This window comes from Staurois parvus, unplaced genomic scaffold (genome assembly GCF_062004578.1).
Source record: "Staurois parvus isolate SC_StPar_1 unplaced genomic scaffold, SC_StPar_1.0 ptg000166l, whole genome shotgun sequence".
NCBI lineage: Eukaryota > Metazoa > Chordata > Amphibia > Anura > Ranidae > Staurois > Staurois parvus.
In genome coordinates, this window is record NW_028317962.1 from 6,288,359 (window position 1) to 6,432,537 (window position 144,179).

Sequence of the window (144,179 nt, forward strand, 5' to 3'; positions counted from 1 at the left end):
AGCCTGAGCAGAGAAGCCTCTGGTGGTGAAGTCCATTGTCTGTCCCAGTGGCATACTTAGGGGGGAGCGGTTTGCACTAAGTACCAACACTCTGGGGGTTGGCAGGCCACCTAATATTTTTTTTTGTCTGACAGGGTTAGGCTAGGGATAGAGGTGTCTGTATTTGGGACGTCTGTACTGAGGGGGGTCTGTACTGGGGTGTCTGTACTGAGGGATCTGCACTGGGGGTGTCTGTACTGAGGAAGGTCTGTACTGGGTTGTCTGTATTGAGTGGTCTGTACTGGGAGTGTCTTTACTGAGGGAGGTCTGTACTGGGGTGTCTTTACTGAGATATCTGTATTGGGGGTTTCTGTACTGAGGGGGTCTGTACTGAGGGATCTGCACTGGGGGTGTCTGTACTGAGGAAGGTCTGTACTGGGTTGTCTGTATTGAGTGGTCTGTACAGGGAGTGTCTGTACTGAGGGAGGTCTGTACTGGGGTGTCTTTACTGAGATATCTGTATTGGGGGTTTCTGTACTGAGGGGGTCTGTACTGAGGGATCTGCACTGGGGGTGTTTGTACTGAGGAAGGTCTGTACTGGGTTGTCTGTATTGAGTGGTCTGTACTGGGAGTGTCTGTACTGAGGGAGGTCTGTACTGGGGTGTCTTTACTGAGATATCTGTATTGGGGGTTTCTGTACTGAGGGGGTCTGTACTGAAGAGTCTGTACTGCAGTGTCTTTTCTGAGATGTCAGTGTAGTTCCCTCCTAGTTAGGTGCTAGGATGTGTATAGTTAGGTTAGGCATAGCTGTGTTCCAGATAGGCTGTCAGGTAAATTCTGTGTGGTATTCTGCTTAACAGAGTGCTGTGATCGATTAGTTAGTTCTGCCTGCCTTCAGGAGGCTATGAGAGCCTAATGCATGTTGGGAGTGGTATTTATGTTCTAGGAGCACATGGTCTCGGAGTTTTTCCGAAGAGTGGATTGTACCAGCCAGGCTGGAGGCAGGCTGCTTCACTTGGCAACTGCTGACATGTGGCCTCAGGTGGGTCGACCTGAGGGCCTGAAGCTACAATGAGAGACCTTGTTCTTCAGTAAGCTGACTGAGGGGAATTGTCTGCCAAGGCTCTGTCTGGTATCACTGGAGTGTTTCGCTTGTAAGATTGGAAGGAGCCATCCACTCTATACTTGGGCCTTGTGAGTACTGATTTTGAGGAGTTTTGGGAAGGTGTGTGCTTGCTACCTCCCTTGGCGTCTGATAGTCAGCGTTGGTCTGAAAAAAAGGGAACACTGGCTAGTGTTCTGAAGAGATTGTCCAAGTGCTACTACTGCAAAGGACTTTACCTAGCTACATTACCTTTGGGCTAACGCAGTCTGTTGTAACTGGCTTATACCTGCAGAGCTCAGCCCTGTGACTACTACTACTGCTAAAGGGACTTTGCTCACTCCTAAATCACTTGCTGCTACATGTGACAAAGGGAAGTCTGCTATCTGCAGTCAGTCAAGACTTCTACAGTGTTCAACTAAGAGATCAGCTAGATTCCTCAGTGTGAATAGTCCTGATTTGGAGTATCCTACTACATTCCCCATCCCTATCCCCAGTTCTACAATAAACTCCATAAACAAGACATCTCCTAGACTGGTTATTGAAGACAACCAGTTGGTGTGTGAGTGTGAGTGTATTTGGCTGCGGAAATACACTGTGCCTGGCTGTGGGGCGAAGAAAGGGGAAACTGGGGCAACAAACAAGCGTTGTATTTTTTATATTGCATCTGTCAGACAGGTAGAATCAGCACTGTAGTGCTAGTATAATAGATTCCAGCTTCAGAAGACGATCGCGGTACCTACATCAGGGAAAGAGTGGGCTTAGTTTGGCATCTACAACCTGGGCACTGGATGAACTTGTCTCTTGACTGGTTACCATAAACACCCACAATGTCCCTGGTGGCCAGAAGCCATGTGATACAGACTGCCCAGGATATCACATAATGGGAACAGTATGGCATGGAAGAGACATGTTTTACTCAAAATAATACTGTGCTATAGCACTTCTGACAACTGCCCACATGATTCATGTAAATGGATCCACTTTGATAGGGAACATCACTGTGTATTGGACTACTTTAAAATGGTGGAATAACTAGAGGAACACAACTTTTGCAACTTAAAATGGAAGCAGAGCCAAACCACTTTTTTGTTGTTTTGGATAGAGTGGCGAGAGGGTAGAACATCTCCCTAATCTTTACTGTGTCCCCGCTGGAAGGAACCACCATCACCATGAGTCTCGGTTACTGTCTTCATCTTTACAGAAAGTGATGGGAAATTCTTTTTTTTTTTTACAGAAACAGGAGGTGAGGTGAAATCTTCCAATGGAAGAACTTGTTCCGATGATAAATCTCCCGATGGAGCCTAGACAACAATAACAAATCCTAAAAGGTGTCTTAGTAAATCCCTACTGCATCCAAAACTATAGTAAAAATTAGTCCACCTTATTTCCAGATTGGAGGAATCCAACATCATCTAGCTCTTTCCCCTCCAGCCTTATAGACCTTGGCCTTCCCATTTCATACCTTGGTATTTCAGGTCTTTCAATCGGGGTGGCTTAGTATCACATGTTGGCTTTACCAAAGCTTACTGTTTTCAGGCGCCTTCCACCTGCTATAATGTGCCAGCATTGAATAGAGAAGCACAGAGAGCTAATGATGATATCACTGAATATAAAATAAGGTGTGTAATGAAAACAGAAACATTTTATGTAATAATTGTGTTGGAATGTTAATGAGAGGGGAAAGGAGGAACCAGTGAAGCCAAAATATAAGCAGACTAAACTTTATCTTTATAGTGGTTGTAAACCCTTACATATTCTCAGTGAAGTGACTGGCCTCAGGTGATAGACAGAAATGAAACAAATCCTCTTACATATGTTGTACCTTTTTATCTGTAGTACTCTCTCCTCTACATCCTTTCAAAGTGCAGAATTTGTAAAGCGTGTCTGAAAGTTTGGAGAGCTGAAATTACACACTACAGAGCTCAATGAGGGGAGCTCTGAGAGCTGATTAGAGGGAAGAGACACATCCCTATTCACACAGCAACAGAGCTGAGGCTGTTAATCTGCCGTAGTTCCCTCCCCGTCACCATTTTCCTCTTGGTGTCAGGTAAACTTTCCAGAAGTGATTTATGCTGATAGCAGAGGAACAAAGCAGCAGTCAGAAATGACATTTAGTGCTCTTAACTGAGACAAGTACACACTATAGAGGGAAAAGTTTTGTTCATATTTCATGTCTGAGGTTTACAACCACTTTAATGCATAGATCACATAGGTTCCCCTAAAATGTTTTTACAGATTGTTTTTCTCCTGACTCCATTCACAAGGAGGAGCAACTAATCACTGGCTACAGGAATTCTAAAGCATTCTAAGTTCATGATGAAGTAACCAGTAAAATCAGTCTGTATATGCAGTAAAGCATGGTTGTTATACTTGATCCTGTCTTCTCTGATCCACCCCTTCTTCCACAGTCCCCAATCCATCTGCTGATAGTACAGAGCCATTAGAGGCACTATGCACATGCTCAATTTGGTGTGTAATGCTAGAGAGGGTGCATGTGATCAGCACAGGGCCAATCAGCACTGTCCAGACAGAGGGTCAGGGATCATACAGCCTCATAGGACAGTCAGAGGAGAATGAAAACTCCTACTACTAGCTTTACCCAGTGCTCAGTCAGACACTGATAGAAGTCACAAGACTGCTATATACTGCTAATGAGAAAAGGTATTTGCATTTTATATTTACTAAAATAATTGAATTTCCAAGTTCTGTGTACTGTGGGAGACTGATATAGTGAATGCAGGGTCCTGGTTTTAGTAACACTTTAACTTTATGCTGGGCACACGTCTGTGCATGTTTTATTTTCACTTCTGGAATCAAACTGTATGCATAGAAACTTACTAAAAATGACATAAGTGCTGGAATTCCACAAAAAAACATTCACAACCTTCTGTGCGTGTATCTGACAGCATGACAGTTGATTCTTACTAACATCACCCCTATGTGAAAGAGTTTCTAGAAAGACCTGTCACAACTCAGATCTCACAACGTACAAAGGGAGGTTTTCCCGTATTCACAGATAAAAGTAATTGCTGCTAGGGAGGATTTATAATGACAGAGTCATTCACCCTTCACTGTGCTGTGTAAATACTAGATGTTTCATGAAAATAACATAATAAAGAAATGAATATCCTAGATTATTTAATTTACAGGAGGATTCATTGAAAGAGTAGTTTTCAAACTGGTCTGCCTTGTTTCAAATGCCCAGCTGGGTTAGGCTTTAAGCGGGCCCTATCCCAAAAACTAAAGTCCAGCTCTGGGAACTGAGATTTTACTTGTTTTGATGTATAAATAAATGTTACCTCTCCTCTGTTGTAACACACTGGAGAATCGCTTCGAAGTACTATAAAATCCATACTTATTGTCAAGGATAGGTGTCTGTGGAACAGGCCAAATAGGAATTAGGTGGTTGTTACTGGGGCTGCATGGAGGTGCAAGTTTCAGAGAAGACTCAGAGAGGTGTTGGTTCCCTAAGGTCACTAAGTGGCAGGAGACAATCTGGAAGCCAGAAGAGACACAGAAAAACTCATGGAGGCACTGGGGGAGATTTACTAAAAGTGGAGAGTGCAAAATCTGGAACAGCTGTGCATGGTAGCCAATCAGCTTCTAACTTCAGCTTGTTCAATTAAGCTTTGACAACAAATCTTGAAGCTGATTGATTTCTACGCAGAGCTGCACTATATTTTGCACTCTCCAGTTTTAGTAAATCAACCCCACAGAGTGATAGATTTACTAAAACTGGTGCACTCTGGTGCAGCTGTGCATAGTAGTCAATCAGCTCCTAACTTCAGCTTGCTCAATAAAATGAGAAATAAAGGCATTTTTTTAATACTAAACATGTCATACCTGCTCTGTACAGTGCTTTTGCACAGAGCACCCCCAATCCTCCTCTTCTCAGCTCCCCCACCAGTGCCCCGGCCCCTTCCTCCTGCCTAGTGAGTAAGCAGCTTGCTATGGTGACACCCAAGCAGGCTCACTCCCAAGCCTTTGTACTGCGTGTCCATTCACACACAGAGCCATGGCTTGTACCTGGCTCCTCTCTCTTCTAATTGTCTCACTGGCTGTGATTGCCAGCAGCATAAGCCAATGGCTCCCACTGCTGTCTCAGCCAATGAGGAAGGAGAGTCCCCGGTGAGCCGAGGCTCTTGTGCACATTGCTGGATTGTGATGGGCTTCAGGTAAGTACTAAGGGGGCTGGGGGGGCTGCTGTATACAGAGGTTTTTTTACAATGCACGAAGGTTAAAAAAAAAACTTTAGCCTTTAAAACCACTTGAAGCTTTGACAATAAAACCTGGAAGCTGAGTTGCACCAGATTTTGCACTCTCCAGTTTTAGTAAATAACCCCCAGAGTGATAGCAGAGACTGATGTGACATGTGGTGACACTTGATTGTGTGGAGACACAGAGATGACACCAGGAGACGCCAGATACTGAGGAGGGAGGGTGCACAGAGAACTAGAGAGGAGCAGGAATCAGTGCCAGCAAGTTCAGCAGGGGTGATAGCCCTAAAAGGAACACTAAGACACAGAGTCATTAGGTATATGACACTAAAGACACTAAGTCTATGGAGCCCCCTGGTTTTCACTAGGAATAATGGGCTTTGCTGCAAGATGTCTCTGACTCACCCAAATAGGCAGCATTTGATCAGAGTGAGAGACTCTGGAAACACTGGGCTGCTAAAATTACAAGGGCAAGAGCCATGGAGAGTCAAACACAGAGGTGCTTAGAAGCAGAAACACTGAGGATCACAGGAGCAATGGGAGTTACAGGAGAGCACTGAGGAGCAAGAAACAACAAAGACACTGAGGGTGTACAAGAGTTCCAGGTTTCACAAGGGGTGCTGAAGTCACAGAAGAGCAGGTAAGGTTATGGAGACAGGAAGGCAACCATTGGGAAAACACTGGAGGCACAGAAAGCTCGGTAGCTAGCATGGCAAAGCTGTCCTATAATGCTGAGCGATATGTGTGCTAGTCCTTTAAAGAAGTGGCAAGGTTCAGATTGATGCAATGCCAGCAGATCCCAGAAGCTGTTGCTCCAGAAATGGTTTCTCCACCTTGGCCACACATAACTACAGTCTGCACTCTGTGAATGAAGGAGAGAGGGTGTGGAGAAACAACACCAGGGCTTAAGTCTAAAAGACCCCCAACACTCATATTCAGAGCAGGCTGGAAGAACTTTGGGAAGTACAGTGAGATAATATCCAGCAGAAAGATAAGGATTGGTGTTATAGCACTGTGAATTGATTGGACAGACAATATATTATAACTGAGGAGCGGTAACATTTGTTTACAAGGCCAAATCTCTGTGCCTACAGTTGTGCTTTAAGTTAAGCATAAACACTTACCTCTCTACCCATCTGCTCCATCAAACACTACTCGGTTCAAAAAGAATTGCTGGGAAACCAACATCGCTGGGATTCTTGATCTCTATTGTTCCCCACAGAATTCAGTGATTCCTCCCGCAGGACAAACATGTCCTGTAGTATTATTGAGGCCAGCAGATGGAACCAGCGAGTGATGTGAGAGGTCCAGGAGATCACTACTTCCAGAAGTGTTGGTTTGCCATGTTCCTTGCTATAAAGTCATTGATAGTAGTGAGCAGCAGGAGGGTCATATATTTATTTACGTAGAACCCTCCTAGTTTAGCTAGGGGGAGCTAGATCCTAATGGTTAGACAGGAGCTGAATAGCAGCTCAGGAGTGTTAGAGGGGTCAAATTGTGGGCATAGCTGAGAGACTCTGCAGGCCATCCTCTCTGGAACTTCCCCCTGCTCTGAGGCTTTCAGAGGAGGGCCTTGGAGGCAGTGGGTGGATCTGAGGAGTGGTTGGTTGCACTCTTGGGGGACCTCAGCCAATCCCCAACAGAAGGCTTGGCAAGGGGCTGGGACTCCCATAAAAGTGTAATAGCATGCTTAGTAGCAGGAGTGTGCAGAGTTGGGTGGAAGGAGAGAGGAAGAAGGCTGCAAGGAGGCCTAGTGGTATGTGGCCTGCCTGTGAGCCTGGAGCTGGAAAGAGGAGAACTTGGGACTTACTGGCCACCTGAGTGAGGACCACCTGTATGGCAGGGAAGGAGCAGCCCAGCTGATAAGTCTGGTATCAGCAGCCAACCCGCAAGCGGTACAGGAGAGTACACCTGCACCCCCTTGGTAGATAGGGGAAGGAGCACTCTGGTGAGGAACCAGATTAGCCACCTACTAGTGACTGATTACCTCATTTAAAGGGACAGGAGCCAGATCCCCAGCTCAGGAAAAAGTCTCCAGATTTCGGGGTGAAGAGGAGTTCATCTAGGGTCTGGGGTGATACAACAAGGAGATGCTGGCTAGCACTATGTCAGAGAAGAGAAGCTTGTAAATAGTTTCAGGAAATTTGTTCTCAGATATCGGTTCTGTTGGGTATCCTAAACCCCCCTTACCCTATCCAAGTTCTAATCCCCTTAATAAATAACAAAACTAAAGCTCAAGGACTGGTTTCTGCCTCTGAATGCAAGCTTGTGTGGAAAATGCTGAATGACTAGCTGAGCAGGACTATAGGGGGACCCAAATTCATCAGCAACCCCTAAGGGGGCAGTGTTACACGTTTAAAGCTTTCTTCCATCCCAGTCAGCACTAGCAATGGGACCATAATAGTGTTATAACACTTAAGTGGAAAAATCCATTCCATTTTGATGTATTATCAGTAGTCAAGGTGCCTGTCTAATCATGAATGGAGCTTTCGGCAAATAGTCCTTGGTGAACCATCACATTCCCTACATATTCATAGCAGATGGTTCCAGGTGTTGTTTCGTAGGATTAACTTTATAAGATGAATGGCACATGGAAAAGAACAGACAAAGACATCTAGCGTGAAACCAATGAGGTTTTTTACTAGTGTTTGTTGATGCAGTTAAAGCAGAATAGTCAGACAAAAATAATACAAGCAAAGTAGTGGGAAAGGGAACATAAAGGAGCATAAGACACAGCACACAGCAGAGTATATGCTGAATTTTTCTACCAACAAAAGGGCACATTTCAGATTGCACAGAGACCGGGAGGGGGCTTCAATTACATGGGTGCAGCCATGTTACAATGTCATATGGTACAGGGTCGGAATTTAAATCAGAGCCCTGCTTTTCTATACCTTACAGAGAGTAGTGTACACTGAATATAGAGAAAATGTTTTTGTGCACCCATAATCATTTGGGAATTATGAATTGTATATCACACTAGCCCCGACTAATGATCTAAGAACCACACATAGCTCTCCACTATTTTAAATGTGGATCTTGGCATCCCCCTCCGAGCATGTACAATACCTGTTTATACCTAAGGTTTTAATATGAAACAGCAATAATCTTTTAAAAACTTTATTGCAGATCCATTGTTCCTTCTAGCTTTGAGATAGAGTAAAGTTGCCCATGCCAACACCAGCTCAACAAACTGCCATTCAGTTTCATGCCAACACTGGCGCCAACAGCCAACTGTGAAACTGAAGGGGATGGCTGGAAATATTTAACAGCCAATCATGTGCAGTTACTTCTTGGCTATTCTGATCAGGTAGTTTGACAGGCACGAGTGCCCACTGTCATGATACAATAGCCGGTAGCAGGAGAATCCTCCATCCACATTGCTAAGTGTGCATGGGGAAATCTATGCATTTCTCTCATTCAACCAGCTGGGTTAAACATGAAAAATCTCTACATGTATGGCCAGCTTAAGTAAGCCTTAACATGTCCTTTTTTAAGCAGACTAAAGTAGGAGACGTGCAGGGGCGGACTGACAACTCATGGGGCCCCCAAGCAATAGGGGATCATGAGGTCCCTGTGTCCTTGCCCAAACTCAAAAAAGCCTATGAAAAAGGTACCAGGGACATCTCATAGGGCCTCCTACTGACCCCGGGGTCTCGGGCCCTATAGTTTCCAAATGGTCAGTCCGCCCCTGGAGACGTGTCTTCATTATTATCACTTGCAGTCTCTGCGTCCTTTTATTCTGAGAGACTCTTTAATAGCAGTTCACAAAATATCAATGAAACACTCAAAGAGAATATAAGGCTCCATACACACTGGACGTTTTAATAACTCTGGTAACGTTAGCTGTGTAAAGTCACGTTAAAAACATGCATTTTTCAGCAATTTTTTGTGTTTTTGTATTAGCATTTAGCGGCATTGTGCCGCTTTTTTTTCACATTTGCGTTTTTCTTTAGTACAAAAAAGTCCAAAAACGCTGTGTTGCTACGATTTACCGCGTTTTTCAGCATTAGAGCGTTTTTACAGTTAAAAAACTCCTCTAGATATCCACTAGTTCTGGGTTTTTTTCCCAGCCAAAAAACATCCCAGCCAAAAAACGTTGATTACAGTTTCTGTGTGCATGGACACATAGGATAACATGCTGGGGGGGTTGCCAGCTGTAGAAAAAAAACGTCAAAAGCCAAAAACAGCCGCTGTAAAAACGTTTTGTGTGCATGAGAACTAAGAGTTTGCTCCCTTGGGTTGCCATGGCTGCAAGAAAGTTATGTTTCAATAGTTTTGCTAAACTATAAAGCTACAGATTGAAATGGAAAGGTCACTTTTTATATAGCATAATGGTTATTTTAAAAAAACGTTTATCTTAGTTTAAAGAAATTACAGCTTTTGGAATACATTGTATTTCTGTGAGTGTATTTATTTCTCCATTTTAGTACAAAGGTGTAGTCTTGTAGTGCAGCATACAACTATATACAACACATACAAATGATGTTAAGGTGAGTGGTTAGCTTGCCAGCAAGAGAAGACACTGTAGAAAAAACACTATTTACACATCCTGCTTTAAATTTGGGGCAATGACTGGTGCACTCAGTACAGAACCCCACTTCTGATTTTAGGTAGCTCATCAAACAACACAAGAACACACAAATTTATCATTTTATCAAGTCATGCTGCACAGCTTTTGCCTTAAATAAACATTAAAACAAAAAAACAAGGTTAATTACTAGGAAATACCAAGTTGTGTTGGATATATTGAAGGCGAACCTAAGCATGAAGATTCCTGAAGCAGTAGGGTTGACTTCAGAATATTTTAGAACTATTATCAAAGGTTGGTTTATAACTGTGTGTCTCAACTATTTCATATGTGGGGAACCCATACATCAGGTGTCAATTGCTACATAAGATTGACAAAAATCCTTATATCCAGAAAGAATACCTGCCATTACTAAAATACGGTGACCCTCAAAAATTATTTTAACACCCTCCAATAGGACCCAACGTAGTGGCTGTGCATCTTTGCACTAAAACACAATTCATAATTGCACTAATTCCATATGACCGTCATAAATGGCAATCTCCTATCATGCCCAGTGGGCATTAACAAGGCCTAAATATTATTGTTAATAAAATCTTGGCCATCTCATTCCAACCACTGATAAAAACCATTTGTAAACTAAGCTTTAAGTATTTTGATTGCTGATTCATTTTGATTGCAACTTCAATAATATATATCATTTATTTATATCAAGGGAAAACTTGATACAGATGGGTGCTTGATTTCATTCATACTACTCTTGCAGATAAGGTATTAGGTCTCATCTTCATCTCAATGAATGGAATGGAGAACTCATGGCCCTTCCAAGGTTCCCAGTTGACACCCTGGAAAACAGCAAGCAAAGCACAGAAAAATTAAAAGTATGAACTGATAAGTTAGCAAACTAAAACCAATGTAATGGATAGATACTTATACAGTATATTTTACATTGTAGGTTAAAGTGTAACTTACTGTTTTTGTATGTTGCCTGTATGAACTCTAGACAGGTGCTAAGTTGCCAGAGAGAGCAACTATAACCACCTACCGCAGGGTGGCATGTGCAGGCACAATCATGTACATGTACATGTACATCACTGTGCCTGGTCCGGGTTAGGAGCTCACAGAGTGTCCCTCCTGTGACTGCTGTGTTTACCAGACACAGTAGATTACAGTTACAGATAATTGGTAATTGGGTACCATTTGATTGCTATAATTGATCAATGGCTTTGCATTCATGAACAGCTTGCTTACTGTACTGATCTTTGATTGGCCCACAGCAATCACAAGGTACCTGGTTACCTGTACCATGTGATTAGCTGTAGCCAATCATAGATCACAAGCAAAAGCAAGCTGTTCATGAATGGTTAACTCATTCATTATAGCTAAAACTATTGCTTATACTGAATAATCAATACTGAACTAAAAAAATCAACAGTGGGAAAATAATAATCTCTGATCACCCCCAAGAGCAATACAGTGTCACTATGGTGACACTGAGCTGCTCTGATGACAGGTTGTAAAATAAGAAAGTTGTAAAGAAAAAAAATAGGGGGGCTTCCAGGTTCTGAGAAGTCACCCAACGCAGACCTCCATAGCCACAGCCCAGGGTTGTGGGAAAGTGGCCCTTGTCCCCATCTACATGGGAAGGGGGAGCCCCCCTACCCCAAAACACCCCTCTATGTTGAGGGCAAGTGGTCTGGTACGGTTTCAGGGGGGTGCGCTAGTTCCCCCCCTTTCCTGGCCTGGCTCAGAGCAAGGGTCTTTTAGGAATTTAGGGGGGACCCCCAAGCTTTTTTTACCACCATTAAAAGTCCTAGCAGTCCTAAAGGGCCAGGAATGGCTTTTAGGGGGAACCCCATGCACTTTTTTTACAAAATGTTTTTACTGTGGTAAAGGTTCTGGTATGGATTGGGGGGGACTCCACTTTTTTTTTTCTTTTTAATAAAATGACATTTCTAAAACACAAAAATGTCACTCCTGCTGAAGCCATTTTGGACTGTGCGCACTCCCAGGGAGCACGCAGCACCGCGATCCGGTGCCCGCTGTTTTCTTCAGACACAGTGGAACACCGATCGTCGTGCGGGACCTCTGTGCGAGGTCCCGATCATGTGATCACTGATTGACCAATCACTTCTGACATCATTGCTTACTACGTGTGAAATCTGTGAATGATCACAGAGGTCACATGGAACAAGGCTATTCACAACAGCCTTGTACCATGTGACAAGCTGTGACTAATCACAGCTCACACAGTAGTTCTCAATGGCTGCAAGAATGCAGCCAGAGAGAAGGAGAAATGATTGCTTTTACAGCCTTTATGTGTGTAAAAGCAATCAGTGTAAAAAAAAATGACACTGTACTGCTAGGGTGACAGTATGGAGCAAAAAAAAACATAAATAATATTATAAAAATAAAATAAAAATGTAAAAAAATGTTTTAAAAATTATAATTTTTGGTTATAAACTAATTTGGGTTATTTTTTTTTACAAAAAGATAACTGAATAAATTTTGGGCAAGATTTATGATGAAATATTATTTATTTGCAAAATGTTATAAGAAAAACACTTTTTTCAAAATTTCTGGACTTTTTCATTTATATAGTAAAAAAATAAAAATCCCAGTGGTAAATAAATACCACCAAAATAAAGCTTTATCTGTCTCAAAAAAATGCTAAAAAATTCATATGAGTACAGTGTTGCATGACAGCGCAATTGTCATTCAAAGTGTGATAGCACTGAAAGTTGAAAATTGGCCTGGACAGGAAGGGAGTAAAATTTAGCAGTGGTTAAAGGAATTGTTCTTTTTTTTTTACTTTAAGAAAAATGACTGCCCTGTTAACCACAACAATACTGCTACAGGGCAGTAGGGGTGCGCAAAATCGCGCATATATATATATATATATATATGTGTGTGTGATTTTGCATTTTCGGGTCAGGGGCACGCACCATTCGCGTCCTCGGCTGTCAATCACCGGGTCCCGGCCGGTGATTACTCGTCGGCACCCGGTGATCGCCGAATATCTCCAATGGGAGAGAGACCATAGCTATGGGCTTACTTTAAAAATTCAGTCCAGAGGACTAACATTACCCATTTTGGTATGCAGAATTGTTAGGCCACATGAAGTTCTAATTTTTTTGGAAGAATTTTAATTAACTATGGCTCCAAACTGTTCAATGATTTCTTAAATGCAACTTCACGAAAGAGTGATATTTTAGTGTTTTTAAGGGCACTAATTTACTGAATTATTTACAGACTTGTCTCTTGTGGATGCCATGGTTGAGATTTCTCTGTGTGAGTTTGTATCATATTCCCTTCTCATAAGGCCATTATGAATATGTCGCTTTCTTGATAGAATTATTTGTGTAGGCTACATTGTAAAGCATCATCGTACCACCATCATCTTGCAGTACTTGTAGCATTTATACAGAGCTGCTGGGAATTCTATTTGGGATACCTCTACACTCGAGTCCCATAGCTAACAACTACACATAACTGAAATATCAGTAAAGTTATTTAAGACTGTGCTTCCTTCCTTGTTTTTTACTAAATGACTTATTGGGATTATTATGGGCAAATTTCACATTCTGTAATAATTCAACCCACATGAGTTACATTATGTTTTCTTATGCCATGCACTTTAAAATTATCATGTTAAGAACTACAGTATTTTTGCAGTTGCGTGCCACCCTCAGCAGAACTAATGCATCCCCAAAGGGAGTTCTACTACACAATTATGCAATCTGCTCCACTTGAGCTTGACATTTGTGCTCACTTTAAGTATATGTAAAAACTGAAGAAAATTTCAGAAATTTGCCTGTCTGAAAAACAGCGTAATAAAAAATGAAAGGGTACCTGTCTTAAAATAGAAAAAACTTTGTGGAAAAGGCACTAAACCTGATTAGAAAAACCACCCTCAATCTCATAAGCCGCATCTTGAGTCCAGGGCTGTGAAATTGAACCTAAATGTTTTCACGTGGATAAAATGAAAGATGGTTCTTGATTTTTAGGAAAGGTTGTCTTAGTTCCCATACATGTTGTCAGAGGAAATCTCTATAGTGGGAACGCAAATAACAATATCAAATTGGCTGTGACCTTTCTGCATATTGTCCAAATGTATTAAAAAAAATAAAGTTTGGGCCAGAATTCCACTTTATGCCACTATTATTTAAAAGTTGCATTTCTGTAGGATTTTCCATACATTTTAAATAACAATATGGCAGCAGCTCAGATCAATGTAGTACACTGAAAAATACAATTACCTTACCTGTGACAGTTATACATTTATCAGAGTAATTGCTATTCTTTCCTTTTTGGATTTGGTGAAGAAACACACTGGGTGACTTGAGCTCTCAGGTTATTCATTGAGATATAAATATTGTATATGTCCCAGATTGGGACCTCAGTTTGTTTTAAAGTGCAACTAAATCCTAAATTTCTCACATAACCTCCAGCGATGTGACATCTGAAAACTCTCCAGACACATCCAGACATATTCTCCTGGCTTCTCTTCAGGTTTTGTGGTATTCAACTATCTTGATTTGCCAGGCCAGGACAACGCAACTCCCTTACATGTGCAAGGGAGTTCTTTCATCCTGGCTTAGAGGCATGCTTAGAATGCACATGAAGACTAGTTTTAAAAGTGCTTTATGTTTTTACAAAGAACAACTCTACTTTAAAGCTAACATTCTCCAAGCTACCCCAACCCCTCCTGAACTAACCTACATGTCACCACCCAGCCAGCTTCTTACTAACCACTGTAATAGATCCATGCCCTATGCAGTGTTAACCTCTACTCTGGTTGGAACCTTTTTTAAATGGCAGCCATGCCTGTGCACTTAGATCTCATAGATTAGACTTGTATGCATCATCCCTGATGCCGGAGCTGTAACCCAGGACAACCCCATAGAAGTCAGAGGGCTCTGGGTGCAAGCATTGTACCAAAGAGCTGTCCCATGCTGGGGGGTGTTAGTGTAGTGTAGCCTAGTTCAGGAGAAACGAGTTAGAGGATTTGATTTTAAGCCCATTTCTAGGCAAAGCTCTCCCCTCTACCATTTCTTTCTCACACCACCTTGTAAATACTTTATGAATCTTTTTTTATACTCACCTAAATTTGTGTTTCTTGATAACTCTGCTTTTGAATGGGATGACTGGTGGATCAAGTTCTGCAGTCTGTACCTGGTCAACCAATCACCACTTTGTGATGTCATCACACTACTGAAGTCTCCTGTATCCCAAGAGAACCCCTCCACTGGACAGCCAATAGGAAGGGTCCACATCATCCAGGAAGTGATGTGGACAACCAAAGAAGGACCCTCCTACTCAGCAGTGAAGAAGATAGAAAACTTGGAACCTATCAGGGCACATGCCCATGAATTTAAATAATTATTTTGGACATTTTGGATTTTTTTTTTTCAAAAACTAATTAGGCTTAGAGAGGGAGAAGGGGGGAAAAGATGGTGAGAGAGCTATTCCCGAAGTTGATCAAGTATGGTTGTCCTTTGAGAATCAGTAAATATTTGTCCATACACAGGTTCACTTCAAGATAAAATGAGTTCAACAAGTGGAAAGTGAAACAGTTGTCAGAGAAAGGTAATTAATGTTACTAGGATATTTAAAAAAAATCTTGTTTAGCTTAGCTCTTGGCCTGCAGATAACCATCATGATGTATCACTGGAGACAGATATGAAAACTCCTGTCCACAAATGCCATCTGCCATATAGTGAGATCCGGGGGTGCAACTATTAATTATGTGGCCCCATAACAAAGATTTGGTGAGGTCCCCTGCCTAACTCTCTCTGTTGCAGCTTGCAGTGTCAACTGTGACAATACATATCACTGATCTTAACATAAAGTATGCCAAAATAAAGGACAGGCAGGAGAGCTGTCAGCAAAGTCAGTACACTACAAGGGATCAGTGCAGTTATAGTAGCAATAATATTAATAATAATATCCTTAATTATATCACCTGGAATATATGGTTTTAGCTGATAAGAAGTTGCATTTTTTACTACATTAGCCATACAGGATTAACTTTAAGTTGACCTACAGAGAAAGAAAAAATGCCCCCTTGCAGTAAGATCAGTAGAATCCCCTGCTCCTGCAGGCTAACTCCAGGCTTTAAGAGCGGTCCCTGCAGCCTCTTCTACATTTTGCTGGTGCCAGGTCCTCTGACATCATCAAGTCCATTGTAAAAGCTATAGCCCTGCACTGGATGTAAGGGTGACAATGGACAGTCCCCCACCGAAGTGTAGGGGAATAGATAAGATCAGTTAAAAAAAACTGCTTTTTGCAGCCCCTTAACCCTTGCAGTGCTGGGGCAGCTCCACAACAAGGAAGCATTTTTCCTTTCTCCAGAGATAGGCTTTCAGTCTGTATCAGAAGTTCAGAGGGCAACAAATCTACACTGCTCATTACAACAAAATGCTTCTTACTGCACAGAGGGGAATCTGTGACTGGCAACAATTCTGAGATAAGGCATCATACTGGAAATGTCACTGTTTAGCTTTCCTTAAAAGCCCCTCCACCCCCCGAGAGGTCCCCCTTCTACTGCTGGCCCCATAGCATTGGTACAGGCTGCTATGGTTTTGGATATTGTTACGCCACTGGTGAAATCCTCAGGCTTGAAGAAAAGTTACAGGAAAGTGGATTCTGTTTGCAGATGGGTTTAAACTGAACTATATTATGTTAATGGCTTTGGCACAAGGCCAGAAATAGCATAGAAATTATGTAAATGTCTCATATACCATTAGTCTTCTCTCCAGCAGCCTGAAAACTGCAGAACACCAGCTCCCTCCCAGAGAGAACATCCCTTAAAACAACTGCTTTACTGCCCTACTAGACACTAACAAGAACCACAAATCCATCTGAAGCTGTTTTATATGTTTATATTGATGCAAAATGCAGAGGAAAGTATGCTGCTGTCAGACCTGCAGAATTATACATCACTTTCCTTGTATATACAGATAATACAAGTTTTAAATAGTAACTTGGCCATAAATGAAAAAAAAACTTTTCAAGCAGTTACCATGGCTGCTGTCTTTCTGAAAAACTTTTTCTCTTTTAATGCCTTGATTGTAACAGTACACATAACACATTGCTGCACTACAGGACGTCCAATAATGGATGTGAAGCTCTGGATGCAGACTGTAACAGCACACATAACACATAACACATTGCTGCACTACAGGACATCCAATAATGGACGTGAAGCTTCGGATGCAGACCCTTAACCATAACAGGGAATCAGATGGCTTGGCTTCAGTAGCTCTCCATAAAGTGTTTCCTCGTACCGCCTTCAAAATACAGGGCTCACCCAAATCCAATTTTAGAATTCCATGTGAAAACAAATGTAGCACTACCTCCATAGAAGCTGCTAGGGTATTGCCAGGTGCATACACTGTGGGAATGCCTTAGCATTTGCACAGTAGTTGTAAATAATTCCAATAATGTATCTAATATGTATGTTTCTTATGATCATAAGCACTGGCTAGTGGCCTTAAAAAAATATCTTCATAATTGTGGTATTTCAGGAAAATACTACATTATGACCGCTAGATGGAGCTGATGATCTCAGAGAATACACTTATTAGGTACAATACGGACATTATTCACAAAAAGTGTGCACATTTTGTGTAAATAGATGTCTAAGAGTTTTAACTCACTCTGACATGCTTGTTCTATGCTAGTGCCTCAGAAGAAATAAAACCAGCGACAGCCAGGTAACTAGTTTTCTTTGAAGGACGTCAGCAATAGCTTCCCCCATATACCTCAATACAAGCACAGTATACCCTTAGTATGTGAGACATACAAAACTGCTGTAAATGGGGCTGGATATTGCTGTTGTACATATTTATGTTATTAATTACAGACTGAGATAAAAAATTATATATATTTTAGTGAAAGCTTGTTAAAACACCGTTATAATTTATTACACATAATTATTGGATTATGTAAATGAATATGGGGTGTTTTCACAAACTTTCACACTTCTGTCATGTTCGTGGACCATCACCATCTGCCTTGACACATTTTATGACAACATAGTTATTGGATTGAAGTGATTGAGTTACTTGGGTGGCTATAAATACTAAAAGATATTAATCTGAAGTGACAATACCACCCCGAATGAGTGCTGACACATCTTCAACATTACAGAACAAGTCCAGTTGAATGTAAGAGCTATAAAACTTTTTTCAGATTTTGGTAGACTGGGGAAGGATTATAAGCCCTGTGTGGTTTTTGCCAATATCTGGGGCTACAATAGTGAGATTTCTCCTAACTTTCTGTTCTTCTGGTCAGGAAGTTATAAAATACATACAAAAAATAAAAAAGGCCATTTTAAGGAGAGCAGAGAAAGGCCAGAACCCCTGTTAGATTTATATTTCTGTCTTTGTCCCTATTGCTGATTTTCTGTTAACCTGTGGAGTGAGACAGGAAATAAAATGGGGGAAAGCTCTCTAAAAGGAGAGAGGGGGGTTCTAAACCTCCCAACTCTACCCATAATTTTTAATAAATCACTATATGTACAATATAAAGTCTACCTGGTCCTGGACTATTGAGATCAAACTATTTACATACTCTTAACAAGCAGTAAGGGGACTTTACAAAAAAACCCTCTTTCCCCTAGCTGCTTTTAATGTGAAGTTATTCATTCTCAAATATCACAATAACAAAGACTCTAGAGTTGGGTTTTAGTTGGTTTCTAAGTTTGCTGTCTATTTAAATTGGATGGCAAGATCTGCTCTCATAGAAAAAAAACAAAAATTTCAATGTCTGTGTTGTGAATTTAGAAAATTAAATTTCTCCACAATGCTTAAAGACACAGAGATGAATGGGGGCTTGTTTTAAAGCAATTGTACTGCTTAAATGTGTAAATACTTCAGTGTCATAATTTGGGCATAGGTTAAATTAAACATAAAAACATAAAATAAAATTGACCTATGTAGTGTCCACTCCTACTCTTTGCTGGCTCTGCTGGTTAGCACCAAATATTTTTACCCCCACAAGTACAGATATATAAAATATGAAACTGCTGGATTTTTCAGCCTGAACATTTGACACAGCCAGCCCGATCTGATGCAGATATATCTATAAAATTGTCAGGACTCTGTATACAGGTTTTTACCTGCACTCATAAACAGAGCTGATGTATGAAATGTTGGGTGACTTCCCACTGAAGTGCCAAAATCATTGTGCTGTGCATCCCCATCCTTCCCTCAGCAAATCTTCAAACATTTTACTACAATCTACCATAAGGTGCAAAACAATGCACTACAATTGTATCAATATGAGCCAAAGGTAGTATTTGACTTTCTTGTCTTCTGTCCATAAGTGCACCAATTTATACCTGCCACACTATGAGGCTGGTTAGAAAAAAAAACCTCATTTTAACATTTTCAGGAGGATTCAAAAAGTTTTCTTTTACCATGCTGTGATTGTTGTCTCCGTACTGCCCATTGGGATTGGCAAGGTGGCAGTTCTTGTACCAGAAGGCTCCACGATGTGAAAGGGCACAGTTAGTGAGAGCTATATCATTATCCTTGTCCCAGGTTGTGAACTTCCATCCATTGTGGTATCCAAGGGCATCACCTGTTCAGGAAAGAGAGGAGAGAGGTTGATAGAACTACATGCAATCACGTGACACTAGATTTCCCAAATTAATACTGATAGGTAAGTGGCTTACAGTGCTCAGCATAAATGAGTACACCCCTTTTGAAAAGTAAGATATTAATCAATATCTCAATGAACACAAGAACAATTTCCAAAGTTTTGACACAACTGAGTTTTATAGAACATTTGTTTAGCTCATTACATGAAAGTAATATAACTTGGATTACAAAATCTTCAGTTTTACTCAAATTAGTTGATGCAAATATGAATACACCCCACAACAAAAACTACTACATCTAATATTTTGTATGACCACCATGATTTGTAACCAAGTCTTCTAGGCATGGAGTAAACAAGTTGACGACATATTGCAACATCTACCTTTTTCCATTCTTCAAGAACAATGTTTTTTAGAGCCTGGATGGAGAGTGATGCTCAGCTTGTCTCTTCAGAATTCCCCTTAGGTGTTCAACTGGGTTCAGATCATGAGACATACTTGGCCACTGAATCACTTTCACCCTGTTCTTCAGAAATGCAACAGTGGCCTTAGATGTGTGTTTTGGATCATTGTCATGTTGGAAAAGTGCATGACGACCAAGGGCATGGAGTGATGGTAGCCTCTTCTCTTTCAATATAAAGCAGTACATCTGTGAATTCATGATACCATCAATGAAATGCAGCTCCCCAACACCAGCCGCACTCATGCAGCCCCACACAAGGACACTGCCACCACCATGTTTCACTGTAGGCACTATGCATTTTTCTTTGTACTTCTCACCATTGCGACACCATACAGTTTTGAAGCCATCAGTTCCAAAACCATTTATCTTGGTCTCTTCACTCCAGAGTACAGAGTCCCAGTAGTCTTCTTTTTTTTCAGCATGGGCCCTGGCAAATTCTAGGTGGTCTTTTTTGTGCATGGGCTTTAGGACAGGCTTCCTTTGTGGATGACACCTATGCATGCCATTCCTCTGCAGTGTACACTGTATTGTGCCACGGAAAACAATCACCTCAGTTTGGCTTTCTACTTCTTTAGCCAGCTGCAGTGAACTTACATGGCGATTTCCTTCAACCCTTCTCATCAGAAGACGCTCTTGTCGAGGTGTTGACCTCTGTGGACAGCCTGAACGTCTCTGTGAGTTGGTTGCAGTTCCATCTTTGTATTACTTTTACTACAGTATTCTGACTGATAAGTAAAGCTTTTCAGATCTTCTTGTAGAATTCATCTTTCTTGTGTAAAGAAATTATTTTCTTTCTCAAGCCTTGTGACATTTGTCTTCCATGTGGTGCCATTGCTGACAGCATGAAATGGGAAGGGGTTTTCTTTGTTAAGAAACACTGTTTCTTAGTCAGCTATTTGCTGGACACCTGTTTAATGAATAATTAGACTCAACTGTAGTTGAATTCTTGTTAATTAGGATTTTGTTGTCTAAAATTTAGCTTTGCTCCTAAGACTTTTATTGGGGTGTATTCATTTTTGCAGCATGGTCTTGTATGAATTTCTTAAGAAAAATAATTTGTTGTGTGTGCAAATTAACAAATCTTGTCTGCAATCAATGGCCCGCATTTGTGGGAGTATTTTGTAGTATAGTGTCCCATAGAAAATGTTGATTCTGAAAGGAAAGTTAAGATTTTCTGACAAATCTGTTGGGGTGTACTCATTTATGCTGAGCACTATATATACAAATTACAATGTAATATATTGCCATTTACCAGTCCTTAGATATGGTGGCTGCATTAGTTTTCTTTTTTTTTAATCAGGTTTTTTTTACTTTAATATCACCTGGTAATGCTGTCAGTAACACTCTTCCTGTCCTAGGGTAACAAGGCTCACACATACTGTATCTATGGAGGAGAAGCATTGTCACCCTAGTTGGGGACGTGTGCAAAGACCAGTTATAGCTTGTGGTGCTTGCCATTTAATTGTACAGTTGGTGAATTGGTGAGGGGATGCACTGGATAACTTTGCTGCCATTGTGCTATTGCTGGGTGTCCTATGCATCCCTATGCCTTTAAGGAGGGATGGGCTCCCTCCAGGCATACCTGCCCTTAACCTATATATGATTATATATGTACTCCAGCTTTAAAGACTCTCAAAATGTACAGATTTAGGACTGCAGTACACTGGGGTGTTATGATGTGGCCACTGCTGCTTACACATATATTTTCAAATGTATGCAAACTAAACCCTTTGTTTTAACATGACCTGTTAGACAGGGTTAATTTGGTTTGTTGCAGGCTGACTGGTAAGTGAGCTGGGATTTTTTGTTTTTTGACATGCGTCGCCCCCATCCAAGTGCTCCTTGCTGCAAAGGCCAACTATAGGTTGGGGTGGTTTCCATTTGATTGTACTGTAGGATACAGAACACCTCCTCATTTCAATAAAATGGGGGTGGGGGGGGTTGTAAATCAACACAAAGGAGATAACATACAGTCAGTAGGATGTGTACTTTATGAAGATTCATCTGCTGTTTCTATGGCAGCAAGAGGGGGGGGTGGAGGGAATCATGGACAGAAGAGAATTTTTACTAACAGAAGAGGAATCAGCACAAGGGGAACAAACTACAGACTGTAAGTTATGTCCCCTCTGCTGATTTTTTTTATTTCTAGCTACATCTAGGTTTTAATGACTTTAAAGTGATTGTAAACCTACATTGTTTTATAACAAGCATGTTATACGTACCTGCTCAGTGCAGTGGTTTTGCACAATGAAGCCCTGATCCTCCTATTCTTGGGTCCCCCATTGGCGCTCCTGGATCCTCCTCCCTGCCGAGTGCCCCCCAGTAAGTAGCTTGCTATGCAAGGCTTGCTCTAGAGCTGTGCTCTGTGTGTACATTGGCACACACAGTGCAGCTCAGCCCTGCCCCCACTCTCTCCTCACTGGCTGTGATTGACATCCCCAATCTAAGGTTATTCTATCACTGTAAAGAAAAGATTTGTATACTTACCTATTCTAACGTTGCACCATCCGGTCTCCAGTGGCAGCTTCTGTGTCCAGGAGAGATCACCAACAGCTGGAAATGCCTGGGCAATGACGTCAGCCATAGGCTTACTATGGGGTATCAGTTGTCAGCTGCTCCACTACACAGAAGCCGCCACTGACAACTGATCCTGGGACCAGACCAGCTTCCGAATAGGTAGGTATACAGATCTTTTCTTTACAGGGTTAGATTAAATAGTCTAAGAATGGGGGTGGGAGTAGATTTAGCCTTCGTTAGGTTTTGGCTGAACTTCTACTTTAATGCATAGAATGCATTAAGGTAAAAAACCTTCTAGCTTTACAAACACTTTAAAGACTTTAAAGTCACTGCTTATTTTTCTCTTCTACCTTTCTCTCTTCTTCTGTTCCCTCTTCCTTGACTATCTCTACTCGGTATTATTTAAAAAAATAAAAATGGGCAGCAGAGTCCCACTCCATCAACTCCATGTGAGGTGGTCTCTCTCAGCGGTTCGGTCCTCTGAAGGGACCCTGTGTCTACAGAATCATGACCTATGTTATGTATTATATTCTGACGTTGTCATGTTGATTTGTGATATATTTGCTGTTTGAACATCATTGTCTTTGCTTAACCATTCCTATGGAATTGGTGGACATCTACAGCTCTATACAAATAAATAAAAAAAAAAAAAGACTGGTCACTGCTGCTCTCTCTCCTTGTGCAGGGTGACTGGTCCTGCCTCCCCCCCCACACCTGTTTTGTGCAGGAAGCCTATAGTGGGTGGGGCAGGCTTGGTCCCTCCCACAGCTCTGCTCTCTAAAGAGGCCATATACAGCAAAGTGATGATGTTACTGCTATTGTTTGGGCTTGTAAAGGCAAAGGTGCACACAAAATGGATTTACATCCTCTTCGACTATTGAGAAATATGTTTAAAGGAATGTTTTTGAGTCTGCAATTCAGCTTTAAGCTCACGGAAAGCGACAAAGACACTGCATTTGTGGCAAGATCAACAGGTATTTCCTGTACTTGCTGAAATGTTTCTTAAAAGAAAGCCTGGAAAGGAAAAACTAATGCAGTCAAAACATCTACAGACTGGCAGTGGAAGTGATGGCAGTCAACAAACTTGTTTAGATTCAGTTCAAGTTCAGAAGCCACTGGAACAGCATAACATTTAAGCAATTAGCAATTTTTCGAAGGCAAGGTCAGTAGTGTCTGCCTGCATATTTTGTATCACCACAGGATTCTTTTGTTTTGATATTTACATATACAATGCCTTGAAAACTTATTCATACCCCTTGAAATCTTCCACATTTTGTCATGTTACAACCAAAAAACGTGAATGTATTTTATTGGGATTTTATGTGATAGACCAACACAAAGTGGCACATAATTGTCAAGTGGAAGGAAAATGATAAATGGTTTTCAAATTTTTTTTACAAATATCTGAAAAGTGTGGTGTGCATTTTTCTTTAGCCCCTCTTTACTCTGATATCCCTAACTAAAATCTAGTGGAATCTAAAATCTATTGGAACCAATTGCCTTCAGAAGTCATCCAATTAGTAAATAGAATCGACCTGTGTGTAATTTAATCCCAGTATAAATACAGCTGTTCTGTGACGCCCTCAGAGGTTTGTTAGAGAACATTAGTGAACAAACAGCATCATGAAGGTCAAGGAACACACCAGACAGGTCAGGGATAAAATTGTGGAGAAGTTTAAAGCAGGGTTAGGTTATAACAAAATTATCCCAAGCTTTGAACATCTCACAGAGCACTGTTCAATCCATCATCCGAAAATGGAAAGAGCATGGCACAACTGAAAACCTACCAAGACATGGCTGTCCACCTAAACTGACAGGCCGGGCAAGCAGAGCATTAATCAGAGAAGCAGCCAAGAGGCCCATGGTAACTCTGAAGGAGCTGCAGAGATCCACAGTTCAGGTGGGAGAATCTGTCCACAGGACAACAATTAGTCATACACTCCACAAATCTGGCCTTTATGGAAGAGTGGCAAGAAGTAAGCTATTGTTGAAAAAAAGCCATAAGAAATTCCGTTTGCAGTTTGCGAGAAGTCATGTGAGGGCACAGCAAACATGTGGAAGGTGCTCTGGTCAGATGAGACCAAAATTGAACTTTTTGTCCTAAAAGCAAAACGTGTGATGGAAAACTAACACTGCACATCACCCTGAACACACCATGGAAGTTGATGGAAAGATGGATGGAGCCAAATACAGGGCAATCTTAGAAGAAAACCTGTTAGAGTCTGCAAAAGACTTGAGACTGGGGCGGAGGTTCACCTTCCAGCAGCACAACGACCCAAAACATACAGCCAGAGCTACAATGGAATGGTTTAGATCAAAGCATATTCATGTGTTAGAATGGCCCAGTCAAAGTCCAGACCTAAATCCAGTTACAAATCTGTGGCAAGACTTGAAAATTGCTGTTCACAGACGCTCTCCATCCAATCTGACAGAGCTTAAGCTATTCTGCAAAGAAGAATGGGAAAAAATGTCTCTCTCTAGATGTGCAAAGCTTGCAGAGACATCCTCAAAAAGACTTGCAGCTAGAATTGCAGTGAAAGGTGGTTCTACAAAGTATTGACACAGGGGGCTGAATACAAATACTTCGCCACATATTTCAGATATTTATTTGTCAAAAATTTTTAAAACTATTTCTCTTTTTCCTTCCACTTCACAATTATGTACCACTTTGTGTTGGTCTATCACATAAAATTCCAACAAATTGCATTAACGTTTTTGGTTGTAACATAACAAAATGTGGAAAATTTCAAGGGGTATGAACACTTTTTCAAGGCACTGTAAGCTTGGTCATGGCTTGATTACCTCAAATGGACCTTTAAAAGGTGTCACTCCGCCCAACACTGGATCACACATCAACTTCTTTTATCTCATGAAACACCATTGGTGAGAATTCCCTGTTGTAGCTTCCAAGCCCACTATGCAGTTTCACATCTTTTGTCACAAGCTTCATAATGATAGATACATGAGGCAGCCACTGCTGGAAACTCAGTGGAGTGGGTGATTTACTACACCAACATCTATCAAAACTGAAATATTTTGGGTGCAATTTCATAATATTGAGCTAAGGATTGCTTTACCAGCTGTGCCTGAGTAGTCCCCGATGGTTAGCTTGTATCTGTCCTTAGATGTCCCCACACGGAAGTTGCGATAAACGGCATAAGCTGATTCATTTGCAGTACGGAGATCCACACGCAGTTCATACTGCACAGGGGTGGAAGTAAGTTTATGCATCCATTCCAGACCTACAATGACATATACAAAAAGGTGATGCCAGTACTGATGTGTATGTATAGCCAAAACCTTTGGTTTTCCATTCAGGATTGAGTAAGGTAGGGTTAAAACACCTGTCAGGAGATTTATCCTTCGCTTCCTGACCTAGAGACACAACAGGAATCTGTGTCTCTAGGACAAAACATAGTGAGGAGAATATCTGTCTTGGAGAGTTGTCAACAGAAAATTTGTCTCTATTGGATGATAAACCCTCACCTCTTGCTCTGGTGACAACTCTAACATTTTGAATTTCCCATTTCTTTTTGTCTCAGTGACAGTGCTCACCAGAACAAACAGATGGGTAAATCGCCCCATTGAGGACACAATTAGAAATAAAAACCTTAAGAAGGTCTAACCGTTCTTTTTACATATATTTATGGGCCCAGGTTGATGGGCTTTGGAGCTTGTGTTGACGACATAATTTTGAGATGTTTCTGAGATCATTCAAAATTCATTGGCATGTACATTTGACCTACATGTTTGGTAGGTGCAGAATGATGTAGCAGCCATAAACAAACAGAGGCCCGGATTGTCTGAAACTATTTTTTGCAAAGGTTGAAAAATAGTACAAAAAGCCTGGCGGAGAGATTCACTTACGGCAGTTCAGAGAAGAATCAACGGTGAGTAGGTCCGAGCTACCGAAAGCGCATGTCAAGGGCGGAGGGGTGCGGCATGGCCAGTCCAACCCAAAGGGCAGCTTGCTATAGAAGAAGACGTAGGCCCTACGGTTTCCCTGCTCCTTAGGAACCTTTCCCTACCACTAGTGCTATCCCTGACAGAGAGTATCCTGTCCATACACTAGCCACCCACACAAAGTGTGCCAAAACCTGGGGGAAGAGACTTAAAAATACTGTTTTTGACCCAAGATGACTGCCAGAGTCACCTGGATCCAGAGCATCCAACCAGATCACTGCTCCAAGGGACTGAAAAAACCATAGAGAAACCCAGTTTCTCTTTATTTCGTCCTCCAGTTGCAATGCCGCATCAGATGAGCGCTACCTGCAGTGGAGATTGTAGACTACACCCACGCACATGCAGTTCACACCTTTCAACCTGTTTCAAGCTGGTTTGGCATAGATAAGTATGGGAACACAAAACCCATTTGAAGTGAAGGAAAGTTCATCAACACAAGCCCTCTGTGTATGTGCATATGCTTTAAAAGCATATTACGTGGTTAAACCCAAAAATGTGTACCCAATAAAACAACTATGGGATCTCTTTATAAAACACTGGTTGGATGAATGTTATGCACATTCATGCAGGCTGGATACATTTTCCCTGTATTTCTTTAGTATATTAATTTCTATGATTGTCAGCTTCATACAAAATACAATATAGTTTTCTGAAACACCTCAATGAATAAATATACTGCATTTTAGCTACTAGGACAATTTTCTATCACAGAAAATAAAGGAATAATTTGTCTAGCCTCCATGAATGTGTGTAACATTCATCCAACCAATGTTTTATAAATAGACCCTAATAGTTTCCTTTTAAAATACTCTGCAGACAAAACATTGTTAAGGATAGGGAGTGTATGTATAGTTTGAATGTCTGAAAAAAACATGTTTTTACCTTTTTTTTCTAAGTGTACATTTAAATCTCAAAGGTTTATTCTGAAAGCACCATTATGTCATAATGTCCCAGTTTATCCTACTGGTCTCATTAAATTAATGGGACATACACCAATGGTATGCAGTACCCTGCTAACAATCAATGAGAATTCACCCTACATGATCTATCTAAGATTGACATTTTATTGGCAGTTAGGGGTCATTTCACTTTTAAATTAACCATTCCTTGTAAACTGGTCTGTTTAATTAAGCTGTATGGTGCTTACCAAGCCAGAACTCATCACTTGGGTCTCCAAAGCCTTCCACATATGTCCTCCAGCGCTGATAGAAGTCAAGTGTTCCACTAGTTCTTCTCTGTATAACCTGTATAAAAATGTTGGATAATAACAGTATGAGGATTTGAATGGTTCATAGTCACCATTAAGAACTCACTGCTCAGTATATAATGGTATTGGGGCAGTAATAAAGCACTACAGTTTAAATTTGTATTGATTTTCCCTTTGCCTTGTTTAACCATTTTTTTCTAATTCTTTTTTTAAGACAAATGACAATTGCAAACATAAAATAAATCGCAAATTCTGCTAACAGCACAATACCATTCAGCACATCGGGGTTGATTTACTAAAAGTGGAGAGTGCAAAATCTGGTGCAGCTGTGCACAGAAACCAATTAGCTTCTGTGTTTTATTGTCAAAGATTAATTGAACAAGCTGAAGTTAGAAGCTGATTGGCTGCCATGCACAGCTGCACTAGCTTTTGCATTCTCCAGTTTTAGTAAATCAACCCCATTATGTTTTTTATCAGCAATCATCTCAAATTAACATCTGAAACATAGGGGTTGATTCATAAAAAAGGAGTGCGCAAGATCTGGTGCAGCTGCAGATGATAGCCAATCAGCTTCCAATGTCAGCTTGTTCAATTAAGCTTTGACAAAAGAAACTGAAAGATGATTGGTTTCTATGCAGTACTGCACCAGATTTTGCACTGTCCAGCTTTAGTAAATCAACCCCATAGCGTCGTGGCCTGTCATTCAACAATTTTTATTTTTTAGCTCAGGGAGGGCAATTGCACCAAATGGTATCACTAAAATACATTGTACCTGAGATGTCTGGTATTTTATTTTAGCTTGGATAGCTGGTGAAGGGACTAAAGCTGACCATACAAGCATAGATTTATTTTGTTCAGCCCACAGGCCGAACAAAAGAAATCTAGCCATACCCCCTGCTGGCTATTGTATCCTGAAAGCCAACACCCAGGGATTTCAGAATACCTGAACAGTGATTGCAGCTGATTGGCTGCAGTCACTGTCAAGCTGTCAAATTTCCACCCAGTTCCTTTGACCTTCAGATTGAAGTTTATCAAGCCAAATGGTGCCTGTAGGGCCACCCACACATTTTCAACTGATTCAACAGTAAAAGAGACAAAATGTGATCTGTGCATGGCCAACCTAAAGCTATTTAGTCAATGCGATTTTACATAGTTACATTGATCCAACTTTGACTTTTGTAAGTATGTATATGTCATACTTGAGAGATCCCTGTGGAAGTTGGAAATCTCTCTTGTAGGCGCTGCTACTCCAGTGATTGCCACTGGGTTCTGCTGCTCTGTTGCCTACTGAATGCAGGAGGTTGCACGATCACTCACCCAGCAAGGGCACCATTCAGAAAAAACTTTGCATTTTCTTAATGTATGTAAGTGTTCTCTACTTGGATGAAGTGGAGATTATGATGTCACCTCCCTGCCTCTCTGCCGTGTCCATTCAAAGAATGCTTAGCATTAATTGATAAAATGCTAGTGTTCCCTAAATGGTGCTCAAGCTGGGCAAGGGACCCATGTATTTATAGTGCAGCAGGGCAGAAGCTCAGCATGGGACCTGAAAGCTAGTGGAGATCACTAAAAGAAGCAAACCTGGTTTCCAGCTTCTAGAACAGAGCTTCTCAACCAGGGTTCCATGGTACTCTAGGGTTCCTTCAGAGGTTCATAGGGGTTCCCTTGAGCAATGACCAATTTTACCTCTCAGATAAGTTCCCACTGACACCATTGACATTTTTAGCTATCTGTAATGGGATAATTCTTTCCAATGACCACAAGTGTAAGGAGCATTCTTCCCACTGACTATTACACCAATGTATCATGAGTTATAGATATAGTCATTTTTAGCAGGAGTTCTCTGAGTTTGGAAAATTATTTCAAGGGTTCCTCTGTGCTGAACATTTTGAGAAAGACTCTTCTAGATGGATCCCACAGGTATGGCACATACAGGAGCGGACTGACAACTCATGGGGCCCCCGGGCAATAGTAAATCATGGGGCCCCTGTGTCCTCACCCACACTCAAACCACAGCCTATGAAATGTACCAGGGGCATCTCATGGGGCCCCCTACTGACCCTGGGCCCTCAGGCAGTGCCCAAGTGGCTAAATGGTCAGTCCGCCCCTGGGCACATACATAGCTACATTGACCCAAGCTGGACCAATGTAGCTATGTGTGGTTCACACCTGTGTGGGCCGCACGGCCTGCATTTGTGCAAGCCCAGCAATGCAGTCATCTGAATGGACTGTAGTGCCTGCGTTTTCCACAAGAATAGGTGCATGCCCCTTTTTAAAAACCCAGCTGCAGTTCACACACACACAAACATGCTGCGGCTGAGATACATAGGGGAACCATTCAGGATGAAAGGCTGCCCCATGGTTCTCATAAGAGCAGTGCAATTTGGCTGCAGGTGGTTGCGGGTGGGGGAACAGATGCAATATTTGTATCCAGGGCTAAGGGTAAAAAGGGTCACTGTCAAGGGCAGTCTAATAGCCCCAAGTGGTAAGAGGTAAAAAAAAGTACAAAGGGGGTGAAGCAAATAGGAAATTTACCTTTTAAACAACTCGTACACTCCCTCATCATCTCACGCCTGGACTACTGCAAATCCCTTCTCACTGGCCTACCCAAACAAACGCTATCCCCACTCCAGTCTATCCTGAACTCAGCGGCGAGACTCATCCACCTCACCAACCGCTCCACATCTGCCACCCCCCTCTGCCCATCCCTTCACTAGCTCCCGATTGCCCAGCGCATCAAATTCAAATTACTAACTCTGACTTACAAAGCCATTCACAACGCCGCCCCAAACTACCTAACTGACCTGATACCCAAATACCACCCTATCCATGCCCTTCGCTCCTCACAGGACCTCCTACTCTCTAGCTCCCTGGTCTCCTCCTCCCACGCCCGACTGCAGGACTTCTCCAGGACGTCCCCCATCCTCTGGAACTCCCTACCCCAATCCATCAGACTGTCACCTACCCTCCTCACCTTCAGGCGCACCCTGAAAACCAATCTCTTCAGGGAAGCCTACCCCATCCTCACCTAACAACTAATCTCCTTCACTTCTCCCACCACTCCATCCCCCACAGCCACTTCCTCCTGTACCACTTTCCCTTCCCTCCTAGATTGAAAGCTCTAAAGGGCAGGGCCCTCAAACCCCTCGTGTATTGTATTGTTACCGTTTTGTCTCATGTTCTGTCCCCCTTGCTTTTGTACAGCGCTGAGCAAACCCTTTGGCGCTATATAAATACTGTATAATAATAATTTTAAGGGGGAAAATATTTATCCACTTTTAACCAGTTTGGATGAATTTAGCAGCAAATCGAAAGAGTGGAAGAGTATTAATATTAATAAATGTTGGTTGGTAAGTTGTATGGTCAGTGATGGCTCTGCATATAATGCAGTCCATTTTTGTATATAAAGCTAGTAGCATGCTCTAATGATGACTTTTAGTTTACATGTCCAGATGATAAAAAAAGGGGTGAACAATTTGGCAAGACTGTCATTTGGACAGTTGTCTAGGGCAGCCTGATTTCTGAGAGATGCAGAACTTAGGAGCACTTACAGTCCATCCACCGCCATCTGTATCCTGATCGCAGTACACTCTAATGCCCTTTGAGTTCTCTCCTCCAGGGTAGATAGTATACACTCCGCTCTTTCTGTTGCCCGACATTCGAACTTGGACACAGTCCACAGGGAAGGTAATGGCCATAGACACTGGTATTGGGAAGAGAAATCATACATAAAGATGCATAAAAACCTCACTGTCTCTACTGTATATAGGTAGTCCCCGGTTACAAACAAGAAAGGTTCTGTAAGTCTGTTCTTAGGCTGAATTTATGTATAAGCTGGAACAGGTACATTTTTTAAGTGTAACTCAAGCAAAAGCATATGGATAGCATAGGGAAGAGTTAACTGGCCATGCAGTGATGTTGGATTGCTGACAGGTCCACCGGACAGTAGGTTGCAGCATGCGGTGAGCAGCCAGATGGCCACCTGTCAGTTTCCAGGACTAGTGTGATGTCACGCTGCTGTATGTAACTTGAGTGTTTGTAACTCAGGGACTGCCTGTATATATCTTTTTTATTCTTTGGCATACCCCTTCTGATAAATAAGTCCAGTTATAAAATGAGGTCTAATAATAAAAGTAGACTTCATAAAGTGAGATAAGCATAACTTTTTGCCTGTACAGTATTTTCCTATAAATGTTAAGATTAAGCATTTAGCCATCTGCAGCTTCAAATGTTTAAGTGTATCTCAAACTAAAACTTTTTTAGTTCTGGCTAGGGTAAAGAAGGGCTAGAATCTCTGTCAACTGTTGTTGTTGCTTGTTTCCCCGTTGGAGAGATTCTCCTTCTCTATATACCTTGGTGACCACTGTCATCAGGACTGAAAGTGATGGGAAAATCCAAAACTTGGAGATATCACAAGAATAGGAGGGCAAGAGAGGGAATTTTTCAATACAGATACTATATAAGAGGAAAATCCCCTTATTTTTGAGAGATTTCCTTTTACTTCCTGACACAGGTGGTAAAAAAAATGATGGGGGTGTAACCATTGCCTTCTTTATAGAAACGAAAAGCACAGCATAACTACACATAAATATGGACCTATCCATAGGGGTTCTCACATTGGGCCCCTTTTATAAAGTCTTTCTTTCACAGATTTTGCCTGTTGGTCTTCTACGACATATTTTCATTTTACAAATAGTACGAGTGCTTAGTCTATTTTAGGCCAGGGGTGGCCGTGCGGGCCGCAAATTTGCACTGGCACAAGGACCTATTCATTTGAAAGGACTCTCGTGCCCCCGAACACGCAGGGAAGAAGCCCCCTCACTTCTTTGGAAAATCGAGGTTCCCAGTATGGTTACTATTTCTAGTGCGGGCGGCGTGCCATTTGAATTAATGGAACCTGCCCGCAGGTCCCACATTTCTCTGTGTGGGTGGTACAGCTGCAGGTATTTGTGTGGGTCCCACAGCAGCAACACCCGCACAGATGTGAACCAAGCCTTAGTGAAATCAAAAAAGGATTTTATTTGCCTTATGTTACTAATGAGCAGCCTCACATCCTTAGTTTTCTTTATATTAGTGAAAAGTTACAAAAACAAATTGTTTAAAACATGTTTTTTTTCAAGTAAAACTGTTGCACAATGATTTTTTTTAATAATTTGTTTAGTCTGCTGACTAAACAAATTATTATGAAAATTAAATAATTGTGCAACAGTTTTACTTGACAAAAAACATGTTTTAAACATGTAAGCATTTGAAAGAAAGCTCAGCTTTCTTTCAAATGCTTACCGCTTCTCCTTTGATGTGAAATGTTGCTGTTTACCAAGTCCTATAACTAATGTTTTAAATTACACCCATAAGCAAATTAATCATAGCAGTGACTAAACCCTTATGAAGGCTGGTCCCAGGTTTCAAACAGATGAAGAGAGACTCTAGACAGGAAGCTACTGTTGCAATGTCTTTTTAGATGACCCATCGTACTCTGGGAATTCTTTGTCATGTAATATATATACACACATATTTATATACACAAACTATATTGCCAAAAGTATTGGGACATCCCTTCAAATTATTGGATTCAGGTGTTCCAATCACCTCCATGGCCACAGGCAGAGGCAGACTGACAACTCATGGAGCCTCGGGGCAATAATAGATAATGGGGCCTCCTACACTTGAGCCACACCCACTCAATTCCCCACCTACATATTGCAGCTCAGCAGCATAGAAGGGGCATTTAGATATTTACTGCAGCAAAGCCTGCATGAATGTTCCCCGCTTCTTTCCTTAGAAGCCACTGGGTACTTTCAAGTTTAAAGATGGCTGCCATGTGGGGGGAGTAAGAGAGAGAGGGGGGGAGAGAGAAGAAGGGATGAGGGGAGTGAGAGAGTGTGAGAGATTGGAAGTGAGAGAGGAGGTGAGAGAGGGGGAATGAGATAGAGGGAGGGTGGGGATGGGGTGAGGGAGAGAAAGGGAGATGACAGAGGGAGGGCAGTAAGAGCAAGAGGGGGGGTGAGGGGGGGTGATAGAGAGAGAGGGGGTGAGAGCGAGCAAAGGGGTGGGGGGTAGAGGAGAAAGGGGAGGTAAGAGGGGAGGGGGTGAAAAAGAAGGAGGGCAGTTAGAAAGAGGGGGGAGAGAGGAGGGAGTGAAAGAGAGAAAGGGGAGATGACAGAGGGAGGGCAGTGAGAGAAAGGGGAGGGGGTGAGAGAGAGAAAGATGAGATGGCAGAGGGGGGTGAGAGAGAGAGAAGGGGGTGAGAGAGAAGGGTGAAAGAGAGCGGGAGAGAGAATGGGGGGTGAGAGGGAAGGGGGTGAGAGGGAGAGAGTGGGTGGTGAGAGAGAAAAGGGATAAGAGCAACAGAGGGTGGGGGGGCGAGAGGGAGGGGGTGAAAAAGGGGGTGAGAGAGAGAGCGGGGGGTGAAAAAGAGGGAGGGCGGTTAAAAAGAGAGGAGGGAAGGGGGAGAGGAGGGAGTGAAAGCAAAAAATGACAGAGGGAGATCAGTTAGAGAAAGAGGGGGGTGAGAGAGAGAGGGGTGAAAGAGAGAGAAAAAAGGTTAGAGAGAGGGCAGGAAAGAGAGAGAGTGGGGGATGAGAGGGAGGGGGTGTGAAAAAGAGAGAGTAGGGGTGCGAGAAAAGGAATGAGAGCGACAGAGAGTGAGGGGTGAGAGGGAGGGGGCGAGAAAGGGGGTGAGAGAGAGGGAGGGGTGAGAGGGAGGTGAGAGAGAAAGTGGAGTGAGTGAGGGTGAGAGAGAGGGAGGGGACCAAAAGGGGGAGTGAGAGAGAGAGTGGCTCCTTATCCCCCCATACTACACCAGGAGACCCCTCATTACACCAAAATTTACTGGGTAAGCACCCCAAACTCAAATTGTTTACTGTAGTCTGTAAATTCCTATTAGCAGGGTGCAGGGTTCCCTGATCATCAGCCGTGGTAATAGGAGTCAGTGTCATTTAGTGTACCAATAACATTATGGACTCCTCTCACCAGGGGCATATCATGAAATCAGTGGGCTTGTGCGCAAGATCAAAAGTGGGCTCCAAGCAATGATAAAGAAAAAATATGGTGTGCGCAGCGCACCGCAGCAAAAAGTCAGTGTGGTTGAAATTGTGCTAAAAATTGGGCGTGGCTTGAAAGGGATGTGGTTAAAAAGTGTCTGAGATGACTTCCATAGTGCACACTGAAGAATGTGGTAATGTTAAATAAGGAATGTACAGTGTGGAGTGTATGGCGGCAGGTAATATGTACAGGGAGAGGAGTGCAAAGTGTAGGGTGGTGGGTAGTATGTGCAGGATGGTGTCAGTAAGGCAATGGATAGTGTCAGTAGTTCTTTTTTTTTCAATTTTAGGATTTTTTTTACCATTTGTTTTATTATTTTTATCACTTTTTCAAAATGCTTTTTGGTGGCTAGTGGGTGGTGTCAGTAGAGCAATGGAGTGGGTGTCAGGATATTTTTATTATTTATTTATTTATTATTTAATTTTTTTAATTATTTTTTCCATTTTATTTTTGTATTATTTTTTTCACAATGATTTTGTGGAAGCAGTGGACAGTGTCAGTAGGGAGAGAACAGGGAGCACTAGTATATGTCTCCACATGAGACTAACTATTACCATAGGCTGATGACACAAAACTAAACTTCTTTGGCTGCACTCATGAATGCTGTTGCTGGATGACAAAAATAGGAAAGAGGAGGAGAGGAGGGATAGAAATTTGGGAGGGAAGGAAGGGAGAGAGGGAGGGAGGGAGGGAGGGAGAAAGGAAGGAAAGGAAGAAAAGGGAGGGAGGGAATGGATGGAGGAAGGAATGAAGGGAGGGAATGGATGGAGGAAGGAATAAAGGAAAGGAAATAAAGGAAATAAAGGAATAAAGGAAAGGAGGGAGGTAGGGAGGGAGGAAGGGAATGGATGGAGGAAGGAATGAAGAAAGGGAGGGAGGGAATGGATGGAGGAAGGAATGAAGAAAGGGAGGGAGGGAGGGAATGGATGGAGGAAAGAATGAAGGGAGGGAGGGAATGGGAATGAGATCCAGGCACACCTTCCAGATAGCCCAGTCAGATCCTCAATTTTCCCTACAGTAGCAGTGCAGCTTGATCAAGATCAAACACCCCCAGCCAGCTGATTGGGCAGTAAAAGAGCAGCATCACACTGATGAGGTAATCTCCCTGCTTATTCCCCTCCCTCCTGTTAGCATATCCACATTAATCATGTACTCCTACAGCATGTAAAAAGAAAAAATGTTACCAGTAAAGAATGAGGTGGTGGCCTGTCTGCTCTTTTTGTCTCCTTTGTAGGCCTCCAGGTAGATCTTGTAGTCATTTCCTTTCTTCAGGCCCTTCATTTCATAGCTCTTAGCTGCTGCATCCAGTTCAACCTCCTGCCATAGACAAATTAAGTTCCAACAGTAGGTTTCAACATCCCACAGCTCAACTAAGAAACACCTAATGAATTTTGTTTCAACTCTTAAAAAAAACTCTTGATGAACACAGGCTACTACCAACTATGTCAACAGTCCTAGCTAAGACTAAGTCCTCATGCACACTTTACTTACGTTTTTACAGCGGCTGTTTTTGGCTTTTGACATTTTTTTCTACAGCTAGTAAGCCCCCCAGCATGTTATCCTATGTGTCCATGCACACATAGATTGTAGTCAACATTTTTTGGCTGGAAAAAAAACCCAGGACTAGTGGGTTTCTTGAGTTTTTTAGCTGTAAAAATGCTCCAATGCTGAAAAACAAAGTACAGCGTGACAACCTGGCGTTTTTAGATTTTTTTTGACCCCAAAAAAATATTTTTTCGGGGTCAAAAAAACCCCTACAAACCGCAAATGTGGAAAAACGCAGGAAAGTGCCGCTAAACACTGCAAAACGCCACTAAACGCTAATGCGTTACACAGTTACCAGTGTTATCAAAACGTCCAATGTGCATGAGGACTTAAGGTGAACCCTGCAAAGCAAAGCATCAGGTTCACTTCAATGCAGCTTCCCCAGCAGCACCTGCTTTCTTACAAGTTTCTAAATGGTAGATTACAAAGGACCTTTAGACTCCCCAAGTGACAGTGCTGATTGGCCTGGTGCTGTCACATAGAGTGGGTCACATGGTCCTCTGCGTCCAAAAGTATTGGTTAGTTCCTTTGGCTACCATCAATAAATGGAGCAGCTCAGGACGTGTGAAGAGAACACAGTACAACTCTTACTGTCTAAGAAGATTAACAGGTTTTTTTTTGGACTTATTAAACAGATATAACAAAATGCTTCCAATGGTATGTTTAAGACACCAAAAGGGAGAAATAAGAGAAATTCATTGTTAGAGTTTACATACATGACAGATCATGCTTCCAAATCTATTATCAAACATCTTTTTTCCCAAAAATAAGGACTGTTAATGGTCACAGGTGCTGGGTTGTTTTAAAAAAAACTGAAGCAGAGAAAATAGGTGCTAGATGTACTAGATGTTAAAAATACTGTATAATAAACTGCTTACAAATCTCAGTGATGGATCTCAGATGTTGTACCGAATGTAACTTCTGAGATCATTACTTACAGTTGTGTCCAAAATTATTCAACCCCCACTGAAATTGAGTGTTTTGGCCAGTTTGACATTGCTTTTGATCATTCAGTCATCTTGCTTACATTTACATTAAAGAGGCACTTGTAGGTCAGACAAATATAACATAACAGTTATAATGAAATAACCACAAATGTCTTTTCTGTGCTCACAGCATTATCAGTTTTATTCAACCCCCAAGTGACATTCAATCTTAGTACTTAGTACAGCATCCTTTTACAGTTATAACAGCTTTTAAACGTGAAGCATAGCTTGACACAAGTGTCTTGCAGCGATCTACGGGTATCTTCGCCCATTCTTCATGGGCAAAGGCCTCCAGTTCAGTCACATTCTTAGGCTTGCGCACTGCAACTGCTTTCTTTAAGTCCCACCAGAGGTTCTCAATCGGATTTAAGTCTGGTGACTGCGATGGCCACTCCAAAATGTTCCAGCCTTTCCTCTGCAACCATGCTCTAGTGGACTTGGAGGTATGCTTGGGATCATTGTCCTGTTGAAAGGTCCAACGTCTCCCAAGCCTCAGGTGTGTGACGGACTGCATCACGTTTCCATCCAATATCTCCTGGTACTGAAGAGAATTCATGGTACCTTGCACACGCTGAAGCTTCCCTGTACCTGCAGAAGCAAAACAGCCCCAAAGCATGATTGACCCTCCACCATGCTTCACAGTAGGCAAGGTGTTCTTTTCATCATAGGCCTTGTTCTTCCTCCTCCAAACATAGCGTTGATCCATGGGCCCAAACAGTTCTAATTTTGTTTCATCAGTCCACAGAACACTATCCCACAACTTTTGTGGTTTGTCCACATGGCTTTTGGCATACTGCAGCCGACTCTTCTTATTCTTTGGAGACAGCAAGGGGGTACGCCTGGGAGTTCTGGCACGGAGGCCTTCATTACGCAGTGTGCGTCTTATTGTCTGGGCTGAAACTTCTGTACCCACATCTGACAAATCTTTTCTCAGTTCCTCAGCAGTCACACGGGGACTTCTCTCCACTCTACGCTTCAGGTAGCGCACAGCAGTCGAAGTCAGCATCTTCTTTCTGCCACGACCAGGTAGCGTTTCAACAGTGCCCTTTGCCTTGAATTTGCGAATGATGCTTCCTAAGGTGTCTCTTGGTATGTTTAACATCTTTGCAATCTTCTTATAGCCATTGCCCTTCCTGTGAAGAGAAATCACCTCTTCTCTTGTCTTCCTGGACCATTCTCTTGCCTTCACCATGTTTGTAACCACACCAGTAAATGTCTAGAAGGAGCTGAGTATCACAGTCATTTTAAAGCTGCCTAATTGGTGCTTATTATGCTTGATTGCTGCTCGGTGACATCCACAGGTGTTTTCAATACCTGATGGAAAGCACCTGTATGAACCTCTGTTCTTCAGAGTGGTAGTCTTTAAGGGGTTGAATAATTGTGGCAATGAAGAAACCACATAAGAACCATTTACTACTGTATTACATAAACAATTGATGTCATTTTAGTTGCATTTGGGTAGTTACAACGTCCTTGTAGGATTTGATTCTGAATACAATTCCAAATGTACACTATAGTCCCTAAACCCCTTTACAGCATTGGGGGTTGAATAATTTTGGACACAACTGTAGATATTAAAGCCGTTTTAAACAAAGCAAGCCTGTATCTCCCCATCTGGCATCGCTGTGATTACCTTTACTGCACAGAGTTTTAGATGCTTTGTAGCATATTTTTCTCAATCATAGTTTTATGTCGCTGTACATTAAAGAGGCCTCATAATAGGAAATAAAACCACTGGGGGTTAAGTAGAGAACGGTAATATTTGTTTACAACCATGACTTGGTTTTGTTTTCCCTAGAAGCTGAAAATAGGGCTGCAGTTACTGATATTTTAAGAGGGTTTGAAAGGCAGAATACGTATTTTTTGCTTGTTATTTTATAAGAAAATGAGCGTCATTATAATGCTAAGAGAGAATAGATGCAATCTATATACAGGAGCCCTGTAAAAAAATGTTTTACTGGTTTGTACATCTTGCCTTTCACTGATTTTTACATATGGGTTCCAGACACAAAATTATTAAGTGAACATTAAAGGGAAGAACAACAGTATACAGTATATTCATATTTTGAGCTATTATTATATTGTTTACTGTATCGTAATTTTCATAAGACTTTCACATTTTTTTACAATGTTGCCTTTCTATATTTTTCCTATTGGAGTAAAGTAGAAGGAAAGACTGCACAGGCCCACCTGTTAAATCTTGCCTGCCTCTTGCTCTGACACACCCCGTTCAGAGCTTGCAAAAAAATTCCATTTAAATACTTTTTTTTCAGTGTTTCTATTAGATCAAGTAACTTCAAATCCCCCCAACTCAAGACCCTTTCTCTGTGTCTGGTGGGTGTGAATATACCAGCTGACAATGCCTATAGAGCTTTGAATACCAGCATGATGACGTCACTATGTCACTATGGTATGGGATAAGGCAATGTGGATCAGATGTCTGAAAACACTGCTGCACTTGGGTCCTGTTTGCTGCTTGAATTTGTTTTTTCTTTCATTAGATCCTTGATGGTGGCCCGTTTGACTTTGTTTTCTAATTACCTGACGCTTGCCATCACTATCCACATAGATCAGTATGTAGCCATCAATTTGCGCAACAGGGGGAGTCCATGTCAGGGTGGCTTCTGTCTGTGTAATTTCAGAGGCTTGAAGATTCGTAGGTGCATCAATATCTGGAAAAGAGTGAATATATATATACAATTCTAACATACTCAACAAATGTTTATTTCCAGAGACCCTGACATTGGGGAGCTTCAGTAAAAAAATGGGGGATTTGGACATTTGTAAAAACATAAGGAAAGACCCATGCTTCAGCTAACTATGATGTAGGGGTGGACTGACAACTCATGGGGCCCCCGGGCAATAGGGGATCATGGGGCCCCTGTGTCCTCGCCCACACTCAAACCACACCCAAAAAAGCCTATGAAAGGTACCAGGGGCCTCTCATGGGGCTCCCTACTGACCCTGGGCCCTCGGGCAGTGCCCGAGTTCCCAAATGGTCAGTCCGCCCCTGCTATGATGGCGTAAAGTGAGGCACTATCTATGAAAGTGTTAGTAACTGGAACACTTGAAGACACGTCTCCTCCTCCACATTTGTTTTGTGTCTTATTTTAAGTAATACTTTCATTAAAGTGGAACTAAACTCAGAAAGTTAGGACTTACTAAGTTATGGGGAACATTTAGAAATATTGTGCATAAGCAATACTGCAAAATATGCACATTTTAGATTTCACCTGAAGCATAGCAAAACAATTTATGATATATCCACTTGAAGACCGCAATACATATATTTATGTTGCTGCTTTCAAGTGGTATACCAGGATGAAGCCTACAGCTTTATTTCAGTATTGATTTATTTCTCCATGCGATTCTCTTTTATGTAAAATCGATCCTAGCAGCTATTTAGCCACTGTATTGCTTTTACAGGCAGCGGAAGGGGTCATCCTCCCACCGCCCTCTGGTGCCTTTCCGGGTTCTACTGTCCCGCCAGCAAGCCCAGAATTAAGCTAGCTGTTCCACCAGCTTACAATAGAGCTGTTTGGGGACCGCAACACCCCTGACCATCTCTATGGTATAGAAAACCAGAAGCAACGAATATTTCGTCATGTCCAATTTCAGCCGGTTGTTTACCGGCTATTAGTGGCAAAGGTAAGCTTTGGATCTAACCAATTTGAGTTTGTTCTAAAGCTTTCAAGGGCAAGAGATAGACCCCAAATGCCTCAGTAAAGAGGACATGTCACTGCCTATTGATGTCAAAAGACATTCCTTGGGAAGTAAACATAAAAGTAATCAAATCAAATTTTTTTTAAAGGGGCAGTGTAAAAAGAATTAAAAAATTTAATACAATAATATTTTTTTTTAAGTGCCCCGTCCCCCCTGTGGTCTTGCGCAAAGGCGAACGCATACATAGGTTGCGCACGCATATGGAAACGGTGTTTGCACCACATGTGAGGTATCGTCACAAACGTTACATCAATAGCAATAATTCTAGCACCAAACCTACTGTGTAACTCTCAACTGGTAACCAGTAAGGCTTTCCATGAGTGTGCACAATTTTAAAGCATAACATGTTAGGCATCTATTTACTCATCTTTTATTTTTTACTGAACAATTAGGTATTATACTGTGTTTTTGTGCATTAAAATTCATTAAAGTGTTTTTTTTTAATTGCATTTGAAAAACCACTGTGCAAATATCATGTGACCTAAAAAGTTGCAATACCCCCCTTTTTATTCTCTAGGACCTCTGCTTAAAAAAAATAAATAATAATGTTTGGGGGTTCTAAGTAAATTTCTATCAAAACATATTTTGATTTTTAAAACAAGAAGTGTCAGAATTGGCTTGGTCTTAAAATGGATATGAGTGTGCCTAGGCACTCATGCCTACAGTCTCATAGCTGTATGTTTGCAGTGGGAGACTTCAGCACTGTTTCCTCTGAATGACCAGCTGCAGGGAGACCATGGGAAATACGTATGAGTAGTCCTTTGCCTGTCACAGCTTCTGGGGTTTAGTTCTCTTTAATTACTGTCTCAATTCACTAACCCAGGTACCACATGGATGAAGGGATAACTGATAGAGAGTTTGTTAATTACCAATTGATTTGTAACAAATCCCACCTGTCACAGCTGTTACAGATGCCCTTTTGCTCTTCTTGCTGCCCTTCTCCGCCCATATGTGGAAGATGTATTCCATGCCTGGAGTAAGGCCAGTCAATGTAGTGGTGGTCTTGTCCTTGCCCACAGTCACCTCCTCACTGTGACCATCAAGTCCTGAATATGTCAATATATATTTGTCTATCTGACCACGTGCAGCCTCCCAGGATAGGGTAGCAGTGTCCTCTCCCACATCTGTTGCCTTCAGGTTTTTGGGACCATCAATTCCTGAAAACCAGTATATATTGTTAGATAATCACACAGAGCACAAAAATGAATAACCTTGATATAGCACATTCTTATTATGTATCCATCTATATACATTTAAAGTGGTTGCAAGCCTCAGGCATGAAACATGAACAAAGCACATCCCTCTATAGGGTGTACTTGTCTCAACCCAGAGCACTAAGTGTCATTTCTGTCTGCTGCCCAATTCTCTGCTATCTGCATGAGTCACTTCTGACAGCAAGAAAAAAAGGTGATGGGGAGGGAGTTCCAGCACACAGCCTGTGATTGACAGCTTTAGTTCTGTTCCTGTGTGCTGTGCAAAGGGGAGGGGGGGTCTCTTCCCTCCAATAACTTCTCAGAGCTCTCCTCACTGAGTGTAGCTTCAGCTCAACACCCCCTGAATTCAGAAGCTCAGAAAAGTATCAATTCTGCAATTTGAATGGTTGTACAGAAGAAATAGCTACAGATAAACAGGTACAAATTATGTAGGAGGATTTGTTTTATCGATGTGTATCACCTGAGGCCAGTCACTTCATTGGATATATGTAAGGATTTAAAACCATGTTATTGAGAAAAACAAACATTCACCTCTGAGTGATCAACGTGCATTGCCAGGATTTAACAAACAATTTAGCAGGTTCCTACATGTTTCTGCTCTGAAGAAAACATTGCTTGCCCCACTTTGTGTCCTTGGATACTGATTCAGATTTTACTCAGCTGGTGCACTTTTTGGGTTCTGATGAGAAACGTTGCAGTGTCTGCACCCCTTTAGAAGTATTTAGGCCTCATGTACGCTGGTTTATTGTAAACGCTGTTTCTTCTGACAGGAGAAAATCAGCATTAAAACCTCTAAAGTAGTTGTAAAGGCTGAAGATTTTTTACCTTCATGCATTATATACAGTATATGGAGGTTAAAAACCTTCTGTGTGCTGTTCCCCCCACAACCTCCATAACACACACCTTAGCCCCCTCTCGATCTAGAGATGTGCATGACAGCCTTACTGTCCCCGGTCTCTCTCTCCTCATTGGTTGAGACATCAGGTGTAGACATTGGCTCCCACTGCTGTCAATCACAGCCAGTGAGTCAATGAGTAGAGAGCAGAGGGCGAGACCGAGCTGCGGCTCTGTGTGCTATGGATGCATAGAGCAGTGGCTCAGGAGGGAGTACGCACCAGTGTCCCCATAGCAAACAGCTTGTTATTGGGGGCACTGGTTTATGGGGAGGAGCCAGGATTGTTGGCAAGGGACACGAGAAGATAATCAGGGCTGCTCTGTGCAAAACCATCTCACAGAGCAGGTAAGTTTGACATGTTTGTTATTTTTTAACCGCTTCCCCTCCGCCCTATAGCAGAAGTACTTCTATAGGGCGGTAGGGCTGCACAAAATTACGTATATATACGCGTCTTCTGTATTTCCAGGTAGGAAGCGTGTGTATGTGTCACCCTACCCACGTCGCCATTGGCAGCTACAGCTGTCGATCACCGGGTCCCGGCCACTGAGGAACACTGACAGTGGAGAGGTCTGTATGTAAATAATACAGATCTCTCCCCTGCCAGCATGAGCATGCTGCTTTGTATTGCTTTGCGTGCTTACATAGCCCCAGATGTTAACCCCTTCCTGCCCAGTGTCATTAGCATGATGTCAGTATTTTTTGTTAGCACTGATCACTGTATTAGCCCTGGTTCACATATGTGCGTTCCTGACCGCGGACCGCGTTATACGGACCGTGTTTTGCTCGGGCACGAGAGCCCATTCATTTGAATGGACTCCCATGGCCCGGGATACGCAGGGAAGAAGTCACTTCTTTGGAAACCACAGCCCGCACGGGAACCTCTGTTCCCAGTCCAGTTGCGATTTCCAGTGCGGGTGGGGTGCCATTAGAATTAATGGCACCTACCTGTGGGTCCGCATTCTTCGGTGTGGGCGGTGCGGGTGCATAGATTTTTGTGCAGATTCGCAGCGGCCCCACACATGTGAACCTAGCCTTAGTGCCACTGGGGATGTCAGTGGCAGTTAGTTAGCTCTTCCCTCTTTGTCAAAATGCCCACCACAGTCCCGCTATAAGTCGCTGATCGTCGCCATTACTAGTATTAAAAAAAATGTAAAAAAAAATTCTAGGATATATACCGCCATTTGTAGAGGCTGTAATTAATTTACACGTATTGGGAAAGACATGAAGCAGAATACATTTTGGCCTAAATTTATGATGAAATTTTAATTGTTTTATTTTTTTAATGGACATGTTTAAAGCAAAAAGTCAGAAATATTGTTTTTTTTTTTTTAAATTGTCGGTCTTTTTTTTGTTTATAGCGCAAAAAATAAAAAACGCAGAGGCGATCAAATACCACCAAAAGAAAGCTCCATTTGTGGGAAAAAAGTACATGAATTTCATTTGGGTGCAGCATTGCATGACCGCGCAATTGTCAGTTAATGTAACGCAGTGCCGTATCACAGAAAACGGCCTGGTCAGGTCAAGAAGGGGGGTAAATCCTCATGAAGGCAAGTGGTTAAAGAAAAAAATGAATCTTTAATATCACTTTAACCCTTTAGGGAGTATCTCACCAAAAATGACAGAGAATGTGTGTATGGCAGTATGACAGTTTTTCCCTCGCCATGCGAGAGGTAGCTACTTGTGAGGTCTAAATGAAAGCACCGAATCAAATACTAACCCCATTGCAATACGCTTGAGGATCTAGAGTTGGGGTGTGATTGGCAGTAATTGTTATTGCAGTGTTTTAGCTCTTTGAGCACATTACAACAGCAGTTAATGTTATCAGCCATTCATATCCATGACTATAGATCAAGACAATCACTTCCACATCTCTCCCTGTTTTAGATAAGTTATGCTTTTATGCCTTCTGTCTTGTACCGCTTACTGCAAGCTGCCACTTTATTTTCAAACAAATTACCCAAAGTGACATAAAAATGGTGCGTTGTATTCTGCAGCTCATCAATAGCAGTACAGAACCCAGAGCTGTCACTTGTACATGATTTGCACAGACCTGTTAGGAATTTTGCCCGAGATGGTTTTTCTGAGATACTAGTCATTTCTTTAATACATAACTAAAGACAAAATGAAATTTGCCTTGATAAAAAAAAGCTATTGTAATATTCACAAATCACAAATGAAAAAGCAGCTGCGGGCAAAGGCCCTGGGGAATATTTTCTATGCTTGCTCACATTTGAATGATCTGGCTGTTCAGGTTCATGGGAAAATTACATAAAGCTCTAATTATAGTACATTGAGCGATCGTTCTGATTTTAGAACAATGGCAATGCTTCCAGGACTGGATTAGCTATTTGCATGAAGTAAATCTAAACCTAATTACTAAAATCTCATATAAGCTTTAACATGTTAATGTTATTTTTAAAAGGTTGTTTTATTCCACTTACAGTCAGGTCCATAAATATTGGGACATTGACACAATTCTAACATTTTTGGCTCTATACACAACCACAATGGATTTGAAATGAAACCAATAAGATGTGCTTTAACTGCAGACTGTCAGCTTTAATTTGAGGGTATTTACATCCAAATCAGGTGAACGGTGTAGGAATTACAACAGTTTGCATATGTGCCTCCCACTTGTTAAGGGACCAAAAGTAATGGGACATTGGCTTCTCAGCTGTTCCATGGCCAGGTGTGTGTTATTCCCTCATTATCCCAATTACAATGAGCAGATAAAAGGTCCAGAGTTCATTTCAAGTGTGCTATTTGCATTTGGAATCTGTTGCTGTCAACTCTCAAGATGAGATCCAAAGAGCTGTCACTATCAGTGAAGCAAGCCTTCATTAGGCTGAATAAACAAAACAAACCCATCAGAGAGATAGCAAAAACATTAGGCGTGGCCAAAACAACTGTTTGGAACATTCTTAAAAAGAAGGAACGCACCGGTGAGCTCAGCAACACCAAAAGACCCGGAAGACCAAGGAAAACAACTGTGGTGGATGACCGAAGAATTCTTTCCCTGGAGAAGAAAACACCCTTCACAACAGTTGGCCAGAACCTTTTAAAAATAACATTAACATGTTATTTTTGGTGATATACTCCCTAACGGTTGGTTACTTCTACAGGGACTGCAACTTTTCTTATCAGAACATAGAAAGTGCACCAGTTGATTAAAACAAATCAGTCACTCCCATTTAGAAATAGTATCCAAAAGAAACAGTGGATCAAACAGCTTTTTCTTCAGGAGCAGGAATCTGCAAAAAATTATTTTTTAATCGTCTACAATGTATGAAGTTGTATATAAAAAGCTTAGAGACTAGTTTTGTAACATGCCAACAGATTTCAGCACAAGGCTGCACACACAGTCACAGGGAGCACCAACCTTCAGAAGTCAGTGTAACAAAAGACATTGTCCTTTGTACATAGCTGTGCAACTGGTGCTATTCTGACCATGTGCAAATTTAATGATGGACAGCATCTAGAACAAAGAGCTGCATGAAATTCTGCATGAAACTGGGCAAATCTGCCACAGAGATGTTTGACATGATTCAGCAAGATTACTGCGATGCCGCAATGAGACATTCTCGGTGTTTTGAGTGTCATGCGCACTTCAAGAGTGGAAGAACATCACTGGAAGATGACAAGAGTTCAGGAAGACCTTCAAGGAGATCAACCCCAGAAAATGTAGAAGCCATTCGGCACTTGTGCATGTCGAGGATCATTACCGGTTACAAAACTTGCATGTATAAGTTTCATGCAGAATTTCACATTTGCTCTTTGTTCTAACTGTCCATGATGAAACAGCTCCCGATGTACACAGGGCGATATCTTTTTGCAAACTGACTTATGAAGGCCGGTGCTCCCTGCGACTGTGTGTGTCTGTTGGCATGTTACAAAACAAGTCTCAAAACCGTTTGATACCACCTAGTACATTGATCATGCAGAAGGGAGTGCTTTTTTCCACCAAAAGTGGATTTAGTCTTTAATCACCCTTCCAAATTCACAAACTGTACTCAGTGGCTACCCTAGTCTTAGCCACTCTTGTATTGTGTAGTGATGTAGGGATCGATGGGAGGAATCACATGTGCAGCAGGGTACACAAAAAACCAAGCTGTGTCGGTTATTGAAGAAAGGTCAGTGGACAATTCCTCTTCATCAAATCAGTGTTTATAGGTGCCGGCAACCAAGGAGAGATGATTATTGATTCTCTTCATTACAGGTTGATCATCAATGTACAGTTTAATTTTTGTGATTGGTTGCATACAATTAATTAGTAGGCAATAGATTAAATAACTAAATGTAGGCATATCAGGCAATGTATATATCAGTAGGGGGACTTCAGGACTGTGATGGCCATAAAATCCCAAATAAAATTCATAAAGTTACTATAAAAGGCCTTTTCCCTCGTTTTTATGAAAGTGATTCAAATTATTATGAGCAAGTTCAGCATTCCATTCATTCCCTTTAACTCCCTTCTATAGCTCTTCCTTAAGCTGATATAAAGCTATATAAGCTGATATAAAATGCATAAATTAATTCAGCTCTGTATCCATTAATTCATCATTAAATGCTTTTTCTAATGTAAGCAATAGGCTCGGTTCACCCTGCTGTGACCCCCAAAGTTGTGCAACTTGCTTGCAAATTTTGTGATTTAACATTGCAGTCTATGGCACGCAAGTCACACCAAAGTCAAAGAAAAGTAGTGCAGGAAACTTTTTTTTTCTGTCGCTGTGATTTGAGTTGCATTGATTAACTTGTACGTTACAGGTTTCAAGTGTTCAAAAGGTGAACGCATGCACTGGTCCCACACACATACATAAAACTTTGTCACAAATGTCAGAACGAGAGCAATAATTCTAGCACCAGACCTCCGCTGTAACTTCAAACTGGTAACCTGTAAAGACTTAGATCTACTTGACCTTTGGAAGATTTACCCTATTTCATTATCAGGCCATGAAATTGTGAAGCTATTCACACGAAACATAATTTTCCTATTGGTTTATTATGTAATGATATATGTTTTTAGGAAGCATTTTCATGCTCAGGCTTTTTAATATTTAAAAGAACCTTTTTATGGTTGTTGTTGTTGGTATGGTACCCTAAAAGTCAGCAGTTTCTTCTGGTAGGGTTTTTATATTTTTCAGTGTCTATTTAATTTATTAAATAGACACTGGGACATGGTACCATAAAGGACATGGTACCAGTAAAACCCACAACCAAGGTTGAGACCGTTCTATATGAGTCTCCTTCCTGTCTCCCTAACAATGAACAGACAGCAATAAAAACCTGAAAAGAGGTCTAACCCATCTCAACTCTATCTAAAACTGAAAAAAAAACTTCTGCCTTTAGTTATACTCTAACTCAGGGGCGGACTGACCATTTGTAAACTCGGCACTGCCCGAGGGCCCGGGGTCAGTAGGGGGCCCCATGAGATGCCCCTGGTACCTTTTTCATAGGCTTTTTTGAGTTTGGCAAGAACACAGAGGCCCCATGATCCCCTATTGCCCAGGGGGCCCCATGAGTTGTCAGTCCGCCCCTGCTCTAACTCCTTCTTAATTTAAAACAAAAAACGTTTTGGTTTGATATACATTTTTCTGCATATTGACTCTACCTGTGTGCTTAGAGGGCTTAAATATGGCCAGACCCAATGTATTTGCTAGATTTTAACCACTTTCCCTCCTGAGGATTTACCCCCCTTCCTGGCCAGGCCATTTTTTGCAATACGGCACTGTGTTACTTTAACTGACAACTGACACAAAATGTATGTAAATTTTTCCACAAACAGAGCTTTCTTTTGGTGGTATTTGATCAGCACTGTTTTTTTTATTTTTGTGCTATAAATGAAAAAGACTGAAAGTTTTGAAAAACAAACAATATTTTTTACTTTCTGCTATTAAACATATCCAATAAAAAAAAAATAAAAAATGCAGATTTCTTCATAAATGTAGTCCAGTATGTATTCTGCTACATACAAAATCCCAATAGGCATATATTGATTGGTTAGTTGACGTTATATTGTATACAAACTATGGTATATACAGTACACTGTAATTTTTATTTATTTATTTTTATACTAGTAATGGGAGTGATCAGTGACTTATAGCTGGGCTGTGATATTACGACAGACAATCTGACACTGACACTTTTGACACTTTGTGGGAACCAGTGACACTAATACAGTAATCAGTGCTAAAAATATACACTGTCACTGTACTAATGACACTGGCTGGGAAGAGGTTAAACATCTAGGGCAGAATTCTCCAAATTATAGCCCTCCAGGTGTTGAGAAACTGCAAGTCCCATGAGGCCTTGCAATACTCTGACAGCCACAAGCAAGACTCCCAGAGGAAGAGGCATGATGGGACTTGTAGTACTTCAACAGCTGGAGGGCCATAGTTTGGTGACCCCTAAGCTAGGTCAGTCAAAGGGTTAAATGTGTGCCTAACCAGTGTTTTTGTGTGCACAATGTGGTGCGTTCACTGAGGGATGTGCTGGTTTTTATTCTCTGCTTTGCAAGAAACAAAATCCAACACGTCCCCACTGACAGGACGGAGTTCTGCCTTGTTTACATAGGCAGATCTCTGTTCTGTCTTTCTTCTTGTGGACATCCTTCCCTGAAGAGTTAAAGCTGTTATAGCTGCAAAGGGTGGGCCAACTCAATATTGCACCCTACAGAATAAGACTGGGATGCCATTAGGTTGTAAAGGCTCAAGGTATTTCACCTTCGTGCATTCTATGCATGAAGGTAAAAAAACCTTCTGAGAGCAGCAGTGCCCCCAGCCCCCTCAATACTTATCTGAGCCCCATTTTGATTCAACGATGTGCACGACAGTCTCGGCTGTCCCAGGTCTTTGCCTCCTCATTAGCTGAGACAGCAAGGGTAGCCATTGGCTCCCGCTGCTGTCAATCACAGCCAGTCAGCCAAAGGAAGAGAGTGGGTGGGACCAAGCTGTGGCTACGTGTGTGAATGGACACATGGAGCAGTAGGTGCCCCCATAGCAAGCTCCTTGAAAGAGGAGCCTGGAGAGCCTGCAGGGACCCAAGAAGAGGAGTATCTGGGCTGCTCTGTGCAAAACCATTACACAGAGCAGGTAAGTGTAGACATGTTTGTTATTTTACAAAAAAAATGCATTTGTCTCAATACTTTTGGCAATATAGTGTATATATAAAATGTTCACAGGTTCTAAGTAATTTTCTAGCAAAAAATACTGATTTTTAAAATTAATGTTATCAACCCCTTAATAAAATCAAGGACTGTTTACTGACTCTAAGTGCAAAGTGTGGAAGAAGATGCGTGTTGCCTGGCTGTGCAGAGCTTTAGGGGTACCCAAAACTCAGCGACTCATAAGGGGTAGTGCTACACTTACATCATAAGGGGGTAATGCTACACTTACATCAGAGTCCCCATCTGAGCCACCTTACATCAGAGTCCCTCCTTACATCAGAGGCTCCCTTACATGAGAATCCCCAATAGAGCCCTTCTTACATCAGGGCCCCCATTAGAGTCCCCTCTTACATCAGGGGGCTGGATAAAATCTAGCCGGTTTTGGCTTGAGGTCTGTTTGGTGACCCCTGATTATGACCAAATCCTCTAATTTCAAGTACACTAGTCCTTCTTGCAAATGCCAGAATTGCCAGATGACAGCGTGGGTCTTTTCACAACTCAATGTGTACTCTTTATATTATGCAGTTTATTATGCTCTTTCCTATTTGTGCTCATTGGATGTACTTTGCTTCCTTTATGATAAACCACCATGTAATGATAGCAAGCACCCTTTTGCATCTTTTTTCCGGCATTAAATCACTAGTTTTATTATGCACCAGTTTTCTTAATTATTTTAATTAGCACAAATATATTTACACGGTTGACTACAGTATATAAAAAACTTATTAGGATTATTTAGTGGCTTAGACAAAGTCAGCCTTTACTGGAAGCCAATGCAATTTCTTCACCTAGGGAGTTAAAAGATGCATAATTCAAAGATTTATGGAGAGAAGCCAAAGCCTGAGATGGGAAAACACAAATAATGAAATTGTACAAGACTGCGGCATTGGTGATGCTTATCTGACTGATATACAAGGCAGAGGTTGCTCCTGATATATACGCTACGGTACCCATGAGTTCCTGTGTGCTCGGAGAGAGATATTGTAAATATGGCATTTTCATAAGGCGCTCGCTGAGTAAATAGTATTGTTTAATGAAGAATCGCACACAAGCCGAAAACCATCACTCTCAACAGCTTCAATCTAGATTTACATGCAAGGAGATAGAGAAGTGTATGTCAGTGGAACAGCTGTGCTGTAATCTGTACATGACGGGATGTAAGAGCTGTATTAACATTGTGTGACATCCTCATGTAATATTCATTGATGAAATTTGCTCAGAGTGTATGATAGGTTATAAAATAAATATCCAGACAATGTATCTACTAAGCGGCTGAGTCAATGGGCCTGAATTGGAAGGTGGAAGCGGATTCCTGTACCTTGTGTTGGCTGGCTTTCCACTTTAAATCTACCCAACAATTGTTGTGGTTTTGCTCCTGTTTGTATGAATGCAAAATAAAAATATAAAAACTCCCAAATCGGAACTTAAAGGGTAACTGCAATTTCGTGGGGAAAAAAAAAATTGCAAATAAAATAAAAGTAATATAGCATATACAGTTGCGACACAAGTAATATTGTAATTGAATGTTATTAAAAATGACCTTTCTATTTCAATCTGCAGCACTGTAATCTTCATTAAAATGCAACCTGAAGGAGTTCTGTACAGGTGGTATACAGAACACCCCCCAGAAATGTCGTTTCCTGCTTGTGTGATTGGTTCACTGATTTTCCCAGTAGTCTGCGCTAAGATACAAGCCAGAAAAAAATTTCATTTGTGGTGAGGTACTCCAAAAGGGAAACATGTATAAAGGGATGCAGACCCTGCCACTTTCCTCATTAGAGCCATGCAGGTGCAGCAGCTGATTGATAATTACAAATAACTCCCATTCACATTAATTTTGCACATGGACAAGCAAATGGTTATTTCTTCAGAATATCAAAGGGTAGGAAACTGCAACAAAGCATTTCTGTGTGTCACAAACTGAAAAAGTTATTTAAAGGATAAGTTCAGCTTTACCAAAAAAAATAAATAAATAAATGCTTTTTTTTTTTTTTTGCAGGTAAAAAAATATGCATTTATTATTTTATTTGTAATGAGCCTGGAAAGCGTTGCACCGATGATCAGCAGATGGTGGATGTAATGCCACAGTCCTGCAGACTGTCTGTGTATCCAGGGGCAGACTGACCATTTGGAAACTCGGGCACTGCCCGAGGGCCCAGGATCAGTAGGGGGCCCCATGAGATGCCCCTGGTACCTTTTTCATAGGCTTTTTTGAGTTTGGGCAAGGACACAGGGGCCCCATGATCGCCTATTGCCCGGGGGCCCCATGAGTTGTCAGTCCGCCCCTGTGTGTATCTGTCTGCCCATACATCAGATATGAGTTACACTCTGCAGGAAGAATAAATTGACTACCAGAGTGCACAACGACACCCCAGTAGTTCACTGAGAAATACAAATATTTTCTTGTTCTGAAATAATAAAAGGGTGCTGCAAATATTGATGATGGGAATATACGTATATATATATATATATATATATATATATATATATATATATATATATATAAACTCTGGAGATTTATTCTTTGTAGTCTGCTTAGAAATACATGGCATCAGCTTCAAAACCTTTCCTGCTGGGTAACGGGACCCCTGTGTTTCCATGTTGCATTGTCCATTTGAACAGATATCTGTTCATAGCCATGTTGATGGACCTGCACTCTAGAAATCCTAAGCCACTAAAATGCTGTGTAAAGTTTAACATACAACATTAGCCATTTCTTTTTGCATGGAGTTGGATGGGTTAAAACCATTGTGAGGTTTTTATAGCTGTCTGTGTTCTCAATGGAGAGATTCCCTTAACTGTCTATTTGATGAGTGTCAGAATAGAAAGCAATGGTAAATCTCAACGGTGCTCTCACAGACAGCAATTACAATTTTAGTAGAGTGGGGAAGAGTTAGTACGTTTGTCAGAGTTTTGTGTTTGTTGCTGTCTTTTTTACCCACTTGGAAGATTACTTTCTATTTCCTATACAGTTGATGGATGTCAAACAGAACAGGAAAATTGTCCCCAGGGGTTCCTAGACAGCAGTGAATGCCTGACAGAAGTCAGAATCTATACAAATTTGGGGAAAAAAATTGGGATTGGCCATGAAAGCTGAACGGTATATAAAAAACAATTAATACAAATATTTATTCTTTTAAAAAATGCATTTTAAATGCAAACAGTAAATGTGTGATATCAGCCTCCTGTAATTTTATTGAGCATGAAAACAAAGAGGGTGCAAACACCTAGCACATTACCTTAAAAAATGTATTGAAAATGAAAGACAAAGGTTTTACTTACGAACCAAGTAGGTAATTGGCATGTGATTGCATAAACACACAATGTGGACCTCTCTCCAGCTCCAAGTGACGACAAGATGGTGTGAGCTGTTGGCGCGTTTCGGGGACCCTGTCGCTATCCTCTGAGCAAAGGCTGGCGTCCGCCGGGACTCAAACCCCCTAAATAGAATGTGTGAATCCTGCAGCCCAGCTACCATTGGCGGGCGGGGCAGAAAGGGGGAGGAGTTCTTTAAAGGGGACACAGACTTATATTTATTCTCTGTAATTAATCCTGTAATTTTCTGCACAGCACAACCCAGACAAATAGGGACAGGCAGCATGCTGATCCAATCACCTTTTGCTGTAGGCGTACCTGATTACTGTGGATATGCTAACAGGAGGGAGCAGAATGAGCAGAGAGATTACCTCATCAGTGTGCTGCTGCTCTTTCACTGCCCAATCAGCTGGCTGGGAGTGTTTAATCTTGATCAAGCTGCACTGCTGCCACAGGGAAAATGGAGGTGTGGAAGGTGCTATCTGGAAGGTGTGCCTGGATCTCAAAACTGGTTGTGCAGATTTTCTTTTTCATTATGGATAGAATAGGCAAGAGTCAAGGAAGATTCTTAAGCAGGGACACCTGTATTATTTATTACAGATACATATATAGCACCATCAATTTATGCAGAACTTTACATACAGTATATATTGTGCATTCACATCGGCTCCTGCCCTCAAAGGAGCTTACAATCTAAGGTCCCTATATGACATTCATACACACACACACATACTAGGGCCAATTTACCTACCAGCATGTCTTTGGAGCATGGGAGGAAAGCGGAGCACCCAAAGAAAACTCATGCAGTCACAGGCAGTGGTGCCCTAGGTTTCATGCTGCCATAGGCAACACAAAAATTGGTTACCCTCAACATACCCACTGAGAGAGGAAAGAACAAAGAGAGGGCGCACAGGCCTAGTGCATTACCATAAAAAATGTTTAATAAGAAATAAAATAGGTGTTGTATTTACAAACGAGAATAAAATCAAGGCACATCATAAAGAACTGCTGGGTCAACACCGCGCTGAGTATCAGTTCGCAATGGGGAGTGTAAACATCCAATAGGTTGACGCGTTTCGAGGACTTGCCTCTTCCTCAAAATATCAATATCAATATGGCATGTTTGCCATCAAACATTTTTTGGACAAAAGTGACATACCTCCCATTAAAAAAAAAAAAAAAGGGTTCTGAGGAAGAGGCAAGTCCTTGAAACACGTCAGCCTATTGGATGTCTACACTCCCCATTGCGGACTGTTACTCAGCACGGTGTTGACCCAGCTGTTCTTTATGATGTGCCTTGACTTTATTCTCGTTTGTGAGTACAACACCTATTTTATTTCTTATTAAACATTTTTTATGGTAATGCACTAGGCCTGTGCGCCCTCTGTTTGTTCTTTCCTCATTCAGTATATTTGGATTCCCCCGGTCCATTTGAGGGCAGCAAGGTGTTTATGTTCCAGGACATTCTTAATGTGGTTGTAGCCTGCATCGAGTCCATCCCCAAGCACAGGAGCATTTGTGTTTGCTGGCTCATACCCACTGAGAGACCCTGACACCGAACAACACCCCCCTCCCCCATGAAGAGAGCCTGACATTGACCAACAACACCCCAGCCCCCCCCCCCCACCCACACCCAAGAGAGCCTTCCACTACCCCCACCCCCCATACACTGGCAACCCCTCCTCCCATCAAGCAGCCCGCAGCCTCTCTCAGATCCCACCTGGTCCCCATGCTGCGTGTGTCCCTCCTTCTATCCCTTCTTTCAGGTGGCGGAGCTCCCCCCCTGAAAAATGCCGCTGCCCCCCGAAAGATGCCGTCCTAGACAAATGCCTTGCTTGCCTTGTGGTAAATTTGCCCCTGATCACAGGAGGAACATGCAAACTCCAGGCAGGTGGTGTCATGATTGAGATTCCAACCAACGACCCTAGTACTGCCCTGTTGCCATAAAACCTCACTAGGATGGGAATGCCATTTATGTTGGGGGAGATTGTTTTCCCATTTCCTTCTAGGTCTCTGGGACAGAAAATGAGAGGTAATATCCCACATAGGCAGCTAACTCTAACCTTATAGGGAATTTAACCCTTCCATAGTCTCTCCAAAGTTTTGACTTTAACAAGTGTTGTCAGCCTCTTTTTGCTATGCAGGCATATAGCACAAGGGTGAACAGATCACAAGACTTTGTGCATTGCCTTTCAAATGTTTTTACAGGTAGAACACTTCCTCTGGGTGTCTTTCAGCAGTAATTAGCTATTTGGCTGGAGCCGTCCTCTATGGAATATTATAAATACCTAGAAGGAAAGAGAGATTGATTTACTACATTAACATACCTGTCACACCAACAACTGTGGAGCCCTTTCCTTCCCTGGCTCCTCTCACTGCCCGGACACTGATGTCATAGGTTGTGCTTGGCCGTAACCCTGGGGGAAAAAAGACCAAAAGCAAATGACATAAGATGGCACACAGTAAGCAAATGACATAAGATGGCACGCAGAAAGCAAATGACATAAGATGGTACGCAGAAAGCAAATGACAGAAGATGGCACACAGAAAGCAAATGACATAAGATGGCACACAGAAAGCAAATGACATAAGATAGCACGCAGAAAGCAAATGACATAAGATAGCACACAGAAAGCAAATGACATAAGATGGCACACAGTAAGCAAATGACATAAGATGGCACGCAGAAAGCAAATGACATAAGATGGTACGCAGAAAGCAAATGACATAAGATGGCACGCAGAAAGCAAATGACATAAGATGGTACGCAGAAAGCAAATGACATAAGATGGCACGCAGAAAGCAAATGACATAAGATAGCACACAGAAAGCAAATGACATAAGATGGCGCACAGAAAGCAAATGACTTAAGATGGCACACAGAAAGCAAATGACATAATATGGCACACAGAAAGCAAATGACATAAGATGGCACACAGAAAGCAAATGACATAAGATGGCACACATAAAGCAAATGACATAAGATGGCACGCAGAAAGCAAATGACATAAGATGGCACACAGAAAGCAAATGACATAAGATGGCACACATAAAGCAAATGACATAAGATGGCACGCAGAAAGCAAATGACATAAGATAGCACACAGAAAGCAAATGACATAAGATGGCACACAGAAAGCAAATGACATAAGATGGCACGCAGAAAGCAAATGACAGTTTTTATGTGTCATCCATAAGCAATGCAATGTGGATGATTTATAAAATAAAGTGCAGCTCTAAATATTAAATGTCATCATTAGTGCAAAAATGACAATAAAGTGTATATACAATAAGTGATTAAGTGGTACAATACGTATATGTGCATCCAATAATAAAACAAGGTGATGAAAAACTGATAAAAAATACAAATAAAAAAAGTGTCCATGGCAATACCAGATGCTGAATATCCAAATAAGTGCTCTAAATCCAGTGAGGAAATCCATCAACGCTCATGGCTATGCACTCACCAGAAAGCTACTGGTATAGTAGCATTAATGCTGATCTCATAGGTGAATACTCAGGGATCCATATGTGCAGAACGGACTTCTCTGGTAAGCCCAGATCAGAAAAGGGAATTCGTGCCCAGACAGATGTGACAGTTGATCTGCAGAGTCAGGGTGACATTCTGTACGGTGTGCAACATTGTCCGAGTCTGGAACACACTACTACACACTCCACTCCATCCACTACCGATCGCCGTACAGACCAATCCCCTCCGTACAGGAGAACGCGCGCTCCCGCCTCCCCCCGGGGAAGTTCGTGCTCTGGACACCGGACGTGGCACAGCCAGGGGACAGGTGAAGGCTCTGTGTATGGAAACAGTTTTGTTTCCTGTGCCAATCCTGTCCTGAACCTGACGTGAACCTGTGAACAAGTACTGTATCAATTAGCTGTGAAACCTGAGCTTCAATCCATACTGCACATGTGAATCAGCTAGTTCACACTAGATGCAGTTTAGTGCACTTTATTCTGCATCAAAAATGCATGCACAGTGTTTTCCATTTATTCCAATGGCCCTGGTTCACACTAGTGCAGTCAGTTCTAGTCAGTTTCCAGTGCAGAAAAAAAAAGTAGCACATGCTGCATTTTTTCTGCACAGAACCTTACTGGAACTTGGCAAACTGCATCAAAACTGCACCGGAACTGCGTGTGGTGTGAACTGTAATCAAAAATGTATCCGGAATGTATTTTTGTAGTGTGAACTGGCCCTAAATGTTAGAGCGAAGTTCCAGCTGAAAAAAAAAAAATAATAGTCAACAGCTACAAAAACTGTAGCTGCTGACTTTTAAAATACAGACACTTACCTGTCCCTCGGTCCAGCAGTGTCCTCACCACTGCTGGTCTCACTGGCCGTCTTCTCTCCCTGGCGCCATCATCTTAAGTGGGGGCACCCGGCTGTGACAGCTTTTGGCTTCACTCCTGTGTGCCCACTGCGCATGCACAAGAAGGGCTTCGCTTTGTGAATGGCCCCGTAGTCTTTTGGGACCTGTCACGTGACAAGACTACAGGTAGAGAGAGGGGGGACAACTTCCTCTTCCAATCGTCTAGGTGATCACAGTGGAAGTGGGAGCAGGTACCTGTCAAATTCGGGTACCCCCTGCCCCCGCTCCCCAAAGATGCCAATCCTTAATGGGGAGCGGGGAGAAAGCATTAAAGCAGAACTCCCCTTTTCACAAAAAACAAAATAGTGAACTAACTCCAAATAGCCTGGCCTACGCGCTGCACTTAGCGGCCATGATGCCCCCACTGCCACTGTTGCAGCCTCTACATCATACACCCCAATACAGAGCCCCGAATTAAGTATCCGTCACTATGGCAAGTGACCATTGGTCAGCACAACAAGAAGGGCTTCCTTGTTTTGGGACACCTTACCAGCCTCAGATGTGCTTCTCATTGGTCAGCATGGTCACATGGCTGTCCTGACCAGTGACAACTTGCCATTACGAGTATTAGGATAGATACTCACTCTGGGGCTGTGTATTGCAGTGTACAGCACGGGGCATCAGGGCAACTGCAGTGGGGTCTGGAGGGATAACCAAGATATCTGGCATTAGTTTATCTTTTGATTTTTCATGAAAAGGTGGACTCACCCTTTAGGCCACGTTCACATATAGTGTAGTGGGAATGAGCGTTTCCGCTACACAATTCTCAACGCTCGATTCTGTGTGTCGCATAGGACCAGCCCATTCACTTAAATGACACATAAACGAACCCTCAAAAGTGATTCAATAGCGCAAATTGCATGTGAATAAATGTCACGTCACTTCCGGTCGCCGCACAGCCTCGTCCTGACGAGTTTTGTCATATCTAACTTACTCATAGGGGTAATTCAGATATGACAAAACGCGTCAGACGAGGCTGTGTGGCGATCGGAAGTGACGTGACCGGAACCGAAAGTGATGCGGGAGCACCAGTGACTGGGAATCCGGTGGGGGTGAGAGAAATGTCTTGATCCCCATCAGTGTTTACACCTATTGCAACATCTTTGGGCTTTTTACTCACTTTGAGTCTGTAAGTGGCTGTCTATTTTAGTGAATAAAGGAGCTGTTGTGTACTGCACCATTGGGGCTTCTCTTGCTTTGTTTTACATGACCACTACACCTGACAGCGGAGTATTAAGAAGAAGGAGGTTATCCTTTATGCTATCATAAGTGCCTCTGAATTAGGAATCCACTAATTTATGAAAGTACTGCCAGCTAAATTTGGGGAAAGGCAGATATGGAGATTGGAGGAGAGGAAGCACATCGATACTAATTAATCCTTTATCCCACCAGGAGATATTCATTGAAGCGATTTTAGCCAACCATGAGAATGGGAGGCATCACCACTTGGTGAGTGTATACCCGAAAGGGGGGACACTAGTTTCGTTTTGGTGATTTATTCGGGAGAAATCGAAGAATTATTTGGTGGATAAGAACTTTCTTTGGACTTTATTTTTCACTCATGTTGACTTTTCATGTTCACATGCAATTTGCGCTACTGAATCACTTTTGAGGGTTCGTTTATATGTTATATTGATTTATTGGCAGTGGCAACAATTTTGAGTTTCATTTGGTCATTTAGCTATTTTAATTTTTTATGACTTACATTTTTTTTACGTATTTAGCGCAGTTTTGTTTGTTTTTGCATATACTTAAATGGACTTCCTTACGCACGTTTGTTGTCTGAAAAGAAGTTCCAGCTCCTTTTCGGGTGACAAACTTCATGAGGGTTTTAAAGATGCAGCTCGCCCCGGCAGCCGTGTGATCCTATCACGGAAAAATCATTGCAGAATCGCATCATATTTGGGATGCCTTTGAAGGATAATGGCCCCCATTTTGCAGCGATTGCCATGCGATTTGGAATTGTGGGCAGAATCACTGCGATTGTGCCCGCAATTCCAAATTGTGAAGTGGGAATGGGGTCTAAAGCACAATAAACTCAGGAAGAGAGGGTTATGACACAGGATACCCCCCCAAAGAAATACCAAAACTGACTCCAGACATTTTTTACAGCATTGCCTTAATAACGTGCTTCTTATTGAAGACCGAGGATTTCCGTGGTACCAGTCTGACATGTTTTCCTATGCAATCTCAAAAACAGGCTTATTATTATTACCCTCATAAAGCAGGCTCAGCTTAAAAGTGTTTTACAGAGCTCTCTATTACTGCAGCTATTGTGAAATTGCATTTAGATTTCAAGATCACTTCATATAAACAACAAGTTTAAGGTGATCTGTATTTCTCCCGGCCTATGTGAGAAGTAATTTTTTATTATAGCTGATAAATTGAGGTCAAAGAGAAGCAGAAAGCTGCTTCAAATTTGTATTGTGCTAGATATATTTATTTCAACGTCTCAAGGCATGTTTATGAGAGTGATTCCTCAATGCATAATCTAATTTATTGTACAGAATTTTATTTTTGTTTTCTGTAGAAATTCCAGTGGCTGCGAATATCTACTTAAGAAGGGCAGGTTTTGAAAAATATTACATTTCTATGTCAGATGAGCCTGAGTCTAGGTTCACAATCATGTGTTTTGCGGAAACGCACAGCGGTCTATTTAACATGATTTCCTACGGGACACGTTCACATCTCTGCGTTTTCACCAGGTGATTTTTTTTGAAAGGGTCAGGGACTTTTTTAACCACTTGCCTACCCTTTCCTGCCCAGGCCAGTTTTCAGCTTTCAGCGCTGCCACTCTTTGAATGACAATTGCGCAGTCATGCAACACTGTACCCATATGAAATTTTTATCATTTTTTTCACACAAATATAGCTTTCTTTTGGTGGTATTTAATCACCACTTGGTGATTTATTTTTTGTGCTATAAACAAAAAAATAGCAAAAAAATTGAAAAAAAAATAGTTTTTCTTTGTTTCTATTATAAAATTTTGCAAACAGGTAATTTTTTGCCTTCACTGATGTGCGTTGATGAGGCTGCACTGATGGGCACTGATAGGTGGCACTGATGGGCACTGATAGGAGACACTGATGAGGTGGCACGGGTAGGCAGCACTGATGGGCAATGATAGGCGGCACTGATGAGCTGGCACTGATGAGGCGGCACTGATGGGCACTGATAGGTGGCACTGATGGGCACTGATAGGAGACACTGATGAGGTGGCACGGGTAGGCAGCACTGATGGGCAATGATAGGCGGCACTGATGAGCTGGCACTGATGAGGCGGCACTGATGAGGCGGCACTGATATGCAACAATGATGGGCACTGTTAGGCAGCACTGATGGGTGGCACTAACTGACGGCACTGACTGACGGCACTGCTAGGCAGTGATGGGTGGCACTGCTGGGCAGAACTGATGGGGGGCACTGCTGGCCACTGGTGGGTGGCACTGCTGGCCACTGGTTGGTGGCACTACTAGGCACTGATGGGCACAGGTGGGTGGCACTACTAGGCACTGATGGGCACAGGTGGGTGGCACTGCTGGGTCCTTGTGGGCTGCACTGCTGGGCACAGGTGAGCAGCACTGGTGGGTGGCACTGCCGGGCACTGATCATCAGGGCACTGATCATCAGTTCCCTGATGATCAGTGATGATCTGTTTTCTGACAATTGCCGGTTATCAGCAGTACTATCCTCACACTGTGATAGCGTGAGGAAAGTGCAGCCAATAACTGGCGACTGCATTTACTGGTGATCTGCTGTGTCATTGGACACAGCTGATCATGTAGTAAAAGGCCACTGTGATTGGCCTTTTACCACATCACGTGATCAGCTGTGTCTGTAGGACACAGCGATCATGGAGACTATCGGGTGCGCGCCCCTGGGCGCATTCTGGGAGGACATCAAATGAAGCCCTCCCAGGACTGGACAACCGCGCTGTAGCCGTCATTTGGCTATAGCACGATTGCCAAGTGGTTAAATGTTGCATTTTTGGTTCTATAGACTTCAATGGCGACGCTGAAAAAAAGCATGCAGTGCGTCTTTGCTGCTTTTTTTGCCGTGTTTGTTATGCGTTTTAATCTGCCTAGCAACAAGAAAATTATTTTTTAAAACCGCATGTGCAAAAACACAAAAAGCACTGCAGAAACAGATCAAATGCAAACTGCATAGGTGTGAACCTAGCCTTAAAGAAGAACTAAACGCAACATTTTTTTTTTTATCTTAGATAAAGTAAGAGAAATTTAAAACCCGTCAGTGTTTTTGCATCTGTGTCCCGTTGGGGTGATTACCTTTGCCTCCTGTCCCATAGTCAAAACAGGAAGTAAGAGGAAATCCTTCCAAAGTGAGGCATTCCTTGGTTGTCACCAGAATCCCCTCTATTCCTGTTCAAGTGTCAGCCCAAAATTTGGTATTTTTTCATGTTTAGTTTCTGTGAAAATGGTAAGCAAGACAAATAAAAGGGCGGATCTCTCTAATGGGGATATAGACAGCAATAAAATCTGACAGGTGGTATAATCCTTCTACACTCTCTTCAAAATGAAAATAAAAAATTTTGCCTTTCATTATAGGTACATCTTTATCACAGCCTGTGACGGACGCGAGATCGCTGCCACCAATATGCGACGATCCCACGATCGCTGTCACCAATATGTGACGGGTGCACCGTCAGACCCCAGTCCTTCTCACCAAACACGTGACCGAAGGACTAGCCAATCTAAAACCGCGCTGTCATGTGCGTAACATTGCCACACCCAGCTGCACCCTGCACAACGATTTTCCAGCTAATTGGACCACAATCGATGTACCGGCAGCCTGAATGCGATTGGTACTGGGTCAGGTTAATTACGCAATTAACCCTTCACACTGCCACCACCTCCTTTTGTACAGAGAAAGAGGAAACTCGGCGATATCAGCTATAACACTATAATGATTGAGATAATCATCTGTATAAAATGGTCACCACAGGCTGGTTATACAGAGGGTTAAACAAACACAGTAGCGTTCTCTTTAGAGGCAGGAATTCGTAAATTGCAATTAAGAGCTATAGAAATGGTTCAACACTTTCAGAAGGAAAGATTTATTACTAAAAGGTCAAACGGGTGCAATAAAAATATTTACAGAAAAAGATGTAACTAAGATATATATATATATATATATATATAAATATACAGAGACCAACAGCACAGCAAAGAGATATCAGAGAGAGGTGAAAGGGTGAAGGTACTTGCCAATGTCCTGGGTTAGCAGATCCAAGTTTCAGAGTGAAAGGGCACAGGTCTCCCCAGATGGTACTGATGTTAAAATGGGAGACGTCTTCAACTTCCCTCTCTTAGGCCTGACAGCCCAATTTGTAGTTCCCTAGCAGGGGGTGTCTCTGAAGTCAAGGACCAATACCCCGTTTGGGGTGTGGAGGTCTGGGCGTAGCCCTAAACTAGAACCAAAATCTCATGTAGTTCATATTTTGGCTCATAACTTTTCCTATGCACAAGTGACACTCTACCCGCGGGTAGATTATGATGCAGACACGTCTGAGGATTGATTAGATATGAATTATGAAATTATACACTGAATGGTTCCCGAGATCTTTTTTTCTGCTTTCCTATGTATTTGATACAAGGAGAGTGACCCAACAAATTGTTCAAGCTTTAACCGGTGCTCTGCTGGACACTGATAGAAGTCACAAGACTGCTCTAACTGCTGATGAGAAAAGTTATGTAGCAGTTTACATTTACTAAAATAATTCCATTTCCATGTTCTGTGTACTGTGGGAGATCCGATATAGTGAATGCAGGGTCCTGAGTTTAGTAACACTTTAATTATTTGTTGCATCTCCAGGACAGGAAATTGAAGAAAATCTCCACAGCAGGACAGAGAAAGTAAAAAAAATTCTGATCTTAAAGTAGATCAGTCTACTGATGGCTCTTAAAGTAGAACTGAAGGCAAAATGTTTTCATTCTGGATAACGTAAGGGAGGGTTAGAAACAATTGAGTACTGACGTGATACTTTTTTTATTTGCACTAACATACAATTTTGAAGACAAGCTTTTGGGGTATGTCCCCTTCTTCAAGGTCCAGGCAGTACTACTACAACGTTTTAGCAGAATGTTAGAAGAGATGTGGGGGGGGTTATTAAAAAAAAACAGAAAGAAACACACACAAACAGATGTACACCAATGGTTAAAAGACTAGGATTAGACTAGAGATAAGACACAGTAAAAGAAAAGACTGGGGGGGGGACAACACTCACAGAGGGAGTCATAAAACTGTTGGATAATGATTGAGGAATCCCATGTCCAAATTAAGGCCGTTATCTCTTGTGTCAAATAGAATTATCATTCTTAGTTCAAATCAATCCATCAAATATTTTTTTAAACATATAAAAAAGTCATTTTAACATATATGTTTACATATATTTGTAAATGCATTCCAAAAATGTAGATTTGTATTTTTAAAGACACACAGTATATTTGAAATGTAGTTTTAAAATATTTTTCATATATTTTGTAATAAAAACGCATTTCAACATGCAGTATATATATTTATTTATTTATTTATTGAAATATATTTTGAACTGTATTGAATATGGCCAAAATTGTAGCATTTCAAATATATGGCAATATATTTGGGAAGAATATTTTTAAAATCTATTTCAAATATATTTTTCTTCCATGTGGGTAGGAGTGCAGGTGGATGGGAATGTTGATTCTACCCTGGGCAGGGCAGGCAATACAAACTGGCTTTTGAGCACATCACACAAACTCATTTCCATTTTGAAATTTGCTATGGAAGAAAGCTGTATTGAGGGCTGGACAAGGCAGAAACTTAACCTGCCTCCAGTACGATCCTGCAGGGCACAGTTAGAGGGTGTTTCTGAATCCCCCTGGCCATCTTTTTCACTGTGCCAGACCAAGATGACAAAATGATAGCTCAGTCCCAGGGGCGGACTGACCATTTGGAAACTCGGGCACTGCCCAAGGGCCCGGGGTCAGTAGGGGGCCCCATGAGATGCCCTTGGTACCTTTTTCATAGGCTTTTTTGAGTTTGGGCAAGGACACAGGGCCCCATGATCCCCTATTGCCTGGGGGCCCCATGAGTTGTCAGTCTGCCCCTGCTCAGTCCTGTAGATGACTGTACACTGGGATACTGTAGGATTCTCTGGTGTAATCGGTGAAGCTGTCCAACTCTTTATCAGCGTAATATGCAGGATTGAGGTATCAGTGTGACAATCCAGACCTGCTCTGGCATTCATTTATCAATGACAGCTACTAATGCAGCCTCCACGTATTAATTACTATTATGTGTAAAGTGTAATAAAAAAGCCAAAAAACAATTTATCCCGTTAGTTAAAGTATAACATTTTCTTTTGTTTTGGATAGAGTGGAGAAAGATTGCAACCCCTGTCAGTTTCTATTGCTGTCTGTGCCCCTATTAGAGAGCTTCACTCTCTCTATTTGTCCTGTTTACCATTATCATTAAAAGTGAAAGAAAATCTTAAAATTTGGGTTGTCCCCAGAAAGGTAATAGAGGGGAAGTCTTCTAATAGGCGCACTGGTTCTGACAGCCCGGGGGTTCCCCAAGGCATTCCCTTAATTTGCAGGGTTTTCCTCTCACTTCCCATTTTCACTATAGGATAGGAAGTGGAAGTAAATCTCCCCAATGGGGCACAGATGGCAAAAAATGAATGAACAGAGGTTATAACCCTCCCTTACTCTATCCAAAATGAAAAAAAATGTGTGCCTATAGTTCTTCTTTAATGCTAACCAGTTTGTGTTAATGTCTTAATCCCCTGCTTACCCTAATTTATTATTTGTTTGCTTTTTTTTTAAATTCTTTTACCATTCATATGTACATGTTTCAAATTGACTTTTTAAGGGCTTTATACCAGAAATGTAATTCTAATGCCTTTATAAAAGAGACAAATTGCAGAATAAAATATGCAATTTTGATGAGTTTTAAAATACTTTAAAGCATACTGTAACTAAAGGCAAATGTTTTTTTAGAGGGACTAGAACACCTATACGGCTTTTATTGATTGCGGTCTGTGCCCCTGGTATTATGACTCACCCTCTCTATTTGTCCTGTTTACCATTATCATTGAAAGTAAAAGAAAAAATCTCAAATTTTGGGCTGTCCCCAAAAAAGTAACAGAAGGGAAATCTTCCAATGGGGACATTAGTTTTGATGACCTGGAGGGCCCTAAGGGATGTTCTCAATTTTCAGGAATTTCTGCTCACTTCCTGGTTTGGCTGTGGGACTGGAAGTGAAGGTAAATCTCCCTAATGGAGCACAGATGGCAAAAAAAAACTGATAGGGTTTATAACCTTCTCTTTCCAAAATGAAAAAAAGCTTTGTCTATAGTTCTACTTTAATTTCCCAGACAAATGTTGGTATAGGTAAAAATGGAAACCTGATTCCATTTTAATAGGCTCATTGTGATTCAGTTACACCAATTTTAACATCCCTGCAATAATTAAATCACACTAGCCTAAAGCGTTACTAAACCCAGGACCCTGCATTCACTATATCTGGTCTCCCACAGTACACACAACATGGAAATGCAATTATTTTAGTAAATATAAACTGCTATATACATTTTCTCATCAGCACTTAGAGCAGTCTTATGACTTCTATCAGTGTTCAGCAGAGCACTGGTTAAAGCTTGTAGGAGGAGTTTATGCTCTAGGAGGATGCAGAACCGCTGACCTCTGTCTGGACAGTGCTGATTGGCCCTGTGCTCTCCCGAAAAAAAAAGCCTCTCTAGCTATACACACCAAACTGTGCATGTGCAGAGTAACTCCACACGATATGTCTTTTCAGGAGATTAGAGGGGAACACTGGATGAAGGGGAGGATCAGAGAAGACAGGATCAAGCAGCCTTTTTACACAATGCAGAGTTTTAACCCCTTGGGTTTCACATAGCATGCTTTACTGCATATACAGACTGATTTTACTGCTGTAGGTTTAGTAACACTTTTAACTACATCTCAACACCTTCCCACATCTTGTTTCAATTTTTATTGGACCAAGAGTTTGCTACCCTTAGACTGGTAAAAAGCTATCATTTCTGCACCCTGTTCCTGCTCAGCCAATGAATACTGTATGTGAATGTGCAAACTCCATTCATTTCAGTTGCGGGGGCACTTCTTTCCTTGGGTACCAGAAGACCTTTCTATTGTACATATACCTACCTGATAACTAAATGCAAGTACATGGTGTAATACATAACACCACCTGAACCGAAAGAAGTACAAATAAAGTACATTATAAGCAAAAAAATGGATTTTACATTATAGAATGTCCAGTGCTGAAAGTGTCCACAGATGGATCCCTCGGTCTGAATATGTAGAGGCCCCTCTAGCCCCTCCAGCTATGTAGTAATTTTCCTATTACAAGGAATCCTTAGCTTTTGCTAAATTTATAACTATAAAAATACTGTTTCCCTAAGATAATTGTCTCTGTACGGATTGAAATCGTTAGACAGTAACCACTGCATTAGTTCCTAACTCCTTTGTTACCTTGAGGGCCAAAAATGTACCGCTAACCTCTGAAAGATGTTCCCTGCATCTTGTGAACATATGGAAGCACTTAGACATAACTGCTACTGACAGACATTACCAGATTGGGTATTTCTTGGCCTGTGTCAGAAGTCATGGAAAATGCACTAACTCAACACAGCACATTAAAGCAGTTTTCACGTAATATGAGGCAATCTTTGAGTAAAATTAGTGGGTAAAGCAGGATTTATGCCCTTTATAGTCTACAAACATTTTAAAGGATACGTTCACCTTTTGACAAAAAATAATAAATGCATGTTGTTTGTAAGTAAAAAATGTGCATTTATTATTTTCTGTTTCTGGAGCCTCTAAAGCATTGGACTAGCGATCAGCAGATCACTGGTGCCATGCAGGTCTCCTCCTGATCTATCAGTATGTCTGCTTGCTCTAACATCCCGTAGAAGCAAGCAGATACTACTGACAGGAAGGCTCAATGAACTACCGTGGCGCTCCATAGCTCACTGAAAACTGCAAGCCGACCGCCGCAAAGGCTGCTGGGACTTGTAGTTTTCCCATTCATTGAATGCTGTAAATGAGTGATGCAGCCAGGTGGGGAGAGATACCCCGCTAGCTATCACAGCGGGCATCAGGGGGGGGAATGCAGGGGATGGTCAGATCATAACATGTTACAACCTGAATATGGGTGTAACATGTTACGAAAAGTGAACTTACCCTTTAATTCAGTGGTTCTCAACCTGTGGGTCGTGACCCCTTTGGGGGTCGAACGACCCTTTCACAGGGGTCGCCTAAGACCATCGGGAAAACACATATTTGCAATGTGTAAAGAGCAGCTACTGTGTAGAAAGCAGCTACTGTGTAGAAAGCAGCTACTGTGTTAAAAACAGCTACTGTGTTCAAAGCAGCAGTATTGGAGGTAAAATGACACTACATGAATTATAATTACTGGGTAAATAATTTTATGGTTGGGGGGTCACCACAACATGAGGAACTGTATTAAAGGGTCGCGGCATTAGGAAGGTTGAGAACCACTGCTTTAATTATATGTTACAGAAGATTTGAGTGTGAGGCTCCAATTTCCCCCCACCTCCAAAAAAAAGCCATTATTATGAATCCTCCCTATATATATTATTTACTGTATACAGGGGCGGACTGACCATTTGGAAACTCGGGCACTGCCCAAGGGTCATTAGGGGCCCCCATGAGATGCCCCTGGTACCTTTTTCATAGGCTTTTTTGGGTTTGGGCAAGGACACAGGGGCCCCATGATCCCCTATTGCCCGGGGGCCCCATGAGTTGTCAGTCCACCCCTGACTGTATATAACTATATAAGCTGTATTTTAAATGTAAAGGGTACTTATATATTTGCAGTGCTTAAAGTGGTTGTAAACAATATATACATATACCCAGTGAAGTTCCTAGACCCAGGTGACACACAGAGATAAAACAAATCTGCCAGCATAAGTTGCACATGTTTATCTGCAGTCTTTTCTACTCTACATCTGTTCAGAGTGCTACATTTATAAAACTTGTCTGGGTGTTCAGAGAAAAGAAGGCGAAGAACTGAAATTACACTCTGCAGAGCTCAGTGAGCACAGCTCTGAGAGCTGATTGGTGGAAAAGGATAAACCCCCCTCCACATAGCTCACAGGTACAGAGCTGAGGCTGTCAATCTGCTGAATGTCCCTCCCATCACCATTTTTCTCTTGTCTTATCAGACGTGGTTCATGCTGATAGCAGAGGAAAGAAGCAGACAGAAATGACACTTAGTTCTTTTAATTGAAACAATTACACACTATATGCTTTGTTCATATTTCATGTCTGGGGTTTTCCTCCACTTCAAGTCCAAATGCCCAAATACAGACCTCAGATCAGCAGATAACCATCTCCCAAATGCTGTTTAACACACTAGATGGGGGCAATGGTTCATTCTTGGTGGACCAACAGTATGATTTGAGATTGAATCTTCATGCACACTGGATATTTTTACAACGGCTGTTTTTGGCTTTTGACGTTTTTCTCTACAGCCAGTAAACCCCCCAGCATGTTATCCTATGTGTCCATGCACACATAGACTGTAATCAAAGTTTTTCGGCAGGGACATTTTTTGGCTGGAGAAAAAACCCCAGGACTAGTGGGTTTCTATAGGAGTTTTTTAGCTGTAAAAATGTTCTAACGCTGAAAAACGCGGCATAACACCGTAAACCACGTTATATCAGCATTTTTGGAAATGTTTTGCTAAAAAAACCCAAATAAAAGACCCGCAAATGTGAAAAAACGTGGCAAAACACCGCTAAATGCTAATACAAAAATGCTAAAAAATGCTGAAAAACGTACGTTTTTAACGTGACTTTACACAGCTAACGTTACCGGCGTTGTTAAAACGCCCCGTGTGCATGCAGCTTAAGTTGAAACTGGAGCATTTGGGACAACCCTCATAAACACATGACTGCATGCAGATAGATCTTTTTCAAAGCCATAGTTTTAACCACTAAGCCACCTGGCTTTGCAGGTTTCCTAATAAGTAAAGATTTTTCCAGGCCATAACTAAGGAATAGAACCTTTAAATTTGTGCCTGTACTTACTCTTTGTTTAAGCCAAAAAAAGTGTTCTTTTGCTTCTGTATTTATTTTGTTCATTTACTAACCACCAAAACTTCTTTATTGAGATCACTGAATAACTGATATCAGTACTGTTCTTTAGAGCTTGCAATCTAATGCAGGATTGAAAACACTACTTTATATAATTAAAATAATTTTGTTTATTCATATGCATCTATCTCTGTTAAAAATATCAATCCTTAATTTTGATTATCCCGCTCATCCCAAAAAACAGTCATATAGGACCAACCACCTCGTATTTCCCCACTCCACCTATTAGTGGATTTATATGTGAGTACAATTATACAGCATGTTTTATAGAAATCATGCTTTATGTTTGTCATTTTGCTCATTGGTATTATTATTATTTTGAATACCTCTATATTAAGAGATTATTCTATTCTATTCTGGTTTGGTTTCTCATAATGACAGCACCACAGTGTTTCCTGAAGAAGCTATCTTGCAATACACAACTCCCACCTTCAATCAGCATAAACACAATCATCATTAAGTTATTTATGTGTGGGTTGTCTCACTATAATAATATTTAGGTGTCTTAATATGCTGGTAAGTGTGTTGGATAAATATGAGATGTTTTGTCATATACAGTATGACTATTTATTAGCAGGAGTGAGATAATCAACATTAAGGATTTATTTTATAATGCTATGTTTTTAACAGAGATATATATGTGAGTAAAGAATATAAAGTAGTGTTTCCATTCTTCAGTGGCTGTGGCTCATAGAAAGTCATGTTTTATGTCTTCCTTTTGGCTATAAAAAAGTGTATCTAAAGCCCAAACTTTTTTTTTTATGTTTATTGCTGTCTGGCTTTGGAGGTCTGCCCTCTATGTGTGAAGAGATTTCCTCCTAGGCAGGTATACATTTATCCTTTTTTTATGTTCTATCAGAGGGTTAAACAAAAAAAGTGCAGATTCCTCCATCCACACATGCAGGGTAGATGAGAGAATCACTCCCGCAGTGCCATTGTGCTCTGAATGATGTTGTACAGGAGTCGATAAATAGATTATTATTATTATTATTATACAGTATTTATATAGCGCCAAAGGGTTTGCTCAGCACTGTACAGTAGCAAGGGGGACATAACATGAGACAAGACAGTAACAATACACTACACGAGGGGTTCGAGGGCCCTGCTCTTTCGAACTTACAATCTAGATCTACTTCTTTACAACTAGTGTAAAATTCTTCCAGTCCTTACTGAACTGGCTGAATTTCAATCCATGTAATGCCGGCTTTACTTCTCTTTGTGTCTTGTGGAACTTTAGTCAGAAAAGTATATCCTGCTAGATCACTTCAGGCTGGCCCATTTTGCCAAGTAAAACATTAAAAGTGCCTATACTATTTAAAATCCAGTAATACACTTTCTCACCCTGCCCTGCACATGCTCAATTGCACTCTGTTTTTTGGCACTGTGCCAAAAATGTAGTGGCTGATCTGCTGACAGCCAAAAGATTTACTGTTGCTCAGGGACTCTCGGCTTCAGCAAAATGGCAGCCTCCAGCAAGAAGAAACAGGAACAACGCTGGAGGCAATTTACAGCACGCACTAATTTTGGTAGCATAATTATTAATGTGGACTCACCGGCCCCTTGCTAGTGCCAAGAAAATCTCCCCTATGCCATTGCAACACCACCGGCAGCCATTCAGGCAGGATGGATCCATGCTTTCATGTTGTTTATGCCAAATTCTGACCCTACCATCTGAATGTCACAACAACCGGTCTGTCCATTTTTCTTTTACCTCTGACATCAACAAGTCATTTTTGTCCACACAACTGCCAATCACTGGCTATTTTCTCTTTTTCTGCCCAGTAAACCCTAGAGATAGTTGTGCACAAATATCCCAGTGGATCAGCAGTTTCTAAATACTCAGACCAGCCCGTCTGGCACCAACAACATGCCACATTCAAAGTCACTTAAATCCCTTATCTTCCCCATTGTGATGCTCAGTTTGAACTTCAGCAAGTTGTCTTCACCACGTCTACATGCCTAAATGCATTGAGTTGCTGCCATATGATTAGCTGATTAGTAATTTGTGTTACCAAGCAATTAAACAGGTGTACCTAATAAAGTGGCCTTTGAGTGTATGTTCCTTGCTAAAGAATATTATTTTTAATCAAGTTGTTATGGGTAAAGTTCAGCTTTAAGGACAGGAAGTAAAGAGAAGTCTACCCAATGGGACACAGATGGAAAAAAAGCAAAGTTTTTAACTAGTTCCTACTCTATCCAAATGTTGACTTCAGATATACTTTAAAAAGAAATTGTTATTAGGATAATATACCCTAATAAGAATGTTGCTTTCAAATACATGTATGAGCGCCATCTCCATTGAACAAAATCTTCACTATTTTGTTTAGCTAGAAGCACCATTGAAATCTTTAGCATCCAACACGACTGGGTGTGTTGGATGCCTGCGTCTCACCACTGTCCCTCCCAATCCACTCTGTCTCTAATGTGTCCTGCAGCCCTAAAGAGATACATGTTATTTAAAGCTGTAATAAACCCCAAAACAAAAATGTATTATATTGCAGCTTACCAATCATTAGATGTGGTGGCTGCATCAGTTTTCTTTTCTTTGGCTTTTTTACCTCTCTGCTTTCTCCTGGTGATCTGATCAGTAACACACCTCCTGTATTAGTGAGACACCACTCTGGAGGAATTAGTGCAGGACACAGCAGACAGCAGCATTGTCAGTCTGGGGGGGATGGGAGTATTAAATGTGTTAGCATATTTGAATACAAATAAATTGAAGCCAAATTCCAGCTAACACTTCATAATCAGTTACAGCAAACATTTTTTTTTCCTTTTGGGATAAAGGTTTTACATGAATAAATAAAAGTTGATCATTTTAATCATCCATGCAAGTGGTAAATGGATTGTCTCATCCATGTAAGCCGATACATGCTGCTGGAAAGCTTGAACTTCTGAAAAACAGCTAACTGAATCACTCAATGAGACCAGAAGAACGAAAGCCAAAAAAAGGAAACAAATGCAGCCATCACATCAAGAATTGGTAAACTGCACAATAATAAGTGTTTGCTTTTGGGTTTAATACTGCTTTAAGCTCTGCAAAGGAGCAAAGATTCCAATTAGCGGAAACATGTTCTTTAAACACAACTAATGTGTTTTGTTTTAAATATCTAGCATCAGTCAGAATAGTCAAAAGTGGCTAACCAGATCACTGTAAGAATGACTAGGCAGAAGCATGCATTTTGTAACAGAATATTACAGATCAACTCCTAGCGCTTTGACTGTCGGTTCTGCTTTCGCTACTCTGAAACTCATATCTGTCAGTTTCTATTTTTTCCACATTCTTGCTCTTTCACTGTACAGAAGAATTACCTGCTTTGAACATCTTTCAAGCTGCGGTGGATTAAAGAGGTTTTCAAGTATACCTGTAGATCTCTGCAGCCTCCTACTGCGCCTCTTGATAATTAAAAGATATGAGTTCCATATGGTGTAGAATACACGTTTTAATGCTGTTCATTTGCTCTAGTGAAGCTCCCCATGGAGTTTACATTTGTCCTGCATGTTGGTGGACAGGCAACACAAGCAAAGCATTGTCTCATGCTTTAATCAGAGATTTTATCAGCGGAAATACCTCACTAGTCAATGGTACCTCCCCTATATAAGTAATAGATCAGTATCGGTATTGCAGGACATGTGCTTTAGAGCATAACACATCGGGTACCAAATGGATGGTTTCAAGATTTCTGATGTGTACTTATATCTCCTTTACAGTTCAATTTCCCGAACTAAAGAAAAGGAAATTTATGCTACACATGGCTGCAACAGTTTGCAGGTTTTCACAGTTGCCAGGAATCCTTTATGTTTGATCCCAGTAGACAACAAGTGTAGAGCTAAGAAGCTGTGCCCGCTACTGTTGGCTATGAGGCTGCCAGCCCTAGTGATGCAAGCTGTGCCTTTGACCAGATCCTGTATTTGTCAGAGAGATAAGAAAGCCAAAATGCAAATTCTGAACAATTTGGAAGGGTTAGAACCTTTGGCAGGTTTTTATTGCTGTCACTATGACAACTAGTGAAGGGGAATCAAAAATACTACTGGAGTCTCCAAAGTAGAAGGGTAACCTTCCAACTGGGACAGCCATCCAAGTCAACACTATGAATGGTAGGATTTACTCTCAATATGGGGTGGATTCTCACTCACTTCCTTTTGTGTCTCCAGGGACATGAAATACAGGGAAACCTCCCCAGTGGGCACACAGCCATTAATAAAAAAAAAAACAAAAGTGTTTCTAACCATTCCACAATCTATTCAAAACAAAACAAATTGTGATACACTTTAGATAATGATGGGTTCAAACCAGTAGCCCTTCCTTGATAACTTACCTTTAATGATATAGCTGGTCTTGGGATCATTGCTCTGAGCTACTTGCACCTCTGTCTTGGCTCCACCAGGCTGGGCAGCATACGTTAGTTTGAAGTAGTCTGCTCTAACATCTGGATTCTCCCACTCCACTTCTAAAGAGTCCTCTTTCTCTTCTGTCACCCACAGGGTTCCTAGCTGGGCATCACCTGTAAAACATAACAAAACGTCAAACACTGCAAACAGGAGCATGAATTTCATGACAGGGTATTTGTGGGGCTATAACTTTGCATTATCTGCAGGTGCACTATGAGCAGGGTTTCTCAACCAGGGTTCCTCCAGAGGTTGCTAGAGGTTCCTTGAGCAATGAGCGCTTTCTTCCTCTCAGGTAAGTTCCCACTGACACCATTGATCCTTTTAGTTATCTGTGGGGGAAATTCTTCCCAGTGACCACAAGTGTAAGGAGCATTCTTTCCACTGACCATCATACTAAGGTATCATAAGATGTAAATATAATAATTTTTAGGAGTTTCCCGGAGACCTGAAAGTTTTTTCAAGGGTTCATCTGTGTTGAAAAGGTTGAGAAACACCAACTCTGAGGAACAAGAGGCATTAATTAGTTCATAGTGTAAGTCTGCAGTTGCCTTTGTATTCTACGTTAGAAATATACCTCCATTAGCATTCATCAATTATATATACAGATAGGCAAACTGATCCACAGGTCAGGTAAATTCCCATTAGGCTTGGAATTATACAATAAATAAATCAAGACCACTTGAGTTCATATATTCTACACTGATTAGGCAGATCTCCATGCACATATACAGGTGAAAGAGGGTCCAAACTATGTCTACACAACCCTCTATAGTGTCTGACCCATCTTTACCTGTTCTGCCTTGAATTTCAGCAGGCTCGCTGGTCACACTGTTCTTCACCTGATACATAAGTATCTTGTATAACGTGCTGGGGTTCAGACCTCCGATCTGGTAATAGTCCTGGTTAGCAGCAACTTTAATTTGCCTTTTCTGACTTTCATCGTCAAACGGATAATAAGTGATGTAGTAGAAATCCACTTCCACCAGCTGGTCCCAGGCAATGTTAAGAGAATCCTCTGTGGTGCTCACAAGACGCAAGTTCTGCACAGCCAACACTGAAAAAAGAAAAGTTAGCATTAGCTAATTTAGTTAATGTTCTCTTTCCACATTTTTCATTTTCTATACCTTCCACCATGCATGCATTTTTCACCTTTCATAGAGTGCTTCAGAAAACGTAATGCTTGAGCTGAGCAGAATTAAGATTAATGTATTTCAACATAATTGTAGGGGTGCAGACAGGCAGATGTTTCAAAGGTAACAAAAGGTGAGACATTTGCCAGTCTTTGAATAGCTGGCTGTAATCTTCTTAATTAATAGATGAGTGCATTACATGTCGGAAAAGAACATTTGGCTATCGGTCCTCAAATTCATTTTTCGATAGGCTTTAATGTGTAACAGTTTCTAATTCCTTTTCTATAAAACATTGCTCACCGTCTGAACAAGATTCTCCAAAAAATCCCTCCTCGCAGAAGCACTGGCCACCATCGCAGCGTCCATTTTCACCACAGTTGACGAGGCAGTCCTCCTCTTGGCAGGTAAGTCCTACCCAACCCGGATTGCACACGCAGACACCATTAACACATTTGCCATTTTCCCCACATGGCGGGATGCAGATCTTCTGAGAACAGTCCGGTCCTTCCCAGCCAGCATCACAGACACATGTACCACTAGCCAAGTCATATTTGCCTTTCCCACTGCAAAGGCTAGCAATTTCTAAGAAAAGTAATAACATAAACCAGTTATGACTAGTATATTGGTTGGAGATTGATCACTGTTCATTCTAATCTATATTCAAAAGAATGCATGCATGTACATAGGTAAAGTGAGTACTACTTAGCCATACAGCTTTTGATGTTCATAAATATATACAAGAAGGTAGTATGTAGAATAGAGCAAAAAGCAAAACTTTTACTTTAAGTGAAGTTATGCTTTTAAGTGTTAGTTCACCTTTACAGAAAAAAAGTGTAAAAGTGAACTAACACCTCTCCACCCCCTGGTCCCTGTTGTACTTATCTCCGGTAATGTTGAGCGGTCAGGGCTCACACCGACAGTCCAGGGATTTGAAATTCCCACTCTTCTCCTTCTTCTTTACAGATTGCTTCTGGAATAGATCACAGCAATGCTCTGTGACGGTGCTGACCAATCAGAATTGTTCTGATCCATACCACAATCCACAGAGAAGACGGAGAAGATCAGGGATTTCAAATCCCTGGATCAAACATGGTATTTAACACCTTTGTTGCCACCAATGCAGGGCTTACACTGGCAGCATCAGGGGTCTTGTACAGCTGCAGTGGAGTGCAGAGGTAACATTAAGGGTCTAATAATCCCCTAATGTCTTTGTAAAGAGGACTTGTCATCAGCAATATGCTATTGCTTACAGGCTTCTATACTTCTATGGAACTCTACTCACCTCCACTTTAGCTATTCAATGTCCACAATCAACCTTACCAGCTACTGAACTCTCTGGCCAGTCTTTCTTGCGAGTTTTGATCTTCACCCTTTTTGATTGGCTGGGCCAGGATGACATCAATCCTGTGCATTCGCTGGAATTCATTCTTCACTACAGATACCAAAACTTTACAGTGAGCAGCAGGTGGGTTTCTGTGTTCAGAAAATATATAATGCTTGGGAGCATTAACTATTCTTCAGCCTAAATTATGCAGGGTTAAACACAGGCCATACACAGTACAATCTTTTCTGTTCAGCCAGCCGGCTTAATGAAAAATCTGTACTGATTCCCCCGTCCACAAGTTCAAGTTGGAGGTGGGAATCCTCCCCACTGTGTCATTGTATTCGGACAAAGGGACTTCCCCGCTGTTAGAATACACTGATCAGCCCTGCAGCCCATTGGCTGCATGTGCAGTTCAGGTGCAAATTTTCCAGCAGGACTGTTCATGAGAAATCAATCAACACAAAGGAAATGGACATACATGGATTGAAATTCAGCTGGTTCCTGCTGAGCTGGCCGCATTTTGGTGCATGTATGGCCAAGGATGTGCGTATTTTCAATGTTGCCCTTTAAGTGGTATGAAAAGTCTCCTTGTTTATGATCCAGTAGAGCTATTCCCATACACAACCAATGCAGCTACCTTGTCTCTTCTACAGAAAACCTCATGTAAAAAATGTCAGTTCAAAGAAGTTCTTTCCTACAACTAATCAGATTGAAGAATGCCACTGCAGTGCATTGAAAAGACTAAAGTAATCTGAGCCAACCAACTTTCTGATTGAAGCACATGCTAGATAGCATTGCTAGCTCACTGACTGGTTTCCTTTTTGCCATGGAATTGTTCTTTACTAATTCAACTTTATGGTCCACAAAAATGAACAGACCTGCATTACAATGGCATAACCTAATACAAAAAAAACTTGTTGTTGCTAAATGCGGACAAAAGTAACTACAAAACAAATTCCATGAAGATGCTTACAAATACACCTACGCAGAACCAGAAAAGATTAATTATGCAAATGTATGCATCATTTACATCAGGAAAATCAAAACCAAACCTTGCGTTTTTGTTCACAAAAAAAAAAAGAAAAAATATCAGATGCTCAGGCAGAAACGTTTAATCAGAAGTTATAAAGCAGCAGAACCTGCTGGTATTTCGCTGTATGACACTGCAGACATCTGGAGATGGTAAAATCAGGACCTATTTCAGTTTTGGGAGGCTCTACACTTTAAATGGACTTTCTAATTTTTTTTTCATTTTAGTTCAAACTTTTTTTTCTTTTAGGTATATTTCTAGTGAGTAAGTTTAAGGAATTTTCATTGCTTTGTTTTACATGTTTATAGGGTAGCAATTATAGTCCAGACCACTCCAGAAAGACAGAGCTCTGGCCTATTTTAATTTGCAATGCCTTTAAAATGTATTCATACCCTTTGAAATTTTCCACATTTTGTCATGTTACAACCAAAAACGTAAATGTATTTTATTGGGATTTTATGTACTAGACCAACACAACGTGACACATAATTGTTAAGTGCAAGGAAAATGAAAAATGTTTTTCAACATTTTTTACAAATAAATATCTGAAAAGTGTGGCGTGCATTTGTATTCAGCCCCCTTTACTCTGATACCCCTAACTAAAATCTAATGGACCCAATTGCCTTCAGAAGTCACCTAATTAGTAAATCCAGAGCCCGCCTGTGTGTAATTTAATCTCAGTATAAATACAGCTGTTCTGTGACGCCCTCAGAAGTTTGTTAGAGAACATTAGTGAACAAACAGCATCATGGAGGTAAAGGAACACACCAGATAGGTCAGGGATAAAGTTGTGGAGTAGTTTAAAGCAGGCTTAGGTTATAAAAAAATATCCCAAGCTTTGAACATCTCACAGAGCACTGTTCAATCCATCATCCGAAAATGGAAAGAGTAGCCAAGCAGCCCATGGTAACTTTGGAGGAGCTGCAGAGATCCACAGCTCAGGTGGGAGAATCTGTCCACAGGACAACTATTAGTTGAGCACTCCACAAATCTGGAATTTATGGAAGAGTGGCAAGAAGAAAGATATTGTTGAAAGAAGCCATAGGAAGTCCCGTTTGCAGTTTGTGAGTAGCCATATTGAGGACACAGCAAACATGTGGAAGAAGGTGCTCTGGTCAGATGAGACCAAAATTGAACTTTTTGGGCTAAAATCAAAATTCTATGAGTGATGGAAAACTAACACTGCACATCAACCTGAACACACCATCCCCACTGTGAAACATGGTGATGGCAGCATCATGTTGTTAGGATGCTTTTCTTCAGCAGGGACAGGGAAGCTGGTCAGAGTTGATGGGAAGATGGATGGAGCCAAATACAGGGCAATCTTAGAAGAAAACCTGTTAGAGTCTGCAAAAGACTTGAGACCGGGGCAGAGGTTCACCTTCCAGCAGGACAACGATCCTAAATATACAGCCAGAGCTACAATGGAATGGTTTAGATCAAAGCATATTCATGTGTTAGAATGGCCCAGTCAAAGTGCAGACCTAAATCCAAGTGAGAATCTGTGACAAAACTTGAAAATTGCTGTTCACAGACACTCTCCATCCAATCTGACAGAGATTGAGCTATTTTGCAAAGAAGAATGGGCACAAATTTCCCTCTCTAGATGTGCAAAGCTGGTAGAGACATCCCCAAAAAGACCTGCAGCTGTAATTGCATTGAAAGGTGGTTCTACAAAGTAATGACTCAGGGGGATGAATACAAATACTCACCACACTTTTCAGCTATTTATTTCTAAAACATTTTGGAAACCATTTATCATTTTCCTTCCACTTCACAATTATGTGCCACTTTGTGTTGGTCTATCACATAAAATCCCAATGAAATACATTTACGTTTTTGGTTGTAACATTAGAAAATGAGGAAAATGTCAAGGGGTATGAATACTTTTTCAAGGCACTGTGCTATAGTAAGCAGTGGCGGGACAAAGTCATCCAGCACCCAGGGCAAAAATGCCAAACTGTGACCCCCTTTTCCGTTCGTGATGTGCGAGTTTAGGGGATCGCTTTAGGGGTGCAAAACCTGCATTTCTTTCTGGCTCTCTCCTTGCTGCTCCCAGAGCTAGGCTGACAGGAGTAGTGATGCCGCTACTATTTGTCCTGTTTACCATCATTAAAAGTGAAAGTAAAATAAAACCCCAATTTTTGAGTTGTTCCCAGAAAAGTAATAGAGGGCAAATGTTTTAGTGAGGACACTGGTTTTCAGCTGCCTCTCTTTTCCCTGTAGAAGGGCTGGAGAAGAGGAAGAGATGCGCAATTTCTACTTAACTGCAGCAGAGGTCTTCTGTGCTGTGCTGCAGAACTGTGTAAATCTCAGAAATGGATGGATAAAATACAACTCATTAAAACAATTTCCTTATATGTATTTCATTTGTGTGTTTAGCTGTTTTCTTGGAGTTCAGGTTTTATGGATGCAGTTTATAATTCTATCAATAGTTAAAAGTTTCTTACCAATGGAACAGTCGTCTCCAACAAAGCCTGCATTACAAACGCAGACACCATTAATGCAGCGGCCATTTGGTCGACAGTCAACTGCGCATTTTTTTTCTTTGCAGTCTACTCCGGTGTATCCCTCTGCACACTGGCATACTCCATCAACGCATTTACCATGTGGACTGCAGTCAACGGAACACTTCTTCTTTCTGCAGGCAGGACCTGAGTATGGCTCATTGCAAACACAGGCACCATTTACGCATTTTCCAAACTTGCCACAGTCATATGCACACTTTTTAGTGCCACAGTTGTCACCAGTGAAGCCCTCTGTACACTGGCAGACACCGTCAATACACACACCATTTCCACCACAGTTGCCTGGGCAGCCTCTTGTGGAACAGTCGGGTCCTTCCCAGCCTCCAACACACTGGCAGACACCGTCAATACACACTCCATTTCCACCACAGTTGCCTGGGCAGCCTCTGTTGGAACAGTCGGGTCCTTCCCAGCCTCCAACACACTGGCAGACACCGTCAATACACACTCCATTTCCACCACAGTTGCCTGGGCAGCCTCTTTTGGAACAGTCGGGTCCTTCCCAGCCTCCATCACACTGGCAGATTCCCAATTCAGGTACGTACTTTCCTTTCCCATTGCATTTGTCTGAAAAACATGGATGGAACATGAGGTTAAAGGAATACTAGGGCTCTCTTGACTTTATTGTATTTATTGTATTTTTTAAACGGACTCTGTAAGCTGTACTATAAAAAAGGCAGCCAGAGGGCACAGGACTAGTGCCCGGTATTGCCTGTGGTCTCCCAGCAGCTGATCTTTTCCCTATTACTGACCCACAATGCTTTGTTCAACAATTTAAGGGCAATTCAATAAAGCATTTGTGATGCTTTTCTGGCAGTATGGCTGTGTTAGAAAGGCCTGTGGCAAATTTATATTATGACCTATAGTCAGTAGGCACACTGAGAATTTTACAACATGAGGAAAATTGCATTAGGCATAGAGAGTTAATTTCAGTGCAGGCCAAGATGCTGAAAACCTCTGAGAGCAATGTATCTACCCTGCTAAGACAGCGGAAAAAAATTCTTACTAGAAAGGAGAGAAACAGCGGCACCAGTGTGAGTGTAGATCAGGGGTGGGCAAACTTTTTGACTTGAGGGCCGCAATGGGTTCATATATTGGACCCGGGGGCCGGACCAAGAGTAGATGAATGATGTGTATGTGTCATCCATAGTAAGTATAGTAATATTCCCCCATAGTAATCATAGTAATTAATCCCCCATATAGTAATTCATCCCCCATAGTAATTCATCCCCTATAGTAATTCATCCCCCATATAGTAATTCATCCCCCATATAGTAATTCATCCCCCATAGTAATTCATCCCCCATATAGTAATTCATCCCCCATATAGTAATTCATCCCCCATAGTAATTCATCCCCCATATAGTAATTCATCCCCCATAGTAATTCATCCCCCATATAGTAATTCATCCCCCATAGTAATTCATCCCCCATATAGTAATTCATCCCCCATATAGTAATTCATCCCCCATATAGTAATTCATCCCCTATATAGTAATTCATCCCTCATAGTAATTCATCCCCCATATAGTAATTCATCCCCCATAGTAATTCATCCCCCATAGTAATTCATCCCCCATAGTAATTCATCCCCCATATAGTAATTCATCCCCCATAGTAATTCATCCCCCATATTAATTCATCCCCCATATAGTAATTCATCCCCCATATAGTAATTCATCCCCCATATTAATTCATCCCCCATAGTAATTCATCCCCCCTATAGTAATTCATCCCCCATAGTAATTCATCCCCCATATAGTAATTCATCCCCCCTATAGTAATTCATTCCCCATATTAAGTCCCCAAGTCCCCCCTGTGTCAATTCACTTACCTTTGCTCCGCGCGTTCCTCTCGCCGTCTTCCCGCGCCGTTCCGGTGTAGCATGAAAATCTGTCTCCTATGAGGATCTGTCCCCCTCGACGTATCTGCGCATGTGCCAGTTTCAGGCATTAGCAGCCGATCGGCGATCTCCGGCACATGCACAGATACGTCGAGGGGGACAGATCCTCATAGGAGACAGATTTTTCATGCTACACCAGTCTTCAGGGCGGACTGTGAGAGGAGCCTAGCGGGAGCCTAGCTCCGCGGGCCGGATTAAAAGGTCCGCCGGGCCGTATACGGCCCGCGGGCCGTAGTTTGCCCATTGCTGGTGTAGATTATTGTAAAATTGAATTTATTAAACGTAATAAACTCACAAAGGTCAGATGTGAAAGCACATAGAAAAACTCCCAGTGGTGCAGGTCAGGAAGCATCAGGGGCGGACTGACCATTCAAGCACTCAAGCACTGCCCGAGGGCCCGGGGTCAGTAGGGGGCCCCATGAGATGCCCCTGGTACTTTTCATAGGTTTTTTTGGGTGTGGTTTGAGTGTGAGCAAGGACGTAGGGGCCCCATGATCTCTTATTGCCCGGGGGCCCCATGAGTTGTCAGTCAGCCCCTGGGAAGCATGGTTTCAATTTCCAGTGACATCAGAGCTGTCAGTTCTCCCGTGTCTCTCCACTATCCCTGGAGCTCTGGGATCCACCAGCGCGGCTGGGACTAGATGGAATACATGGTGGAGACACAGGAGAACTGACAGCTCTGACGTCACCGGAAACCAGAAGCATGGTGCCTGTGTGCGTTCAGAGGCCTGAAGAAGGAGCGCCCATTCTCCAAAAGCGATCCACTGGCAGCTTCCTGACCTGCACCACTGGGAGTTTTTCACTGTTACATGCGCTTTCACATCTGACCTTTGTGAGTTTATTACTTTTATTAAATTTGGTTTTACAATAATCTGAATTTAGACTGGTGCCGCTGTGTCTCTCTTTTCTTGTCTGCTGGAGCTGCTTCTCTGGCTGCCGGTCCACCACAAGTATGTTCGGAATTCATTACACTAGGATCCTTTCCAAGCTTATGGACTTTTATAAGGATTTTAGTGTCCGTTTATGACACAGAGAATAACTGCGATTCAACGGATCTCAGCTATTCTCTGGTCATTCACAGTTTATGACACTCAGGAGATCATGTCAGCCCTTCACTGGAGATCTGTGTTCTCCCTCCAGATTCTCCAGCCCAGAGCTGGAGAATCGGAGGGACCGCAAACTAAGCAGAGATAATTTACCTCTGCTTAGTAAACTGATCTTTTACTGTAATCTCGCGAGATTATAGTAAAATCAGCCGTTTTCCAGAGTTAGTAGACCGTTTTCCAGCGTTTGGAGACCGTTCTCCCTTCGTTCGGAGAACTGCTTCATAAACTGAGTTCTCTGAGAATGCCGGAGAACTGAGCAGCGATCATTTACCGCTGGTTCATAAACGGACACCTATGTGTCTTTTTGTGAACCCCTGAACTAATTCCTAGTGCTCCCCACCCCCAGTTATAAATAAATTCTTACTGTACAGCCTGTAAAGGGGTAAAGTAGGCTGGCCATACACTATAAAATTTTCTGTCCCATTTCCTTTAGATTTAACTTCAACTATGTAGCGCAAGGGCCTACCTAGTTGGATACAACTGAAAATGCTGTTTAGGTTTGACCTCATATTATATGGTTTTTGGTAAATCTAAAGCAAAATTCTCAAGCAAATTGTATAATGTATGGCCAGCTTTAGAAATGTCACAGGGGCTTGCAGGGTCAGTGTCAACAGCACCCTCTGCAATCCTTGTTAATAAATTGATAGATATGTGTTATTTTTACATGCACACAGATTTTCTGTGTTTAAATTGCACCGTCAGCCAACCTTATGGGGTCCCCTTTCACACCCAGGCCCCATAGTAGCTGCGTGGGCTGCTATGACTATTGTTACGCCACTGCAAACAGATTTATCTACAAAGTGATATTTGTTCTGCCTTTTATAGAGATGCATCATTATGTAGTTCAGAGTACATTTTCAAGTTCTCTGCAGGCTATTTTAAATGGTCGTTTTATTGTGCTATGCCTTCAGCCCAGAAAAAAAAATGAACAAAAAATACTTTGAAAATTTCTACCTATATGTGCTTCATTTTTCAGTTCATTATCTAAAAATATAATAATATTACGTTTGCCTATTGTGAATACAATTTCTCTGAAATATTCAAATCCATTGGCAGGTTAACTGAAGTAATTGTGAGATAAGCATGAAAGAGAGGAGGAACAAGTGTAGATAATTACAACGTATCGCTAACACCTGTAATTTAAGTATGTCCAAGATTCTTTTGCTTAATCAAGCAACTACTGCTGGGGTGGGGGGGGTGAATGAGGTCAGTTAAACTGCTCAATAAAATCTATTAAATTCCATCTGTTCCTTTTCTGACTTGAAAGACTTATAAGAAAAACACACATATCTTTAATTACATCTTGTACAATACCAGTTTAGTTGGTAAATTCAGCAACTCAAATGGAGTTTTGTTTAGTATCAGTATTGGTGGTAGACATGAATTTGCTACACAAGTTTATTTGTTGAATTTTTATTGTTACAGATAAAAGAAAAATGTTAGAGCTAATAATGCATTATCTATCAGTTCAAAGAGGGATTTAATGCGAGTGTCTGAAAGATTTATTTAGCCATACAAATAAGTTTGCTCTGCTTTCCTCTAGGCTGTTTTTTTTTTTCTGGTCCAAAATGCCATCTTGTGGTTTGTTGTAATATTGCATGTGAATAGAGTGGACTGTATTCAGAATAATACATTGTGAATCACTGCAAGCAGCATTTGATGTTCATTAGGAAGAGAAGCCAAGTACTCCAAGGTTAGCAGGGAGATCGTAATCAAGCTCTGGCTATTCTGTAGTATTCCTTTTATCAACACTGCAGTAACAAAATAAAATATTAAACCCTGGATTAAAGCATTGCCTTATCATTGTAGGGTTGCCATCTCATTCCTTTAAAACCGAACACATATTAATGACACAGGTTCTGGGGCTGATTAAGGTGGTAATTAAACTCACTTGGTGCCTTATCTGCAATAAATTAGCCTCAGAACCTGTGTAATTAATAGAGTTATGCAAGCCATAGATGTGGAGAAATCCGGCCGATTTTTCTTTAAAAAAACGAAAAATCGGTCGTTCAATCGGCCGACGTTACCAGGAACGGTAAAAAAATCGTCCGATTTTCATCCCGTCTACAGCCGGCAAAAAGTGTCTCTGCAGAGAGCTCTGCTATTTCTTTGACAGTTCTTTGACATTTATAGCGGCTGCAACATTGTATCTATTTGTATCCATTTCGGATACAGATGTTTTTATTTGTAAACAAATAGATACAATGTTGCAGCCGCTATAACTATCAAAGAACTGTCAAAGAAATAGCGGAGCTCTCTGCAGGGACACTTTTTGCTGGACTGGAATTCTTCTTCTTCATCCTCTGCTTCTTCTTCATCCTCTTCTTCTTCATCCTCTTCATCTTCTTCTTCTTCCTCTTCTTCTTCTTCTTCATCCTCTTCATCTTCTTCATCCTCTTCTTCTTCATCCTCTTCATCTTCTTCTTCTTCCTCTTCTTCTTCTTCTTCATCCTCTTCATCTTCTTCATCCTCTTCTTCTTCTTCCTGATTCCCCGAGAGGCAATCGGATATTCCCTGGATCTACTTTACCTATAAATGTTAGTATCCAGTTATATTCTGTGTATCTAAGAAAGAATCCAGGACTTTTTTAAAGCAATCCATTGAGCTGGCCAGCACCAATTCTTGAGGGAGTCTATACCACATTTTCACAGTTCTTACTGTGAAGAAACCTTTCCCTATTTGGAGATTAAATTTGTGTTTGGGTTTAAAGGGATGAGGTGGCAACCCTATATCATCCTCTGTGGTAGGACTAACATGTTATGTTATGCTTCTGGGCATTTAAAAAGCAGCAGAAACATCAGTGAAGAACCCAGACTGGATACGCTTTAGACCAGACTTTTAGAACAGGGAGCAAAATTGAAGAATTGCAATAAAAATTGGGCCACATTTCTACATCCTGCCCCCAGGACCCACAGTTTTGTGCCACTTCATCTCTTACCCCAATTGAATGGCTAGCGTTCATATTCCACTAATAAAATGAGAAGTTATAGCCAGTCTAGACTCAATGGGGGGAAATAACAAAGAGTTGAACAAGTAGAATTCTTGCACCACTCTTCTAAATATAGGAAAGAAGCAGATGCTGCTCAGAATTACCAGACGGGCACAAGCCTCTTTGTTAATTAGGTGTGATTGATTCTCTATTCTGCTGTGACATATACAGCACACAGCACGACAGCAACAACGGATTGCTGGAGGTGCATGCTATGGACTTTCTGCCTTTCCCAGCTAAGCTCAGAGTGGGAGGGAGAAAGAGGGTTGTAACCCTGCAGGCTCTGCACATGTAGTGTAATCACTGCACTGGTAGAGAGATAGATGTGAGCTGTCTGCTGACAGCTCATGTCCTGTACATCAGGTCACACCTGGTGGGAATATGTGGCAGTATTCTATATTGAAAACTGCTGAATTTCCTCTTGCAATTAGGTGAAGACCTTCACGAGCTTCTCTTTTTTAAGAAACTGGCACAGGAGGCACAGATGGACCTGAAACAGGTCTATCTGCATGGTTAAGTTGGAGCATGCCACATCCAACTGTTAAGCTTAATTAATTCTCCAGAATGAGAATGGGGGCAGGGAGTCTGAAACAGACAGTTTGCTCTATCTGCATCAGTACTACACCTAGAACCAATTCTCCAGAATGAGAATGGGGGCAGGGAGTCTGAAACAGACAGTTTGCTCTATCTGCATCAGTACTACACCTAGAACCAATTCTCCAGAATGAGAGTGGGGGCAGGGAGTCTGAAACAGACAGTTTGCTCTATCTGCATCAGTACTACACCTAGAACCAATAATCCAGAATGAGAATGGGGGCAGGGAGTCTGAAACAGAAGTTTGCTCTATCTGCATCAGTGCTACACCTAGAACGAATGACTAATAGCTAGTTATTGAGCGGAACTTACTAAGACTAGAGCAGACAAAATCTGAAGCAGCTTTGGATGAGAACCAATCAGCTTCTGGTTTTCATTTTCAAAGCCTAAATTAACAAAAGTTAGAAGCTGATTGGTTACTATGCACAGATTCTGTCTGCTCCAGTTTTAGTAAATTCCCCCTAATTGGGTGAAATTTTAGCAAGATTTAAGTGCTATTTGGCAAGCTTTAAGAGCTTGATGAATCAGTACCATGATCCATCCTTGGCTACCACTGACCAACTCCTTGGTACATAAAATTCATATAAATTAACACATATTTGTTCTTTACAAAAATACAAGAAATGTGCCTTTGTGTATATCAAGGACAAGTTTAAGAACCTAGGATAGTGGTTGTGTGAGGCTGTAGAAAAAACAAGAAATGACAAAACAAATGGGCTCCTTACTCACAATTTTGAATCCTGTTATTCACCCAACCCAGTGCAAGTGCACTGCCAAAAGTTCTAACTCCTACCTGCACTACCAGCATGAGCGGATCTGAAGGGGTTGCAAGGGTCGCAATGGTGACCCCATCCATGCTCCAGGGCCTCCATTCAGCCTCTCTGTCACACTATGTTTTAAACTGTGTCACTGGGGAAAAGAGCATGCCATGTCACCCTGCGTAAGTAATTCAGTAAACTCAGAGGGCCCAGGTTGGCTGGGCAGGGGTCTTCCCAGGCCCATACCCAGCCCACAGAGTTTCTAGTTTCATCTACACAGGGTGTTGGAGCAAGCCCTTTCCCCCAATGGTGCACTCTTTGCTCAGCCCCCCAGCCCAGCCTAGTACAGTCCTGCTCAGACCTGTTCAACTGTGCACGTGCACAAAATGTGGGGACAGGCAGGCCACACTCTTAGCTGCCAGGTGGGCTTGGATGTGAAAGTGGAAGTCAGAGGGTTCTCCCACCCTGGGTGGGGCCCAGGCCAGAGCCTCTGAGTTTCCTCTTTTACATGCAAGCTCACTTCTTTCACCTGGCAGCTCAGAGTGTGGCTTGTCCCCCCAACTTTGTGTGCATGTGCAGCAGCAGTAGGAGAGAGAAAAGAGACAGCCACCATACAGTCACAAAGCATCCTTGTGGATCCCTGTAGCACTGGTGCATGTTGGGAGTATCTTGGCATGCAGTGGAAGTAGTGGGGGGGGGGCCCAGGTCAACTTTTGCACTGGGGCCCACAAGCTCCAAGCTACTCCACTGACTACCAGTAACTGTACCCCTGCCTGCAATGTCCATACTTCTAGACATTATTCTTCTTGCTCTGTCAGTAGTACTACCCCTACCTGAACTTTCTGCTTGCAAGAAATTCCATTTCTGTCTACAAGGCCTGTAATTTCAACCCTTCTTGTACTGTCTTTCTCCCCTGCCTATATTATCTGTAGTCCCACCCCTGCCCACTCCTCTAACAGTTCTGACTTTCTAAGAAGTACTACAGATAAAAAGTTACAAAACTGGTAATTACCTGTTCCACAACATCCTTCAAAGCCACTCTTCATCTCAGCCATCTCCGATTCATATTTCTCCTTCATCTCAATGAAGTCTGCTTCCAGAGCCTGCAGCCGGGCTAGGAGGTCTTTTAATAAAGAGTCTTTCCCACAGTCTGCAGCCGGGTTCTGGAGCTGAAGATGATGCCGAAACACAAGATTATTTTTATCTGATTGCAGAGTTTGTAGTTGGTCATTGTCTTCTCCAGGAACACTATAGACATGGGTAATGGTGAGCCCCTGCTGACTGCTGCATTCCACGTTTTCTGGGGGTGTGATAGCAGCTGCTGAAGTTAGTAGATGGTAGGGGTAGCAGAGGAGGAGGTACTGGATCAAAACACCCCAAAGGGTCAAGAGCTCCATTCTGGGTCAGCAATAGGAGCACTAAAACGAAAAAACAAAAGCAGTATTAGTAATAAAAGAAAATGTATCTCCTACAACCAATAACCCTTACAAATCCAGAGTACCATCAGTGACATCTTAGATCAAACACCAGAACCAAATGCTACTTAATCGGACTACTTTGGATTTCCAAAAAAAAATGATCAAAAACGTTTTGATACTTTTTTTAGTGTAGCCAGCTGCTTAGCTTCCCAGATGGGGCAACTAAATACACTACACTGCAGCTTTATGAGCCTATACAAAATTCTTATGCCGGCTTTCAGTGCTGTTTAGTATACATCCAGTAGAGGGAAAGGGCGAAAGAGAACTTGAAAGACTTTCAGGCAGGCCACACTTGAAAATAGGAGATCTGAAGGATTTTGCCAAGGGAGTGAATGCGATAACAGACTACAACCCCCAGGGAGAAACTCTAAGAAGTAGGAGACAGTGAACAGTTTTCCTGAGTTTTGGAACGAAGCATTGTCTCATGCTGTGAGGGGGCTGAAGTGGTGCATATCGCTGCTTCACTTTGGTGCATCTACCAATCGTATCCTGAGGCCTGAGGCCTGAGACCTTGGACTAGACAGCTAGGAGCCAGAATCAACAAGAAGGGGAATTTTTCCTGAATGCAAAGCCAGAAGAAACACTGACAGCCAAATATCTAGATCCGGGTTCACTGTATCCCTATGACTGATGATTGGATGCTTGCTGAGTTTGAATTACCGCCAGCAGAGGGAAAGGGACTGACCATCTACCAAGTAGCCTCAAAACACTGCATGCAGAGCTTTAAAGGAACGTTATTTATGTGCACCACCTTAAAGACTAGGCCCCAGCATATAGCCAGCAGATGATCGAGAGCCAGAAGCCATCACAGGAACCATACACTTAGTTACTCATAAGCAAAAGGTTCCCTTGTAGGATATATATATATATATAGAGAGAGAGACATATATATATATATATATATATGTATAAAAACAAGATATATGGATATATATATACTGTATATATGTAGGGTGCACTTTGAGAAGTCTACTGATTACTGACTGCAGAGGACTTACTGTGCTGTTGTACGGTATATCCTTGTTGATACTATTCATTGCTGATATTCTTCTTTGTTCAATTTATGCTTTGGTGGTACAGTTACAGTTAAAATTGAGCTGCTGTGATTCAATGCTCATAGTGGTAACTTATAGAGAGAAAAATGGGTTCTTCCACTGACTAATCCATTCATGCATAATTATCTATGTTTAACTTGCAATTAAGCAGTTTAGTGTTTGTTTTCTGATACCTTCCTGTGTGCTAGATTGGTATTTGTGCTTATCTAGGTATTTGCAGTGACCCCTTCTCAGAGGCCACAAATACCTACGAAGCTGTTCACAAATTCTTGATAGTCATGGCAGAAGAACAGAGAACCCAATATTATGTACCAAGCGTCTTCTTTGCAGAGTGGACATAAGAAATCCATAACAGTCCATTACAGTTGCATTTGTTTCTGTTTTTTGTAACAAAAATTAAAATATAATTATACATTTGACATGATAGAAAAAAAGTTTCCTACAAATATTCCTTGATTAGATGTTCAGAGCTTTAATGTATTTGGATTTAAATTCAAATTTATGTTTGCAGTGTTGCAAATTTGTACTTTTTCCCTTCAAGTGGTTACATACAACATGCTGGCAACAAGTATTAACAAGTCTTGGTCAACGGCTTCTGCTCTGTCTACTCCAAATTCTAAAGTCAAAAACACCATTAAAATGTGGGTCATAAAGTTTGTCAAAACACATAGAAAATGCATGTTGATGTATTGCAATGCCACTGCCTATTGCTACAAAAAACTGCACCACTATGCACATGCATAGATCTAAATGAGCCCTAAAGTTTGTTGAAGACATCAGGAGAACATATGCGTGGCAGCGGGTGATCAAGCATGCATTATGGAAAATCTTCAATGTTGAAGAAGGAATGTGGCCTATAGGTTCTCATGGATAACAGGAAATTTTTTTTGGGGGGGGCAAAAATTACAAATATGTGCACCACTTCACAATTACTGTAGTTTGTATTCAATGTGATATATATTTCCCTTAGGAGATCTCACACCATACTGAGCACAAGCCAATTATAGATGAACTCTGGCCGAATAAAAAATCTGGAAAATTAGTTGCTGGTATTAAACCGTAATGCAAAAAATGTATTATATCACAACTTACCAGTATGTCGGCTGCATTCATTTTCTTTTTTAAAGCTTTTTTTTTAATTTTCACCTGGTGATCCCGCTAGGAAGCCTGTGATTTTTCAACTTTCTTTAACAGAAAAAGCTGTTCAGCAAAAGTGGCAGTTAGAGTGTTGAGACAAACCATTTAAAACTGATAGAGGGGCTTACAATTGTCAGCTTTTATCAATTTATGGAAAATATTTTTCCCAAAAGGAAAACAATTGCTGTAATTGTTTGTCTAACATTGCCTTCTCCCCAGACAGACAATGCTGCTGTCTAAGGGTGTCTCTGTTGGTCCTCCAGCCAGAGTGGGGACACCCTAACAAAGGAAGTGTGACTGAAAAAAAGAAAGCTAATACATTTTTAAAGCTAATACATTTTTGGTGAGAGAGAAGTCACATCTAGAGGATTTAGACCCTGTCACTTTCCCCATTAGAACTCTGCAAGTGCAGCAGCTGATTTATAATTATAAAATCACTCTCATTCACATTAATTTTGCACATGGACACAGACAAACAAGTAGCTATCTCTACAGAATAACAAAAGGTAGCAATCTGCATCAAAATGTGTTAAAAACTTTGCATTGTACATAGATCTCCTAGAGGGGAATGTTTTTTGTCAAGAAAAGTGGAGGTACTCTTTAAGCCTCTACTAAAAGAAATATGTAGACTGCCATTGTTGACACCCTTCTTCAAATGGTAGTTGACTGGCTGTCTAAATTCTGAGGCACTGACCTGAAATGACCATGCAGCAATAAGTAAAATCAAAATCTAAACCCCTGAGCTGTGACTCTGAAAGCACTGAAGTCAATGGATCAGAAGACATCTGGGCAGCTGGCATTTTGGTAATGGGGTCAGCAATGCTAACCTATATATTTTTTCCCAGGAAGGGTTCCATTTAATGAAACCTGCGCTGAAGGAACATGTGAGCATTCCATATCTGACCTCGCCTTCAAAAAATGCTTCCAGGCTATGTCTTTGTGCCCAATTCCGATATATCAAAAGCAAAGTGAATAATTAAATTTTATATATATATATATATATATATATATATATATATAAAGCAAGGACCACACAAAAATTAAAAAAATATATATATATATAAGTATGAATCAACAAAAAGTCATTCAAAAACTCAAGTCCAATCAAAAATACCTTGGATTGTACGCCCCTTGAGGGTTAGGAACTGATGTGAATGTACAATATATATGTAAAGCACTGCGTAAATTGACAGCACTATATAAGTACCTGAAATAAATAAAAATAACTTAAATAAAGTGTTCTGTGAACCCTCCTTTGTATAAAGAATAGTATATATATATATATATATATATATATGTTTTTTATTTAATTTTTCACTTTGCTTTTGGTAGATAGGAATTGTGCAATTTTTTCATGTAGTGCAGCATTTTTTTCACTTTGTAATACTGTTGTATAATTTGCCCCACTGAGACATGGGTTGTGTGCACTAGCGGCTACAGTAATAATATGTCACTGTTTTAGGATAATTTTGTTTTGTTTTTATTCACCATAGTAAGCGTTTGAGTTATTTAATTTATTTATGTCCGTGTGACCGTCACTCTCCCTACATCATGCTGACAGTACATTCCATAAACCAACCACAAGATGCCGAGGGCCCAGTCACACAGAGGCTGGATTATCCTATTCATTCTACCACAAATGCTAAGCTGAAGAACCTGCTGCCTTATAGACCTGTGATAACAACATACATAGGACTGACCCATCTCCGTGGCTTAGCTAGTGGAATCCTATGGAAATCTCAGACTTCTGAGCTATGCTTTGAAAGTCAAAAATATCCAGTTGGAGAGTCTCTCCCGTTAAGTGACACTGTTGTGAGAAAAGAATAGGGGCAGCCACGTTTTACTCTCGTTAGAAAGTGTTAATTAACATTTCATTTTGACTCATTCAATTATTTATTTATCGATACTCCTATATTACTTATCTCCCTGGGGAAGCTTTTTATCTGCTCTTGGACAGATGATGAGGCAGCCATCTTGAATGCATTCAGCAGAATATCATATGAGGGATCATTGTGAAGGTGTTATTGGCTGGTTGCAGAACTGCTGTTAGAAACCACCTCCCTGCCCACATCTGATTCACCTAGCTGCCTGGGCCCCCCTGCTGGCCTGGGCCCCATACAGGAGGCCTGGTGGTACCCTTTTATCCACACCCCTGGCTGGTTGTGTCTGCTTTCTGTACTTTGTACTGACCCGGAAGCAGGGGTGGACTGACAACTCATGGGGCCCCCGGGCAATAGGGGATCATGGGACCCCTGTGTCCTTGCCCAAATTAAAAAAAGCCTATGAAAAAGGTACCAGGGGCATCTCATGGGGCCCCCTACTGACCCCGGGCCCTCGGGCAGTGCCCAAGTTTCCAAATGGTCAGTCCGCCCCTGCCTGGAAGCAGCATGCTGTAAATAAATGTCAGAATGCCTTATCTTCATATTTGTTTCTCATGCCAAGACATCAGCATGAGAAACAGAGAACTAACATTCCCAAAGGAGAAATTAGAAATGGCAGCAACTCATTTTCGCAGCAACCATACTGTCACTTTAAAACAAAACTAGAAGGTTTCCTTCCATCTGCGTACGGCGGATACCTGTGGCAAGAAGCAGCCAATTCAGCTGGGATCTCAGGTGTATGAGAACAGCCGCTCAGCCTTTACAAAGCAATGACAGGCTGAGAGAAGCTGCTGCTGTTCACATGGATCTGCACACCCAACTGTTACCTGCATAGATGTATGTCTAAACGCAGGTAACTGTTGGTAGCCAAATCCACTGATTCTTGAAAGTAGGCTTACCACTGATTACAATGCTCAGCTTTTAAATATTTATGTAAAACCTTTATTCTAAAAGAAAAAAACTGTTTGCTGTAACTGCTTATAAAGTTTAAGCTGAAGTTTGACTTTATTTGTTCGTGGATTGAAATCTGTTAGTTCATCTATCACTCCCCTCCCCCAAACTGACAATGCTGCTTTAAAAAGGTGCCCCCCTTGCTCCTTCTTTCAGACTGGGGGCACTCTAATAAAGGAGGTGTGTTACTGGCCAGATCACCAGGTGAAAACAGAGGGGGAAAGCCTAAAAAAAGAAAACTAATACAGCTACCACATCTAACGATTGGTAAGCTGCAATAAATCACATCTTTGGTTTGGGGTTCAATACCACTTTAGGTTTATATATTTTTAAACCAATTTATAGATTTTTCTAATTCTATAACATTTTTAAAAAATATATATGTCTTTGAAATATGTTTTAAATTGTTCTACTAATAATAAAGATTCTACAAGCAAAACCATACATCCAAGGAACCTGCCCAAGGGGCTAATACTTGGCTCCCACCCAGCACTGGAGTCAGATCTTAGCTCTTGGAGGTAGTAATGTGACTGCAGAGATGTACTCTGCCTCATTCCAGAAGTCAGGCTGTTGCAGCCTCCAGTACTCTATAGGAATCTCAGCTCTGGCAGATAACAGCCATTTTGACGAGTGCCCTTTAGAATACTCCAGAGAGCAAAGGTTAACAAGCCCATCTGACTATTGTGATTGAGTAGACAGAAAGTGCAGTGAATATCCAAATACATCATCATTTAAACAGAGGAAGCGATAACAGATAAAAGGAGGACTGGACAAATGTGTTACTAATACAAATTGACTATAAAAATGATGTATCGCTAGACATTTAGAGCCAATTCCAATGGTATTTATTAAAGAAAATGTTGGAGTGCTGAAGTTAGGGGATGTAAATTTTTACATCAAGCTTGGACCAATTATGTATGTGTCATATCTATGGGATTGGGATCCCCATAAAAGCTAGAAATTTCTGTTGTAGGCACCCCTACTACAATGATCTCCACTAGCTTCTGGGTCCTGTGCCAAGCGGCTGTCCTGCTGCATTACATATTCCACTTAATAATAATAAACTTTATTTTATATAGTGCCTTTAAAGGTAGCTTCTCAAAGTGATTTACCAAGAAATACACAGGATAAAATCAAGGAAAAACGGGGCAAGTACATGAAAGCTTGTCTAAAGAAAAATATTTTTCGATTTGATTTTAATGAACTTACAGAAGATGATTCTCTGATGTTCTTTGGAAGTGAATTCCAGAGTTTTGGAGCATAGTAGGAGAAGGCTCTGTCTCCCATCAAGTTTAGGTGATTGGGGGGGGGGAGGCACATAGAAGGCCAGAATTTGAGGAGCAGCGGTCAAGAGGGGGAGATGTAGAGCCTTATAGGTGAGCAAGAGGGCCTTAAAGTCTTTGTGAAACCTGACGGGTAGCCAGGGCATTTGCTCCAGGATAGGGTAATATAGTCACCAGTACCTGATCTAGACAGGATACTGGCTGCAGAATTTTGTACATATTGAAGTTGATTAATTATGGATTTAGGTACACCAATGAGTAGAGCATTGCAGTAGTCAAGTAGAACACAAATGTGTGGATCAGCTTTTCAGCGACAATGCATGATAGCATAGGACGCAGCGGAGCAATGTTTCTTCAGTGGAAAAAAATGTTCTGAGAACATTTTGTTCATGTGGATCAAAGGTTAAACTAGCATCAAATATCACCTCTAGATTTTTTAATTTAGACTTAAGCTCAAGTGCAGTGCCAATGATAGATAGGCAACCAGGACTGGCCTTACATAATTGATGGCGGGTGCCATAAAGCATGACTTTAGTCTTGTCACAGTTTAATAGAAGGAAATTGTGTGCCATCCAAGCTTTCATATCACAAATACAGTTAGATAGGAGAGTGGCAGTAGAATTACGTTTAGTGTGATGTATATCTGAGTGTCATCAGCATAGAAGTGATAATTGAGCCCATGTGAGCTAAGCAGTTGGCCAAGTGGAATCATGTAAATGTAAAAAGTAAGGGACCCAAGATTGAGCCTTGAAGAAAACCATACTTGACTGGACAAACATCACACTGGAATGTGCCAAGAGAAAAACTTAAAGCTGAATTCAGATATGGCAATTCTTACATAGTTATATTGAGGCTTTTTTACTCAGAAAATAGGTGCAGGAACCCCCCCCCCCTTTTCTTTGCCCTCTACGTACCTCTGAGCACCATTCCTTGGTTTCATCCCCACTCACCTCCCAGTACCACCCCTTTTCAGACCCCCCCAAACAACAATGGACCCCCACAACAAAATACCACTCCAGCAACATTAGACCCCCTGCAACAACATGTCTTACAGCCGCCAGCATTAATACATCCTCCAGCAGCTAGCAACAGAAGACCTTTCCCTCAACAGTGGATCTCTCTCAGCAACATTTGACCCCCAGCGACATAAGACCCCCCCACCCCAGGAACAATATACCCTCATGCAAAAATAGATCCCCTCCAGTGACAATAGTCCCCCAGCAGCCAAAATCAATGGACACCCTAGCACCTCTTGCCATTACATGCATTCAGTGCTGGAGGCACGGAACTGCGTTCCCCCATTCTCGCTGAAAAGAAGCATTGGTTATATTGGTCCAGCTTGGACTAATGTAACTATACATGTGCTATACCTGTGGGATCTTCATGGAAGCTGGAAATTGCTGTTGTATTAACTGCTACTACAATGATCTCCACTAGTTTCCAGGTTCCGTGCCAAGCATCTGCCCTGCTGCATTGTGAACAGGAGGTGGCACAACATGGGCACCATTCAGGGAACACTTTACATTTTCTCAATGAATGCTAAGTGTTCTGTGATTGGAAGGTGGAAAGGTGGGAAAGTGACATCACAATCGCCAGCTCATCCAATCAGAGAGCTCCTGTGTTCACTATGCAGCAGGGCAGCTGATTGATACAGGACCTAGAAGCTATCACTATATTAGTGGTGCTTTCTACATCAATTTGCCACTTCCACGGGGGTCCCACAGGTATCACACATTTATAGTTATTGAACATTGGTCGAAGCTTGGCCAATGTGACTATCTAAATATTGCCATACCTGAACTTCAGATTCAAGTGGAACATCTAATGCAACAGAGCAGCCGCTTGGCACAGGACCTAGAAACTAGTGGAGATCACTGTAGTTGCAGCGCCTACAACAGAAATTGCTAGCTTCTACGGGGACCCTATAGATATGACACATACATAATTACATTGATCCAAGCTTGAAGTAAAAAAAATTCATCCCTTAACGTCAGCATTACACTCCAACTTTTTGTTTAGTAAATACAATTGGAATTTGACCCAAAGGTCTAGTAGTAAATCATTTTAACAGCCCATTTGTATTAGTAACACATTTGTACAGTCTTCCTAAACTTCAGCTTGGTGGAATATCTCTATTTAAAGGGGACAGGAACAGGAGCAAAAACACTTTTTGTAATAGCATAGGAAGGGGATAGAACATCAGGTTTTCATTAACCTCTCATTTCTCATTCTGGTGTCACTGGGACAGGAGAGAGATTACTAATGAGAACTGAGACAGAAATAAAAATGTGACAGAAGTTTTGACTTTTACACAGTCTATCGAAAAATAAAAAATTGGTTGCATATGATTTACTATACAACAGTAAAATATTATATACAACTATATACTATATATTGACTGTCCCTTCATTCGCTGACATTGACTGTACCATTATTTACTGTGTTAGAAAATTCACCAGGAAATAACCAAGTCACTACCGCAGGAGTGTATTACTAAGCAAATGTATCTTCTATATGCTAACAAACTATTTATCATATGTTATGTCATGTTAGGGATGGTCACTACCAGGGGCGGACTAACAACTCATGGGGCCCCCGGGCAATAGGGGATCATGGGGCCCCTGTGTCCATTCCCACACTCAAACCACACCTAAAAAAGCCTATGAAAGGTACCAGGGGCATCTCATGGGGTCCCCTACTGACCCCGGCCCTCGGGCAGTGCCCGAGTGTTCGAATGGTCAGGTCGCCCCTGGTCACTACTTTACTGGCGTTCTCAATGACCCTTTTGGCAGGAATGCAAGTCATTCCTCAATGTCAACCCATGAAGATACAGTACATACTGTATATTTAAGCTGTCTCTGCTGATTTTTTTGCAAAGTAACCCTTTCATGTCCCATTGGAGGTTTCCTGCAACTGAATGTATTCTCTCTTGATAAGAGGAGATTAAGGGGGATATGCTCACCATGTATAATACATCAGTGGTTCATATAGTGAACTCGGTGTGGAGTTATTCACCCTGAGGTCATCACAGAGGACAAGGGGGCACTCTTTACGTCTGGAGGAAAAGATACTTAATCTCTAAACATGAAAAGGTTTCTTCACAGTGAGAGCTGTGAAAATATGGAATAGACTCCCTCAAGAGTTGGTTCTGGCCAGCTCAGTGGATTGCTTTAAAAAAGGCCTGGATTCTTTCTTGGATACACAGAATATAACTGGATATTAACATTTATAGGTAAAGTTGATCCAGGGAATATCCGATTTCCTCTTGGGGGATCAGGAAGGAATTTTTTCCCCTGCAGGAGCAAATGCTTCATGCTTTGCTGGGTTTTTTGCCTTCCTCTGGACCAACTGTGGGTATAGGATTATAACTTTTTTTTTTTTTTTTTTTTAATGGTTGAACTGAATGGATTTTGTCTTTTTTCAGCCAGACTAACTGTGTAACTATATAAGAGCTATTACAGTCACCTCTAAGGTGGCTCATGTTATCTTCTTTTCCTCTGTTCCAGTGAAGCAGCCTTCATCATAATCTTCAGCATTTGATACTTCCAGACGTCTTGGATCCCTGTGTTGCATTTCCAGGAGTGTTGGATGTCTGTGTTCCTAATTGGGGTTCAATCCACTTGTAAGCTGGTGCAGTCTGTAGTCTACACTGTAGGTGGCGCTCAACCACAGCAGCAATGCAGGTTGGAGAGGAAGTTTAGAAAATCTGGGTTTCTCTATGGTTTCCTCAGTCACACGGGACAGTGATTCGATTAGATGCTCATGTCTTATTTGACTCTGGTGGCCATCTTGGGTCAGGCAGAGTCTATTTAAAAGAGAAATATGGACTTGTAAAAACATAAACATTTATGCTCACCTAGGTGATCGATGCTGCATTTGTCCCGAGCTGGCTCTGCACTGAGAACCCGAGCGATCAAACACTGCTGATCGCTCAGTTCTCCCCTCCACTCTGAGAAGAGAGCCATGACTGTCAGTCTCCAGCACTCTCCTCTGCGCTGGGCTGTGGAGGGTGAGGGAGGGGCTAGCTCAGGCTCTTGATCGCTGTGAGGCTGAGCCAGGAGCCGGTCCAGGTTTCCGGGTGGATCTCGACCAAATGGTCAGAATCTTTTCAGAGCCTAGACTGACCTTGTGACATCAGCCCACAGCTGGCTTTAGCCCACTGTCAGCTGAAAATAGGTCACAGCGTTGCAGAATGAGCTGCACTCCTGTAATCCATAGAAGTATAGCCAAAAAAGCTTTGACCCTACTCCTCCTTTAAGACTCTGACGTGGCAAGTGTCGGGACAGGATCCTCATCTGCCAGGGACAGTGCTAGCAATAGGAAAAGGTTCCAGTGGAGTAGGGAGAGAGCAGGGACTACATCTACCTTCTCAAGAAGCTTCCACTTTGGGTCAGACTGGCCAGGCAGCACTCCGCTCTTCGTGGCAGATTCTTTTGGCATCCTTGAGCCTTCAAACCTCTGTCTCTCTGTTGCACTGTCATAAGTGGTACTGGATGGGTAAGCCTTCCCACCAGTAGGGTTGTACTGCTGAACTTCTTTTATAATGCATCATTTATTGCAAAAGGGGACTGCCTGCCACACCACACTACCCCTACCCAACATGCTGATCCCTACAGAATGTCAGTACAGGACACAGCAGTGATGTAGGGTTTGAAGGATGGAGCCACATCATGTGGCGAGGAACATGTTCTGTCCCCACATGAAGGCAAATGAAGGTATAACTGATAATGGCTGTGTAACTTCCTACCTTCGTATCCAAGCAGTGGAGCAGACTGGTCCGGCAGATGCTCAGGTTAGACGGATCCAAACATATACACGGGAATGAAATCAGCGTGGGTTTATTTGGTCCAAATACAGCGACAAGCAGTGATACAATACTGTAATGTAGTAGAGGTATTGATGCTGTCCTGTGATAGCTTTCCTGAGGCTAACTGCTGGTCAAAAACTGATGCCTTCACAAGCCCAGGGTATTGAATGTCCTGTCACACAGCTATAAAGCACATAAAATGGCTGCAGGAAGTGGCCAGAACCAAGGCTTGCCTAAAACCACGCCCAGCAGAGAAAAAACTTTACTAGCAAGAACAGAGGCATGCAGCATGCAAATTCTGGCCAGCAGATGGCAGCAACAGATCAAGACATAGAAACAAACATGGTGAAATAAGAATTGGTGATACAATGCACAGTTAAATAACAATTATGAGAAGAACAGCACAGAACACAGGCATCCCACACTACATGAACTGCCAAATGCTGAAGATTCTGATGAAGGTCAGAATGGGCCACTGGAGACATGGGCCTCTGAAGAGGTGAGAGTATAATACTCTATAGTCACAGACAGGAAACAAAATTTCAAACTTCTAACCCCATTCTGTCCAAAACTAAAAAAAAAAAGATTTTGTTTAGACTTTCACTTAGAGCTTCTTTACACCAGCCTGCAGGGTATAAGGAGCACCTTAGTGTGTATTGTGTAAGGGCGGTGAGTTACGATGGACGCATTGTTACAATGCATAGTATTCTTTACTCTTTTTTTTAAGTGTCATTTAATTTAACAACATGGCACTTCATTCAACTCTCTGCATTTCAACATATTGTGACATACTGCAGTGACATCCAATGCCGTGCATTGCTTTCTTAAAAATGTAGACATGCTGCATCTTTATGCATAGTACTGCAACGCACCTCAACGCTGTATTATGGTGACAACAGGGCACACAGAAATACTGTTGTTTTTTTTATGTGCCCTTGCATTGAACGCGTGTTGATCTACACAAAGATATGGTGTGTACGGTTCTTCAGCCTGGGTTCACATATATACAGTGTGGTATATCGCATGTGATTCGCACAGGAACCGCACTGCATTCCTGTGCAAATCACATGCGATTTGTGTGCGGTGTGATTGGTGCCATACATTTTGTATGGCTCTAATCGCACCTCATCCGCATCAAAATGGTGCAGGACCCTTTTTTCGGTCCACACTAGAATCGGATCGCATGGGTATTCACACCTATGTGATCCGATTCCGCACATCACACTGCGTTTTGAGGACCGCGTTCGGGGTGTTGTTAACTTAACATACACACCTGCAGCGGTTTGCATGAACGGGGTGCGATTCTGATGTGGTGCGGAATTCACACAGAAAACACTGCGAGTTCCGCACCGCATCAGTGTGAACCAGGGCTAAAGGATGCAGAGTTGTACAAAAGTAATAGAAATGTTACATATTACAGCTTGCCATGCATCAGATGCAGTGGCTGTATTCGTTTTTCATTTTTCAAGCTAAGAACATTTAGGGGTCGTTCATACATGCAGCTTTTAATGTCACCCCTCTGGCAAGTAATCTGCAGTGGATCACTTTTCAGAAGGCATTTGACAGGTGGTAAGAAGACAATATGTCACCTCCTTACTGGTTCTTTTGACCCTCAAAATTCTGACGCACTGTACCACAACCACGATCCTTGCACATGATTACAGGGCCTGTTGCGTCAAGTCTACATTCACTTGAATAGGTTATATTTGGTGGTGGTACTGCCTGTTGAATGTGGCATAACATTTCATATTTGATGCAGCTGTGATGCATGTGTACAGCCCTGAGTGGCTGCATTTCTGTGTTTAGATGGGTCGGTCTGCTATAAAACTGACTCCACTGCCTGCTTTTGCTGCATGCATAAATGAGCACTTATAGTGAGTACAGAAACTATGTGTTGATCTTTCCACAAATCAAACTCCATTTTCACTTCCTGAGATCTAAACTGATATCTTGAACAATATAGTCAGCCTTCCCAGCTATCTTCTGTGAACTACAAAATAACACCCCATTATGTAATGGAGCTAAGGAAAGGTGTGTGTTTGAAATCCAAAACAGTAGAGCAGCTCAGGGTGACAACACTGCTTGCCTATAAATACAGTAAGCCAGCGTTGTCACCCTAAGACAGGAAGTGAGTTACTGGGAGAATCACCAGGTAAAAATTCACGACAAAAAGCCTGAAGAATAACAGAACTCATCCAAGAACTGGTAAGCTGCAATATATTACTTTTTTGGGTTTAGATACACTTTAAAGGTATATAAGGCCATGTTCACACTTGGGTGTTAAAGTCTTACTAAACCCAGGACCCTGCATTCACTATATCTGGTCTCCCACAGTACACAGAACATGAGAATGCAATTATTTTAGTAAATACAAACCGCTAAATACCTTTTCTCATCAGCAGTATATAGCAGTCTTGTGACCAGGGGCAGACTGACCATTTGGAAAATCAGGCACTGCCCGAGGGCCCGGGGTCAGTAGGGGGCCCCATGAGATGCCCCTAGTACCTTTTTCATAGGCTTTTTTGAGTTTGGGCAAGGACACAGGGGACCCATGATCCCCTATTGCCCGTGGGCCCCATGAGTTGTCAGTCCGCCCCTGTTTGTGACTTCTATCAGTGTCCAGCTGAGCACTGTTTAAAGCTTGTAGGACGAGTTTTCATTCTCCTCTCCCTATGAGACCCCTGACCTCTGTCTGGACAGTGCTGATTGGTACTGTGCTGATCACATGCACCCTCCCAAGAAAAAGAAAAAAACTCTCTAGCAATACACACCAAACTGAGCATATGTTTTATCAGCAAATGGATTGGGGACTGTGGAAGAAGGAGAGGATCAGAGAAGACAGGATTAGACACCCTTTTTACACAATAAAGAGGACCCCTTACGTTCCACAGTGAGTATAACAAGCATGCTTTACTACATATACAGACTGAGTTAACTGTTGTGGGTTTAGTAATGCTTTAAAGCATGGGTGTCAAACTGGCTGCCCTCCAGCTGTTGCCAAACTACAAGTCCCATGAGTCATTGCAAGATTGACAGTTACAAGCATGACTCCCAAAGGCCGAAGCATGATGGGACTTGTAGTTTCACAACAGCTAAAGGGCCGCCAGTTTGACATCCCTGCTTTAAAGAATCACAGGCAGGATCGGCACAACTTTACTCACAATTCCAAATTGCGGCACAACAAGTAACACATGTTTGAGTGCATGTCAGCCCAAACAAGGTGCAATTTTGGCATGATTGTCACGTGACAAAACAAGTGTGTAAAATCACTCCTGAATCAGGGCCAATATTTGGCCCCTGAGCTTCTTCCATACGAAAAATGGTGCATAGGGCAGCCCATTCAAGTAACTGGGCTGCCCTATGTGCGACAAGTGGAAAACTATGTGCAAAACCGTTTTCCCGCTAAGCGATATGTGAATGAAGTCCAAGCTAATTTACATTTTTAACTACATTGATCAAAAATATTACACAATTATTATCTGTTGTCCACTTTTGACCTTATTGTGAACCAGCGAAATCTATTATTCCCGAACATTTGACCAAAATATGTATAGAGAGTTGGAATAAACACTGCCTACGCGGAGAATGCAGAAAATGAACAATACAGACATAAAACTGCGCAGAATGACGCTTTATTTATGTCATTGCTACTATTATTATATAAAGCAACGTTTTTCAAACTTTCAGCCGGAGCCGAGGAATTCTGAGCGCCATTGTTGGTTTATTTTCAGCACTGATAGACATGTGGCAGCTGCACCCCGCTGTGAAGAGTAATCAAAGGAATCACACTTAGTAAAATATTTGTTTGTTGTCACCTAATTTTGGTAAACAGATGTGATTTACTGTGTTGTGGTAAATGTGTGGATATTAAAATGAGACAGATGTAGACACTCTCCTAGAGGGTGAAAACAGATGTTGAAGGAGGCGGGGGGACGCATGAGAGACGCGGAGAGAACTGCAATGAAGACCCGCTGACAGTTGGTTTCAGGTAATGATCAAAGTACATGGGTGTCTGCCAAGAGACCAATTGCTGTCTGTAATTTTTTTTGTACTGCCAAAAAGAATGATGGACTGTCAGCTGACAACTTCAATGTTTGTACTGCCAAAAAGAATGATGGGCTGTCAGCTGACAATGTTAGCCGATGGGTCATGCATGACCCACAAGGAGCTAGATAGAAATAAAAGTGTGTGTAAACCCTCACCTTGTAAAACAACCCATTCAGTATAAAACAGAAATAAAAGGCAAAACATTTGCGTATAGATATAAAAAACAATATAAATAACATTTTTCCCTGTTATTTAAGTTATTGCACTCCCTCTAAGCTCCTTGTGCAGCTGAGAACAGATAGCTGGGGAGGAGAAACAGCAGTACACTCAACCTCTCAGTGAATGGCCATGCAAGGGGGACATGTGAATAGAAGTCTGATCATTGGAGGAGAGCAGCCTGAGTACGAAGCACAGCTAGAGAACTGACCTTGCTGTGCTTTCATGCCTAGTGTGGTCAGTTTTTAATAGGAAAGCAGAGGGATTGGCAAGATCACCAGGGATTTCGCACAAAGGAAGCAATACAAACAAGATACTTTTTCATACAAGTACATGGTACAGCAGGCACCAGGGGCGGACTGACCATTTGGAAACACGGGCACTGCCTGAGGCCCCGGGGTCAGTAGGGGGCCCCATGAGATGCCCCTGGTACCTTTTTCATAGGCTTTTTTGAGTTTGGGCAAGGACACAGGGGCTCCATGATCCCCTATTGCCCGGGGCCCCATGAGTTGTCAGTCCGCCCCTGACAGGCACATATCAGTAATATGAAATGTTTGTTTTGCATACCCTTAAAACCCTAAAACAAAAATGCACCATAACAATCCCACAATGTGGTGGCTGCATTCATTTTATTTTTATACCTAAAGGGTTACTAAACCCATAGCATTCACTATATCTGATCTCCCACAGTACACAGAGCATGGAAATGCAATTATTTTAGTAAATATAAACTGCTAAATACATTTTCTCATCAGCAGTATATAGCAGTCTTGTGACTTCTATCAGTGTCCAGCAGAACACTGGTTAAAGCCTGTAAGAGGGGTTTTCATTCTCCCCTGATGAGGCTACATAACCACTGACCTTCTGTCTGGACAGTGCTGGTTGGCCCTGTGCGGATCATATGCACTCTCCCAAGAAAAAAAAAAAGCTCTCTAGCAGTACACACTAAACTGAGCATTTGCGGCTTGCCTCCAAGGCTCTGGATTAACTCTTTAGGTTCCACAGTGAGTATAACAAGCCTGCTTTACTGCATATACAGACTGATTTTACTGTTGTGGGTTTAGTAAAATTTTAAAGTGCTTTTAAAGTAAAACTTTTTTTACCCAAATGTACCCATTGTATTAAAGTAAAAAAGCCCCGCTACCTGTTCTACCGACCCCCATCCCTAAATACTTACTTGGCTCCATGTCACCATTCCAGTGCTGTCCCGGCTCTGTCTGTTTCCTCTTTACCATCTGTGCCCCATTAGGGAGATTTACATTCACTTTCTATCCCTTAGCCAAAATAGGAAATGAGAGGAAATCCCTACAATATGAGGGAATCCCATGTTGTCACCAGAACTAGTGTCCCCATTGGAAGATTTCCCATCTTCCTGTCCTGGTGATAACCCAAAATTTAGGATTTTCTTTCCCTTTCCGTAACAGTAAAGAGAACAAGCAGAGGAGTAAATGTTCCTAACAGCGGCACAGACAGCAATGAAAACCTGACAGGTGCTGTAATTCCTTTCCTTTCAATATGAAACAAAAACTAGTTTCGCCTTTAGTTATACTTTAAAGGAAATTGAAAAATAACAGACTTACTGGGCAGATCATCAGGTGAAAATAAAGGGGGGGAAAGCCTAGAAAAGGTTTACCTATACTATTAATCTATTACCATGAGAAATGCTCAGGACCAAAAATACATGCCTTCTCTTTTGTCATACCCATAGGCTCATCTGACAGGTGTATTCTTTATACTACATGCAAATGCATTTCTAGTAGATGTCCCAGACGTCAACACGCTGCCCGAGAATAAACATGTATGAGTTATTGTGTGTTGAAAAGTCAGGCGTGTCTGAGTCTGGGCTGACAAAGGTTGGGGAATTTGTAGATAAGGATGGGTTCTCGCAGAAAATGTATGCAGAATATGTTAGTCTAGGTTTACACCTATGCGTTTTCCGCTGTTTTCTGCGTATTGCAGAAACGCACAGCAGTGCATTTAACATGATTTCCTATGGGATGGGTCCACATCTCCGCGTTTTCACCCGGTGCGTTTTTTGGAAAGTGTCAGGGACTTTTTTAAACACTGAACGTTGCGTTTTTGGTTCTATAGACTTCAATGGTGACACTGCAACAAGTTAAAAAAATGCAAAACATGTCAAAAACGCATGTGCACAAACTCAAAGTGTACCGCAGAAACGGATCAAACACAAACTGCATAGGTGTGAACCGAGCCTTACTGATGTGCATTAATCCTTGTTAACACCTGTGATTTGGCGGCAACAATGTACGACAAAAGAAATCCCATTATTGTCTATGGGGCCTGTTCACAACTACGCTACTTGCTTCTGCAAGGCTTGGGATAAGGCACAGGTGCTCCTTTCAGTGTATTTTGGCTCCATAGACTTCAACAGGAATGCATATAAAATGCATGAAAAATGCATCAGAAATGTCTTTAAATAAAAAAAAATACTTTCCAGCAGCCAGCAACAACAGACAATAGACCTCTCCCTCAACAGTAGATCCCCACACCAACAATAGATCCCCTTCAGTGACAATGGATCCCCCAGCATCCAGCAACAATAGATCCTCCATCATACCCCAGCACCCCATGCCATTACATACATTCAGTGCTGGAGGTGCTGGGACTGCATTCCCCTGCGTTCCCGCTGCAAATAAATAAAAGCCCTGGGTGTACCAATCTGTATACCTGTGTGAAGGGGCAGTCTTCACCCACACAGGATGCACAAGTGTTCTGTGCAGGCAGCCTTTTACATGAATGACAGGCAGCCAGCTACATGGACCTGCATGGATCTCCACGTACATCCTCGAGTATACTGTTCATCTGTGTGGTGGTCTGTTGCACCGATCAAAGCACAGACAATGGGGCTGCCCTATGTATGACAAACATTGTAAAGTATCTCCTGCACTTCTTTGAGCTTTGCCCTTTGCATGTTTGGCCACACTTTTGTCCCTTTTCTTTTGAAAATCATACGTCTGCTTGATGCATTTGGAGTGACATTATTAATGAATTGCTCCGCAAGCTCCTATTTTGATGAATGGTCATTTCCACTCTTCAGCAGTCAATCTAACAATCAACTTCTGTTAAACAGGAACATTGGATATCTTTTGTCTATCGGTGGCTGCAGCCAATAGGCTCTGGATGCTGATCAGTGTATTCTGACATAGGAGGAGTCCCACTGTCAGAATACAATAGTACAGAGTGGAGGATTCTTCCATCCACCTGTTTGTATGGATGGGGGAATCCTTTTGGGGTTTTTTTGTGATCAGCCCTCTGATTGATGTAAAAAATGACTCATCTATGACCAGTCTTAATCATTCCCAGATCCTTTGTAAATCATGCTGGCACTTGTAGTTCTACAACACCTAGTAAAGTCAATCTAAAGGCACCCAAACGTAATCAGATCTGGCTTTACAATAATCAGATCTGGCTGTACAATAATCAGATCTGGCTGTACAATAATCAGATCTGGCTGTGCAATTTAGCTGTGTCAATTGGCTGGACCATAACAGAATTATTCATACAGAATTCCTTTGTTAACCTGTCTAAAGGATCTGGATGCCTAGTGCTGAAGCCAAACCCCTAGATTGTATTGGAGTCGAGAAGAGTTGTCATGTGACCACATATACTTGTAGATCCCATCCGTCATTGTACAACTACATCTACAATTTCAACTTCACATTATCAGATCTTAATCATTCCCAGATCCTTTGTAAATCCTGCTGGCACTTGTAGTTCTACAACACCTAGTAAGGTAAAGTCAATCTAAAGGCGCCCAAACATAATCAGATCTGGCTGTGCAATTTAACTGTGTCAATTGGCTGGACTATTACAGGATTATTCATACAGAATTCCTTTGTTAACCTGTCTAAAGGATCTGGATGTCTAGTGCTCAAGCCAAACCCCTAAATTGTATTGGAGACGAGGGGAGCTGTCATGTGACCACACATATAATTGTAGATTCCACCCGTCATTGTACAACCACATCTACAATTTCAACTTCACATCATCAGATCAGATGTATATAAACCAAGAGAGCTGGGTTTTTTTTTTATAGAACAAGATAATTTTATTTAAAAAAAAAAATTTGAAATATATATATATATAGGGTATGAGCACCTATCATGTACTGTAAGCTGTAAACATGGAGTCTTGCATCATCCTGCTATCATGCAAATACAATTGGCACATGAACTGCCATCCCTACATCCTAGCGTAACACAATAATGCAGCAGGACAATACAAAAAGTCTAATGGAAAATCACACTGTCATAATAAATGTATCATATAATGGAATTAAATCAAGCCATACACTTAAACTGTCAAGCATCTACTTAAATACTATATAATAAAACTTTTCACTTCTCAATGGATAGGTTTAGTAATGTTAACCATATTCCCAATACATTTTATGGGAACAAGCACATCTCATAACAAAAATTAAGCTGTCACAGTACAAGGAAAAAATAGCATTTAACAATAAAAGTGATATTACAGATAAATAGACTTCAGTGCATTAATTATTTAACTGTCTGTAAAACACATCATGAAATAATGGTGCAGCTAATATATATATTTAAACCTGACTCGCAAGCTACAAGAGAATGTGTTACATTTCCTATACTGCTTTGATGTTTGAAATAGATTGCTAGCTCACAGCTTCAATTCATTCTGCCTGGCACTGCGTTGGGTACCACAGATGAGTGAACACCTACCCCAGTCAGATGACCTGGACTCTGCTGACTCCTAGCTCTATGAGATGTTTAATAGTTCTTCAAACCTACTAGAAAGGACCAATCGTCAAGGCAGGGGTGTTGCTCTCTTCTCAGAGTTTAAGTGTCTGAGACCCCTGTAATCCCCTTATCCTTTGCCCATCCCCTTTCTGCATTTAATTCTTCTCTTAAGACTTCTGTAAATCACATCTGCCTATTTAAAGACTTCCTTCATCCCATCTCTCAGCAGCTCACAAAATTTCCAGGAAAGCACCCTGACCAAATGCTGTCCCGTATTTCACTGTCTGACGTAGAGAAATGTAAAATATCATACGCTAGGCCTGTCATAGCTAGAGGGTCCTTGTCATGTCATTTGAAACCATAAAAGTTACTTTTCATATTAGCTTTGCACTATTCATTTTTTTTTATTTCTATACAGGATTTATATAGTGCCAACAGTTTGCGCAGCTCTGAAGGGAGACAGTACAGTTTCAATGCAATTAAAGACAAGAGTGTTAGGAGGCCTGACGTTATTCAATTTGAAGATATTGTCAGCAATTACATTTTTTTTTTTAAAGGCTCATTCACACTAAAGACGGCCATAAGATGCATTGATTCTCGGCCAGATTAGCAGGGACCAGTCGAGATTCGATCTATGTATGGGCAGGTTGGTTGTACTGAAGTCGATCCATCAATCGGCTAGCCTGTTGGATCTTTTTCATGCAACCACTGCCAGCGGTTATAGCCGCCAGCAGTGATCATTGTGTTCTGCTGGTGGAGAAGACTTCCCACCAGCAGAACACAATAGCGCTGTAGGAGGATTTTCCCCAACACTGACTGTGTTGATGGGGAAATCGAGCAACTTTCTTTCCTGCCACCTATGATGAAAGAAAAGAAAATTGCATAATCTATAGGTCGCTTTACCCACATGCTAAGACACTATAGTATTGACCTTTTTTTTTTTGTATTGCAACCTTATTGAAGGTAACATTTCATCTGTTCCTAGGCACCTTGGCAGAACTGCAGGGTGAAAATGGACGGTGACTTCTAGTGAGCTCTGATACATTGAGGTAAAATGCACTGCAACCAACCTGAAGGTAGTGTTGTAGTGTGAAGAAGTCTCATAGACAACACTTGTTTTCTATGTGCCCTTGCAGTGACTGATGTTAATCAGGTGCAGAAAAATGTCACCGTACACATCAGGGTTTCTCAACCAGGGTTCCATGAAACCAGGGGTTGGTAGGGGTTCCTTGAGCAATGAGCAATTTCTGCCAGTCAGATAAGTTCCCACTAACACCATTGGTCTTTTTAGCTATCTGTAAGGGAATAATTCTTCACAATGTCCACAAGTGTAAGGAGCATTCTTTCCACTGACCATCACACTAATGTATCACGAGTTGTGGTTTTTAGCAGGAAAAAAACAACGGTTATTTCAAGGGTTCCTCTGTGTCGAAAAGGTTGAGAAAGACGGTTATGTATGAATGGGCTGTAAAGGACAACTGAAGATAATTTTTTTTTTAAATTGCACACCTAGAATAACATGTGCTTTCCTCCTCAATGCAGAGAACCTTCCTCCACTGGTGGCCACCACGAGCACAGTCTACCCATACGAATGCATGGGGCCTCAATGCGCATGAGCACTATAAAGAGGAGCCAAATGGGACCGTGGCAAAGTAAAATGTTGGATGAAAGAGGAAGGTAAGTATTAATTAACATGGGCTACATTTAAGGGGTGGGGGATACATTGAAGGTCAGCATTATCCCATTAAGTATATAATATTCCAATTGCTAAAATCTCATAAAATGTTCAACATGTTAGGGCTTGTTCACACCGCAGCCCAGTGCAGAAGTAAATGAAATGTCATTGTTTGAATTTGCAATAACTTAAAAAAAAAGATAAAGAGTGTGATACGTCATAACAATGCACCACGTTTTCAGGTATAAGTGATCTGCTCGCTGGTCTGGTCTGTGTCTGTGACAGACACAGCACAGACCAGTTCAGCTGCAGTTTCATGCTCTGATATCCTTCTCCTCCCTGCGTAGCTGAGCGCAGGCGAAAAGAGAAGTAGAGAATTGTTAACCCTGCAGGCTCTGCTTGTGTATTGTAATCACTGCACAAGCAAGGGATGTGAGCTGTCAGCTGACAGTTCACATCCTATATGCCAGGTCCTGCCTGACAGGGATCTGCAGCAGTTTTCTATCCCTTTGTTAATTAGAAGTGAACTCTGTGCCAGTTCTATGTCACTTTGAAATAAAAAATGGCAGAGGTGGAACAGAAAGAGGTTTTATCTGCATAGTAATGGTATAGGGACATTTGTTAAAGCAGAATTTAACTCAAAAACAGGTTTCTTCTGCCAAAAATGCTTTCTCTGCCTGTTATTGTTAACGTACACTGAGCCATGCATCTGCAGCTCAGCATACAATTATGACACAGCTCTGTGCCTTGATGGTGTGATTCCCATGTGCAACCGCTGGACTGACGTCATCATGGCCAAAGAATCTTAACCTGGAAGTAATATGAAGCGTCATGACCCAGAGGGAGCGCCCAAACCGCAGTGCTAAAGGGGATCATTTGACATCAAAGTCTGCCATAATGTGCTAATATCTGGTGCATTCTAACATATTATGGCTACTAATACTTAGTGGGCACCCATTACAAAAACTGCAAAGTTTAATTCCATCTCAGTTCTCCACACTGCTTACATTTCTGTGTGCAAGAGGGAGTATATCAGTTCAGGTATATTTGGCTCTGGTGTTGCAGTTCTTCAAAATACAATAGGAATTTCAAAGACAATACTAATTTGTTCAAATTCTTATTGTTTATTTCATAAGACCTACACTGGATTGGTTATACAATATACCAGCACTAGGCTGAGACAGATGTAGGTGGGCCCCAAAATGTTACCCATGTGCTGTTCACCAGGGCCCACCTAAACCAAAGACTCAGGCCTAACACACTAGCCACACATAGTCCACAGCCCACATAGAACTCCCTTTCTACTATACATGTGCACATATGGTGGGTCCTAAACACTCATTATAAAACCAATCAGTGCTGGGCTGGTTAATAATTAAATCCACATCTCCAATCTCCCCTATGCAGCAATATCTGATTAGTGAATATTATCCAAAAGAAACCTAAATCAAATGAACAATCATACATAAATATCAATCGTACAAATGTGCATGGAGGAGCTTCTTTCTGATAACATACAGTTGGGGTTGAGATTAATTCTTCAAGATGTATAATTGTGTCAAGGATGACACTCACAACTATATTCCTGGTCACCCTTAGCAAAGATTTTCCTCTGGCTAGGGACACTTCTTGTGTAAGGCATCTCCTTGGTGGTTGTAGGATAAGGCTCTAACAGTCTGCCAATCAGCTGAGGCCCATGCATCATGGGGGCCCAGGTCACTTGCTGTGCATTGCTTAGAGAAGGTCAGCTCTTTACCGACTAGAGGAGGAAACTTTGGCCCTTTCCACCACCTTCCCCAACCCAACCAGAGTTGCACTGGAGTTGTTTCACCAGGATCCTACATTCCACTGTGTGTTTCTTCATGAGATGCACCAGTCTAGCAGTCAGCGTAACGGTGGGGTGCTATCTCACTTTACATCACCATTGGTAACAGGAAACCACTTTACTCACTAAGGAGCAGGCTCAAGCTCTGTCCAACTCCATTTTATTGAATTAGTCTATGGCAACAGTTCAAATAAAGTGTTACTAAACCCAGGACCCAGCATTCACCATATTGTGTCTCCCATAGTACACAGAACATGGAAATGCAATAATTTTAGTAAATATAAACTGAAAAATACCTTTTCTTATCAGCAATATATAGCAGTCATGTGACTTCTATCAGTGTCCAGCTAAGCACTGGTTAATCTTGTAGGAGTAGTTTTCATTCTCCTCTGACTGTCCTATAAGGCTAGAGGAAGAAAAAAGCGCCTCTAAGTGCAGTATGTCAAAACATTTATTAGGGAACAATGTAAAAGCACTCACATGGTGAAAAAGGTAAGAAAGCTCAGGTAAGTAAAGTTGCTTTGCATGCTGGTATCTCCCACGTCATCACGCTGATGCTTGCGCTCCAAGGTGCACTCTAGATGCCATCTTCAGTGACTTCACGTGCTGGCTGGCTTCTTGTGACATCCACAGTCTCCCTTAGCGCGGACTCGGCTATTGCAGCGAGGACTCGGCCATTACCTTACTTACCTGAGCTTTCTTACCTTTTTCACCATGTGAGTGCTTTTACATAGTTCCCTAATAAATGTTTTGACATACTGCACTTAGAGGAGCTTTTTTCTTCCTTTACCTTCACACAGATCCTGCTACAGCTATAAGAGATTGCCCTAGTGCTATATGGACTTATTTTGCATTATATGACATTGAACTTTATGAACGTTTATTTTGTGTCCCTTGACATTTAGGATTTGGGGAATCTGTATGCTCTGATTTTTTGTTTCTTGTCCTATGAGGCTGCATGACCCTCTGTCTGGACAGTGCTGATTGACCCTCCCAAAGAAAATAAAAAATCATCTAGCCATACACACTAAACTGAGCATGTGCAGAGTGTCTCCTAGAGCTCTGTACTATCAGCAGATGGATTGGGGACAGTAGAAGAAGAGGAGGATCAGAAAAGACAGGATCAAACAGTCTTTTAATACAATGTGGAGGATTAACCCCTTATATTCCACAGTAAGTATAACAAACATGGTAGTGTATCTCTTAGTTACCAGTAGAAGAGGTGATGCCCATCCTGGGGTGAGCAGAAGAAGATATCAGTCCTTATCCATCTCACAGACCAGGCTCTGTCCTTCCCATCAGCCAACTGCCCACTAGTTAACTCCACCCACAGATTATAACGGATCCTGCAAGGAAGGATGTAAAGTCACCTCACTTCTGGGAAGGATTGTAAGCAGAAATCCTTCAGAAAGGGACAATGAGTTAACCCTTGCCTACAAAACGCACCGTTACACAGGGAGAGTAGCATTTGACAGTTTGACAGCTTGTGTCCTGCTCAGAGTTCATTTACAAATCAAAACTGTGTGGCTTTCATTCATGAATTACTGTTATGTGTAAACAAAATAACTTAACAGCATTTTAGCCCCTTCCTAATTCCTAATAAACTCCACATAGTTTCCTTCTTCCTTCAGTATTTTGCTTTTTTATTGCTTTTTTTTTATTTTAATCATTTTATGTAAGCTTTTAAAATTTGCGTTTGTAGTACCAAATTTAGGACAAGCTATGTAGCAGAATCTGGATTCTAGTGCCTTCATTAAAGGAACAACTTGCAAATGGAATATGTAGAAAATTTAAAATTAGTTTTTTTATTTTTAATTATCTTTATTCAGATATTACATTTTTCTTTTCATAAAATTACAAAAGAAAAGAAAATACAAAATCTCGATAAGAGGGAACCAGGCAGGAGAAAAAAAAGTAACAAATGAAAAAAAAAATCAGTCAGCAAATTAACTAAATGGAATGTACACTTCAAGACAAATAGTCAGAGGAAAGCTTGTAAAATGAGTTTTTTTAAACTTGTGATGTGTAGTTAAAATTTTAGTTACCTGTTAAAAAAAATATTAACTCAGATTGTTTTTGATAACTTCCCCTTCCCTTTTTTTCACTGTTTTAAATTTGTTAGTTTTTGTGAATTAAAAAGCTTGAGGGGTGGAAGCACTCTGACATCCTCGGCACCTTGGGTGCCAGAGGACCCTGTGCCCTTGGTCTGTCAGAACGTGATTCTTCAAGAAGGACCACAGACAGAATAATGATCATCAGTACACTTGCAAAGTATCAAATGATCTGCAGCATGACCTGCCCATTGCTATTATACTGTAATTTACAGGCAGTCCCATTCAGCTCAGTGAGTGGTACAAAACTGCTGGTTGTCAGAGACAAAATGCATGTCCTACTGGAAACACAAATACAGTCATGGCCGAAATTGTTGGCACCCTTGATATTTTTCCTGAAAATCAAGTATTTCACACAAAAAAGGTATTGCATTAACACATGTTTTGCTATACACATGTTTATTCCCTTTGTATGTATTGGAACAAATATAAAACAGAGGCAGAAAAGCAAATATGACATAATGTCACACAAAACCCCAAAAATGGGCTGGACAAAAGTATTGGCACCCTTAACTTAATATTTGGTTGCACACCCTTTGGAAAACATAACTGAAATCAGTCGCTTCCTATAACCATCAATAAGCTTCTGACACCTCTCACCCGGAATTTTGGACCACTCTTCCTTTGCAAACAGCTCCAGGTCTCTCTTATTGGAAGGACACCTTTTCCCAACAGCAATTTTAAGATCTCTCCACAGGTGTTCAATGGGATTTAGATCTGGGCTCATTGCTGGCCACTTCAGAACTCTCCAGCGCTTCTTTGCCATCCATTTCTGAGTGCTTTTTGACGTATGTTTGGGGTCATTGTCCTGCTGGAAGACCCAGGATCTTGGACGCAAACCCAGCTTTCTGACACTGGGCCCTACAGTGCGACCCAAAATCCTTTGGTAATCCTCAGATTTCATGATGCCTTGCACACAGTCAAGGCACCCAGTGCCAGAGGCAGCAAAACAACCCCAAAACATCATTGAACCTCCACCATATTTTACCGTAGGTACTGTGTTTTGTTCTTTGTAGGCCTCATTCCGTTTTCGGTAAACAGTAGAATGATGTGCTTTACCGAAAAGCTCTATCTTGGTCTCATCTGTCCACAAGACGTTTTCCCAGAAGGCTTTTGGCTTACTCAAGTACATTTTGGCAAACTGTAGTCTTGCTTTTTTATGTCTCTGTGTCAGCAGTGGGGTCCTCCTGGGTCTCCTGCCATAGCGTTTCATTTCATTTAAATGTCGACGGATAGTTCGCGCTGACACTGATGCTCCCTGAGCCTGCAGGACAGCTTGAATGTCTTTGGAACATGTTTGGGGCTGCTTATCCACCATCCGGACTATTCTGCGTTGCAATCTTTCATCAATTTTCCTCATCCGTCCACGACCAGGGAGATTAGCTACAGTGCCATGGGTTGCAAACTTCTTGATAATGTTGCGCACTGTGGACAAAGGCAAATCTAGTTCTCTGGAGATGGACTTGTAACCTTGAGATTGTTGATATTTTGCCACAATTTTGGTTCTCAGGTCCTCAGACAGTTCTCGTCTCCTCTTTCTGTTGTCCATGCTTAGTGTGGCACAGACAGACACACAATGCAAAGGTTAAGTGAACGTCTCTCCTTTTTATCTGCTTTCAGGTGTGATTTCTATATTGCCCACACCTGTTACTTGCCCCAGGTGAGTTTACAGGAGCATCACATGCTTGTAACATTCTTATTTATCCGCAGTTGTGAAAGGGTGCCAATACTTTTGTCCAGCCCATTTTTGGAGGTTTGTGTGACATTATGTCGAATTTGCTTTCTTTCCTCCCTTTTTTTGTTTTGTCCCAATACACACAAAGGGAATAAACATGTGTATAGCAAAACATGTGTTAATGCAATACGTTTCGTGAGAAATACATGATTTCCTGGAGAAATATCAAGGGTGCCAACAATTTCGGCCATGACTGTATGTATGGAATATTCTGAAAATTCAATTAAAAAGGTGCTAGAAGCAAAGGAAGGGTACAAAGTGTAAATATCAACCAATTTGAATCCATTTTGTACAGAACTCACAAAGTGAGTTCTGATTGGATACTACAGGTAACTGGGTTGTTCTCCTGGTACTTTGAACAAGGCCATATATATTCCAAGTGGTGCCTCTCACAACAGGCAAAGTGAAACCTTTTAAATTCTGTACATTGTATTTTCCCTGGAGTTCTGCAATACAAGGAATCTGTATGTGTCTATGTTCATAGGGAACTTACAGGAACTTACTCTTTTATTTGCTTTACATACAGATTTTGGCGCTGAAGGGGTATGATAAAGCTACAAGGAAGTCCAAAATGTCCATCGCCAAAGCCAAAAAAAAAGGGGGGGGGGGACTATGAATGTTCACAATGGCAAATTGACGAACGGCAGCATCAGAAGCAGCACCCTCAGAGCAAAGCTGGACTCTGTATGCAAAGGAAAGAAAGGAGAGGGGCACCGGACTAAGTGCAGCATTAGGTGTACAGTTTAGTAGCACGATAACAATTGTCAATTTACAAGAATAAAAAAGAGATAAGTCTTAGGAAGAAGTTCTGCTTCGAAACACGTTACTGCCCATCCACGTCATCACGTTCCAACGCTGACGTCACGTCTGCCCCGGCACCATTTGCATTCCACGTTGGTTCCCTACGGTGGGCGGCCGCTCCAGGATCCTCTCTCCAGCTACAACCCTGATGCTTGGACACCTCTTGTCCTCCTTCAGTTCCTGGGAGTCTGGACCACGTCCTTGGTGACATGCCTATCTCTTTTATATTCTTGTAAGTTGCCAATTGTCATTGCGCTAATAAACTGTACACCTAATGCTGCACTTAGTCCGGCGCCCCTCTCCTTTCTTTCCTTTTTCTTTTACTTACTTCCCCATCCTTATAACATGTGTGTGGACATTTTCTGCACAGATCATTAGTAAGTGATGTACATATAAAAGATAAAACCTCGGATTCAAATGAGATCTCACTCGGAATGTGGAAACAACGACTTCTGGCAGAAAGACAAAATGGTCAATATGTACTGTATATAAGCAATTGAGTGGACAAATGCTCCAAGCCATGTGTATTCTATAAACCTGATCATTTATGAGGAACAGGTTTAAATAGCACAAATACTTTGCTTTATGAGGTTCAGATTCTCTAGGCATGCAAGTGACTTCTCTCCACGACACGTGCCCAGCACTGCAGAACAGAATTCAATCAAACTCTTGCTTAAAGCTGAACTTGAGCCAATCAGCGAGTGCACAGATGAAATAAAAATACTGTACACATGCATATATTTTTTTTAGACACTTTGTAGATCAAGGCACCCCTGCCAGACAGCATGACAAGATCCTGGATCTATACTGCCACAGCAGCACATTTATTAATATATTAATAATTTTATATTTGTTTATAACCTAACCCTGCTTTAAACTTCTCCAAAACAATATCCCTGACCTGTCTGGTGTGTTCCTTGGCCTTCATGCTGCTGTTTTTTCACTAATGTTCTCTAACAAACCTCTGAGGGCTTCACAGAACAGCTGTATTTATACTGAGATTAAATTACACACAGGTGGACTCTGGATTTGCTAATTAGGTGACTTCTGAAGGCATTTGGTCCACTAGATTTTAGTTAGGGATATCAGAGTAAAGGGGGCTGAATACAAATGCACGCCACACCTTTCAGATATTTATTTGAAAACAATTTTGAAAACCATTTATCATTTTCCTTCCACTTCACAATTACAGTATGTGCCACTTTGTGTTGGTCTATCACATAAAATCTCAGTAAGATACATTTACATTTTTAATTGTAACATGACAAAATGTGGAAAATTTCCAGGAGTATGAATACTTTGTCAAGGCCCCGTACGAGTATTAATTTATGAAAGAGTGACACCTCCATTGTGACTTTTCAGGAGACACATAACCTGGCCGTTTCCTGCACTATGCAGGATAAATCTGTCAAAATGACAGCTCAGTTCTGTAGATTACACTGGAAGTATTACACTACTCTGGGAGAGGAACTATACTTTGGCATCCTTGATTTTTGTACAGGTTGGATGTTATGTACAAAAACTATATGTGCACACATTGTATAGGTATGGGTTTGCTCAGATTTTCACTTACATTTGTTGTGTGAATAGTTTTGGTATTTATTTTACACAATGGTACAGCCTATATAAATAACGCTTTCTTTATTACAGTTATCCCTTAAATCCTCCAACACTAGCCATGTGACCATTGCCAAGGCATTGGATTTGGTTTTTACCAATAAATCGCAGAGGACTATTGTTCTAGCAGACCCAGTCATTCAGCAGCTTTACATTGGTCACATGTTCTCTGGCAAAAGTATGGAGCTCTTGGTTGTCAGGTTCTATCAATCCATTTGTCAGAGACCATTTACTGTAGCATTGGTCACAGTCTACACTGGAAAGTTTTTGAATTGAAAGAACTGGAGCATACAGGAAGTCCATCTGCCCTTTTATTTTTTGCACATTAAGGGTGATGATTGCTATAAAGAAACTTTTTCCAGGTGTGCAATTTTCTTGTACTGAAACGTTAAAAAACCCTTTTTTATCTCCACCTTTATTAGCCACATGTTAGTTGGAGTTTGAAGATTTTCCTTAGCAATAAACAGAGTTCCTGACTCCAGTTGGTTGTTTGACTTCTAGAATTAATAAAACTGTATGCACTTTGACCATCATTGTGACTTTTAGTGCTCTATAAACTTTATCAATGTGCTCTATTAATGTTACAGTGCTTTTGCTCATATTAAATATCGTTCCTCATTTAAAGCACGGGGAGCAAGGTTTGACTGGTAAGCTTTTTTAGTTGTACAAGGCATTTCTCCTCACCACTTACAGTGAGGAATGATGACAGTCCACAGAGCATTGTTGTGCATCGATAGTAAATAAGGCTGCAGGGGAAGCCTACAGTGGCAGACAAGACATGATGTCATGAAGAACAGGCAGCTGGCCAACTCAGCTGGTCTCTAAAGTCACGCTGGGAGATATGATTGATATATTGCTCAAAGTGCAATGGTTATGCTTTAACAACAGGATATTAAATTTCCCCAACATGCATGAATTAAAGGAAAACTTTCATCATCTATAACTTTCGCTTATGTTTGTGGTTAGAATTTTGTTCCCATAGATATCCCTTCAAAATATGAAAGCAGCAAACACTAGAAAGACTTTCTAGGACTATAGATCGTAGAACAGTCTTAAAGCCTTCTTACATAAAAAGGGTGAAAGCCACATCAAAAACTACGTTTATATAGGAAGACATCATTGTCACATTGAATCAGAAAGGAAGAAATTTTGCAAAATGTGGTTTTATTGGAATGATTTTACATCCACTTCTGAATACTGAGCACTTATGCATAATTGGGCCTCTTGGGTACAAAGCGATTTTCTCTGGAGTTGGAGCTGCCTTCAGCGTATGACACTCTGTGGACTGTTGGGGATTGTTGGGACCCCTTCTCCTTCCCTGTCACCTCTGCCCACCCTCTTCTTTCCCTTCCATGGTTGCTTTTCCAGTCCTCCATTTGTGCTTTTTTCTGGTCTTCTCTCTTTCTCATTATGTCTTAATCTTCTGGTCTACACAATGTTCACAATGGAATTATAAAATGACCACCTCCAAATATTATAACTTCCCCACAACACAATCAACACCCTCCCCTGAAGATGTACAAAATTATATAAGTGAAAATGTTTTTTTACAATTATCCAATAATAAAATAACTGTGAACTACAATCCCTAAACCATCCATTCACTATTGACCTTAATCCCCAAATATCTTTATAGTAAAGAAAAAAAGTCCACTACAAAATGAAAGTCCAAAAAAAAAAATATATATTTTTTTTTTTTTAAAGTCCACTAAAGAAAATCCAATCCAATCAATTCTTCCAACGATATCGACAATGTATCCACCTTAAAAAAAAAGGAAAATTCATATAGTGCATTACCTTTTATAAATCAATAAAATTAAAAAAAACAGCTTCATATAATTCATATAGTGAATTTTAGTGAAAAAACAGTGAAAAAACGTGAAAAAGCATGAATCAGTGAAAATCAAATAAGTGTATATAACACTCTTCAGTGCCACAACAAAACCAAAACAAATTCAAAATAGTGTGCACTTCTATTTGCAGTAAGGGTACCCTTACCAACCATCCCAATAAAGCATGCCTATAGTACTCCAGGAACTGCACAGGCTAGACCTCTTATGGATCTTTCCTCAGGTATATCTTGTTGCCACGACACTCTCTGGACTCCTCAGACACTCTGCTCTCAGTGTCTCCAAGAAAACATATAGGACAACATAGTATAATACCGCCAATCAAATTTACAATATGGACTTTATTCAAACTGCTCACATTGTAAAACTTTTTTAAATCGCTTGTTAGGGAATGAAAGGAATCTCACAGCCATCCAGGGAATGTCCAGGTGCACCTACACGATCTTTCCCTTCTCCAAAATGGCCACCAGTCAACTTCCAGTTCCGGTATACGTCTTGACGTCACTTTCCCTTGACGCGTTTCGTCATCAACTTAATTCCCTTATGATTTTAAAAAGTTTTACAATGTGCGCAGTTTGAATAAAGTCCATATTGTAAATTTGATTGGCGGTATTATACTATGTTGTCCTATATGTTTTCTTGGAGACACTGAGAGCAGAGTGTCTGAGGAGTCCAGAGAGTGTCATGGCAACAAGATATACCTGAGGAAAGATCCATAAGAGGTCTAGCCTGTGCAGTTCCTGGAGTACTATAGGCATGCTTTATTGGGATGGTAGGTAAGGGTACCCTTACTGCAAATAGAAGTGCACACTATTTTGAATTTGTTTTGGTTTTGTTGTGGCACTGAAGAGTGTTATATACGCTTATTTGATTTTCACTGATTCACGCTTTTTCACGTTTTTTCACTAAAATTCACTATATGAATTATATGAAGCTGTTTTTTTTTTATTTTATTTATTTATAAAAGGTCATGCACTATATGAATTTTCCTTTTTTTTGAGGTGGATACATTGTGGATATCGTTGGAAGAATTGATTGGATTGGATTTTCTTTAGTGGACTTTAAAAAAATATATATTTTTTTTTTTTTTTTGGACTTTAAATTTGTAGTGGACTTTTTTTCTTTACTATAAAGATATTTGGGGATTAAGGTCAATAGTGGATGGATGGTTTAGGGATTGTAGTTCACAGTTATTTTATTATTGGATAATTTTAAAAAAACATTTTCACTTATATAATGTTCACAATGGATCAGAAGTAATATTTAGCTTTACTGATGGCAGACTCCATGTGAGTTGCCCTTTATGATATTCTTAGATGGACAATGACTCTGCCACTGCACATGCATGTGATCCAAGGGATAAGCTCCCAAACAGGGGCGGACTGACCATTTGGAAACTCGGGCACTGCCCGAGGGCCCGGGGTCAGTAGGGGGCCCCATGAGATGCCCCTGGTACCTTTTTCATAGGCTTTTTTGAGTTTGGGCAAGGACACAGGGGCCCCATGATCCCCTATTGCCCGGGGGCCCCATGAGTTGTCAGTCTGCCCCTGCTCCCAAAGGAGTCCTCCCAACAGTTAATGCCAATCAAGTATTAAGGGTCAGATCCTATTTTGAATGCCTTGATCCTGGAATAAAATGTTTTTGTTTGTAAGCCTCAGGACATGATTTCAGTGTAACTCTTACTTTGTAACAAGTTGTATTATGTGTAGCGCGGGCCATAACCAGAAGGATATGTACTGTATGTACATTATTGTCGTTCGTGTCTTTTGTCGTTTCTGACTCACAGTATCTTTATGCTAATTGAAACTGATTTTGGACTTTTTTACACTCTTGAAAATAAAGAATAAAAAAAAATGTGTATGCTATATAAGTCCACAATCAATATGTATCTTAGAATGACTGTAGATTTTATTTTTATATATATATATATTAGTAGCAGACATCATATAGAATCCCTAATTGACAATCCACAGATGTTCAAGGGTGGCAATTTCTCAAAGTGTTCTGCAACCAGGAATGCTGCTTCCTCCGGGGTCTGCTCTAAAGCGATTGTTGATTCAGCCCCTTTAATTCTTAGATAATCAAACTTACTGAAAACAAGATATTCCAAAGTAAAATCTATAGGTGTGTAAGCAGTTGCTTACAGGGTTTTTGTGTGTGTTTGAAGCCCTGCTTTCACTGCAAAATTCCTGAACTAATGTCAGTACTAGTGACGGGCTGAACACCCCCCAACCTAGCGAAAGTTTGACCACAAAATTCGAACAGGGGCAATTCACTAAGCGGTATCTTAGTGATACTAATTCTACTAAAATATAGCATGAGTTATATTATTAAGTCATGCGGTATTTAAGTAGTAAAGACTTTCTTTAATGTTTCAGCTGTCAATGGGGTTCCCCTGTGACAGCTGACTGTAAAAAGAATTGCCAGCATCACCCAGCAATTAAAAAATGTGGGCCCCCCAATTCATACCAATGCCCTTCGAGCCTGGTATGGATTTTGAGGGGAACCTCCATGCTAACATTTTTTTTAAATGGTGTGGCGGCCCCCCCAAAATCCATACCAGACCCTTATCCAAGCATGCAGCCCAGCAGGTCTTGAACCATACCAGCCCACATGCAATCAATGTGGGGGGGTGGTTTGGGGCAGGGGGGCTCCCCCCCAAAGCACCTTGTTCCCATGTTGATGGGGACAAGGGTCTCTTCCCCATAACAGGCCATTGGTTGTGGGGGTCTGAGGGTGGGGGCTTATCAGAATCTGGGGCCCAAAGATCTCACCCCCCTTCATGGGAATGAGTATGGGGTACATGGTACCGCTACCCATTCACAAACAAAAAGTGTAGTCTTTGACAAGTCCTTTATTAAAAATGACAGAATGACAGTTCTTAAATACTAGTCGTCATCATGCACTGTGATTGGCCAAAGTAGGGGCGGACTGACCATTTGGAAACTCGGGCACTGCCCAAGTCCCGGGATCAGTAGGGGGCCCCATGAGATGCCCCTGGTACCTTTTTCATAGGCTTTTTTGAGTTTGGGCAAGGACACAGGGGCCCCATGATCCCCTATTGCCCGGGGGCCCCATGAGTTGTCAGTCCGCCCCTGGGCCAAAGCATTGCACCTGACCTGCGGTCAAGTGCATTGCTTTGGCCAATCAGAATGCACTGTCAGGGTGCAGTGCATTGTGGGGTGCGGCAGGCGCCCTACCTTTTTTGTGTTCGCCAAACACATGAACAGCCCATGTTTGAGTCGAACCTTTTGGGGATATCCCCTGGAACCAGGATGCTTCTACACTATGGACTCTTACTTAGGAAGGTATGCACTGAGCAGCCTATGTTTAGTTAGTTACTGTGACAAGGGAGAGGTGCACCCCCCCCCCCCCCCTCCTGTGTACTCAATTATGTTCTGATGCATGTCAATAGGTTAAGGGCATTTACCACTAAATGGGTGTGTGTCTATTTACTTGTAGTAATCCACAGCCAGGTTAAAGGTATTTTACACGTGTGTATTTATCCATGCTTGCAGTGATTTTTAGTCAACCAGGTGTGTCAGAAGCAGGGGCAGACTGACCATTCGGGCACTCGGGAATTGCAGAGGGCCCGATGTCAGTAGAGGGCCCCATGAGATGCCCCTGGTACTTTTCATAGGCTTTTTTGGGTGTGGTTTGAGTGTGGGCAAGGTCACAGGAGCCCCATGTTCCCCTATTGCCCGGGTGCCCCGTGAGTTTTCAGTCCGCCCCTGGTCAGAAGGTTGTTCTTGGAGTTACCAAGTTAAGTCATGCACACAGGAGGATCACGCGGTGTCATGGCAGAGCCTGTATTCTATCACTAAGAGTGAGGTGATAGGAGAGCTTGACTAGTGGAACAGGACATTGCTGAAAAAGTCACATTCCAAGCACAGATTTACATATCATGGGACAGTGTGGCATGTGCCTCCGGGTATGATACATATGCACTGGATGTATGCCGTGCTTCTGATTGGGAGTGCCATCGTAATGCTGAATTAATGCCACCTACAGGTGTAAGGACAAATTTATTTTTGTAATACCTTTCCAGCACCCACAGCCCAATTCTCCCTCCCCCTACTTCCACTACCTGATGCAATCCTTGCTTACACAGTACTCAGAAATATCAAAATGAGCCCTGGTTCACATATATGTGGTTCGGTACATCACATGTGATTCGCACAGGAACTGCATCGCATTCCTGTGCAAATCACATGTGATTTGTGTGCGGTGCGATTGGAGCCATACATTTTGTATGGCTCTAATCGCACCGCACCAAAAAGGTGCAGGACCTTTTTTTTGCTCCACACTAGAATCGGATCGCATGGGTACGTTTTGCGGCCCGATTTCAGGGTGTTGATAACTTAACATACACACCCACAGCAGTTCGCATGAGCGGGTTGAGATTCTGATGCGGTGAGGAATTCGCACACAAAACGCTGCAAATTCCACACCGCATCAGTGTGAATCCAGGCTGAAAATGTGTTATTTCTGCTATGAGGTGAACATTTAAACAATCAATATGGAATATTATTTGAGAAATAAACGGCAGTACTAGAATGGAGTCTTTTTAAAAATTCACAAAAAATGCAAAAAGGAAATTACACTTTGAATAGGCACCAATATAAGCAGGAAGACCAGGAAACCCTGATAATATCTTGAAACCTGCGAAGCAGACAAATATTTTCTTTTTCTAAATCTGATGAGAATTATGGGCTTGCTCAATGCATTAGTGAATGTTTTCATTATAAACTGTATTGCATGCAAGCTGGAAATTGTGCTTGAGAGACATCGGAAAATAGCAGTCTGTTGATACAGAGGTCAGCGGAATGTGTTCAGAAATCTTATAATGGCTCAGGAAAAAGGCATATAAAGAGAAAGCTTGTTTGCACTGAAGCCTAACTAAAGACAGATAGTTAAAAAAAAACACTACTTAAGGTTGATATGCATTTATTAAAAACTGTATGAATTTTAAATGCTACTATTGTAAGTACCTGAATCTGTTTGATATCAGTCTCTTGAAATCATTTATAGTGCCCCCAAGTTTAGATAAGGCTTTTTCTGTGAATCAGAGGGTTGCTAGAAGCTTGGGATGAGTCAGCCTGGGAGTGAAGCAGTGAGGTTTTCTCAGGTCAGGAGGCTCTACAGGTCAGGGCTTCTGGAGCCCTCCCACCCTTCTAGAAACCACTGGAACTTTCTAGAAGATGGGCGGAGGAGGGGAGGAAGCCTGGAGTTGCATGTTTAGGGGAACCTGGCCAATCCCCAGGCAGGAGGCCTGGGGCATGGTGACTGGAACAACCCTTAAATGTGAGAGAACCTAGACAGCAGGGTTGGAGCTAGAGTCAGGTGGAAGATGGACTAAAGGAAGGTGCTTGAGTGTGGAGCCTGGGAGGGGACCCCAGGGAGGGAGAGGGGGCTACCTACAGGCTGGAGCAAGACAGAGGGATCTCCATTGGCCTCTAGGGAGGACAGCCTGTCAGCAGGGAAGGAGCCAGCCCCACATTAGGTGTGAAAGCAGCTGCAACCCATTAAGCTACAGGACAGGTCAGTGTGAGTATTTCTACACCCCTTGGGCTTCAGAAGGGAGAGGGTTCTCATCAAAGACTACTCTGCTGTAGATCTTGGAAATCCTTCCCCAGGGATACCCTCAGGACAGTAGGGTGGATGAGGAGAGATTCATCTGAGGTCTGCGGAGGTTCAGCAAAGGAGACTCAGTGCTCCTTGCTAAGACCCTTGTTGATTTCTGGTCCACATTTTGTACACTTTGCTAAGAAGTTGTCCTCAATGTTCTACAGCTCCTTGGGCCTCCCATATACCCCTAGACCCCATCCAAGCTGATAACCCTAATTAAAAACAACAAAACCAAGCTCAAGGACTGTTTTACTGACTCTGGGAGGAAGTGTGGAAAATGCGTGTTTCCTGGCTGTGCAGAGCATACAGGGACCCAGCAAAATCCAGCAGCCCTCAAGGGGTTAGGTCTACATATTTATAGACTGTAACTCAGACTGGGAGAAGGATGGTCGGTATTCTGTGCCAATCACAGGCAAAAAAAGGAAGACATTTATAGGAGCAGAGACTAGAAGCATGACTTTATTAGTGCACTGCTGTTCCTTTACTGGGCACTCACAAGCTGGCCCAGAGAGGTGTCCAAGCTGTGTTACTTAAAGTATATGTAAAGCCAAAACATGTTTTCTTTAGTTCTGGGTAGAACGTGGGAGGATTTAGGCCCATCAGGTTTTTATTGCTTTTTGTGTTCCTGTTGGGGAAAATAGCCATCTCCAGTCGTCCTGGAAACCATTGCCTTTGGTATAGAAGGTGATAAGAAATGCAAAATTTTTGAGTAGCACAAGAACAGCAGATGAGGGAAAATTATGAAACCTGCTCTAATGACAACTGTCTTAAAGCAGTATTAAACTCAAAAGCAAACATTTATTATATTGCAGCTTACCAATTCTTAGATGTAATGGCTGCATTCATTTTAATGTTTAGGATTTATTTCCCTTGTTTTCACCTGGTGATCTAGCCAGTAAATCTGTTGTTTTTAAAAAGAACATGCTCTCCTGCAAATGTATCAGTTACAGAGATGAGACAAAGGATTCACACTGGCAGGGGTGCTTACAATGATCAGCTTTTATTTATTCAAGTAACTCCTTTATCCCAAAAGGAAAAGCATTGTTTACTGTAACTGCCCTGAAGTATTAGCTGGAGTTTGGCTTCAATTTGTTAGTGTAATTAAATCTGCTAAAACATCTAACATGTACCTGGAGTTCAGCTTGAAACATTGTACCTAATGGTTGAATTGTTTATCAAGAATATGCTGCATTATTATAAAAAAAAATCAGTATGCTATTCTTATTTCTTATAAATCATTCAAGACCATCCTGGTATATAATCTAAGCCAACCTTTCTTCAGGCTAGGTTCACATCTCTGCGTTCCTGCGGGCCATGTTTTGCGCAGGCATGAGAGTCCATTCATTTGAATGGACTCCCGTGCCCCGGGACCCTCATGGAAGAAGTCCCTGCACTTCTTCGGAAAACGCAGCCCATGCAGGAACCTCGGTTCCCAGTACGGTTGCAATTTCCAGTGCGGGCGGCATGCCATTAGAATTAATGGCACCCACCCGCGGGTCCGCATTCCTCTGTGCGGGTGGTGCGGCTGCACGGATGTTTGTGTGGATCTGCAGCGGAACCAGATGTGAACCAGGGGTAACCGGGGTTCTGGGGAAGCCTGGGGTTCCTTCAGGTTTTGTTAGGGTTTCTTTGAGCTGTGCATGACCTCCTATCTGATGGTGCCAGCATTCTTCTGGGGATGATGTCACTTGGCAAAGCCAGGAATGAAGAATTAGCAAAGTCTCTGCTCACCAGAAGTGGAAGGGTGCCCTTCATTACTGACCACCAATGTAACAGGATGTTTTCCCATATAAAAGGGAACTTTTTATTAACTTCCGTATTTATTTAGTTTTAATTTTATGCTTATTACTGACAATAATGTGGTCAAATAGAGAGGGTAGAGTAAAGGAATTATCCACCACATATGCCAAACACTCTAAGTTGCCCACATTCCCATTTTACGTATTATTTTATCTACTGCTGTTACTGTGAGCTATAGAAATCACTTTTAGCAGAAGTTATTTGAGACCTGAACATTTTTTCAAGGGTTCCTCCGGGGTAAAAAAGATTGACCTAAGCTAGGTATATGGACATATGGATGCATCTTTGCTGACGGGATACAAATCGCCCATAACATATATTGGTCTCTATTGGGTACTTGTGCAGCTGTATGAGCATAGCTATAAACTGTTCCTGATGGTGTAGACTGATCATGGAATATGAATTGGTCCTTTCCCCTGGGTATATGTTACGTAATGAAAAACCCCTGGAATAGAGTCACTGTACATCTCCAAGGCATCTCTAGAAGACGGCATTGCAGCCAGGATAGAGGTTATTCCATAAATATGCTGGGCATCATCAAAATCTATTGGATCTCTTTTTAAAAATGTATATTGAACAGTCCTGGAAAAATTATAGCTGGCTTCAGATTTCTATATCAATTCCAACTGGGATATCTGAAATTCAGGATCAGGATGAGGTTTAAAAGCTGCTTGTTGCCCTGTCTGGCCATTAACCAGCTCTGAGTTAAAGTGCACCTGTACATACACACAAATTCCGTCTCAACACTTACCCTGCTGAACCCTGGGCACCTGCCAGCTCTACTATATGAGCAGACTTGTACTTGTCACGTAATAAGACTAATTTGATGAATGTAGCAGAGTGCAATGCAGTATTGTAGAAATATCTCCATGACCACGGTATCGCCCTTATTAAGAGATAATGATCATTTAGGCAAATAAATCAAGCTATAGTGAATAAATAATGTCATGAAATGAAAAGCTTAAAGTACAGCCCTGAGACGTGTGATATAATGGAAAGAAAAAAAGTCATCAATCGCCCTGTGGTTCAAGCAGCTGTCCACATTTGAGGAGCTGATATAGCAATCCTTTGATGCTGGATTTAAAATGGATATTGTAATAACTGCTGACTTCCAATATAATGCAGTCCAGCTGCACAGAGTTACCACTTCTCTGAATTTTACCCCCCAGAGAAGCAGAATGAAGGAGGAATTTAATTGGCTTAAGGTAGATATGGAACAACATGGTGTGTCCATGCAGCCGGGCACATCAATAGGTGCCCACCCTCCTGAGGCATAGGGCTGGTACTGATCAAATGGACATTATCTGCTTGTTAATACAGAAGGAACCCAGACCTTTAACCCCATGAGGATGGTAATGATCACCAGGCCGAAGATCTTAGCTCACAAATGTCACAGCTCCGATTTTTAAAAAAAAAAAGCTCTTTCAAGTGTTGTTTAGGAAACAGATGCTCTGAAACCACAGGTCATGTGTAGTTTGAGGTATATGTCCGTCATCTTTAAACCACATCTGTATCTGCTAACAGAGGAACCTTTTATTGGTACAGTTCTTGTATCCTTGGATTAACACTAGGTAATCAAGAGAGCAAATGAACCAAGCCAGAAACTGACTTTAGTAATAAATATATCAAACTGAGACGGCCATTTATCAATGGGACTGCCATCTTTCTCAGTGCTTACATTATTAATAGGTTAGAGTTTTATTAAAGGCCGTCACATGGCACCATGATTCATGTTATCCAATTATATCACACAAAAGGTGTCAGAGGACTGGAAAGGGGATCAAGAGGGTAAATTCTACCCCAGGCCAGACTTGTTTGAATAGATAAAGGTTGACACTGATTCATAAATGCATGCACAGCCCTGCATAATTTTTATGTACTGAGCCTGTGCTATTATCTGGGAAATTCAAAGAGTAAAATAACAGGCTACTTTGTACAATTAAACAACAAAACAGAAAAGTTCCCAGCTCAACTTCCTAACCAGCCTGCAAACAAACCAAATTAAGCTGTCTAACAGTATGCGTTAAAAACAGGGGTTTAGTAATATCAGGGTGCCGTGACGAGGCTCTGTAGCATACGCATGTATTTGAAAATGTGTGCTAACTAAACCCCTGTTTTTAACACATACTGTTAGACAGGCTAATTTGGTTTTTTGCATGCTGGTAGGCAAGCTGAGCTGGGAATTTTTCTGTTTTGTTGTTTGACATGCATCGCCTTTCCATGTGCTCCTTGCTGTGAAGGCCAGTTATAGACTGGGGCAGTGGCCATTTTTTGTATTGTTGAATTTTTGGTGAGGGGGCATACTGGACACCTTAGCTGCCATTATGCTATATGCTGGGTGTCCAGTGCACTACTGTACCTTTAATAAGAGGTGGGCTCCCTCAGGTCCACCTGACCTTGGTCTATCCATTAAATACATGTACCTCTACTATGGGGGCTCTCAAAATTTGTAGAGTTAGGAATTACAGAATATCAGGGTGCCGTGACGAAGCTCTGCAGCTTACGCATGTATTTGCAAATGTGTGCTAACTAAACCCCTGTTTTTAACACATACTGTTAGACAGGCTAATTTGGTTTGTTTGCATACTGGTTGGCAAGTTGAGCCAGGAATTTTTCTCTTTTGTTGTTTGGCATGCGTCACCCTTTCATGTGCTCCTTGCTGTGAAGGCCAGTTATAGACTGGGGCAGTGGCCATTTTTTGTATTGTTGAATTGTTGGTGAGGGGGCATACTGGACACCTTAGCTGCCATTATGCCATATGCTGGGTGTCCAGTGCGCTCCTGTACCTTTAAGGAGAGGTGGGCTCCCTCAGGTCCACCTGCCCTTGGTCTATCCATTAAATACATGTGCCTCTACTATGGGGGCTCTCAAAATTTGTAGAGTTAGGAATTACAGAATATCAGGGTGCCATGACGAGGCTCTGCAGCTTACGCATGTATTTGAAAATGTGTGCTAACTAAACCCCTGATTTTAATGAATACTGTTAGACAGGTTAATTCGGGTTGTTTGCAGGCTGGTTGACAAGCTGAGCCAGGAATTTTTCTCTTTTGTTGTCTGACATGCGTCGTCCTTTCATGTGCTCCTTGCTGTGAAGGCCAGTTATAGACTGGGGCAGTGGCCATTTTTTGTACTTTATACAATTAGCATACTGTCCTAAGTCAAAAAGCTAAAGTTTCAGTTATTTACCTGCTGTGAGATTAAAGTGTATTAAGCCATTTTTTGTTGCTGTCCATTTTATAGGGGAAATTTTCAGTCCTGGAGACACAGCACAAAGTATGAGAAAATCTCACCAAAGTGATGGAAATCTCTTAGATACTTGCTATTGGAACATGTGTCCCCATTAGGAAATGTTCTCTTCATCTCCTGTTCTATTGTCAATTGTAACATTTTAGATTTTCCATCTCTTTCTGTCCATGGTCACCAGGGCAAAGAGAGGTGGGGATTCTCCCTAGCAGGGGAGCAGAAAAAGGATTTGACTTTAGATATACTCTTAGGGAAATATATAGTGTTGGTTTGGTTTTGGGAATTTAAAAAAAAAATTTTAACATGTGTGTAGGACTACCCCCACAGGGGCCGCTTGATAATGCTTGTCCCCAGAGGTTGCTCTGACCTTGTAAGACTTCTGACACCTCTGACACCCTGGGTTCAGACATGTTTCAACAGTATAGGATAATAATGCAAGAGACACAATTTGGTAACACCTCTATATTAGACTTTCTCAAAAGGGTATGCTACAGGAATAATGGGTTTAGGATATACAAACCCAGTTAACGCATAAAAGCAAAACACCAGTAAAATAGGAATATTCAATTAGCAACATTTAATGGGTTATACAGTCATAAGTAGTAAGCTTCAACTATTTAATTGCAACAGCAGCAGCAAGAGGGGGAACAAAAAGCATGGTGAATTATCAGCTCCCTCCGTTCAACCAGTGGCACAACGGGGCATGCAGAGAATTATGTAAATGTATACTCTGGCACAAATAGATATAAGTACCCTAAGTTGAATAACAATGGCTTTAAAAGAGAAAAATTCCCTTTAACTAGGGATTGTGACTTGAATCCTGTGATGTTTAAAGTTCCTAATATGGTGATATCCGCTGTCTTCTGATAGCAATGGTGGGGCCCATAAGAATTAGTGAATACTGGTAATTCAATGAAGTTAAACAGAAAAGCCATGGTACTGCTCAAAGCAAATGTCTCCTGGTAACTGTGGTGGAAAGGTGTCTGTATGCAGCGTCTCTGTGATGACAGAAAGAAATTGGGCATCCACCCGCTCACCAATCCTATGGAGAGCATGGCCTCCTAGGAACAAGAGTTCTTGCCCAGGGTCTTGGCTGTTTGTGCAGAGTTAATGCCTAAAGGCCTGTCAGTGCAGTGAGCAGAGATGTGTGTGTAAAGGCCGATGCTGAGATGCTGATTTGATCCCAGTGTGGTGATCAACTTCACCGCTGTGCTGAACTAATGTGCAAAGTCCCAGAAGCAGTAGGCTAGCAATCTAGCTCTGAAGGAGAACTGCAGTCCCCTTATGTTTAGCTCTGAATCCCACACCAAGAGAAAGAACCAGTCCCTTACTGTAGAATATATCTGTTCTTTCAGCATTCTTCTGGTTCACCAGCTTTTTGGTAGTTGCAGTTCAATTGGCACTCATAAATACAGTATGTATTGGCTATAGGACTAGAAATCTGAAGATTCTCTGCTTTCAAAAGAACTGGATCCACTCTGCTAATAGGAAGTGATGTAGCAGTCCCAGTACTGGGCACTAGGGGGAAAAGAATTAATCATAGTCTCATCTGTAAATGTTCCTGAAAGCACAATGATATAGCCGGTACCTGGCTACATGTGCAAAAAATCTTTTTGCTGCAAACCCTATTAATGTTTAATGTATTAAAACATTTACACTAACTAGCTTAATAGCCCCCAAAAAGAGGTTACTGTGGTATGCAAATTTTAAATCACATCCTACCAAAGTTTAAACATTAAAAGCAGAACTAAACTGTATCTGAACACCACCCAAAAAAAAATAAAAATGTATGTTTTATATATATATATATATATATATATATATATATATATTTAAATATTTATATATATATTTTTTTTTAATTTATTTATTTATTTATATATACACCTATAAATATTTCATACATTTTTAATGTTCACAGCAAACTCACCCATCCAACTACTGTATGTCTGCATGCTTTACTTTGTTGAGAAACCACTTTGAAAAATGCCCTAGCATTTCTAACTGTAGACATCTTGAGTAAAGGCAAATTATTCATGTAGCATTTACTTCCTGGAATCCATCTGCCCTTAGCTTAGGCATGCAGGCAGGAGGGTGTGCTTAGCTAAGAAAACCCCTCCCCCCTCCAGATAGGGGGAAAAATACTCATGAAGGATGTATTACATAATTTTGGGTTAGGCCAGGAACCAGGAAGCAATTTAAAAAATGTATAAATAAAGTTAAAATGAGAAAATGTAATATACCTACCTGTCTGTTTACTAAGGCAAGCAGAATAAGAATTAAAATAGTTAATGTTGATCGAGAGAGTTTAGTTTCACTTTAAATATTTAATAGGACAATGGAAAAAAAACTGAAAACAAAAAAAAATGACAAGTAATGTAGACAAGCATACACCATTATTGGCATGCATATAAACTATCATAGGACCACAATTGTACCTTCTTTGTGGTTATCAAATTGTAACTTGGTTCAAAACCCAATCCCCATATATACATTCTGTATCTGACTGTACAAAAGGATATCACTGGAGTTCCTTACTGGAATACCTCTTATCAAAGTAGATTTTCATACTCATGCAAAGACAATTATTGTTACGTCAGGTTCTGTAGTTGTACAAAATCACTTTGAAAATATGGTCATTATTGATTATCCATCCAGAAGTAGTATGTGTACATGTTGACCAGGTAATAATTCTGTGTTGCTTTTATTCTTGTTAAACTGTACATAAATTGATGGTCACAAAGAAAGGAAATATCAGCTTACTCAGCTCACAGGTAGAGTTATACAGTTTGTATATACGGTAAATTATAATTCCAAGATTACTGTAGGTTTATTCAGTTCAAACGCATATATCTCACATGACAGGCAAATAACAGTTGCATCAACTGTTGCCTGTAAATCTCCAAATCTGAAGTTATGTCCCCACTGTGACTCCATTCTGATGTCAGGTACTAACATAGTTATAGGTTTCAATGTAATCCTCCTGTTTGCATAGCTGGAAAACAGAGTGGGACTGAAGAGTGTGGAACTACAAAATCTCACACCATCGGTCACTACTGATGTATAAGTCATTGTTACTTGTGTAGGGAACTGTTATTTTATACACTAGTTGTGGTTTGTTTACATCCATATACAGCCACTACCATAGAGGTCCCATTACAGACAAGTCCCTAGGTGTGCTTCCTGCCCCTACAAGGAGGTCAAGAAACCCCAGGATGTTATATAGTTGTTTTCCAGGAAGTATCAGGCAGAGGGTACCAGCCTGCCATGTGCTATGTATCTGGGGAGAACTGTATGGTGATTCTGTGAGTAATGATCCAGATTAACAAGGCTGCTATCTATCTAGTTGTTACTGAAGCAGATTAGGTCTGCCTCTGTTATATTTCAACTTCTGTATAGGAACCCTAATAACTCTGTAAGAGAGAGATTTGTGGTTCATTATCATTATTCTATTTACACTGCAGAATCCTTATAGTTGTCTATGTATATAGATCAGTGTTTTCACCTGCATAAGACTGTCAGGTGAACTTTCTGTTAATTGTAGTGTATCTTTGCAGCCTCTTTGCTTAAAGCCATAGCATCCTTATTGGTCTGGATCTCCTTTTAGCTAGGATTAGCATAGGGAGTGTTGGATAGATTAGGCTAGAGGTAGGTTAGGCATCCGACGGCCACTTAGACAGATAGAGGCCCGGTTGCAGTGACAGCCCAGTTTAGGGATAGGGACTAAGAGTAAGGATAGATAGAGCATTTTATCCTTTTAGGTGATGCATCGCTGATCTTCAGACAAGCAGTGCAATCATCCGCATAGAACGTGTTACTTGGACGCCATCACAGCATTTAAAGTGGAAGCGTGCATCATATTGACTCTCACCTCTCCAGGGGCCCCTGCAACCGGACTGCGCTATAACCCATGGTTGGAGGTATTCTGTATACTACATGCACATATACCCGGGTATAATTGCAACCTCCCAATTTATGCTAAATTGTAATTCCTGAATGTTATTCTTATGCATCCTGTTTTATGTGGCTGCTTTATATAAACTTTGCATTAATCTCATACAGGTGTGGTGACATGTTTTCATGTTAGAAATATAAGCTGGGTGCATTAATACTGCTATGTATAGTTACTTTAAGTTGTCTACCTGTTACATTCCTAGAAAGGGGTGAGTCTCCTCAATTGCAGGATCCCTATTCTAGGTGGAGGCACTGCCATTTGTATTATCACAACCCCCTCTTCCATATAGCGAAGGCTCAGGATTGCCTACTCATATACATATACAGGTTAACGCCATAGCTTGTTTGGTGTGGGCCATTTCACATAACCCCCCCCAAAACAGGGCTACACTTGAAATGTCAGATAAAGCAGAAGCACTGAAAATCGAAGCAATGGCAAAAATCCAAATCAAAGCAGTTAAAAATTTAGGCCTGAATATCAAGGTCACATAAGGTAACTATCATAATGTACACAAATCCCAGCTGTTATTATCATTAGCCTATACAGTCCAAATTCCATGGTGCAGGTAATGACAATCTAGAACACCTGCTGGTGGCACTATAGTCCCTGCACTTGAATGGTGTAGTTCCATTGTCTACCAGCAGGTGTCTCTCAGCAGTCAAGCAATAAGTCACTACCTAATGCTGGCTGCTTGGAGGATATTTATCCCCATTTCAGAAATCACACAGTCAGGGGCAGACTGATCATTTGGAAACTCAGGCACTTCCCGAGGGCCCTGGGTCAGTAGGGGGCCCCATGAGATGCCCCTGGTACCTTTTTCATAGGCTTTTTTGAGTTTGGGCAAGGACACAGGGCCTCCATGATCCCCTATTGCCCGGGGACCCCATGAGTTGTCAGTCCGTCCCTGCACACAGTGCTTCAGTACTTTGTTTGTATGCCCTGGAGCTGTAATCCCTGAACCTGCTACCCATTCTGGCTCCTGTTCCTGACCCATCTTGTTTTCTGTTACTTTGTACTCCCGTTTGACCCTGCTCTACCTGGTTTCTCTGATTTTCTTTTTCCACCATTTGTTTCAGTCAAGTTTAATGGGTTGTGTATAGGTTGCTGTATTTATGTTCTGTGAAATTCAGTGAGCCAATCACACAGGAAATTACATTTCTAGGGGTGTTCTGTACACCAACAGTGCACAGAATACCTCCAGGTTGCCATATTGCATTTATTATTACAAAAAATTGCAGCAGCTGCTGATTGAAAAGGAAAAGTAATTTTAATAACATTAAATTACAATATGGCTTGTGCAGCAATTGTATATGCTATGTTATGTTTTTTAGTTGCTATATTTTTTTAAAAAAGTGGAGTTACCCTTTAAATCCCAAATTCTGTAAAAGTAGCCTGCACAGAGATGGAGCTCTCTTAGTGCCTAAAAACTGCAGTGAATCAATGAACATAGTTGCTACTGAACTGAATGTGGTAACATTGATCTGTTCCTTGGCAGAAATACATCACTCTATCTAATCAGTGAATTACACATAAGTAGTCTAACCTTGGTTACCAATTCATGTTTAATTCATTGAAGTAACTGCCATTTGTTTAGAAAATCTTATACTGAAGGGACAAGGAAATCACGAGGTGACATAGGGTAGCATCCAAAACTGTCAATGCTAACAAATAAATTCTTGAGGTATATTAATTTTATTTCTGCCTGCAGACTTAGCTATTTAACTGCTTTGTACATCTCTATTACAGCGTCTTTAGTATTTTTTGAAAATATATAAACTGGTATTCTGCTATAAAGGGTATTTTTGCTTTCAATGATAACAAGTTATTTGTCATTATCTCTGCAGCAGACCTACAAATGACTTGAGAATAAAGGATAGATTTGAATAAAATAGAAAAGAAAGAATATAGCCATCTTCCCAAATTCAAATTAAAAAAAATAGACTAGAATAAAACATAATAGAATAGATTTGAATAGAATAAGATAGAATAGAATAGAAAAGAATAGAGCAAAACAGAATAGAAAAGAAAATAGAAACGAATAGAATAGAAAAAGAAAATAAACAATTAGAATAGAAAAGAAGAGCATAGAAAACAAATAATAGAATAGAATAGAAAAAAAAAGAATAAAATAGACTAAAAAAGGAATAGAATACAAAAAAAAATAGATTAGAATAGAATACAATAGAAATAATATAACCTTCTTCAGATTTCGAATAGTATAGAACCAGCTCCTGTATTCCTCGCAATGAATTTAGATCAATATTTTCAATTTAAATTCAATTCAAAAGCTTTGTTACAAATGCCACAAAATGTAATTAGTAACTTAATGGATTGATACACATGTCTACCCTTAAAGTGGTAGTAAAGTCTTTCTTATTATTTTAAAAAATGGGTCCCCTGGCACCTTTAAGCCATAATGTGCTACTATGCACTGCATACTAGTACATTATGATAGACTTATCTACAAATGGAGACATCCAGTGCTGCGCAGTCATGGCTCCCCCTTGTCCCCAGCAGCTTCCATCTTCGCCCAAACTTTCTTCTGGGTTTGCGATCTTTGGCCCCTTGAATGGTTGGGCCAGGGCATGCGCACGGGAGTCACATAGCAGTGACACACAGAGCAGACCCTAAGTGTGGTCTGAGCTGTGCATGTGCAGCTCAGATCACATCACTTGCTCCCAGGCAGTGGGGAGATTTATGACAGAAAAGACCTCTAGGGTCTCTTCTGTTGTAAACACCCTACTTGACTTTGCTACAACTTTAGGGAGTGTGCTACTACCCAGGGGTGTATTTACCACAAGGCAAACAAGGCACTTGCCTAGGGTGGCAGTTTTCAAGGGGGCAGCACCTCAACCCAGAAGAAGGGATGAAAGCAGGGGCACGCATGCCATGGGAACCAGGTGGGATCTGAGTGAGGCTGCAGCTGCTTGATGGTGTATGTAGAGCCTGACTCTCATTCCTGGGGATGTCCGGAGCAGTGAATATGAGCACCTTTTTCTCTATGGCCAGAGGGGGGTAGTGGAAGGCTCTCCTGGGTGGGGGGCAGGGGTGTTGTTGGTCAATGTCAGCAATGTCAGGCTCTCTCTGCTGGAGGGGGAAGTGGGTGTTGTGTTGGTTGGTGTCCGTGGGGGCAGATGATTTTTGTGTTGCCTAGGGCAGCACAAAACCAAAATACACTACTGCTGCTACCCTCTTCCTTGATAAGCTGGGAGAAGGAGCTGTTCTGGGGCCGGTTTCTGTGCAGAGAGACCAGCAGGATCTAGAGATGGGGCACTTCCCCTCTGGTGGAAGGAGATGTCATGAGGCCTAAGGCCTAGAAAGTACATGACCAAGGAATATATTAAGTGAACACCCCTCTTAAGTAGCTTTGGGGGGACTTATATAACATGTTCTAGCCATATTTTGGGACATGATAATATGTTGCTTGGGCTCTGGGCTGTCAGTATTCAGAACTATTACTATCAGCTGTGTCAGAGTGTGCTCCAGGCATTTGGGGAGTTGACATGGATGTGGATCAGGGAATGAAGTGAAGAGAGTCTAGGATTCGCCATCATGCACGTCATGGCCAGATCTAAGGGGGTGCTGGGGATGGGCTGTGCCCCCCACATTTCAGTTGTGCCCCCCCCCAAAGCCATCCGCTCCCCCGCTCCCACCCCCAGGACTGCTGATAAGGGGACACAGTTGGACAAGGTCCTATAAGGTCTGCGGTAGGGGGGAGGATGGCAGGGAGGCTGTATATAAGGCTGCCAATATCTCCTTTTAATAAGAGATTGCCTTGTATTATAATATATGCCCACCCAGCCCCCCGCATAGTAAGTTAGCTGGCTAAAACCTGGGAGACCCTGAGTGACCTCAAGAGGGAGGGGCTTAAGAGCAGACTACAGCTACCCATTGGCTGAGGAGGCAGCAGAAGGCTTCTTCTTCAGCCAATGGGTACACAGGGTGCGCTGTCCATCACCTCAATCAAGTCTTCATCTTCAGGGCTTCCTGTGCAGGATGGATCAGCTCTGCAAAGATCTTGCAGTGATTGAGGTGAGTGAGGATGGGGCGAGAGAGAGTGTGTTTTACCCCAGCAATAATTAATAGGTTACTGCTAGGACTGTTGGAACTGCCTGTGTAGTACATAGCTTGTGCAGCCCCCCCCCCCCCTTCATACTAGCCTCTTTAATGCCTCCCATATTGCTGTCCTTTTAACATGGTAAAAGGAAGCTGACACCTATGCAGCATTGGTGTCAGCTCATTGTCGCCATGTTAAAAGGACAGCAATACGGATGGCATAATGACTGGTATTAGGCTAGGTTTACACTAGCCAGTGCTCTGAAAAGCAATCCATGGTGGATCGCTTTTTACAGTGCAGCTAAGCAGCCATGGTCAGGCATTCAGGAGGCAATCCTGCCACATCCTGAATGCCTTTGTGTTTCCTTTTTCTTTTTGCCAAACAGCAGTTTATAATATGGATAATGTGCTGGCGACTGCAAACCAAGAGTTTTTGCAGTGTGGCCCTATTGACTTGAATGACTGAGTTTGACAGGTGATGTTACCTGTCAACTCAACATGCTGCATTATAGGATAAGTTCACCTTTCAAAAAAAAATAATAAATGCATATATTTTTGCAAGTTAAACAATTTATTTTTATTTATTAGGAGCCTGTAAAGCATTGCATCTGCAGATGGTGGGTGCAATGCAGGGCTCCTGCAGACTGACAGTGTAGCTGTCTGCCTCATACAGGCTTGCAGCTACTAAATGACAAAATGATGGAGGAATCAATGAACTATCTAGAGTGCTCATCAGCGCCCTGGTAATTTATTGAGAACAACAAGCCATCAGCCACAATGGCTGACGGTAGTTGTAGTTCTCTGATTCACAGAACTCTGTGAATGAATGATATTGCCAAGTGTGCACAGCTTCACACAGCTGAAGTTTTATTTTTAAATTGTGACAGCGGGAAGAAAATCCCCAGCCCACTGTTACAACTGGAAATGGTAACATGATACTAAAGGTAAACTTAAATTTGCTGTCGCATGTGAATGGCCTCCACCAGCTGTATTTTAAACCTCTGGACTGAGACTCATCTACTACTGACCCTATCCTCCGCCCTGCTGACCCCTGATCACTGCCCTACAAACTAATGGCCTCTGTTCACTGCCCCACAAACTAATGGCCTCTGTACACTGCCCCACAAACTAAAAGCCTCTGTACACTGCCCCACAAACTAATAGCCTCTGTACACTGCCCCACAAACTAAAAGCCTCTGTACACAGCCCCACAAACTAAAAGCCTCTGTACACAGCCCCACAAACTAAAAGCCTCTGTACACTGCCCCACAAACTAAAAGCCTCTGTACACAGCCCCACAAACTAATGGCCTCTGTACACTGCCCCACAAACTAGTAGCCTCTGTACACTGCCCCACAAACTAATGGCCTCTGTACACTGCCCCACAAACTAATAGCCTCTGTACACTGCCCCACAAACTAATAGCCTCTGTACACTGCCCCACAAACTAATAGCCTCTGTACACTGCCCCACAAACTATTGGCCTCTGTACACTGCCCCACAAACTATTGGCCTCTGTACACTGCCCCACAAACTATTGGCCTCTGTACACTGCCCCACAAACTATTGGCCTCTGTACACTGCCCCACAAACTATTGGCCTCTGTACACTGCCCCACAAACTAATGGCCTCTGTACACTGCCCTACAAACTGCTGACCCTATCCTCTGCCCTACTTACCCCCTGTACACTGCCCTGATGACCTCCCATCCTCTGCCCCCCTGACATTTTTTACTGCAACACTGCATCACACAGGCTAGATCCGGCCCTGATGCACGTATATGTCAGACATGGAGTTCTGCGTTTAGCACAGGACTGGGAACTGGTTCTGACTTCTTTTAATAGAGGGTCCCATCTGGAGGGGTCAGCCATGTGAAGGGCCTGTCTCCCAGAAGTGACCAAGTGGTCAGGAGTAATTTCTGCCAAACTCATCAATCTGGGTGTAAGCTGAGAGGCTGCAAGCCTTAGTGTGTAAGAACATAGAAAGGAGGCACCTTTAAGTGCAGTAATATGGCAATTTATTAGCCGTATATATCTCCTGTGTTCCTGGCAAGTGTGAAGCAGGGACCATTCAGCTGTCCTGCGGCAGTGGGACCCGTGGAACGCCCGAACCAAGATGGCCACCACACTTCCGCGATCAAACGCATACACCGGCAGTGATGTCAGATGGGGCAGTAATGCGTTTCAGACCATGTGCAGAAAGCTCCTTCATCAGACCAGAAGCCCTTCATCAAGGTCTGATGAAGGAGCTTCCTGCGCATGCTCGAAAACAAGTTACCGCCCCCATCTAACGTTACTTCCAGCGCAGGGGCGGACTAACCATTTGGAAACTCGGGCACTGCCCGAGGGCCCGGGGTCAGTAGGGGGCCCCATGAGATGCCCCTGTTACCTTTTTCATAGGCTTTTTTGAGTTTGGGCAAGGACACAGGGGCCCCATGATCCCCTATTGCCCGGGGGCCCCATGAGTTGTCAGTTCGCCCCTGTTCCAGCGTATGCGTTCCACGCAATCCCGGAAATGCCATCTTGGTTCCTGAGTTCCACAGATCCCGCTGCCGCTGGATGACCGAACTGTCCCTGCTTCACATTTGCCAGGAACATAGGAGATATATACGATGAGCCTGTCTTACTGTACTTTTTGTAAGTGCTTTTAACCTTTTATGCTAATAAATCGCCATATTACTGCACTTAGAGGCGCCTTCTTTCTGTGTTCTTTTATTAGAGTCTTGCTTCTACTCTATGAAGAGCTGCCCTAGTACTCACTTGGCTTCCAATTTTCCTCAATATTTATTGGATGTTCCTGAACCCTAGCACCAATAGAGGTCTGGTCCCAGCAGGACCTATGGACTATGGCCCTATGGACTATGTATAATATGCCTTAGTGTGTGAAACCTTTGGTTATTTCTATCCCAGGAGCAACATATTCACTTTCTTATATTATGCAAAATGTTATCTATGCAATTATGAATGTGTTTAATATTTTATTTCTGTAGGCCAACTTGTATTTTAGGTTTATTCAATTTAAATGACATTTAAAAGAATCAACACTAAAATTATAAAAAATGAAAATGAATGAAACAATAATTACAAACATACAGTTCCCAAAAGTTAAAGTTGACCTGAAGCTACAGTGCTGGGGACAGCTGTAACACTTTTAAAACCAATATTAAATTGACTAGAACATATATAAAAAGGTTGTTAATTCTATAAAAATGTAATTCCTTTTTGGTTGCCAAATACAGTAAACTAGTTATAGGGACTCAGTGTATTCCAGCAACGTTTGTTAATCCAGATGTACCAGGACCTAAATTTGAAGTACTTGGAACTCCAACTTTCAAGGGTACAATAAATAGGATATACTAGACACATAAGACTACATTGATGGCTTCAACTTGAAATAACTTACTGTAGGCAACCTCAGGACACCTATATGTATTGCCTGCTTGCATTATATTTGTCAGCATGCAAGCGTAGGTACAAGTTGGCCCAATTAACATTTAACTAGGGGCGGACTGACAACTCATGGGGCCCCCACACAATAGGGGATCATGGGACCCCTGTGTCCTTGCCAAAACTCAAAAAAGCCTATGAAAAAGGTACCGGGGCATCTCATGGGGGCCCTTACTGACTGAATTAGTTTAGTTTGTTACATTTCAGAATGGGGTACAACAAGATTGTTCATCATTTTAAAGGGTAGCTTGACTAAAATAAGGTAGAGAAACACTGCAATAGATATATGGAGGCTGCCCTTGGCTTTAATATTTTCCTAGTCACTGAACTGGAATAAGCAACAAGCAAAGTCAGGCAAAATCCAAACCCCATGATGGGCAAATTTGTTCGAAGCCAATGACTCTGAAAGAAAGGAAGCAAATGAATCATAGTGAAAGCCAGATAGCTAGCATTTTGAGAAAGAGTGATCAGCAGTGGAAGCTGCTATATTACATCTTCACAGGTTCCCATCTGTTTTATTCACAGTGACCAAGGCTATACCTGTATGGCAGCAATGAAGGTCTCACTGCCAGCCCATAGTTTTAGATGTATGAGTGCCTAGATTAAATGTTCTTTTTAATGAGTATTAATCTGCTTTCGTACAGTTCACCACAACCTCATCTAAGATATGTAGGGAGCTTATCTATGGGATGGGGAAGGCAAACATATAACAGGAAGGGTACCTTCCTGCCCATAATCTGTTTGTCCCCCTCTACCAAATGATTAAAGCTGAACTCTAGTCAGATATAAAATACATATTATAATAATATTAATGCAGTGTGGTATTCATGAATTAACCATTAACTATCTTTATAGAATCATGCACCATGTGTTTCTGATTTTGATTTGGCATCAGCCTCATGCAGTTCCTGTACAGCAAGGCTTGAGTGTGAGAGGAAGATGCAGCACAAGGAGTTAATTTGCTTACAAGAAGCATGCTGATAACAGGAGAAAGACATATAGCAGGCTGGGGTAGGTCCAGGACCCCCAGGGCTTAGAGGAAGTGGGTGGGAATGCTGGCCATCACACTGAGGACATCTTG

The 144,179-nt window shown here is 41.6% G+C and overlaps 1 protein-coding gene across 1 annotated transcript; it reads right to left on the reverse strand.

Moving 5' to 3' along the window:
• Positions 1–7,921: 7,921 nt before the first annotated feature.
• Positions 7,922–109,485, reverse strand: LOC149462811 (tenascin-N-like). The gene is made up of 15 exons (XM_089676337.1): positions 109,339–109,485; positions 88,782–89,187; positions 80,342–80,986; positions 75,838–76,119; positions 75,198–75,461; positions 74,335–74,520; positions 55,801–55,890; positions 41,781–42,044; positions 39,706–39,836; positions 35,818–35,950; positions 31,141–31,292; positions 27,530–27,626; positions 25,497–25,661; positions 19,257–19,420; positions 7,922–10,677 (listed from the first exon to the last, which is right to left on the reverse strand). Exons 2-15 carry the CDS (start codon positions 89,164–89,166, stop codon positions 10,582–10,584), a joined length of 3,054 nt encoding a protein of 1,017 aa, XP_089532463.1. The 5' UTR covers positions 89,167–89,187; positions 109,339–109,485; the 3' UTR covers positions 7,922–10,581.
• Between the last annotated feature and the right edge of the window lie 34,694 nt (positions 109,486–144,179).

Coding starts and splice junctions, on each gene's coding strand:
- LOC149462811 (XM_089676337.1), bottom strand. CDS start 89,166: ATGGAGCTCTTGACCCTTTGGGGTGTTTTGATCCAGTACCTCCTCCTC. Junction 27,627..31,140: donor CAGATGGCGGTGGATGGACT/GTAAGTGCTCCT, acceptor ATTTTTATACAG/GTTATACAGAGAAGAACTAG. Junction 19,421..25,496: donor GGACTACTCAGGCACAGCTG/GTAAAGCAATCC, acceptor TTTCCTGAACAG/GTGATGCCCTTGGATACCAC.